Source organism: Daphnia magna, linkage group LG3, assembly GCF_020631705.1.
Source record: "Daphnia magna isolate NIES linkage group LG3, ASM2063170v1.1, whole genome shotgun sequence".
In the NCBI taxonomy this organism is placed as follows: domain Eukaryota; kingdom Metazoa; phylum Arthropoda; class Branchiopoda; order Diplostraca; family Daphniidae; genus Daphnia; species Daphnia magna.
In genome coordinates, this window is record NC_059184.1 from 11,273,526 (window position 1) to 11,382,721 (window position 109,196).

At 41.0% G+C, this 109,196-nt stretch overlaps 9 protein-coding genes, 2 long non-coding RNA genes and 1 pseudogene across 11 annotated transcripts; 4 read left to right on the forward strand and 8 right to left on the reverse strand.

Annotated features, from left to right (window-relative positions):
* Positions 1–7,378: 7,378 nt before the first annotated feature.
* LOC116923962 lies at positions 7,379–10,256 on the reverse strand (annotated as a pseudogene).
* An 18,398-nt stretch (positions 10,257–28,654) lies between these two features.
* Positions 28,655–30,879, reverse strand: LOC116935782. The gene is given in 11 exon segments (XM_045170573.1): positions 28,655–28,856; positions 28,918–29,064; positions 29,132–29,330; positions 29,408–29,676; positions 29,742–29,945; positions 30,033–30,068; positions 30,145–30,201; positions 30,279–30,362; positions 30,433–30,486; positions 30,574–30,843; positions 30,846–30,879. Coding segments are annotated over 10 exon segments (1,353 nt in total). The 3' UTR covers positions 28,655–28,856; position 28,918.
* Positions 30,880–43,114: 12,235 nt separating this feature from the next.
* LOC116926988 lies at positions 43,115–44,953 on the reverse strand. The gene is made up of 3 exons (XM_032933908.2): positions 43,638–44,953; positions 43,390–43,569; positions 43,115–43,301 (listed from the first exon to the last, which is right to left on the reverse strand). Exons 1-3 carry the CDS (start codon positions 44,669–44,671, stop codon positions 43,115–43,117), a joined length of 1,401 nt encoding a protein of 466 aa, XP_032789799.2. The 5' UTR covers positions 44,672–44,953.
* A 47-nt stretch (positions 44,954–45,000) lies between these two features.
* LOC116925960 lies at positions 45,001–46,119 on the reverse strand. The gene is made up of 5 exons (XM_045171243.1): positions 46,017–46,119; positions 45,756–45,939; positions 45,351–45,603; positions 45,077–45,265; positions 45,001–45,015 (listed from the first exon to the last, which is right to left on the reverse strand). The coding sequence occupies exons 2-5, from the start codon at positions 45,884–45,886 to the stop codon at positions 45,001–45,003; spliced, it is 588 nt and encodes a 195-aa protein (XP_045027178.1). The 5' UTR covers positions 45,887–45,939; positions 46,017–46,119.
* Positions 46,120–48,148: 2,029 nt separating this feature from the next.
* Positions 48,149–49,631, reverse strand: LOC116918751 (transforming growth factor-beta-induced protein ig-h3). The gene is made up of 6 exons (XM_032924497.2): positions 49,533–49,631; positions 49,360–49,465; positions 49,077–49,285; positions 48,810–49,008; positions 48,485–48,697; positions 48,149–48,356 (listed from the first exon to the last, which is right to left on the reverse strand). The coding sequence occupies exons 1-6, from the start codon at positions 49,587–49,589 to the stop codon at positions 48,235–48,237; spliced, it is 906 nt and encodes a 301-aa protein (XP_032780388.2). The 5' UTR covers positions 49,590–49,631; the 3' UTR covers positions 48,149–48,234.
* A 2,589-nt stretch (positions 49,632–52,220) lies between these two features.
* On the forward strand, positions 52,221–53,592 carry LOC123470691 (calmodulin-lysine N-methyltransferase-like). The gene is made up of 6 exons (XM_045171244.1): positions 52,221–52,476; positions 52,543–52,727; positions 52,789–52,850; positions 53,004–53,241; positions 53,359–53,433; positions 53,505–53,592. The coding sequence occupies exons 1-6, from the start codon at positions 52,396–52,398 to the stop codon at positions 53,590–53,592; spliced, it is 729 nt and encodes a 242-aa protein (XP_045027179.1). The 5' UTR covers positions 52,221–52,395.
* A 241-nt stretch (positions 53,593–53,833) lies between these two features.
* Positions 53,834–58,163, reverse strand: LOC123470692. Its single transcript, XM_045171245.1, has 5 exons — positions 58,028–58,163; positions 57,787–57,965; positions 56,470–57,702; positions 55,425–55,724; positions 53,834–53,887 (listed from the first exon to the last, which is right to left on the reverse strand). The coding sequence occupies exons 1-5, from the start codon at positions 58,161–58,163 to the stop codon at positions 53,834–53,836; spliced, it is 1,902 nt and encodes a 633-aa protein (XP_045027180.1).
* A 6,683-nt stretch (positions 58,164–64,846) lies between these two features.
* LOC116919342 (uncharacterized protein K02A2.6-like) lies at positions 64,847–65,980 on the forward strand. Its single transcript, XM_032925312.2, has one exon. The coding sequence runs from the start codon at positions 64,847–64,849 to the stop codon at positions 65,978–65,980; it is 1,134 nt and encodes a 377-aa protein (XP_032781203.2).
* A 14,282-nt stretch (positions 65,981–80,262) lies between these two features.
* On the reverse strand, positions 80,263–80,795 carry LOC123470490. Its single transcript, XR_006644165.1, has 2 exons — positions 80,658–80,795; positions 80,263–80,549 (listed from the first exon to the last, which is right to left on the reverse strand). It is a non-coding gene; the product is annotated as an uncharacterized LOC123470490 (long non-coding RNA).
* Positions 80,796–81,023: 228 nt separating this feature from the next.
* Positions 81,024–82,898, forward strand: LOC116934988. The gene is made up of 6 exons (XR_004401101.2): positions 81,024–81,146; positions 81,229–81,291; positions 81,367–81,426; positions 81,489–81,541; positions 81,605–81,688; positions 81,751–82,898. It is a non-coding gene; the product is annotated as an uncharacterized LOC116934988 (long non-coding RNA).
* Positions 82,899–89,486: 6,588 nt separating this feature from the next.
* Positions 89,487–90,683, reverse strand: LOC116919380 (myosin regulatory light chain sqh). The gene is made up of 3 exons (XM_032925345.2): positions 90,523–90,683; positions 90,111–90,303; positions 89,487–90,045 (listed from the first exon to the last, which is right to left on the reverse strand). The coding sequence occupies exons 2-3, from the start codon at positions 90,298–90,300 to the stop codon at positions 89,714–89,716; spliced, it is 522 nt and encodes a 173-aa protein (XP_032781236.1). The 5' UTR covers positions 90,301–90,303; positions 90,523–90,683; the 3' UTR covers positions 89,487–89,713.
* A 1,901-nt stretch (positions 90,684–92,584) lies between these two features.
* LOC116919379 lies at positions 92,585–103,487 on the forward strand. Its single transcript, XM_045171505.1, has 22 exons — positions 92,585–92,734; positions 92,833–92,984; positions 93,055–93,159; positions 93,240–93,392; positions 93,561–93,785; positions 93,940–94,341; positions 94,460–94,545; positions 95,724–95,892; positions 96,111–96,416; positions 97,437–97,562; positions 97,706–97,765; positions 97,853–97,968; positions 98,064–98,518; positions 98,692–98,890; positions 99,010–99,256; positions 99,389–99,563; positions 99,762–99,833; positions 100,168–100,406; positions 101,009–101,186; positions 101,330–101,487; positions 102,297–102,560; positions 103,160–103,487. Exons 1-22 carry the CDS (start codon positions 92,689–92,691, stop codon positions 103,466–103,468), a joined length of 4,242 nt encoding a protein of 1,413 aa, XP_045027440.1. The 5' UTR covers positions 92,585–92,688; the 3' UTR covers positions 103,469–103,487.
* Positions 103,488–109,196: the final 5,709 nt, after the last annotated feature.

A 109,196-nucleotide genomic window follows, 5' to 3' on the forward strand; every position in this document is an offset into this window, starting at 1 on the left:
AAGGAAGAGGACTCCTCAGCAAATAGTAGCCGACCGCATCAAGTACGCACCAATGAAAACTACATTCAGTCATCCCAAGACAAATGAAGACATTCACGTGATGTTAGATACCTGCCATATGTTAAAATTGGCACGGAATTTATTATCAGAAACAGAGAAAGGAATCGTGATACCTGGCTTTTCTCGTCCAGCAAAATGGTCTTTCATCACCGAGCTTTTTGAATACCAGAACCTTCAAGGATTTCGTCTTGGTAACAAATTAACAAAAAGCCACGTCGACATTAGTACACATAAGATGAAAGTAGTTCTTGCTGCGCAAGTATTGAGTAACTCAACAGCGGATGCTCTTCGCCATTTACGCGACGAACTGAAACACCCAAAGGTAAAAATTATTTTTAGTTGCGTTGCGAAAACAAGTTTGATTTATTTTACCATTGTAATTTACTCGTTTCTCTAGTTTGTCGGAAGTGAGGCCACAGAGGAGTATTGCCGTAAATTCAACAAGTTATTCGACATGCTGAACTCGTGGAATCCGAAACAAACGAACGATAAAGCTCCACTGACAATTTCAAACCTGCCAGAAAAAGAAAAAGAATTATTAGGATTCCAAAGATTTCTTACATCTTTGAAACTCACTACGGGTACACTTGTTTGTACTAGTAGGCGAAAGGCAGTTGCAGTTGGCTTTACAGCCACAATAATATCTACTGTAGCACTTGCCTGGGACGTGTTAACTCAATCCAACTCCTTAAGTTGTCTATGCACAAGACTTACTCAGCAAGATCCACTCGAGCATTTCTTTAGCATTATTCGATTAAGGGGTGGGTTAAATAACAATCCCACTGCAATCCAAGTGAAGTACATTATGAGAAAGCTTCTCGTCATAAAAAGTGGTGGTGTGACAGCTTCTTTATCATCCAACTGTTCACTTCTTCCTTCAACCACATTGGAGGACCAAAATTGTCAAATTGAACAAAATCCTGTGGAGGAAGAGATTGCGATTGAAATGGAGATGTTCTGTAATGAGGAAGAGTTAAATGCTTCAAATATTGATGATGCGTTTACAAACCAAAGTCTTGCATACATTGCTGGATATTGTGTTGTGAAAATGGAACGTCAATTTGACTGCAACATGTGCAGAAAAGCACTATATGACTCTACTGAGGACCCTTTGGATAAAGATGCAGCAAACATTAAAAAATTAAGAAAGAACAGATTGATGTGTATACCTTCAAACTCTGTGTACAAAATTGTACTTGCATGCGAGTCTGTCTTCCAAATGATGTTGTCACAAGGATTAAAATCTTCTCCATGTGATGTAATTGCAATGTCAACCCAGAAAGTACTTACAATTATTGATGTTAATGCCATGTTTCCTAGTCTTCATTTGCCAGCACATTCAGAAAAATGTAAAGTCAAAAACCTGGTCAAATCTGTCGCTTTGAGGTTTCTTAAAGTAAGATGTTTATCCTATATCAAAGTATTCAACCAAAATGTATCGCAAGAAACTTCTAACCGCAACCAGTTAACTAAGCTGATATTATACAACAACCTGTAAACCAAATTGTGTTAAAAACTCTTATTTCAATATTGAACTGCACCGTGTTAACATTCCAGTTTTAAGTTGGGGAAACGAGATGACAGAAACTCGTCTGCTAATGATGAAGGGAGGGCATTAGCCGCTAGATGGCGCGCGGAAAAGTGTCATGGCCGCTTTAACACGGCAGTGTCCCATCTCCTTATCTCTGTTCGTGAATTGTATAGGGGCAATCACAACCTACTATTAATAGTTTTGCTGCATACCTACGTTTATCTTCCTGATTAAATGTCGAAACATAAAGAGACAAGTAAAATAATTCTATAATTTGACCGTCTAGTAACAGAAGAGTCTTGATCAGATAATGGCTACAGAATTTCTATTTCAAATAGTACTGTGTAATCCATGACAGCCCTTAAGAAAAGATTTTTTTTTAAATACAAGAAATGTGATCTGGAAACAGAAATTGCTACACATACTAACCAAGATACGTAGCAATTAACTGACACAAAAAAAAATTAAAAAAAATAAAACACTGATTCGCAAAATCTTTTTTGTATTGGGAAATAACCCTTTCAGCCAATACAGACAGCGCAAAACATGACATAAACAACCAGAGAAAATGGCGGACATTGAAACAATTGACACGCGAAACCGTGATGGGAATTGCCTCTGTAGGAAATTTTTTTCATTTTGTAACATTGTTATTTGTTCTATCTGTATTAAATATTATTAATTAAGTAAATAATTTTAATATTGTATATGAACTAAAATAATAAGACTTGCCAAATTAGTTTCAGTTTCCTCATATAGAGTTTTATACCGTACACTCTCATTCTGTAATCAGATGAATACATATAAATATATTTTCATGCAACTATAGTAATATATTACCTTATATTCTTCCTTGTACTCATTAGATTCGTTTAATTCATTTTGTAACTGAATTATTTTATCTACAAGGGTAGTTTTCAATTCAGTCATTAACGGGTTTTTTTGGACCGATGTCATTTTTGAATTTTTAAATGTACTCTTACTATACTTTTCACATATGACTGAAATATAAATAGCAGAAGTAATTGAAATCAGCATTGTCATTTTTGTAAATAATGTATAAAATAAATAGTAATATATATAAGAAGGATTTTCTACTCCGTGGGACTGCCATCTAGCGATTTACAGGCATGGAGGAAAACTACACACCCGCAAGAGGCTCTCCCATCGGGTGGGAAAAACATAATGATTATAACGCCCTGGAATTTGGTTGTTAGACTTTATGGTGTGTAGTTTGATTTTTTAATACGGATAACTTTTATTGATAAATATTTTATTTTTACTGTACTTAATAAACCTAACCAAATTTCCTGTCTTCTTCGCTTCGCTTAGTTTCCTTATTATAATTATAAATTTAGTATTTTAAGTTTAAGTTAAGTCAAGTTAGTAAAGTAAAATTATTAAGTAAACTATATATACTTTCATTCACTGTACTTTACTCATTTATTATATTACTATACTATGATATACTTTACTTTACCAACCCAAATCCTTATTTTTCTCGATTTATTCGGGCTTCATCCCCTTTAGTATCTTTTCTAGTAAAATTATAAGTTAAGTTTATTAAGTTTAAGTTAACATAGGTTAGTAAAATAAATTTATTATGTATAATTTATAGAAAATCATTCACTGTACTTTACTAATTTATTTAATTACTTTATTATACTATACTTTACTTTACCCACTCAAATCCTCTATTTTCCTCGCTTTGCTCGGGCTTCGTCCCGTTTAGTTTCTTCAGTAGTATAATTATAAGTTAAGTTAATTAAGATTAAGTTTAGTTTAGTTAGTTAAGTTAAAATATTAAGTATACTTTGGTCGGTTAAAATAGACTGTAACCGGAGATTGTCTAGAAATCGCTATACAAAAGCCAGTTGATGCTTTCGAACAAGCCTTGACATGGTCAGACTACAAGAAGGCTAACACTATTAAATACTATGTTGTGATTACACCTAATGGTTTGTTCATGTACTGTTCAGCTGGATATGGTGGGAGAGCAACGGACGAAATGATCGTCTCCCACTGCGGCTTCTTGGACTTGTTAAAGCGAGGCATGGTCATTATGCTTGATAGAGGTTTCAAAAAAGTACAAAGTATGGTGTTGGAAAAAGAGTTCAAGTTCCTTGCACCACACGCATGCATTCATAATTCATTGGTTTCGTGTGCGGACGATGCTATTTTTCTAGTGTGTGGATTGATTAACATGCAGAGTTGCTTAACTAGATGCTAATTACTTTATCAATGCTTTACTTGTATTCAGCAATCTCTCATCTGTTTGTGTTTTTATCTGCTTATGAATAACCGTCCGTAACGCTTTTTACTTTATGCTAACAATCTGTAAAAATTATTTTTTCCTTATCGTGGTCTTATCTGTTTTTAATTTCCTCGGTATGGTTTTTGTTGCGTACGCAGACAATATAGAATTCAACATGAACAACAAGTCATTCCAGTACAAATTTTCCAATAGTATTTGTCCAATATTGTTCAGCTTTAACCATAACGGCTCTTATGTAGTTCTCATCATAGTCTACTGGCAAAATTTTCATTTTTCTGTTGTTCTCGAATTCTGGGCTTGCAACACAAAAAAAACTTTTCTTCCTTCCAGATAGATGCATTAGCAGCTGAACTTGGGCCTTGCAATGTGGTTTTATTTTTCCTAAAATATAAAATTGATATAAGTACTTACAGTCATTGCAAGTGTTGATTCTATTTACCTGACGAATCAATGAAATTGAAATAGCTCTTATAGTTAGTTGGACACTTGATCTCAACAGTAAAGTTTTCATTGATTCCGTCAGGTGAGGCGCCGAAAATAGGGTGTTCCGGACGAGTAATCAATCCGCAGCGTTCAAATGTCATTTTTTGCTTTTTGATACGATCTGTAGGACTTGGGACTCTAAACGGGTACCTCTGGCCATAGCTGACGTTTCTCTTAATTTCGCCCCATGAAGTATGTCGACGAGTGACCCATCTACAGTGTTGCAGTGAGCGACTGCATACAAGTTTGACGCGGTGATACGTAGGTATCTATTTTATTAGGAGACATTAAATGTTATTATAGCTGCCATGAAAGTTACAATTTCTATAATAAAGTATTAATTACCTTAACCGCCTCCACAGAGGATTATCTGTTTGATCACTTGTTGACTTAGCAACTTCATTACACAGTTCTTCTGTCATGCTAGATTTGCAGAAACATAAGAAATCAAGAACATTTGTCGATGTTGCATTTCTTTTTTTGAAGTCTCTCGACAGGGAATGGATATCTATAGAGTCAAATTTGTCAACTGGCAGAAATATTTTTGCCAGTTCCGGAATAACTTTTACGTTTCCCTTTTTCAATTTCCAATCCATATGAGCAATCATTTCTTGTACAAATAAAACGCCATCGGGATCCTTTCTGACATTGATTTTACTTTTCACTTCGTAAATTTTCCTTTTCGGTTTTGTTTTCCGGATGGTTTCTGCAGACTTATTCTTCTTCTTACACCTATTTTTTTTCTCCTTTGATTTACTTCCAAGATCTTTGACCAAAATGAACTTTATGGTTTTCCCAACGTTTGACAGCTTGGATTTTTTCCAATAACAGGCTTTTCCCGTAGGGGTTTTATCTTCAAAACGACGATGCATCCATCCGAGAAGGGCAAGCTGGTGCTTGCACCCTCCCAGTGCTGCAATGCAGCCATAACATTTACATGACGTTATTTCGCCTTTAGAAGAGTCAACTACAATTTCTACTTTGTAACCATTTGAAGTTACTTAATGTTCGGGAGCGACACAAGATAATACAGTGGTTATGTGGCCTTCTCGTTTGAGTTGAACATAACCAATGGCAGACTCACCGTACGATTCCCTGCCATTACGCATAGCTTTGATATTAGAGAGTTCCGGGGAAATAAAATTACTGTCCTTGGCTATGAAATGGGCAAGGGCAATAATGTTTACTTCTGGGAGGTTATCACTATTAGCCTTTTCGTAACCTTCCAGCAATTTGTAAGCCTTGTAAGCCATTCAAATAAATGGAAGAATGAAGACACAAGAGCATTGAAAAACATAATAATATTTAAGATACAGTTTATTGTAATTATATATTATTTTACAATGTGTCATACCGTAATTCAGGAATCAAAATAGAAACAAACACAAACATTAATACTGTCACAGAAAGTTGTTTATTTTCATTAGCGTCGTCTACAAATTGACCAGAAATTAGGCTCCGCCCATGAAAAATGGCTGAGAGCCCGTTTTGAAATGGGAGGAGCTTATTCGAACCTTTAACTAAAAATACACACATTTCGGTTGATAAAAAAAAAATAAAAATACCATGAGAATCAGTGAAAAACTGATTCTAAAAAAGTATGTTTAAAACAAATCGAAATTTCATGCAAAGACCCTATTAGAAGGTGTTTGTTTAATGACTTGATTGGTGTCGCGTGTGCGACCAATCAAACGGATGTTTGTTTAGTGGCGTGATGTGCGTCACACGTGTGAATCAGACAGCAGGTGTTCAATTGGGTCAACGCTAAGATGTCTATGACAAATGGTTACTATGCGGATTACAATATTCAAATAATATGCAAAAGAAGAGTAAATGCAAGAGAGTAAAATGTAGACATAATTATATACCAAGGGAGAGTAAACATAATAGAATTAGAATGTGGGTATCATAATTAAATGTATTTGTAGGCCTTCATTACAATAACAAGACAAAGACGATTGAAAGTTGTTCAAGTCATAATTTGTCACACCTTTTTATCAATGGATGGCTTCACTGTCAGTTCTTTATAAAAATACATTTTACATAAAAAATTAACAAATTTGTTTAATCATTTGTGTTCTATATTATTACACATTTTTGTTTACGGTAAGTACATTTATACATTAATATCTTAAGAAATTGTAAGCTACACAACGCGCGTGATCGTGATACGCACGCAAATTGCGTACTGTATATATCTTATGTATATATTCTATAGATATTAACAAATAACTATACAAATATATGAAATAACATATATTTTTACAATATCTAACAGATATATTTTTACAAATATGCATCAGCTAGATAGGAATATATCTTGTAGATATCACAGCGATATCATGTTCTTCTTGGGACTGGAAGAAACTCTTTTGTCCAAAGAAGTGTTCCTCATCCTTTTTTTAAAGCTACCGTTGTTTTTTTTTCGAATCACCATCCTATGTTTAAAACTATGCCTTTCTCCTCCCATCTAGCAAAATTTCGCACAGTTCATGAAGATAGAGTGAACAAAAACTCCCAGTTCATGAACAACGTTCACGCACAGGAAGTGTATATTTTTCTCCCTATTGCCGCCCTCAGTTCGTGAACAGTTCACGAACAAGAGTGAACAAAAGACCTTCCCAGTTCGTGAACGGGGTCGATTTTGTGCATTGGTAGTGAATTAAATCTGTAATAATAAAATTTAGATGATGTATTGTCCTTTGCTGCTTGCCGTTACAATTTTTGAAATAATAATCAGTAAAGTGCATTAATTTTGATTATATTGTTCCACTAGAACACATCACATATTAGTTTTGTAAGATAACAAAAAGGCAGAAAAAGTTAACATCACAGTTGTTTATTGAGATAACAATTTCTTGGTTTGACGAAGGGGAATGAAACATGTTTAATGACTAGTAAAGTAGACCTTTCCAAATAGTACTCTTGTTTAAATAGTCCTGGTCGACGAAACAAAAAGTAAGACAAATGAATGGTTAACATGAAAGTAGTTTTGGAACCACACCCGTTGACGCAACAAATTGGAGACATCACAAACTATTGGTTGTGCAAAACAAATAGCACCCAGCAAATCCTGTCTGATAATCTCTACAAATATAGTTCTCAATGCTTCCACCGAGCCTTGCAAAATCATTGACCTTAAATTTGAGAGAAAGAAAATTTTAGAGCTAGTAGGAATTGAATGAAAAATATTGGGACTTACGATGATTTGCTTGTTTGATTCTGATTTCAGAACATCCATTAGAATATTCCATTCTGCAATACAAGTCGCAGGTAGTTGAACGATATCATGCCTCGTAGGCGTCAGAGTTTTAGCTTCTGTTTTGATATGCTCCAACAGCTTTCTCACATCGGCTGCCAAAGTCTGTTGGTTATGAAATAGCTCAGTAAATTTTTTCAGAATCAACTTGTTCATCACAATATTTTAACGTGGTTGTGTAATGATTGCACCTGTATTAGAAGATAACAATAATTAAAAGGTATCTGATTCTTCTGTAAGAATTAAAATAAGAATTGCGGGAATCTATTGCGAGAGATTTATTCACCGGTCCTCCGTCGTCAATACGCTTCTTGGACGGTCCTCTACATTGAGAGCTATCTGCAAATATTTTCGCTGTAAAATGCTTGACGGGTGGAAGGCTTGGAACGGTCATAACAGAGGAAGCTTTGGAATTTTTTTAAGAGCGATACTGACGTCCAGCAATTGCAAACTATCCCTGTTTGAAGGCTGGTGAACGGTTCTAGAATAATTTTCATTTCTGTGATTAGACTTAATCAATTCGTTTACTTTGGCCGAACTCGCAGATGCTTTTGATTTAGGGATAATTTGTTTTTCAGACAATTACTTTTTCGCTTGAGCCTCGTCCTCGCGTATGTTGTTGCCTGCAAGAAAGTATTGTTTATAAAAATGCATGCCATATTTACACGAGAATTTTCTTTTCACTTGTTTCCTTGAGAATAATTTTTTTTTGGCTTAAGCTAGCTAGGTAAGTTGAGCTGTTTTTTATTCAACTTCCTTTGTTGGGTCTTGAATATTGGTTCACATTTTCTTTTTGACCTACAGAAATAAATCGTTAGTGGAACTGTAACTGGAAAAATAAAGTGTAGTTTTTCTTACCAATTTTGTTAGTTGCAGCAAATCGCTGGCTCTTGTCGAGGCCAGAAACAGCAACATCGCGTTTATTTCTGGTTTGAGCAACAGCAGCCTTACCCCTGGTGCCCTCCCCACATAGCACATGTCGGTCCCACGGACATCCGTGGAACTGCCCGATCTCCGAACTGGATGTCCCTCGGGAAATCGTTTGAATATTACAAGACCTCCCGGGAAGATGCCATCGGACATTCGAAGAACTTCCGAAATTACTTCTTTAGGCTATAAATAAGACATTACAAGGGAAATGAACATTCCCGAGTAGGGATTCAGCTGTCTTATATAATTGTATGCTTAGTACAATTTTTAAAACTTGCATAGACTTGAATTATTTTCATTCTAGTATTTATATTTTTCTGTTCTTGTTACACTACGAATCGCTCATACAAATTATCGAGCACCTCGATTTAAAAAAATTTAAATTAAATCGTAAAACCTAACTCCTCAAGTCCTCATTAAAAAAATTAATTTTTTGATATTTTAAAAAATTTTATAAAAAGCCAAGAGTTTGTCTTTTACCCCCCCTTCCCCCCGAAACCCAAGCTAGTCCTTTAGCGTGCCAATCCAAGCACGTTGTGGTGGAAAATTGATGTCTCCCTTAGTTTTAAACAAAATTTATTTTGTCATTCAGAAACAAAACATTACAAAATCTCTTGGCTGTTTGATGGACGTCCATAGAATCAAATTTTTGAACATCCATTTACACTTCAATTGTTACTATCCGACGGACATCCCTAGAACTACTCATACAGTACATGGATATCAAACGGATGTTCGGCCATTAATCTGACATCCGACGGCAGAAGTGTGCTATGTGGGTCCTCGCCAAATTTAGAGGCATTTGCAGCGTAATGGCAGTCATCTTCTCCCATTAATCCATTGAAATGTCGATTGATCTAAGTATTTCAAAGATATTTAGTTTGCTATAGATGCTATTTTGGTGTGAATGAAAAGACCATTCTTGTCATATATGTCATCTAAACGCTGAGTGGGATGGCACTCTGAAAAATGGTGCTGACGAGCAATGGATTCCATTGTTAAAAATATTGAAAGATAAAAGAAACTGTATTAGCTCTGAATAGGCTATAATTTAACTAACATTTATCGCCATGGGAAGAAAGAGACGTGTCAACTACAATTGTGTCCAGTTGTTTTTTCGGTTGTTGTAGCTCATCTTCTAAGTTGTCAGATGACCTTTTTTGTTTCGAAATAACCCGAGAAATAAGAACAACAGCTCTTGAATCCTCGTCGGATGATGAAGAATAAACCCTTTTGCGATTTCCAACAACAAAGGCATTGGGAGAGTATTTTTTGCAGGTTGTCTGACCAACCTCTTCTTTCTTGGTTCTCCCAATGTCTTTAAGTCATCTGACTCATCGTTAGCTGCACGTCTTTCCATTTCTTTGGCCTGTTTCCAGTCACCTAAGTGAAATAATTAAAAAGTGTTTTAAAAATCTGATAAACATACAGTTTCAACAATGGGAAAATTAAAATCATATCGTTAATGCAAGATGTCATACAAAGAGTGATCGTACCACAAACTCTAAGCCTCCTGTATACATACTTGATCCAAGAATCTTCTGGTACTACATGATCCATGATGCATTTAATCCTTTTTGGTCCCTTCAAGTGGGACGGATATACTTGACAACATCTTCATCAATGGTCCACCACTCTGAGACTATTGCAAGTTCTTTTCTATCTTCAACATACAATTCAGCTTAAATTTACTTCCATGCAATGGTTTGTTTCGACATACTAAGAACCTATTTGTAAATATAAAAAAGGAAATTGTCAATTGTGATTATCTCTCATGTACAGAACTAGCGTGGCTTTTCTGAGAATCAATCGTCATTTGCTAACAAAAGTATACTATGAATAAGTTCATATCTGTTGACTGAAAACAAAAAATGTTGTAAATAATTTAAGAAGTAAAAAGTGTTCTCACCGTGTTGTGGGGGGGGGGGTAATAATTATGAAACAATTACTTTTTAGATGGCATTCACGAGAAATTTCCTATCCGCCATTTATCTTCTTTGTTCAATATGTCGTATTCTGCTTTTTTCTATTCCATAAAAGTAGACACAATGACGTATCCAGATGAACAATTGTTAATTTTAAAAAAAGTTTTGCATCAATATATCATTGCTTCGTAGATTTATTAAAATTTTTTAATCATTTCTTAATCATTTTTTTATAATTCTAACATATTTTTTCCCCACGTTTCCAGCTTATCAACACTGCAATTATCTTAGATATCGATAATTTTCTTAAAAGATAAAGGTTTTTTTTCCAATGGCGTGCAACATACAAAATTGAATCAGTGCTTTTTGACATTATATAATAAATATTGCTTGTCATTCATTCCAATAAAAACGGCAATTATTACATTGCACATGAGTCAAGTGATTGTTAGACTGTAATTGTTGTTGCAGTTGAGATAAGGTAACAAAATAAAAAGTACACATCATTCATTGAAGTCATATGATAAAACTCACATTTTGATATTTAACAGGTGTTATATCTGTTTATCTAAACAGTAAACCTATATATATACTTCTTAAACTAGCCGTAGAACTGCCAGTGTTCTGTGATAAAGAAGACATCACCAGGTACATACAATTGGATTATAATACCACACTGAATGTAAATTAAATTTTCACACTCGTACTGTTTATTTATAGATTTTTAGGCTGCGAGTCCAATTGAGACAGAAGTGGCTTTCACAGAGCAGATTGCGGACATCATCAGGTACATGAGATTGGATGATAATACCCCAATGACTGTAAATTTAATTTAACACTCATGTTGTTTACTTATAGATTTTGAGGCTGCGAGTCCAATTGAGGCAGAAGTGGGTTTTCACAGAGCAGACTGCAGACATCATCACGTAACATATGATTGGATGATAATACCACACTGACTGCAAATTCAATTTAATACTCGTGCTGATAATTTCTAGATTTAAAGGCTGCGAGTCTAATTGAGTCAGTAGTTGGCTTTTACAAAATATACGACAATGTTACGAAAGACAAGGACTGTTGTAGGTAATAATTAAAATAGTCTACCGTTGTTATTCAAAGTTTTCTTTAACCTTTAATTATTCAGTAGGCTATGTCTCCATTGTTTAAGAAAAGGAAAGAAAATGTTAAACCCCGTCAACTTCGCAATCGGTTTTTGCACCACTTGAGGAATGTCATTGAAGAAGAGACCAGAGAAAAATGTAACAGTGAGTTCCAATGAAATAGCCCTGTGAGCTTGGATGATGAATTTGTTAAAGAGAGCGGCTTCATGGGTGACAATGAAGAAGAGATAACCTCTTATGACTCTAGCTATGAAGTAGAGTATTTCTCCGTTCACCAGCCAGAAATGGATGACAGGCATCGACACAGCACTATTTGCGTCGAACCACTTGATAATGGGTAAGTTTCTGAAATGGATTTGGAAAGTGTCATCAGCGATGAAGGAGTAAATTTAGAAAGCTTTGATTCATCGACATGCTACTCATCGGATAGCGATTCAGACTATGCATGGGGGAGAACAAAGTCCACGAGCACGACTTCAATCACGCTGATCTTGAAGAAATCCTTTACAAGGAAATGGCTCTTTTTTAAATCGGCTTTTGGTGCCCAGAGAAGTATAGCTTCATGGAAGGAGACCTGCAGTTGATTGCTGGTTAAATTGACTAAATCAAAATTGAAAAACACTAAAAACAATTTCCCCATTACAGAAAAATACATAATCAAATTTAGTTTATTGTTATTTTAATCGCAGATTCCTCAGAATTCTCGCAGTTAGCTCTTGTTTTTTGCCTCGTGGTTTACCCGTGTTTTCATCGAAGTTCCTCCAGTTTTCACCAACAGTTCTCTTCAGAGCTATTTCACCCAAAGTTCTTTTCAGAGCTATTTCACCAAAAGTTCAATTCAGAACTAATTCACCAACAGTTCTTTTCAGAACAATTCCATCCCACATCCGTTTTTCAATCTCCGGTCTTCAGTTTTTGGCTTCACTCTCCCCATTATCATGTCCTTCGCATCCCATTTTCATCGAAATGCCACGTTTCTCAGCATTTCCAACCCCACCACCACTGCCGGGGACCAAGAAGGCTTTTCCAAAAGTGCGTGGCCGTGCACCACGCACCACCGGGCGTTCGCAAGTTCATCACCAAGCCGGCCATTCCTGCAGTTCGTACGAAACCTTCTCCTCTATGGAGGAGATGGTCCATACCACCATCTCCTCTTGCAGTCAAGACGCCACTATACGCTTCTGCACCCCTAAAGAAACCAGATGAGGCCAGTTTCTTTCTTTTCAAGATCCCGGTGCGTATCCTTGCAAGCACCACATATCGTCTAGACCATCAGGATCATGACATCCCTAAAGGCGAGGGCCGTTAGGAGAGTACGGCTATAAGCAAGCATCTCCGTTCGGATGACACCGGAAATGCACCCCTCAGACGGTCATTAAGCGGATCGTTGGGAGATCTTCTCAATGGGGCGATAGCTAGTGCTAATAAAAGGATTCGTGGACAGGAACCGGCTGCGGATCCTACCATCCTGGGATCTGTTGGACGGTCTGAACCACCTAGGGAACTACCCTCTAGCACTCACATGCTGAGGGCTTTAGTAGCTGGTGGTCGGGTGCGTGAATACGGAAGATTACTTGCCGAAACTGATAACTTGAGATTCACGGTAATGAAAAATATAACGGATCTGAGCGATGATCGTCCACCCGTGCTTCCGACAGGTAGAGTATTTCAATCCCCTTCCCCTAGGCTCCTAAACCAGGAACTGGCGGATAAACTAAACAGACACATGCTCGACTGTGCTGTTAAATGCAGTGAGGAACTGATCATGGCTCAAATTGAAGAATTGGAGAAACTAATGGATTCAGTGAATAACATGACCGTAAATAACGACTACTCCGAACAGGAGTTGGCCGCGGCGGAGGAATTACGGCGTTTTTTAGCACGAAGCGATCGGACATTTGTATCCAAGGGCAGGGTGGAGCAGCCGATTGCGTTTTATACACCCCAAAACCCCTCTTTGAATCAACGGATGATGATCCCCGGTACCCAACCGGTACGTATGACGTCGACGGAGACGAGACAATCTGGGGATTTAAGACACACACAGAACATCGGAGACACAAATGGACCCGGAATACAGACTTAGCGCCACCCTAGAGGTTACGGATGGCCGAGAGGTTACGGCGGAAACCGGGGGCGTAGCCCTAGCGGTGACCGTAGACCACAGGGGAACCGTAACGTTAGCTTTAGGCTGCGTGATGATGCGAATGGAGATCGAAACGAATATTTCGACGAGGGTTACTCCGTTAATTTCGGGCAACACCGACAACAACGCCCACGGTGGACAAAAAACTAGTAAAATGTCCACGTAATAACCGACCAACCAGAAGACGATTACTTAGAAACTCCTCCCGACAACGATTAACGAACAACGCAATGGATGATCTGGTCTTAAACGACACTAATTCGCCCCTACTCCCCTCCCACCAGGAGGTACTGACTAGGGTTTAAGCTACATCCCAACATCCACGGTACGCTATGACCCAAGTAAGGATCTTGATAGGTTCAAAAGGAACCTTAATTTAAGGTGTTTTTGGGCTGAAAAAGAAGCTACCACACATAGTAGCCTTGTCTCGATGGTCCTTAAATCCAATTGGGAACCCCCACGGGTGTTTCACCAGTTTAACCAAAGTTGGATTTACTTTGAGACAGCGGCTAACGCTATGTTAGAACCAGTCAGATCTAATTTTTCCACGCGGTTACGATACGCGTGGGGGGACTTAACTACGAACCCTAATTTTTACCTCATAAAGGCTGATAAAGGGGGTAGATTTGTGATGTGGAAAAGAGAGGATTACAGAAAGGAAGCCCTAAGGCAGTTGCAGGATACGGCTATTTATCGCCGACTGACCCGCCGAAGTGCGGAGGACGCCTATAACCGGGTTAATGAGATGAAGAAATACTTAGCTAACCAGCTGCTCACAGCAGGCCATATATCACGCCAGGAGGAAACAAGGTTGCTGGCCGTTAATTATTCGATCCCGTGTATTTACTTCCTCCCTAAAATACACAAGGATAAGCGCGTGGACACTGGAACATTTGCGGGCAGACCCATCGTGGCCACATTTAGTGGCTGCCTCAAGGCTAAACGGTGATCAGTAAACTCTGAGGCTCACTACAGCCGTTATCCGGATAGTTTTTTCCTGGGACGTGCAGATTAAAAAGTAAATACACTTAAAGTTTAGTAGGACTTAGTCTTGTGTTTTGTCCTGGATTCGGTGTGGTGCCGTTTTCTCGGTTTTCTTTGTTGTTTGCTGTGTGTGTCTTGGTGTGTTTTGCAATTTCTCCTAATCCCGGAGGACCATTATTGTTTTTCCTTTTTTTAGACGAAAATTGATAGGACACCTAATAGCAGGGAAGCCACCAGGGTTTCCCGAGAGATTGAACGATTGGAGCGGCGGCGAGAGGCGTTGCTGGCCACTTGGCAGTTCCGATACCCAACTCATTATCTCGTTTACGGGGAAAACGGGGTAACCCGTGAAAGGACTTTACGGTTGGAGCTAGCGTTAGCAGCAATCAACGGGCCACAACAACCGGATTACCAACCATCGCCGTTACCCTACCAGGAGGGCGCACGCCGACCGTACCACCACCGTAACCGGAGTAACCATCGCCCTGGACCAGGGACCACCGACAGCTCGTCTATTCACCCATATCGGCGTCATCCAAAGGATCCCAGTAGCCATTGGCACCGACCCACCCAGGGATCGGTAATTAGGACCGCCTCTGCTCGACAATCACCCCAGGATAGGCCCCCTACGGCTACCATACGCCCATCAGGTTCTGTCGAGCAAACCGTTTCTGTGGTTTCATCAACTGCAATCTTTGAACAAATTCAATCAGGTCTTACCTAACCGGTCGGGGTATTTGGTGCGTCTCTCCTGGTTTGAAATAGGGCTCTGTGGTTTTGTCGTAAATTATATAACAAACCCAATCGGGTCTACCCTAACCTGACTTGGGGTACTGGGTGGTTTCAGGGTTTCAAGGTAATACCTAACCCCGTTATTTCTGTACCCGTCAATTAGTTTGAGCTCCCGTTATTTATATAACAAACCCAATCGGGTCTACCCTAACCTGACTCGGGGGATTGGGTGGTCTCAGGGTTTCAAGGTAATATCTAACCCCGATATTTCGGTACCCGTCGATAGCTCTTTTTTCAGCGTTTGGATTACCTACGAATATAACACACCCAATCGGGTATTACCTAACCCATTTGGGTTCGGGTGGAGTGTTCGTTTTTTTTCCTACCTCCCTTTAGCGTGGTATAGTGTGTACACAACCCTGTAATACCTTATCTGTTGTGGTCGGATCCCACCACCGCTGTGTGGCGCGGCCCTCAATTAAACTAACCGTAGCCCGGTTGGCTAGCCGCCAACCGGGCCCGATCTGCCCCACGAGTGAAACTCATTTCTAGAATTCCCGTGCGAAAGGTCACCATCGGACGAGCTTATTCCGTCACTCTACCAACACAGAGCTACACCGTCTCTGCACCAGTTAACGCCGATTCGTTGATTGTCCCCGAAATTCATGACGTTCCTCAAGACGGCTGGCGAGAGGAGATACCACTGGCAGATTTTCTCGTCGTTGTCCATCAGGAACCATGTTCAGGAGATGATCAACCTGGTGAAACAGCGATTCAAATTGGCGAAATTGAATCGGAGGCTGCAATTGATTCGCAATTGAACTCTGGCACTGTACCTCCGCCAACTAGAAGTCAGAAGAGGAACAATGCCTTAAAAGAACGCCGAAAGGCGAAGAAGCGAGCAGCTTATTTGATGGCGAACAAAGTCCGCTCTTCGGCTCCGACTGTTGATGCGACCCTGGAAGACGAACAGAACCCAGCTGCATCTCCCGTTGCATTGGGGACATCAGATTCTGATGATACATCTGTCGCCTCCGCATCCGTGGACGCCGAACTGATCCATCCCAACTCTTGGCTCGGCGGCCTATAAACGGTGCCTGGTCGAGAAGCTCCATCGGGTTTTGATTGGAACTTGCCTATAAGCAGGGGTTCTGATCGGACTCGTGGACCTCAACTTCTAAGCTTAGTGGCCAATTAATGGTGCCTGGCAAGGGATTCTCACTGGAGAAACGATGACTGCTGCCTGTAAAAATCGGTAGTCCTCGTTTTCCACGAGATAATGAGGTGGTTATTATCAACTTAGCCCGTATATACCTTTCTTTTTCTTCCTCTTCTGTATAGTCGCGAGTTTCTTGCTAATTTTCTTGTAAATATGCCTCAAAATTCTGTTAAACTGTTTACCTATATTCCGTCACATTTTAATTCCCTCGTTGTAAATATGCTTCAACATTCTCGCCCAACTTTTTATCCATATTTTGCCACACTTTCGTTCCATCATATCCTTATTCCACAAAATTCCCATCCAGAAAATGCCTATTTTGACTCATGTGTGGTTATTTTCGTCTCGAATCTTCATTATCATGTGACGGAATGACCTCCATTCCATCCTGAAAATTGTGTAGGTGCATACCTGATCTTATCTTTCCAGGAAAAAGGAAACCAAGGGTCCAATACGATCTTCCTTTGATCGTTTCGAAATGGGCAGCTATGAAAAGAATGACGAAATGACCAATGAATTGGTTGCCACTATACTTCATCCCAAATACGTTTGCAGCAATAAAAATATTTCTTCTGTGTTGTGTGGAGGAAAACGTTTTCCATAACGCTCGCGTTAGTCGTTTTTAATTGAAACTAAGCCGAGTGCTCTTGCACGAAACTGAAAATCACAGGTATTCTTACTGATGCTGTAAGACAAGCAGGCTGTAACTGAACTGTAACTGACTAAAACTGTAGAAGCATCCCCTCCTTTTTTCGCTTTTCTGTGAAGTCGGGAGTTTCTAGCTGCATCTCTATACATTTGCTATATTTAAAAAAAAGTCTTCCCATCCTCTGCCAACTCTTAATTCGGTGGTAACCTAATTGCACAGAATTGTAACCTAATTGCAGAAACAAAACTGTATGGAGCAGAACCCTACAAAAAAAATTTCTATGCAACAATCTTTGTACACAATTTCCTCCCCCAACAAAATTCAACAACATTTTTATCAGCCAAAACCATTTCTACTTGCAATAGAAATTTTTTTTTTAAAGTTTATAGCATTTTTCTATATATCACTCACCTTTGGATGCATCAACCACCAAAGGAGATTGTAACAAAACTACACACATGCAAAACGTACCTTCAATTCGTGCATACATCGTATATATATACGATACATACACAAATAGACGAAAGGCCGAACGAAAGATTGGAATTTTTTATTTTTCGCCGCCATCGTAATTTTTTTAAATGATACAAGCAACAAGACAAGCGTAACTATAAATTTCATTGCGTTAGGGATTCCAGAGTTAATGACTGCCACAGAAAGCTGGCCCAACAACTGAGTGAATAAAAGTTCTAAAAAATGCAAAAGCGACCGACTAGGGGTTAGATTTTGCAAAAAATCAAATTAAGTGTGATTGAGTAAATTTTAGTTAAAGTAACAGATGTTCATAAACTGTAATGAAAAAACTGTGCTACCATTGCATCTTGTCCTCTTGACAGAATGTCATGGCGAATGAATTGTGGGCAACACCAGCCTGTGATAAAATAAAACTAGGCTGGGCACTGCAATCGAGAACATCGACATGTCATTGTAACAAAAAGATGTCGAAAAGCCCTATAGCAGATTCTAGTATAGTTTTGCCTAATGCTGAATTCATTTTATGTAAGAACATTGAATACATAAAAAAGTGCTTTCCTAGATAACACACACCTGAGCCAAAGACGTCCCATAGATGTCATGTTGGTACGATTGGACGTCCCATAGATGTTATGTTGGTACGATTGCGACGTCTGATGGACTACCCGTTATTTAACGTTCTTGTGTTTGGGACTAGTTTTGGATGTGGCAATGTCTGCCTTGCCAGCATCCAATTCCTGTTCCTAGTACAGCCCATGGGACGACTCTTGGACGGGGGATGTACGAACTTTACACCAGTTTTTAAATCATGGTATGCATATGGGATATGTATAATATAAATGATTTTCCTAAATTAATTGCAGTAATGTGACTATATATTTTTGGCTTATTTTTTCATCTTTAGTAAGACAGTAATAACTATAACAAAAGGATATTTGTAAACAAATCAATTTTGTATATTTTCCCGAAATCTCAAATAAACAAACTTCTTGTTTTGAGATCAGTTTCAAGTTAAATGACAAAAAGGTTTAAATTAACACAGATAAGGCTTCTTCTTTTGCCAAAAATTTGATTAACACGGGACAACAACACTTACAGCACAGTTAAAAAAACATCACTATCGTCTTGAAATTCACAATCATTAAAGATGTCTGTCACTTCGACATTTTCTTCCACATAGAATTCTCCGTCGCTTTCACTCAATGGATCAAAATCACTTCCATTAATTCCTCTTTCTCTTTCTGTTTTGCCAGAGTTTACGTCAATATTTGAATGGTCACTAAAGTCACTCTCGGGAACCACATTTCCATTTTCCAACACATTAACCAGAGAAATAGGGTTGTTTTCAACAAATACTTTGTTATCATACAACCCATTTAGTTGAAGCCAGATGATTCTGTTGTTTTCTTCTTTTTTGCCGTCCAGTTAAACCTATAGCAGTCATAACGTTCACAAGTCAAGGAGAGGGTCGTCTTCATTGGCTATTTTAGCGAATAAACCGATGTTAAATATGTCTCTGTTATTAGCTGACAAACCGATCCCGCATCTTATATCACCTTGTTATTAGCGGCTCCAACCGCTAATAGTCAAATTTTATTAGCTGTTGGAGTCGCTAATAACAAGGCGATATCATACAAATATTCTTAGATACTTGAACCTATTTGCTGTTCCAACCGCTAATAATTTTATTAGCTGTTGGAGTCGCTAATAACAAGGCGATATCATACAAATATTCTTAGATACTTGAACCTATTTGCTGTTCCAACCACTAATAATTTTATTAGCTGTTAGAGTCGCTAATAACAAAGCGATATCATACAAATATTCTTAGATACTTGAACCTATTTGCTGTTCCAACCGATAATAATTTTATTAGCTGTTGGAGTCGCTAATAGCAAGGCGATATCATACAAATATTCTTAGATACTTGAACCTATTTGCTGTTCCAACCGCTAATAATTTTATTAGCTGTTGGAGTCGCTAATAACAAGGCGATATCATACAAATATTCTTAGATACTTGAACCTATTTGCTGTTCCAACCGCTAATAATTTTATTAGCTGTTGGAGTCGCTAATAACAAGGCGATATCATACAAATATTCTTAGATTCTTGAACCTATTTGCTGTTCCAACCGCTAATAATTTTATTAGCTGTTGGAGTCGCTAATAAAAAGGCGATATCATACAAATATTCTTAGATTCTTGAATCTATTTGCTGTTCCAACCGCTAACAAAATGTATTTATTAGCTGTTGGAGTCGCTAATAACATAACCGAAATAGACTGCGCGGAGCGTCCCTTTGTGTCGCGATATTTTTTGTCTGCTAATTAACATTCCACTGCAAGTCAAAGCATGGCGGATGAGTGACAGTTTTGAGTTATTCCTAATTTAACGACGGTGGAAGAAACTCAACTAGCGTTCGATGTTTTGTGCGGCAAGTTGTCTTGCGAAGACGAAGACGTCAACAATTTTCTGCTTAGTACCGTTAAACTAAGTAGTATCGATCTTCAAGAAGTAAATACTTCCAAATGGAAGAATGCGTCTCATTGGGCCGCCTGGTGGTCTAAACCCAAAGTCGCGAAAATGTTTGCGAAAAGTTTTAAAGAAATGAGCGATGAAGATTGGGCAATTTGTCCAAGGACTACCAACGCTGTTGAAGTGCAAAACAAACTATCGAATTCAAGTCATTCTTCACTCCTCATAGTAGCACTGGAACATTGGTACAGGGAAGACAAAAAGGCTTGTTTTAAAACGGTCTGTGCTTCTTTTGGAATCACCACAGGAGTGACACCGGAAAAAGAAAAACCATGAACGAGAAAAAAAGACGAAATCGGATGAAAGTAAAGGTTACAGTGATCAACGACTGTGACGATGGTGAGCCACCAACCAGTACAGAAAAATCCAAACGTAAAAATGAGGAAAGTACTCGTCAGAGTAAGCGTCTGAAAAAACGAAATGAAGAAACCGAGAACGTTGGTGTAAAAGGCGTGATGATGCAAATGATTGGAAAAACCATTTGGGTAAAGACAACAACGAAAAAAGGAGCTAAAACAAACCAACACGGTTGGTGTGAAGCGACAATTGAGAGGATTAACGACGAAGGAGAGTACGTTGCGAATTACAAAAAATGGAAAAATAACTCAGTGATCATACCCGACCTTTCAGCAGACACAATAAGATTCAGTGAACCAGCAACTTAAGAAGAAACGAGCAGGAAGCTCTTCTTCACATAGTTCTGCGTAGATAACATTTACGGCTACAGTTTAGTTTTCCTAATTTTGAAAGACAATTCATTTGTTGAGTTGTATATGTGTGCTCGCGTTTGTTTTCTTATTTTTTTGGGGGGGGAGGGGAAGTTTGTCATCGAACGGCGTTGTTTTTATTAATATGATAAATTGCTATCATAAGCATAGCAGAAAACTCTTATTCCCACAGTTCAGCTTTCTGCGTTTTCCTTGAATTAATTGACAATTCACTTCTGGGATTTCAGTAATTCTCGTATTTTATTCTTTTTAATTGGAGATTGAATAACTTTTTTCATTGTTTTCTTTTGGTTTAATTTGTTAGTGGCCTTTTTTTGCATTGTTCTCTATCATGGTGGGTCGTTTGAACTCGGAAATAAATCAATCTAGAATTTTTAATTTTGAAAGAATTATTTTTTACTATTCCACAATGGTTTCGTTAATCATTAGTTTTCAATAAAGGTATTAGCGACTCCAACAGCTAATAAATAAATTTTTTTAGCGGTTGGAACAGCAAATAGGTTCAAGTATATCGCCTTGTTATTAGCGACTCCAACAGCTAATAAATACATTTTGTTAGCGGTTGGAACAGCAAATAGGTTCAAGTATCTTTGAATATTTATATGATATCACCTTGTTATTAGCGACTCCAACAGCTAATAAATACATTTTGTTAGCGGTTGGAACAGCAAATAGGTTCAAGAATCTAAGAATATTTGTAAGATATCGCCTTGTTATTAGCGACTCCAACAGCTAATAAAATTATTAGCGGTTGGAACAGCAAATAGGTTCAAGTATCTAAAAATATTTATATTATATCGCCTTGTTATTAGCGACTCCAACAGCTAATAAAATTTGACTATTAACGATTGGAGCCGCTAATAACAAGGCGATATAAGATGCGGGATCGGTTTGTCAGCTAATAACAGAGACATATTTAACATCGGTTTATTCGCTAAAGTAGCTAAAGAAGAAACCCCCAAGGAGATGACGTAAAATAATCAAATTGTTTCGTCGACGACTCCATAAGCTTTACATTGCTCACATGAGGTTGCAAGCAGACGACAACTGAAGTGGAACAGTAAAGAGGAGAAGCGTTGCCATATCATACCTTTCTATGACCAAAAAAATTTAAATATTTGAATAAATTAGGCGTTTAGACCTATACCGTCTCTGATTATAAATTTTGAATATGGAAAAATTTAAAGAATGACGTTGACGAGAATTTTAATAGATAAGTTGTGAAAAAACTATTGAATGATGAAGCTGAAGCCATCTAGTGAGCATGACGTCAAAAACGATGGGTATTAAAAATTTACCCGCGTAAAAACAAAGGACTCGATTAGTGTAAACATTTCCTATAAGTGTTTTGTTGGAGCCAAAATTTAATAAATGGTACGGATAAGGTACATCCACAAGGGACTGTGAAAGTTTATCGCGTAACGATGCAAATGACTTTATTTTTGTTTTAGAATGGACCGCTTTGAGATGTCTTATACTTGAGCCTGTCTCAGACGTCCCATTGGTACGTCTTTGGGACTCGATTGGGACAAAAATTCCTATCTGGGTTAAAATTGGTTCTAAAAATGTTATATATACCTGTAGTAGGTTAAAAAACGAAATCTTCTACAAAAATGTGCCCCATAATAATATAGATTTAGCTCGTAAATTTTAACTGGGAAATTACCTCTAGCTTATTTACTATAATTGATTAAAGTACAGTTTTTCAATCAGCTGACCAGTAGTTTACATTTGTTTTGATGAGTGTTAGTAGACTCATGGTAGTAGCTTAGTGAAAATGTCCGATCTCTGCCCTGGGTTACATGCAACTTTTGATTTGTTTAAATTGTCAGATTACGCTGAAGGACTAGTTGAAAAAGAAAGAGCTATACACATCGACAAATTGTGTAAATGTAATATGGTATACATGTCTATATTTCCTACCCAAAGAAATGTGCCAAAAGTTCAACAGTATAGTGGAAAAATTTCTACCATCAATTTCTGAACCTGACCTATACATTTATCTCATGGCACGGCGCAGTAAGAACACAAAAGTTCAACGAAATGCAATGTAATCAATGTTTGAATCTGTGAAGTATCTGGAAAGTGGCTGATCTCAGAACTATCAGTAATCCATTTGGAGGATGGTTAAGTGGTCATCACTGCCAAAGTTTACCATTTACTGTCAATTTCGAATAAAGAACTTAGGCCATGGGTAGCAATAAATACCAACAACATCATCATTACAGCACATTGTCAGTGTTCAGCTGTGTGAGTGCAATAGTTCAGTTTGCAGATTTATCGATATCACCAAGGTAACCACAAGTAGTAATGGTAATAATAAGAAATTAATAACGTTTTAGGCTTCGTGGACTTTGTTGCCACGTTGGAGCTGTTCTATACAACGCAATAAATATAAAAATCTTACCTTGTACTGGCAATGAAAATGATTGGTTGGACACTCATATTACACACTACACATATGAGCTATGGATGGCACTTACGGGATTTATTGCCCTGGTAGGCCTTGGACTACAACAACGAGGAAAAGAAAGGCTAAAAAAGGGGAGAAGGTTACAAATACAGAGGCAGGCACTGGAAGAAGGGCTACGAGGCGACACAGGGGATAGGATGGGGAACCTAGTGACATTGATGGACAAGGCGATTTCAATCGAAACAAGAATGACCACTCACGAACCAATCTGCATGGAAGAGCTAAGAGACCTCTGAAGTCAGGCCCAGTAGAAAAAGCGGTGGTAGACTTCAGTGTGTTTTCAATTGTTTCTTTCCCATGTAATGCTTGTGTAGTGTCTCTATTTTTTTAATGCGATGCTTCATTAGAGGACATAGAAATGCAGTCGAGGACGACTGCGGTTGGGAAGGGGGGATGTCGCGCGGTCGTTCAACCACGCTAGTGTTTCGGTGCTCTGGTATGCACAAAGGGTAGAGTACTAAGGGCAGCCGGATGCTTTTCCACGGCAAGACATCCGGTAGTAGCCTCCTATGTAGGGACCAACAGTCGGGCCGACAGGTGCAGTCTGTTGTTCCATGTTAATTTTTAGTTACATGTAAAATGGTCTAATACACTTTCAACTATGTAAACGGAGCTCTGAAAATATACTGTACCTGCAAAAAGTGTGTGAACACTCACCATTTTTAGAGCTTTTTAACATGGGCTCTTACGGTGACGGATGTCTTGAGCTGAAGGGTATTTGGGAGGGGAAAAACCAGTGCCGCGTTCGGCAATGGATTTTGAGATTTTCATAAAAAATGTACAATCTGTGTAGAATTTTCTTTTTAGATTAAAGAACTCACAATCAGCATAGACGTTTAAGGCAATCGTGATGATGGTGAATTTTTGTTACCAAAATCAAATGGTTATTCATCGTGAAAATGACGGTAACTTTCCTCACTTATTACGTTATGGTATAGCATCAGGTGATGTAAAATTTAAAGAGAATGTTGAGTCAGTACCAGCCAATGCAACGTATACTATTACAATACGTAAGGCTATTCAAAATGAGCTGATAGAAATCATGGGCAATTTTTTCTAACCAAAAATAGTGAAACGCGCAAAACTAGTCAAAGTATGCAGTGTTTTAGCCGACGAAATACCTGAATGGCAAAAACTTGAGCAAATGGTTCTTGTTTGTCGATACATGTTGAAAAATGGAAAAGAATACTTTATACGAGAAGACCCATTTAGCTTCTTTGATGCCCTGAAAGTTGCAAGGACCTTGTGCACCACTCGATTTGTTGAACGTCACACTGCAGTTGAAAGATTTTTGAAATGTTACTTAACTGTGCGCGTTGCATTAGCTAATGGGGATCGAATAACAACAAAGGAGTGTCGATCTGCTTGCCATTTGTGCGGAAAAGAAAAATGGGATGTTAAGAAACTTAAAATTGGAGGTTCTAAAATTGTTGCTGCTGTTCACGGATAGTTGACGAGTTTTTTGTTTAAGATTGTTAATATCGAAACAATCTTTTTTTTCAGAGGGTGTGCGTAAGACACTACCTGACGCAAATGATTCTAAGTTGAAAAAAGAAACAAAAAAACGTTTTGTACGGGCTCCAGAAAAACTGAAAGCAGCCAAGGCATTGTCTTCGCAAGCATCACCTGTTTGGGATGAGGAAGACAGCGACTGAGAAAAGATATCAATGGACATATGTCGCCAGAGAATCAGCTGTCGGTGTATTCCTGCAGAAGATCTCGATTGATTTATTATATTAAAAAATTCAACTAACGAAACAAAACCATCCAGAATAACCAAGAATCACATAAGTTTATAGATAATTCCAGCCTTGAGACCAGATCAGGGGCCGTACTCCGAACTTGGCTTGAAACCCAATCCAGCTTGGGATTGGTAGTTCAATCCTAAGCATACTCCAATCTCTATTCTGAACAGATCTGGGTTCAATCCAAAGTATGATTGGAGTCTAATCTTGGTCCTTCCAATCCATTATTTTCAAGGAAGCATTTTGCTCCCTTTTCACACCTAATCTTCCTTCAAAAGCCTGTTTGGCACATATAAGCAGACGAACTTTTTGTTTAGCGTGTTGTTTACTGTAGTGCAAAGTGAAAGTGCAATTCATAATTTTTACTATGAATGACTTCAATTTAATTGACGAGTTCGAAGAAGATCTTCGGCTTTTGGAATCGGATGATAATTCTTCGCATAGCGAAAATGAGAATGATCGGCAAATTCGTATTGGGAATCTTAGAACATTTTATTCTCAACGGAGATAAATGTTTGAGCTATTTGATGATGAGAAAACTAGAAAAACCTTTCGGTTTGATAAGCCATCCATCATGTACATCACAGGTAATTCACTTGATGTATTGGTTTCTACGTAAAATTCATATACTTTTTACTGTTGTTGTTGTTGATGAAACTAGATTTATTGACACCTTTTCTTAAAGTGAGAATTACTAAAGCTAAACGGAGAATTACTCCTTTTGATCAAGTGTTAATTGCCCTTCAGTTTTATGGGACCGGAACATTCCAAACTGTGGTTGAAAATGTTTTGAAATATAGTCAGGCTGCAGTTTGCCGTTCAATTCATGACGTATCAAGAGCATTGTGTATGGATTGCTCATGACCATATTCATTTTCCTCCAAATTTATTGCAAGTAAGTGATGTAGTGTTTTATTGATTAAAAACATCTTTCGCATCATTTCGTATTGTTCAGTTGAAAAGAAAATTCACCGAAATCGCAAGAATTCCTGGTATTATTGGATGTATTGATTGCACACACATAAGAATTCAACGACCTCATCAACATGAATATGCATTTGTAAATAGAAAAGGATACCACTCCATAAACGTACAAGTATGCATCAATAGGACGTTTATTTATGTATTATATAGAGCTTACGGATTTTATTTTATATGGTGTGTATGACGCTAATGGCCGCTTTCTTAGTGTAAACGCCACTAAACCGGGTAGTGTACATGACTCAACCATGTTTAAAACGAGTGCGCTGGGGCTACAATGTGTTCAGGGGGAATTTGGTGAAGGATTTCTTTTGGGCGACAGCGATTATGGTTGCACCCCATACCTTATCACGCCGTTCAACATTCCTTCCAACGATGAAGAAGTATAATGGCTCACAGAGATTGTTTATTTGAGTGCACTGTTTACTTATGATATCTAATGATGAATTGTCATATTTCTTTTCACAGGTAAAATTTAATCGGTCTCACAAAAGAACTCGATGTGTAATTGAAAGAGCTTTTGGAGCCGTGAAACGCAGATTTCATTGTTTACATGGCGAGATAAGAGTCCAACCTCAACGCACATGCAAGTATTATACGAAAAATTTATAAACGTTTTGGCTTGATGAGAAATAATCTAGAACATCTCTTTTTCAGAATTATATTGGCCTGTTTTGTTTTAAACAATATTGCTTTGGCAAGAAAACAACCAAATTTTGATGATGACATCGAAGAAGGCGAATTGTTTGAATGCATGATGCCTAGGAACAACGCGCCTGAACCTTCCACTCAACAAGATGCTAGAGCTCGAAGGCTTGGCTTCGAAAAGAGAAGAAGAATTGCTAAAAATGTTTTTGGAAGACACTGACGACACATGTAAATGTATTCAAGAAGTCAAGTACATGAAGTAGTCAAACAATCAAACATGTTCTTTTAGATTCATCATTATTTCGTAAAGGTCTTCAGGTACTTCTTCCATAGTTACAGGAACCCCTAAACGAGCTCTACTTTCCATCAACACGTTTAAATACATAAATTTTTCCCTTTTCAGTCGTTTTTTTCCAATTTCGTCTCTTAACTGACAAATTTTCTTTTTCGTCGCACTCATTGTTGATCGTGTAGTTTTGGGTGTAGAGTGGCCGTTGCAACTAACACCTACAGTTATTAATATTTTGTCAGGCATTGATGGAGTCGGAGTGATTGAAAGAACGGTCCCATCATCCCTGTTTAAAACAACATTAGCTTTCAGTCAGTAAAAAAACATTTATTTTGTGTTATTTACGTAATATCTACAATCCCATCGCTTGTTATGACACTATGATTGCTTCTCTCATCTTCAGCAATGTCATCGACATTTGGAGTTAGTGTTGACTTTCTTGCTTTAACCACGCAGCTACTGCTAGCTGTTTCACTCTCTACACCTCCCTATAATAAAAATTTTTAATAGATGAAAATTGAAAAGCTGCTTTATGTTTTACTTCTATACCTCCATTAGCTATTGCTGGATTGTTTACTCCTATGACATCTTCAAAAATCTTTTTGTGGAGCGGTTTCTTAAATTGATATTCAGGGCCTCCAACTAGGTTAACGTTTCACCTGAAGTAAAATTGTAATATGCTGATAGAATAATAAACTACCTGTCCCATTATCGATGAGTTATTCTTGGCAATCTCAGCTCTTGCTTCTCTATTGAGATTGTCTCATTTTTTTCTTTACTTGGGAACAGTTTTTTGGATCACCATCGGGGAACTCTAAACAGATTGTCTCATGAATCTCATTCCATGCTTTAGTTTTTTCTTCTCTTGTTACAGGATGATCGTGGGCAACTTGGAGAATGTGCTAACAAATAAAAGGCAGCTGTTAAAATGCAAAATAGACAATAAAATAAAGTTAAAGTATAGCTACTCAGTACTCACCCTTCGCAATTCAAACTCGTCGACCAAAAAGTTTTCTTCCTGGGTAATCCATTCAATTCTGTTTTTCAATGAAACTGAACTTTCACAAACACTTATAGGTTTATTAACTGATTTCTTAAGAGCTTTTCCTTTGTTATTGCTAGCCATTTCTCACTACTTTTCAAACTGACCAAAATTGTTGTGTTGACTTTTTTTGGTGTTATAGTTTCATCTGCTAATAATTTGTGAAACGCGTTCCGTGATTGGTCGAAATAAGACCCTCCCAAGTAGAACTGTATATCTCACGGATAACTTGTAGATAGATTTACAACTATTGGGAAGATAACTATTTATATCTTTGTACCAGCTTTTCAGTGGCTAAATGTCATCTCTCTATGATATCTTTCCAATACATCTTAAACATATCTAGATAGCCTACATCCAAGATATCACGATCACGTTATTTTTAATTAAAATAAATGGCCAAAAGAAAATAAAAAAATTAATTTTGAAAACACACTTCTTTTATTGTTTTCTATCCATAATAGGATTCATTTAACACAAAGTTAACACAAGTTTTACAACATTTTAATTTTTTAAATTATTTCTTGTTTGGCATTTTGGTCTAGACCCTCGGCAGCGGTATTTTCTTGGTGGTCCATAGCGAGAACAAAGGAGGATAACTTGAGAAAACGATCAAAGTAGAGAATCTAAAAAAAAATTATTATTTAGGCAAATTAAATAATAAATGTAATGCACTGCCGGAATTACCTTAGTTGGAATCACTGCCTTCATCCGCCGGTACACGCAATTGATCTGCAACGAAACGCGATTTGGCATTTTTAAGAGCACCTTTAGTTTCTTCGATCAATTTCTCGTTTTCCATATCAACAAATACTTTGTTGGAGAGGATTCCATCTATTTCATTGAATTAAGAATATTCAAATAAATCTGCACATGGTCGTCACCAATATCTCTTGCTTACCTTTAACAACTGGCGTGATACGACAATTGTGCAGTCCTTTTTTTTCATTTCCATTATTGACTCTTTTGTCTCTCCTTCCCAGCCAGTTAACATCCTTTGAGAGGGAATCAGCAAAAACAGTCCTCCATGCTCGTTGAACGTAGTCTGCTTCAGAATTTTTAGTGTTCCTCTTTCCCAAAAGGCGAATTTTCCGTGATACCTATTTCGGATTTAAAGACAACATGTACATGACAAGATTTTGCATATTTAACGTAAATAACATTAATCTTATTAGACCAGCTTTCTTAGGTTTCCATCGTTCTTCAGCAATATTTCGTAGGCTTCCAATTCTGCAATACTCTTGAGAGGAAGAGAAGCGATGCCATCAGGTATTGTGACGCCGGCCTCGTCGTCACTTACAGGCTTCAATGATTTTTGCATCACCTCCAACTTTTCATTTATTTTGGCTAAGGCAGTAATGAATTTTTCTTTGTTAGGTTTCATTGGCTGCGGGACAGGTGATTGAGCCGGTGTAGGATAAATCGGCGGAGGATTTCCTCCGGAATCTAAAATCAAAAATTTTTTCATTAAAGATTAAACGCTATAAATGAATACATTGTAACGAAATTACATAGCTGCAGTTGTGATTGCATTGGCCTATTGATTGACGTGTGGCCGGTTAGACTGTTTTCTAATTCAGGAACAGGTGATACTGCTGGTAAGTGCTGATAGGATTTGTTCATGTTCATAAGTTGAGAATGGTATTGCCAATATTGTGGCTGGATTCCCCAGTTATAATGCCCGGTATTGTAATGTGAAACTGGATGGGAAGTTTCTGAAATCATGAAAAAAAAAAAATTATGAAAAGTTAAGCAGTTATGAAGAAGTCGTTAAAAAAAGCCCGTTTATTGGCTGCAATTACCCATTTGTTGTATTCCATAGGAATCTTCATACCCACCTTGATAAAAAAAAGGGAAGTAACGCACAAACATGTTAAAATACATTTAATAGTTGTATCCAAGTCTTATCAGTACCTGGCTGAATCGTTTTCTGAGTAGATGAATACATATAAGACCCTGATGCTTCTGTACCTAAGTGAAAAATAGTGTTTCCCAATAATTAACTTACAATCACGTTACAATTAATTTCATGAAATATGAAGACTTACGATTACCTGGCTGAAATACTTCTTGAGTAGAGAAATCCACAGTAGAAGACGAAGCTTCAGTATGTAACCGACCAATTGTGTTGCCTAAGTAACGCAGAAATGTAAACTATTCGTAAATGCAATTAAAAAATATTGATATTATCAATTGGCTCACTTGAAATATCCATCAGATTACTAGACCACAATTCTGCAGCATTGGAGCAGCTTCCTTTATCAGAATTGTACGTTCCCAAAATGCAATAACAATTCATTTAGATGTAATGTTATACTTCGATACAAGTTGATTATCAATTACCTTGTGTAGCTGTTGAAGACAAATTTTTGGAACGCTTAGCAATCAAGAGGCCTGTTGGAGGTAAAGGAAGTGAAGTTCCACCTCTGAAAGAACTTTTTGGAGAGGTTTTCTTTTGCATCGTTGATGCTAACTTCCTACATGATGGGCCAACAGACTCTTCCTCATCACTTTCCATGTCGGTTGTAGTTTCACCAGGCAAGCTTAACTTCTTTTTCTTCTTTTCACGCAGACCTCTTCCTGTATTGCTATCATTCAGAATGGGAAGCCCAGACTCAACACGGGGGAGATTTGTTCTTGCTTCATCATATGTTCCTATTAATAAAATCAACAAGATTAGTTATTATACAAATTCAATACAAGTAGTCACGTAAAATAACTAAGACATAAATACCATAAGCGTTCAGCCGCCGACAGCTCTTTTCTCGCAGACATGTTCAATCAGCGATTGAAACAGTAATTACCACGCTGTCTCAAATACACTCAATAGGTAAAAAAACTATCGATAAATATATGTAGGAACCATCAAATAAATCCCGATTCCCGCCGGTTCCAAATCAGCCGCGCGTATATGTGTCCGCAACAAAGAAAGAGTTGCGCACCCCTTGCGCGCCATGCGCCCACAGTGGGAAAAAGTCATACTACATTTTCCCTGTGTCGTTGTAGACACAATAATAGTCCTTGAATGGAATGCGCGTTTTTCCCGGGCGAAAAAAATAGGGAAGGGGTTCATGAATCACGATCGAATCGCGGTTGTGGAATAAAGTGCCCAATGGGCAATTTGTAAAAAAATCCCCGGCTTCGTATCTTAATCGGAACAAAAGATATGGCCGCCGGAAAAATCCATCCCGCCATAAGAGATCCACTCAAAAAAAAAATTCTAATACTTCTGGAAAGTGGTGTACAGCCTCAGCGGAGGCTTGTACAGTTCTGATTTTTTTTTTCAAGAATACATCTTCAACAAATGTATTTATCAAAAAAAATTAAAAAATCTATCCCCAGTACTTACCTCGCAAATCAGCGAGGTATTTACACGGAGGCTTACGGGTTTCCGCGCATTTTCTCACACTTGTGGTGGGTACTGTTTGTTGGTTGTGATGGACTGCCGTCCAGTAAGAGCACTAACAGCCAGTTTTGGCCTATTCTTGGTCGGTTGAAACTGGAAGGTGCATGTGTATTCCCCATTGGCTTTTATCATGGGAAATCGAAACCCGAGAAGGCTAATGACTACTTACATCATTTTTATTCTGAAATTTTTGAATTAATGGAGGGTGGTTTTCAGTACAATGAGAGTTTAATTTAAATCGAAATAGAAGCCTTTTGCTGTGATGCGCCAGCGCTCAGTTTCATTAAATGCGTAAAAACTTGTGGTGGATATTTTGGCTGCATGAAATGCGAAATAGAAGGGGAGTACGTGCATAACATTAATGGGAAGGGGGGGGGAGAGTTACCTTGCCCCAAACCGATGCAATTCTCAGAACGGACGAATCTTTCCGTAATTTTGATCAGCAAACGCATAATACGGGAATATCTGTTCTTCAAAATTTGCCCATTAATATGGTGGATGCTTTTCCTATCGACCCGATGCATCTAGTATATTTGGGTGCTGTGCGTAAATTACTTCATAAATGGTGCAATCAGAGAAGAAGCATGAAAGTAAAAATTTCAAAGCAGATAATTACTGAAATTTCCCTGATTTTAGATGATATTGCGAAATTCATTCCAGTTGAATTCAACCGGAAAATAAGGTCTTTGGATGATGTTTCTCGTTTAAAAGCAACTGAATGTAGGTTGCTGCTGCTTTATGTTTTTCCTGTTATATTAAAGCACAGACTACCAGAGCAAATTTATCAACACTTCATGCTTCTCCACATTGCCATTAGAATTTTGGCATGGAATGAAAAGGTTAAAGATCAAGCTAATATTGAATACGCGAATCAACTTTTAATTCTTTTTGTTGAGCAATCTCCTGAAATTTACGGAAATAGTTTTATAACCTACAACATTCATAATCTGATTCATTTGGCCGACGACTGTAGACGGTTAGGCGCAATAGAAACGCAGCAGTGCGTTGCCTCTTGAACAACTTGTCAATCGCGTAACTGAGTTTGAGTGCAACCCACCTGTGTTTTGTGAAACAAATAACAGAGAAGCAGGCTGTACTAAACTTATTTACGAACACTACAGTGGCCCAATGATTCGGGGTATGACTGGGCTGCAGTTTGAAAGGGTACTATTTCGGGGTCTTAAATTAAGCTGCAAGAGCCCAAATAATTGCGTTATCATTGAAGGCGGTGTCACGGTTTTAATTGATAATTTCGTAGAAAAAATGGATGGTCAGGTTCTTTTAATTGGCAAACGTTTTTTGATTTGCGAGAACCTTTATGACTTCAATGTACTTCATTCTACAGCGCTCGGCGTTGAAGTTGTCAACACTCTCTCTGGAGCCCTTGAAAGTTGGCCTATGAATAGTGTATTATTTAAGGCCATGAAAATTCCCATTATTCATAATAATTCATCCATTGAAAGTTTCGGAATTGTCTCGTTAATCAACTTTGGTTTAGGATAAAGTTTTTGAAAATCTTTCGAGGTAAAGAATATTATATTTTTGGTTCACATTTCAATACATTAATTCTCATTTATTGATACAGGCAATATCGATCCGCCGTGGTGAAACTCATAATGGAAAATACTGGATTTATGAAAATTAACAAAAATATGCATAATTATATCCTTTTCATAAATTGCTTTGTTCACCAATAAATTTCAGTACAAAAAATTTTTTAACCGCTTGCATTTATGATTCTTTTTCTATGGTTGTTTCAATAGCAATTGTATTCAAGATGAAATAGTATGTGCTACACAGATGTTGTATAGTCAATTTTAATTTAAAAAAATACGCTTGCATCGTATCAAACAGATATATGAAGTCAAGTTTTCTACGAGATTTCTCTAAGATAGATGTTACATATATCTAATTGGTATGAAATGCCATACATCTTTACGGTATCCTGTAGATACCTTAAAAATGTACAACAGCAGATAGACATGTTGATATCTATAAGTTATCTGCAAGATAACACGTTCTACTTGGGCTCCTCCCAAGCTTGTCCAAGTCAAGCAAAAATGTCAATCCCACTCAATCAACAATAAATTCGTGTTTAGAATTCTCTCTTCAAACTTTGCTTATCTTGGTCAGGATTAGGATTACTCAATCCAAGCTTGGGATCCAATCTCCCTTGAATATCAAGCCAAGTTCGGAATACGGCCCCAGATACTGGATTTAGTCTGATATGAAAGTCAAGAGCAAATTTTTCGATATGGACTGCAAGCCGTACACACGGGTAAAGATAGTTCATGTATTATATAATATTTTTTATGCTTCGCATTTATCTATATATGAATAAAGTTCTTATTTTTCCAATAGTTAGTCATGAAGGAGCTATTTTATGATTCGGCACTCAACAGGGAAGAGCTTCAACAGGTATATTGCTCATCAATATTTATTTCGAGGCTTCCAAGAAGCCACTGTAGCTACACTTAATGTGTTTTAGTTCAGTTTTACACTTAACATTTACTTTTTTGCCTAGAGACCGCGGAACCGTTAGAACGCATTCAAAACAGCTGGGTGGAGAAGAGCTCTTGTTGTCAGGCGCGAATGGCCACATATGCTTCGAGGTATTTTTTACGAAATATTTTGCTTGTTTGAAAATTAATTTTCTGTTATTTCAGTTGTAGATAATTTCTTTAAAAAAATAGCTGCTTCCGTTGGCCGGCCGAGTATGACGGATATGACGGACGACAGCAGTTGTCATCTGGTCGAAGTTTTCGTTCTTGTCTGGAAAGGTAAGACAAATAAGTCTGAAATGTATTTTACTGTCGGCACAGTCAATCTAGTGTTTTATTGCATATTGAAACAATTGGGGAAGGATGATGTTTATTTAAATTTGACACCAATCACATTACAAAAACACAGCGGCAAAAACAAAAGGGAAAAGGTAACAGACTGAGGGAGGAATCGGGAGAAGACTGACTCCGGCTGCCGACTTGACTCGACTGCCTCACTGACTGCCTTGCTGGTCGACTGGCTACTTGACTGGTTGCTGGTGAAGTTTGTCCGTCTTTTATACGGCAAAACAGAGAGTCAAATTTGAAGTCAAACGAGTTCAGGCGTGTTCAAAAATATAAGGTCGTAGGAAGAAGGCTGGCTTTACCGTTTGAGTAATAAAAGTAGAAAGTGGGTAATTCGGGGAAACTTATTTAGGGTCAAAACAGGGCAACGGCTAGAAGATACGGGCAAAAAAGGCAACACGTTAAATTTTATCGTTTAAATTTTGATTTGGTCGGAGGATCGTTACAATATCTAGAGTAAACGTTAAGTTCAAGGAACATGACATTATTTATCGCTTCATAGGGTTGTAGCGAATTCTTTCATGTTAAACGATTAAATGGTCATTGCTTGTTTTCGTTGAAGTTCAACAGTTGTATTCAGCGCATTAAAAAAAATCTAACTAGCCGACACAGACAAAACCAGCCATAATTGCTCTGCGGATGCGTTGTCTTTCCCTGAATATTAAAATGGCAAACTAACTTTATTATCTATCTTCTAAATTTTTAAGGTCATTAAGAATGACCGTCGGATTTCGTTGCCGGAACAGCAGTCGTCCAATATTCAGTCGATTCATCACCAGAAATGCAGTTGGTCAAGTGGTACTACTACTGACGGTTATTGTGCTGTTATACCTGGCCATCCAATCTATCCAACTCAAGCAGCAGTGGCAAAAACAGCTGATGCAATGTTTAGCTTGATTGAGTTGACCAAAAAAATAAACTGGTGTTTAATCGAATTATTCTTTTTATTGATTTGTTTGTTAAAAGAATATCCAAAAATGGGATATACTGCAAGGGGTACGGGATGAAGAGTGTACGTACTAAGGACATACCATGTCAAAACAGTTTTCACCCGTGAATGAATTCAGATCCGAGTATGTTATTCCATGAGAACCAATGCCGCGATTGGTAACCGACGGATCCGTTTCCCTTTACTGATGGGCAAGTAACTTCAATCGCACCACCTTTCATCCGTACATGTGAGTATAATAATGTGTAATGTTCGAAGGCGCTCAGATTTGAATCCATTCGTGGAAGTATAAAGTCATGTTTCCTTTTTTCAGAGTTTGAATGTTGAATTTACGTTCACGGATGTGTTTAGATGTTTGTTAGATGTGGTTTTCTCCAACAGTTGGTTTCCTTTTGGATTAAAATGCCTTTATTGGAAGAGCTTAAGGTAATAGAACAGATTTGCAGTGCAACAGTTTTACGTGAATTAATTAATATTTCATTTTTGCATGATTAGAAACTTATTGCAGAAAATAAACTTAGGAAGACAAGGCCAACGGGAGCATAATGGACTTGTGGAAAAAGACCGAATAGGATTCAAACTGTAAGAAAGAATGTGGAAAGACAGATAAATAAATAACACTAAATGGCAGTATTTCAGTCAAGGAAACCAACTGTTGGAGAAAACAACAATTCGATGAATATTAATTAAATGGTTTGAATTGGTCAATGAAAATTAAGAATTAGGCACGTGTATAAATAAGGTAAACAATCCGTAAAAATAAAGGTATTTCAATCCAAAAGGAAACCAACTGTTGGAGAAATAAACAATTCAAAGAATATGAATTAAGTGGTTTTAATTGGTCAATAAAAATTTCGAATTAGGCACGTGTATAAATAAGGTAAACCATCCGAAAACGAAAACGAATCCTGTAAACATTGCCTGATATCAACATCCTGTATACATACTTGTAATACTAATTTTACACTGAAAATTGAAATACAATCCGTGAAAGAAAATTCAATATTCAAACTCTGAAAAAAGGAAAATGACTTGCGCCTTCGAACTATTATACTCACATGGACGGAGGAAAGGTGGCGCGATTGAAGTTACTTGCCCATCAGTGAAGGGAAACGGATCCGTCGGTTACCACTCGCGGCATCGGTTTTCATGGAAGAACATACCTGGATCTGAATCCATTCAAGGATGAAGACTGTGTTGACCATTTACAGTATCCTGCCCAAAAATCCGAACACCGATTTAATTTTTTTAGCCACCTATTGGCGGGGTAACGGGTTTTTTGTTTGTTTTTCTTTAAAAGGGAGGGTACACGGGGTTATGGACACGACAGGGCAGGGTTGGGTAAGTGTAGACCATTTTTTTTATGCCTAAAGGTATTATGCTTCAAGGCAAGTAACAGGTCGGGTCATTTTTGCAACCCTCAGGGTGGTGTGTTTATTAAAACGACGGGGTCTATGACTCTGACACAACTACAACTTCGACACTCCCCACTCCTTATACTCATGACACTTAAAATGATACATTGGAAATGTTGCAAAAGGCAAATTTTTCAAAAATTCAGGTTTTTCTAAAATTAATTAAAAATTCCCAGTTGGCCTTATCTTCAATATTTTGGTACCTGAAAATCGGGAATGAAATACGGGGGAGTCTTTGAACCCCTTACTAAACACCCGCCGTTCCTGAAATAGGACGATCGGCGACGACGACGACGACCTTTCCTATTATATCTTGAGTGGACAATCAGATATAGCATTGCAATACAAGGTAGAAGTCCTACTCTTTATGAATTCATAAGAAAGCATGATTTGTTAACCCTGCCGTCTAAAAAACGCTAATATCGTATACCGGAAGAACTAATGAGGACCAGATTGGGATACCTGGCCCTTAGTTCATCCGGTAAATCAAGGAAAATTAAGCGGTTCTTCTGGTAAATCAAGCCTACTACGGTAAATCAAGCAAGATTAACAATGGTTTTCAATACTCCCATAGAAAACAACGAACGAAAAATAAGCATAGAAATTGATGAAATGCAATGCAAAGCATTAATGTTTAGCATACAGTCCCGTGAAGAATTTGTGGGACAAGTTGAATTTGGAGAAGTTGAAGTACAGTATCCTGCACAAAAATCTGAACACCTATTTAATTTTTTTAAGCCACCTATTGGCGGGGTAAAGGGTTTTTGTTTGTTTTTCTTTAAGAGGGAGGGTAGACGGGGTGATGGACACATAGGGCAGGGTTGGCTAAGTCTAGAATTTTTTTTTAATGCCTTAAGGTATTATGCTTTAAGGCAAGTAACAGGTCGGGACATTTTTGCAACCCCCAGGGTGATGTTTTTTTTACGACAGTTGGAAATGTTGGATTTAGGCTGTGTAATATTCCTTACCCAAAATTAATCAGAGAGCTGCCTGTGTACAATTATGTTGGTACGATGGCATGGCTGATTGCGAAGCCATACATCAGTATTCGATTCCTGATAAGTAATTGCGAAATACCTGGCATCTTTATAATATTTTTCATTCGAATATGCTGGGAAAATTAATTATTTTAGAACGAAGTGAATTATTATTTTGTAAGTTTTTTAATGAACAAAAAAGCACATATTGCTCGATGAAAATTTGTTTTATATATGAACGAGAATTTCTCGTAAGATAATCACAATAATTCAACAAATCATCTGGAATCGAACACCGATCTCCAGCATCACAATTAGAAAGGCTACGCCTACACCATTGACAACGACGTAAATATTCACAGGCAGCTGGAACATAAGCTAAATTGTTTTGGTAAGCAACATTACCAAGCCCAATCCCTATATTTCCAACTGTTGTTAAAAAAAACACACCACCCTGGGGGTTGCATAAATGTCCTGACCAGTAACTTGCCTTAACGCGTAATACTTTAAGGCATTTTTTTATGTCTAGACTTACCCAACCCTGCCCTGTCATGTCCATCACCCCGTCTACCCCCCCCCCCTTCGCCAAAAAAACCCTGCTACCCCGCTAATAGGTGGCTTTAAAAAATAAAATCGGTGTTTGGATTTTTGTGCAGGATACTGTAGATGGCGACATTGATAAAGTGTATGAAGAAGGAGAAACAATTTGCGAGATGGAAGGAAACAGAAAAGACACACATATTACACACATATTACTTAAAATGTGAGAAATCAGTTGATAGATCGCCCATTGATAGTGAATGGAAAAAATATGGATTTCTGTCATTTCAAACTGCTTTTGGAAAGAACGAAGAATAACCCCTTTCATATTGCGCGATTCCTTACAAGAACACATGTGGATCAAACAAATTTTGAAAGGATGAAAGTTGGCTTAGTTGTTTACATTTTCCGACCGGAGTTAGTCGGTGCTTTACGAACAATGAAAGATTAATTTCAAACTGGTTTTCAAAACTTCGAACCAATTTACGGATTTTTGGAAAAATTTTGTATATGGTTTTGTTACCATGAAGTCAGCAATTGGTCGCCACACGCAAGACAAAGATTGGAGATCAAGACACCATATTCGGACGCCGATGAGAGACTAATTGAACTTGAAACTTTTCCAGAAGGAATCAATCAATGGTTAATGAATAAGAGTAATCCAATGGAAGATTTAACCTCACAGACTATGCAACCGATTGAAATTCACAAGCAGATCAACAGCGAACTTTATCCACTTCGCCCTACAAAATAGAATCCAGTTTATCCTAACTCGACGATTATCAACTGATAACATTGAACGTTTTCATGGAGCTGTAAGACATTATTGTGGCAGCAATGACCACCCGTCCGTCGCACACTGCTTAAGTGCAATAAAGAAAATAAGCAGAACTCATCTAGCAATGACATCGATGGCATGTAATACCCCATTGGTTACGGAAACTGTCTTAAAGAAAGAATTCCCTTCCTTGTTATTAAATAGAAAGCCAAAAATAATCAAACCAAGGGCATAAGATGTTTTGAAGGAAACTGGTCCTGTCGGAAAAATTATACTACAGCAGCTAAGTAACACCGCAGGTACTATTGTATATAGTATTATCAAATCATAAAAGCTACTAATTTCAATGGTTGTTAATAATTCAGGCCACGTTCCATTAACACCACATGGGACAACTTGTGTGTACAGTATCCTGCACAAAAAGGTGAACACCGATTTGTTTTGAAAAAGCCATCTGTGGGTAGAAAATATTAATAGTTTACCTTTTTAAGGAGAGGTAGGGTGGTTTTGGCGCAAAATCATTATAAGGGGGGTTGGGTAATGTCAGTCCAGACACCTTTTTTTTGCCCTAGGTATTAAATGTCTGGAAAAGTGTAGACTCGGTAGACTCCCCTACCCCCCGGCTAAGTAGAAAAATTTTTGCAATACAAAATAGTCTTTCCATTACTCGTTATTGTCATTATCGGGTCGGGTAATCGGGTAGCATATGGAAACACAAAATTATTTTTATCAGTATGCTAGCAGTTTGTTAAATAATTGTTAGTGGCTTGTTGGATACGTTTCCGTTGGCGACGCGGGAGATCCGTGTTCTAGACTTGGATGAGACAACTGTTCACAAAACTATTGCGTTCATGAAAACAGTGTAATTGTTTGCAAATTAAGTAATCATTTATCGCATATAAATACTTTTAAAAAATTTTAAATATTATATCAAAATTTTATTTAATTATATTCATTAGTTAGATTTGCTCCGAATACTATTAACGCATACAAGCTTTGAACGCGTAACTCCCGCGTAGCCGACGGAAACGTATCCAACGGAAACGTATCCAATAAGCCACTAACAATTTAGTAACAGATAGCTAGCATACTGATAAAAATAATTTTGTGTTTCCATATGCTACCCGATTACCCGACCCGATAATGACCATAACGAGTAATGGAAAGACTATTTTGCATTGCAAAAATTTTTCTACTTAGCCGGGGGGTAGGGGAGTCTACCGATAATACAGTCTACACTTTTGTCCAGACATTTAATACCTAGGGCAAAAAAAGTGTCTGGACTAACATTACCCAACCCCCCTTATGATCATTTTGCGCCAAAACCGCCCTACCTCTCCTTAAAAAGGTAAACTATTAATATTTTCTACCCACAGATGGCTTTTTCAAAATAAATCGGTGTTCACCTTTTTGTGCAGGATACTGTACGTAGTTGGTTACGCACTTCACAAGTATGGACAAGAACAAAATAATTGCTCCGAATGCTATAGTAAAATAATGACCAATCCATCACATTCCGCTCCATATCTCAGATTAATTAAACACATTGGTAACATCATGACATAAAGTTATATGAAGTTAAATAATTAATGAAAGTTATCAGATTGGGGAGGTTTAAAATATCCATCCGAAAATATTGCTGCAAGATTCTGGACTCTACAGAATTTCTATGCAAGAGTTCTTCCGCAACTACGAAACTGTACTAATATAGTAATAAGTGACTTAATAGAATATATAGTTCCTATGCTGTCTCGGTGTAGTGAATTTAGTTGCACGAGGGGAGTGAAGCATACTGAAGAACTACGGAAATTGATTGTAAAAGATTTTTAGGGTGGTTTTACGCACGTAAGAAAGAAATCTTTGGGTATCCAAACGAAGATCTTTAGTCGTAGCTTCACTGTATGTTTAAAAAATATTAATGTAAACATAACATATGTTGACATTGTAAAATTTCAAGTCGAAGAAAATGTCATGTCTTACATGGATTGACCTTTAAAACAAAGAAATACACTGGTATGCTCGCATGACTGACATACTCTCTGCCTGTGAAAAGTGGAAAAACTAGGAAAGAAAATGTGGAAAGCGGAAAAGACGTTTTCATTGCTAGGGCAGTAGCTAGGGAAAAGGAGCCAGAGGCGGCTGTGGGTCGGTGGTAGGATCCCAAACTTTAGTTCTACAGGGAGATAGCCAGCTTCCTGGCCGTTCCTATATTAGAAGGCTATCGTCAAAATTCATTCAAATAAATATTCAGAATTGCAACAGATTTAGCAAACGAACTAAACATTCACATAGTTAAGCCTCGAATTGCAGCCAGGTCTCGTTATCACCCTTCTGCAGCTTCAGATGAATATTCAGAAACATTATAGAAACGTTATACAGTCAATGTCTATATCACTCTTTTGGATGCTGTATTAGCCGGTTTCAGTGAAAGATTTACCGAACATTTTGCTATGATTAATTTTTTAAAAATGAGAAAGGACCTTTCCAAATCATACTATATAATGTGAAGCTTGACTCTCCGGGTGAGAGTCGGCTTCCAGAATAAAGCGAGATAGAGATGGGGATTTTGGTTAACTTACAGTGTGCGCATAGTGACGACTAGCGGCGGTAGAGTAGAACGTGGTGGGTCGGGGCACCAAACAGTTTATTCAACACAAACACTTACACTTACAAAAATTTTAAAAGGACTTGTCGAGTTGAGCACTAGAAAAAGACTGAATTCGTTAGGGTTTTGGAGGGACATTTTATACGGGAGAACAAGGTCAGGGTAATTCAACATACATATATAAAAGTAGAGATTATTTTAATGTAAAATTTAACACTAAAGTGTAAAATGGAACCGGGTGGAGGTTTTCGGGTTAGGGTTCTCCGTGGGAACCAAGGTCACGCATCGGAGGTGTGAAATCGGTGGTGGTAAAAGGTTCGCGGCTGGCCGTTCCTTACAATAATATTAGGTCGTGCCTATTGCACCGTGGAGTCCACGGTGCTCTAGTGTCAAGTAGTGCTATTGCACCGTGGAGTCCACGACGCTCTAGTGATAGTAAATAGTTCTATTACGCCGTGGATACCAGGTGGCGCAGAGTGTGGAAGAGCGACGTTTTTTCCACATTGTGTCTTTCCACACAAAGCAGTCACATCACGGATCTACGGATATAAACAAACTACGGAAATAAAAAAATATAATAAAAAAGAAAATTTAACTTTTATTGTAAATGTTTCAAATGTTTGTTCAAATGTTTCAAATGTTTCAAATGATAAACCCAAAAGTGTGTGGATCCTGTTGACCGAGCTGGAGGATCAATAGTTCCGACAACTTATTCACCCTCTCGCCCAAAAAAACGAGGCGGAAAATATATGCTACATCTAGTATCGTGGTTTTGGAAAAGATGCTCAGAAGTGCTGGACATATATCCATGTATTAATAAATGTAATAATATTTCTAAGGCAAATATAAAGGCAATCTCAGCACTATAGGGCGAGAAGACTATCGCGTTGCCTCTAGAGAAGTTGGAAACGTGCAAATACTAGCTTAAATGGATGTGCACAAAGTGGCATATTAGATTCCGGGGAGGAAATGCATTCAAATGTGTCCATAGCAGTGAAAAACTTGGAAAACATAATATGTAGGCCTATTGAATAAGTGTACAACCAGAGTTGAAACTAGCTCACCGAAACGTGAGCTTAGCTCAAGCTCTCCGCTCACGGCCTAAAAGTGAGCGGAGCTCAAGCTCAAGCTCGCACAAAAAAAGTTGAGCTTCGCTCAAGCTCACGTTCGCTCAAGCTCATTTCCAAGTTCTTTTTATAAATAGATTACCTTTGACAACTTACAATCAAAACGGTGTATTTTTTTCAGATTTCCTTTCATGAGAAAGCGGTCAATGCTCAATGGTCTAACATTGAATGAGAATGACAAATCTCAAATGGACAGACCGAGAAAAGTAATTAATAAAATACACCAAGTTCAAATCATTGATCATTTTTGATGAGTCTTCGATGGAGAACTCTTCCATTTCCTAGATGAAACACCGTTTTGTTTCATGAAGACGAGTTTATCGAAGTTGGAATCAGACAAATTACTTCGTTTCGGTACAAAGACGAGTCCTGCTGTACTAAAAAGTCGTTCGCATGCAGCGGAGGATGGTAACGCGCTGTTGAATTCCCTGAATATTCAAATTATGTTTAATTTCTTGTTACCAAAAGGACGAATGTCACAAATAAATAAAAACTTGTTAGCAGGCAGACACTTACACAAAAATTTTCTTAATGGTCGGAAAATGATCCAAATCTTTAATAGAGGCTTTAAGAGATCCTTCGTTTAGAAAACGGTCTGCTTCGTTTACTTCTGTAGATGCTCTTCTCTTAAGCGCACTTAGGAAGCTTTTGCTTGCTCTTTTTCTAGTCGGTGAACTGTCAGCTCCACTGTCAATCCTGTTAACAAAAGAACATTTTTTAAAAATTACAGATTGAATGAGAAGTGATATTAAAGTTAAACTTACTGAAACTCCATTGCGGCAGCAGTGCGTCGTTGAACTTCGTTTTTGAGGAGATCTGTGTCACTTTCTTTACTTTCCTTATTTTGCACCCACAGTTTAAAGTGTGGATCAGAAAGAGAGGCAAGTCGCAAATGTTTCTGAAGGAAAATATTATCGAATCTAGCACTAATGCTATCCAGTAAAGAGCCCACCAACGGAATACAATGAGTAATGCTTCTGTCTTGTTCAATTTCAACCAATTTTTCTTTCAAAACAGTTAAAACGGGCAACACGCATCCAATGGACATACTTTCCTCGTTTTGTAAAATGTCTAAGGCTTGTGATAGGGGTTTCATAACCCTAACAAATTCTTTAAAGAAGTCCTTTTCGATAGCAGTCAGCTTAGTAATTTTAAAATGTTCGAATGTTTCGTTTAGGACTTCGTCTTTTTTATCAATGAAATGATCTACTTTCACCAATCCGTCGTAATAGCTATTCCATCTTGTGGCATTGCAAATGACGAAGAGTTCGCCCATTTTTGACTTGATGAAGTCCGATGCAAGGGAACTTCTTTGTTGTTTGTTCCAGATAGTCTTCAACTTGAGGTCGAGAGATTTTTTATCCTTTAAAAATTGACGATTACGAATTTTCTCCACATCCGTGGTTGCAACGAGGTTTAGCGTATGACAAGTGCAGCGCATATGTGGAGGAAGAATAATGCGCTCCACCTCCTCTTCATCGTCAGGGTCTGATCCATCTTCAAGTCCATCCATCTGTCCTCCGCTGCTTCCATTTGAGACTCTTGCCTCCGACGTACAAGTATGACTCTCAATTATTTCTCCGATGTCGACTAAGACAAAATCATCCTCTTCTTCCTCTTCAAAACAGTCTTCGTCGCTGGCTTCCTTAGATGCTCTTTCATTTCCAGCATCTTTTGCTTGGAACATCCGGAATGCTTTCAAGAAGTTTGATCCGTTGTCTGTAATAGTTAGGTTAACTTTTGCGGAGATTTTGAACTCTTTATGCATCTCTGAAATTGCTTCATCAAATCCCATCATAAGTATGGGATCCAAAAATTCGGCGGACGCCAAGACAAGCGCTTTGTCTAGTCACTTCATCCACATCCAGCCAATGAACCGTCATCCCTAGGAAACTTTTTTGATGAGCCGTCCAACAATCAGCTGTTGTTGACACATGGCTGGCTTTTGATAGTTCTAAAATCAGATTTTCCTTACTTTGTTGATACTGCTTATTTAAAAGTTTAACCATGAACGGGCGACTTCTGATTGACAGTGGACCAATCAAGCCACCAACAAGCTGCTTAAACCCCCCTTTATCCACTTCACTAAAAGGAAGCAGAACAGTGATGATATGGTTCTAAAGAAATTTAATCAGTCAGTAACTTATTTGAATTAATGAAACATAGGTTTTAAACTAAGTTGAGACAAGTGCAAGTGACTTACCAAAATTGCTTTATCTAATTCATCCTGAGTTCTTATCTGTTTAAATCTCGAAGTGCCATCCAATAAATGTCCAACTATTTTAGGTTGCTTCAATTGTGACTTGTCAGCATTTTTGTTCGTCTTGTTGAGGTCTTTTCCTCTTTCAGACCAGAGCGAATTGAATTCTTCCAGACATTCAGGGTGCTTAAGCTATAATGTAAAAAAACATCAATTTAATGCTCATCAGTTACAATTAAAGACCATCAATGATTTATGAAAGAAAGTGAGATATTACCTCCATATGTCTTCTTGCGTTATACACAGAGTTCCTGGTAACAGATAACAACTCTATTTTCCCTTTCTTGTTGTAGGCAGTTTTGAACTCGTGGCACTTCAAACATTTAACAAAAAACCCTTTCCCATTTTTTGTAAGCTCGATGAACTGGAAGAATTTGGTTGGCAGCTCAATAGTCCCTTTGGTCCATGGATGTCCTGCAGAAGTACTAGCAGGGGTCTCATTATGCCTGTTATTCTCACTGAACTCATTGCTGAAATTGAGAAAAAATGTTAAAAATCAGTCGATCATCAGGCTCAGTGATCAGGCCCCTCAGTAATAAACACAAAAGTAAAAGACTCAAAGTCAGTCAATAGGGCAATAGCCTAAATCCTAATATCAATAAATTTGTCTAATTGTCTTTACCTTTCATCGCTGCCAGAATCATTATTCTCTACATTTACAGTTTCACAATCCACTTGATCAGCACCACCTACAGCACCCACATGACTTTGACTTTGTACACTTGTAGAAGCTGTTCGCTTTTTTGACGCCATTTCTCATTAGTCTCTACTCTCTAAAGAGTTTAAGACTTTCAGTTTCAGATTTCCTGGTTTTAATTTGAACAAAAATTAGTGTGAATTAAGCAATTAACTATAGAAAACCGATATTTAAGACACAACTCACAAGTTTATGTTTTTATTTGTTCAGTTCAATCACTAAGCTGTAACTGTAAGCATAAGCAACTAGTATAGGCTAGGCTATTAGCAAGTAGCACTGACAGCTTTCCACCTCCAAACGTGGAGACTTGTCTCATTTCAGCAACCACTTTCAATTTTGACCGCTAGATGGCGCCACAAGCGTGAGCTTCCGCTCATGAGGCAAAAGCTCAAGCTCAAGCTCACACTTTTTCAAAAAGAGCGAAGCTCAAGCTCAAAGCTCACAAAATGAGTGAGCTTTTGAGCTAAAGCTCAAGCTCTCGTGAAGCTCGTTTCAACTCTGTGTACAACAGTTGCTATATTTCTGTAAAAATATAAAAACGTTTACACAATCTAGACTACTCTATTTGAAATACATAAGCAGCACATATAATGAATGAATCAATGATTCTAAAATTCTAGATAAAATTATGCGTCCATGAACACTTTTTGTTGCGACTACTATTGACGAATCGCGGCATCAAGAGCATCCATTCCGTGAAGATCCATTTCTTCTTCGTAGGGTAGTCCTACTATTTGGATTTCGAGTGGCATCCCTGTAGCTCCTTTAGTAGTCAATTCAATTAATAAAGAGATAGAAATAGATTAAAGCTTTTCAAACGATGTATACTGTACCGCTTTAACAAGCTTGCAAATTACATGAAAAATACGTACATGATAAAACATTGAATTATTTCTCACTAAAAAAATGCAATGTTTACCTGATTCTTGACGTAGTTGGTTTAATTGAGTATATTCCACAAAAAGCAGCCGGAGGATGGACACATCCACAATGTACAAAAATCATACTGTCAAGGCACATCAATATCAAAGCACTAGTTACCAGTCTACCTCAAATTAGTTTGCGGGATATTGGTTTTACAAAAACCGAATTTTTAAGGCAATTACTATTGCAGCATCTTCAGTAGCAGGTTGATTAATAAATCTTGAAATACTAATTGTACTATCATAGCCAATTATTCCGCAATTGTCTTTTACGCTGAACGGTAGCCCGTGAAGTGGACCTTTCTCTCCGCTAAGAACTGCATCAGCATCTGCCGGAAATAGAAGTCTGCCCAAAAGAAGTTTGTTGAGCATATTGCTAATTTTACTTTTTCAATGTGATTGTGCTATGAAAATAAGCTGGTGGATGACAACCAAAAGCACATCGTCCCCGGCCATTCTGTACCTTTTGACGGTGGCTTCCTACAAAGGAGTGAGGAAGTCGGAACTTCACTTTTGCTTGTTTGCGGTTACGTTGTTACCGTGTCTCCAGAGGATTTGAAGGGGAGATGCGTCGCACGACCTACTGAAGTGAGGGAAACCAATGAAATGCTGATGTAGATGCTAGATTCTCTCACCAAAAGTAAGACTTTTGATAGCCATCGTGATATCGTTACTTTTATTCAGCAGTTTGAGTAAGACTATGTGTACTTGCGTCACGGTGATACAAAGTCGGTAAAATTTATAACAACGACCCTAGGAATAAAGTAATCCTAGACGAAGAAGTAGAGTTTAAAAATCTGCAGTACATATGTCCTCATTTTGGAACACACACCTCACGTGCCAAAAAGGGCTTAAGACTCAATCAACATGTGATGGCCAATGATTGTCCAGTGCAAATTAGATTTACCTACGATCCGGATGTGAAGAAATTTGTGATAACACAGCTGGAACTAGTTCACCAGAATCATCCTGTTTCCGAAGAACACCCACAAACTTACGCCAGAAAGAAGTCAGTTAAAATTGATTGTATATTCGTAAATATTTGACTAACCCAACGTGTTCTTCAGGCACTTGGCTCCAGAGGCCAAGTGCCATTTCAATTTCGCAAAAAAAACGCTGGCCGCTGGTGCTCAACCGACCAAAGTTTGAAAGTTGCTGCTAGATAAATTTGGATCCCATCTTATTAGCAAAGATATCATCAATCTTAAGCATACCTTGACTGGTAAGCTTATTTTTAAAAAATTATTATTTGACGGATCAATCAATTTAGTTGTTGAATCTTACAGGGAAGTCGGATGAGGATTGGAAAGATGTCGTTGAGATTCTTTCCAATCTGAAAAATGACGAGAATAACGTCATTAAAGTTCTCCATGACAACCTGCCAAAAAATTATAACTTTATTAATAACGAGAAAAATGTTTTGATTTTGCGCCTTGTCCTGTGTGGTTTTATGCCGTGTCAGGTGATTGATGTCACGATAATTATACGGGTAGAGGAGCGGTGGTATTTGAAGGCAAGAGGACACGGTCGATTACGTGGATTGCGCCATTCTCGGTGATCATGCCTTCTCTGGTGAGGACTTTGGTTTCATTCACCGTTATATCTGTGAAGAAAAGACAATGGCTTTATCAGGTTGTTTATAAAGTAATCAAAAATGGGCATGTGCGATTTGCAGATCTACGATAATAGTAATTGAAAAAAAGGGCAGCGGAGTGGACAAATTATATTTACTCATTCCGTTGACGGCGATTTTGTTAAGTCCACCCGTGTGGGCCGGCAGTTCCGGAGAGTCCAGCAAAGCGCCAAGGAAGTAGGTGCCGTTAATGACATGTCCGAGCAAAATAGATTTCAGCTCAGCCGGTGATTCCATCAGTTTGGCCAATTTGGCTTCAGGTAAAGCTTTAAATGCGTCATTATTCGGGGCAAATAAAGTGAACGGTCCACCTTTGAATCAACAACAGTTAAAATTAAAATACAAGATAAAGTGTTCCTTTAGTCCCCAATTCAAATGCGAAATTTCCTATACTATGAAACTGATATAGGGGCAATCGTATACCTGTCTTCAACGTTTCCTTTAAATTGGCAACTTCGATCGCTCGTACAAGAGTTGAGAAACGTTCTTTGCGTCTGTTCAACATCTCGAAGATGTCTCTTCCAGGTGGTGGTGACATTGGGAAGCGATTCACGCGGTAAATGATCACTTGCTGAGACTGAACGTTAGGCTCCATGACGACCTTGCCGTTGACCGTTCTCACCTTCTCAACAATATAGAATTATGAATTGATATTTAAAAAACCAATACAACAACATTTAGGTAAATTACCTTTGGATAAACGTTCAAGCGGAGTTTCTCGTTGGATGCCGTATCGACAATCATTTCATTGCGGACATCAGCTGGTAATAATTTGCGGCGAAGAACGACGAGGCGGCCCAACAGTTTTTCCATCATCCCGTGAGTCATGTTCTTCGTCCACGGATTCTGTTTCAGGTTTTTGAAGGCTTCATTCGATGGAGCAAAGATCGTCATCGGTTCTGTGTGAGCGTAACAATAATGAAGTCTTTCAAAGTGTTTCGCGTGCAGGTTTACATGTTGATAGACGACTAACCTGTAGCGTTGATGATGTTGGTCATATTATGCTTTACCAATGCTTCTTTCAACTCGGAGAATCCTGAACTGCTCAACAATTCCAACAGCGGTTGTGTCGATGGCTCCTACAAACGCATGGCACAAAATGAAACAATAATTTCCTTGGGCTGCATCAATTTTTTACCAACTTACAATTGGTACGGCCATGTTGCAGGCACACAAGGCGAGCGAAATGATGAGCAGCTTCATGTTGTCGTTTCTGAATCCGCGCTGGATGTGGAAGATATGACATACTGCAATGATGCGTTTCCATCTATATATATACGAATCGTTGATGTCACCTTGAAAACTCCCCCAGTTTCGATTTGCCTTGATTTCCGTCGCCCTTGAGCTCATCATTTTACTTATATGCACGCTGCTTTTTCATTTATCTTGCGTATGCATACAAACTGGGCTAAATTTGATTGTGTTCGTTCTAGTCTACATATATCGACATATACACACAAGATCAGAAAAGCCACGCGCTTCCTTTTATTCGATTTTGTCATTGTATGGAGATGAAATGGCTTGATAGAAAACAAGAAGGTAAATTTGGACTGTGATATATACTGACATGTCGAAAACTTATTGAGCAGCAGAACACGCAACCATAATTCTATAGAGCTTCGTATATAATTCAGCGGAGGAAGTTGATTTCGATTTCATGTTTAGTCCGTCCGCCTATTCAGAAGCCCACGTAAAGTCCCGTGTTCGTTTAGCATATAGAAACTGATATAATTGTGACATGACTCCCTTCCGTTTCACGTTGACATAGTTCTCTTGGAAAAACCATTGGCCTGGTGTGTCACTCTATCCTGATCGTTTACGTTGTCACGTTCTTTCTAACGGAATTATTGCTGGCGAATGATGTTATAAGAGTAGATCTTGAGAATTACACAGTTCGCATGGAAGTGTTCACCAGCATATGGAAACGTGCCAGTTAACCTAGAAACCATGGCCAGTCGGAAAAAAACACTTTTCATTTCCAGGGAAAGCGAAAATAGTAAAACTTCTTTTTTTTGTATGAAGTTACATTTTTAATCCGGGGAAAACCAACTAGATAATGCGTCTGGTATACATGTCGGATGTTTTACAGTACCTACCAGAAGTCTTTGGAAGCCTGAGAGAACCTTATACAAAAACGCCGTTTTTGCGGTTCTCTCAGTGCCACAATTTTCACTCAAATGGTAAAATTTTTTGTGTGTACGTTCTCATAAATAGTGAGAACGTCCCTATTTTTTTCCAGAATTTTATTTTAATGGGAAGGGTGGGTGAAAATTCGATGAAAAAGTCTTTAGAAAGCCGAGAGGACCTTATGCAAATGAGGTCACTTTGGCTGGTTTTTTTAAACAAACAGCTAGAGCTACGAAGACGCAAAAGGGCTTAAAAAAAAGAGCTACGTTAGTTCTACCTGCAGCCTAATTTTCAGATTTTTTTCTTTTTATCCAACGATTTTACAGGTGGTTAAAAAACGAAATTATGGAAATCCCTTTTTTGTGGCATCAACTGGAGTTGCCGAATTCTTAGAAACCCTTTGTTTTTTTTCCCTACAGTTTTACCAGAGTAATAGAATACTATATATATTATACATAGTATTCTATTACTCTAGTATATATATATATAGTATTATATTATATATATAGTATTCTTTTACTCTGGTAAAACTGTAGGAAAAAAAACAAAGGGTTTCTAAGAATTCGGCAACTCTGGTTGATGCCGCAAAAAAAGGATTTCCATAATTTCGTTTTTTAACCTACTCTAAAATCGTTGAATAAAAAGAAAAAAATCTGAAAATTAGGCTGCAGGTAGAACTAACGTAGCTCTTTTTTAAGCCCTTTTGCGTCTTCGTAGCCCTAGCTGTTTGTTTAAAAAAACCAGCCAAAGTGACCTCATTTGCATAAGGTCTTCTCGGCTTTCTAAAGACTTTTTCATCGAATTTTCACCCACCCTTCCCATTAGAATAAAATTCTGGAAAAAATTAGGGACGTTCTCACTATTTATGAGAACGTACACACAAAAAATTGTACCATTTGGGGGAAAATTGTGGCACTGAGAGAACCGCAAAAACGGCGTTTTTGCATAAGGTTCTCTCAGGCTTCCAAAGACTTTTGGTAGGTACTGTATATACATCCGCTATACAACGTTATCATCTGTTCAATAAAAATACTCAGTCATCCTTTGATGGGTAAAGAGTAGGGACTTTCGATGTGATGCAGAACATGTAAAGTTTGCCAGAATAAAGAACAAAATGAGTTATGGCGTGTGCAGATCGGGCATGAGCTCTTAAGTTAAAGAAAGTTATTTGTTTTCAATCAACATCAACATAATTGGTTTTCATGAAGACTCACTTTCTAAGGTATTGCCCGACAGAGCTATAGCGAATAACATGACATATAGCCACGACCGTTCTGTTCTTTGCTGATACGTTATTGCTGTTTGGAAAAACTGAGCTATACGGTATCGAATTGAGTAACACGAGTCAATTTGCGATGCAAGGTTATGTGAAGTTTATTTCAGATATAATAAAGACAACATAAAAGCAAAGCATTGAAAATTCTAGGCCGTATAGTTGCTAACAACTTGCAAGCGTGTCTTCCAATTTCCCCCTCAGTTGGGCATAAGGACGCGAGAAATAGCGTGAATGACTCCGTTGTCTGCCATGATATTATCAGCGCTGGTAATAACCGGTGCCCCGTCCACTTTAATGGCTGAAAATTAAAGAAAAATGATTCACCATTCAAACAAAGAATAAATGAACAAGAAATTTCTTTACTTCGTCCAGAAATCATAATCTTATTTGATCCACCATCTAAAGCAAAGACATCCGAAAAATCCCGGGGATCCAACATTCAGTGCTGTCTGCTTTGAGCGGGAAGGTCGCGCGGGATAACTGCTCCGCCATACTATTCGTTTTTTTGTTTGTTTTCTTTCTTTCTTTCCCTTTTTCTTTTTTTGTGTTTCTTCTTCTCCGTTGGCATCGAATATGTAACATAGATGTACTCATATCTGTGCTTCGATGGATGATGGAGAGGAGAAGTCGCTCTGTCCAGAGGGCAACCAACTTATTGCAAGAACGCGATGGAAATTGTTAGCAAAGGTTTGATTTTTTTGAAATCGCATTTTGATTCTGTGCTCATCGAAGTGAATTCGAATGTTGTTGCAGGTTTTACAGAAGACGGGCGCTGAGAATGGCCAATCGAGTTCTCAGCTTGCCCCAACTACCTCAAGACAATTGTACGGCCTTTTCGAGTGGGATGTTTTGGAATCAAACCTGTTTTGGCAAGACAATTGTGGTCAGTGGCTGCAATGCTGTTCATTCAACTACCCGCATTTTTCTCTCAACGTTAGGTAACGTCTACTTCATTCAACTCATCGAACCGCTAAATAAGTTATTGATCGTCATTTTCAGGTTCCTCATCAATCAATTTTCCATTGATGAGTTAACAGGGTTCAATAACACTGGCAATGTTTGTAAGTAAAATTTGCATAGAATTTCCCTGTTTTTTTTGTTATAGCACACGTTTCCTAAAAAAAAACACAATCAATTGTGGGTTAACATGCAAAAAAGGGGAAGATGCACAAAAGCCCTCTAATAACAATCACTCTTGACCCGTCCCCACTTAGGTGTTTGGCCTTCAGAGGAAGTCCTGGCCTATTATTGTATGAAGAAAAATTATGTGTTCAAACAGAAAACCGTCCTAGAGCTAGGTGGAGGTATGACGTGCCTGGCTTCCTTTGCCGTTGCCAAAACGTCTGACGCCATGCTAGTCGCTTGCACTGATGGCAATCCCGCATCCGTAGAGAACGTTAAGCGCATTATTGAGCACAATAATCTCAGCAGCACCTGCCCAATAACTGCCCAGTATGTGTTTCTTGCCATTGCCATTAAGTATTAGTTTTGAATTATTGATAGAGTCTTATACATAGTCTTTTTGTTTGATTATCTGAACGAGTTTCGTAAACGATGGCATCTCTTTAGAGTCTTAGACTGGAAAAACGAATCGTCCTTTAAAGAAATGGAATCCATGTGGGACGTCATTCTCTGTGCTGATTGGTATTATAATCGACTTCAATCATAGCGCATTCGATGTTTTCAATTCTAATTTGGCTGCGACCTACCCGCAGTTTGTTTTTCGATGACGGACGCGAAGCTCTAGTAGATACCATGCGGCGGATAACAACGCGCAACGTGAGTAGAGAAATGTTTATTTAGAACTTGTCAAGAAGGCATTAAGAGACACACGTCTCAGCGGTAGGGTTTACTGAGCAGGAATAACCAAAATATAAAAAAAAAGGTAAGGCAAAGAAGGCAATGAAAAAATGGGAGGAACGGACACTTCTTGGTCCGTGATGCGTTGCCACACGTTGTTTTTATACGTCTCGCACAAGAACTAAATTTTGTATTTTTTCGTTTCCAGCTGTGTCCACGTGCAGACCTTCCTCCAACCTGGACTTCAGCCTCCTGCCCACGATTCCCAAATCTTTGTGAAAGCGCGATCCACCGTTATCTATTCTCAGGGAAGAGAAAGCCAAAAAACATTTGTCTGAGTTGGACAAGCGGAGGAAGCAACAAACGGGAAAAAAGCAGGAAAGGAAAAATATTTGCCAAAAAACAATGCCCCTGTCACCTACTGTGTAGTGAGTGTTATTTGTAAACCCGTCACGTACACATGTACGTCTTGTCTACCCCCTCCGTAATTGTAAAAGGTCCGTTAGGCAGTCCCTTTGGTCTCCACGCCGTTGGGAAATTTGTCTCCCCCCAAACAAGAAATAAAGTGTGTTAAATTCACGTCATTTATCGTTCATTATTATCATCTCTCATCCCTCATCTCTGTGCTAATAGCTCCATTGTACGTGAGCATCTGGTACAGCCCCATAGTTGTCGGAAATTCCAACGGACGAAGCTCACAGCCCTCGTCCGGGTGACAACCCTTTGGCCGAAGCAGGCTAGACTCAGACGAGTCATCCTCAGTGGATCGCCACGCCACCGAGGATAGGGAAGTCGATGAGCGGAAGCAAACGACTTAAAACGGCCTACGGCTCGCAAGAGCTGTAGTTGAGAGGCTGGAGCGCGAGACAGTGATATTAGAAACTGCCTCAGTGCTTTTCCATATATATGAAAAACCTGTTGAGGGTAAAAGGAACGACGTGAGGGTTGAGCTCATTGAGGCGGAGCCTGCAGAGTTCATCCCGCCAGAATATAGGTTCAGTTGCCGCAGGGTTATCGAGAATATTACCGATCGGTAACCGGCAATCATCAGCAGCTGGTGCCCTCTATTCCAGGGTTGGACGCTCGGATACATCAGACAACGGTGTAGTTTTCTGTGTATATAAGGGGCTGTCTAGACGTGAAAATATACTCACTTTTCTTCACCGATTTGCTGTGTCCTCGTCAAGTTATTTGTCCCGTTAATTCCCCCCCCCCCGTTTTTCCAGACAAGTTCCCGAGCCCGTCTGCCGTCGTCTGCTTTAGCCTGCCAGCCGTCATCCTTGCCGAGCCAGTCTGCAACCGAGCTGACCGAACCCCCAGAGCCCAGTCATCACCGCTAACAAAGAGTAAGACTCGGCGGCAACAACCTCTGTTGAGCCCGACAAGCAGAGTTGCAACTTTTTTTGTGGCTCTTATCCCCTAAAAACCGAAACAAAATCCTGAAAAGTCCCGTTGCGGCGTTGCCCCATCGCTTTAAAAGCACCTAAAATACACTTTCAACTTTATTTTTTACTTGAGTATTTTACTCGATGGTTATTGTTAACATTTCAACATTTTAAAGGTGCCATCATCACTTTTTAGTTATAATGAACAGTAACAGTAGGAGATTTTATCAGTGTTGACATTGACGCAGGTACAAAACATTTTCCGTATCACCGTAGAGCCCTCAGCACAGCGTTCACAACATTTCCAGATTGACTAGGAAAACGACAGATTGACATTTGATTTGGTTTTGCAAAGGTAAAAATAAAGCCTATTTTGGCGTAGCTTTCCACTAACAAGCTTTTTTGACTAAGGAATCCGATATGATCCACTTTGGAACAGACGGAACATACCTGTGGATATTCATTAAAGCGTTGATGGTAGCCGGATTGATCCTGTCTTAGTGGCGTCTTGATGATTTTTAGACGAGAAAACTGTCGCTCAGCAGCAGCGCTGGAATGAGGCAAGCTAATAAGAAACTCCATAAATTCTGCAACGTTCAAGAACGTTTGGCCGGAATTTAAGTCCGTGTAGGTTTTGATGAAGGACCAAAAAAATTCAGGGTCCCGGTCCAGCTCTCTTTCAGGACTTGACGGCGACACGGTTTCCCTAATAATGACTTCCATAACTTCTTCGTCGCCGTCGTTTGAGCTCTAATACAACCAAATGAAATTAACCTTGAAAACAGCAATCAACAGTCTAGAATTTTGTGTTACCTCTCCACTGGAATGACCGGATTCGTCAACATAGTCGTATTGGTAGTCTAAATCTTCTAGAAGCGCTTTTCGGCGACGTTTCTCACGTTGCAGTAAGAGACTCTCCGCTGGAATTGCATCAAGCTCTCGTATAGTTTTTTTCCTTTTTTTTCATGACTGTCGTTCCGGTCTTCATTTTTGTTTTGATGTCATCCAATAACGTTTCCAATTTTGAGAGCTGCCGCCATTCCGTGTTGATCTCTTCAATGTCTAAAGTTAGAGTCGAACGAAACTTGTAGAACAATGGGGCTATTGAAAGGACTTTGCCGGATAGAGCCCTTTTTGGATCGATAAATTGTAGTTGTATAAGAGTGTAGTCCTTGTGATTCACTCTCATTTTAATTTGAGAGCAGAGTTCTATATAAAAAGTCAAGCAACTGATCCTAAATGCGAGCAGGACATTAGAACAAAGAGAGGAGCTAAGATCCATAATAAGCGTTTCCACTTTCGCCCCATAGTAGATGCCTTAAATAGCTCTCTGATGTCTTGGATTCGTGTGATCGACGTCGAAAGCGCTTTTGCCACGCAGGAATTCTGGCCTTATAAAATTTTCCATTATTTGTCGTAGACCAGCTTCAACACTGGAAAGTAAGCGATGAATTTCCACCTTTTCGCTTTGGAAGCGCACATTAATTTTTTTTACCAACGGCAAAACATATGCGAAGAAACTGTAATGAAGTTTCATTTTTGGATTGGTGAGGGCGCGGTAGATATTTTTTGCAGCTTGGTTGTCCTCAGCGAGATAAGATTGAAAGTACAGTTCCAATGGACCCCATCGCTCCAACATACGGACGCTGCATCCCTCAAAAACAAGCCAGCGGGTCTTGCAGGGATAAGATATCGAATGTTTAGCGGCGTTGAGGAACTCTTGACATTCCGTAAATTCCTTTTTTCTTTTAGAACTGTACGCAATGAAGTTGTGCACATCATGGCAGAATTGAACGATGCTTTTGTCCAATTTCTCTAGCGCAGCCGCAGAACAAGGGGCAAACGAATGACAAATGCATCCAAATACGGTCAGCCACGGCAAGTCCTTCTTCAAAAGAGCATCCAGTCCGACTTTGTGACCCAGCATAACACTGCAGTGGTCAGCAGCAAAGCCAATCATGTTTTGAAGGTGAATGCCGACTTGTTCGAATTCTGCCAGTATTAGAACTTTCAGGCCGGCAGCAGTAGCGTCACTAACAACGGGCATACTGAAAAATTCCTCCACTAGTTTTTGTTGGTGTTCGTTAAAATAGCGAACTAAAATTACTAAGAACTTTGTAGTTGTTCGATCTGTTGTTTCATCAACTATGATCGAAAAGTGTAATGACTTGAGAATTGTTACCAAATTGCTCTTTCCAGCTGGGCCTATAACATTTTTCACGAGTGCTGTTGTTTTCGTTCGGCCACAACGAAGGTTACTGACAATGGCTGAGTCATTAACGTGTGCCTTAAGTGGGGCTTGGAGAGTGTCCATAAGCGTAATTGGGTAATTGCCTTTTGCTACCATAGCGCTAAGAGCTAATTCCAACTTGGTAGTGTCCTCCTCCAATTTCTTCTTCTTTTGAACCTTTTCAGATAAAATGCGAATGTCGTTAGCAGGGAGTTGACCCTTTAAAGCTAACTTTGCTTTTTTATGGCTTAATCGGTTAGCATGTTTTATTAAATCTCGCTTGTTGCTGGCCTTGATGATTTTCTGGCACGGCTTGCAAAACGGATGACCAGGCTTTTTTGGGTCTTCAATTAACCAATTTTTCAGTTCCGAATCCTGAACATAACTCAGGTTGATCTTAAATGAACGAGAACGAGTTTTCTTCTTTGAATTAGAACAGTGAAGTGACCGAACCGTAGTTTCCTTAATTCGTTTTTCCAGTGTTGATCCAGCACTGTTCTAGGTCAGTAGTTGCGTTGTTGATAAAGGCGACGACCATAAGCATGTTCTTTTAGTTTTACTTAGGCTGCTGGAAGCGGTTACGTCAGGCTCAATACCTTCAAAATCATTTGACAAGCCCTCATGCGCTTCAAGATGCTCAATATCTTCGGAATCCCTTGACAAGCATTCAAGAGAGTCATTACAGCTAGATTCTGAATCCGAACTCAGAAGATGACTTTGATGAGAATCATGAGTCTCAATTGCTGGGCTGCCTTGAGTGCCTAAAATGAACAAAACATTTGAAAAATAGATCTGACACTGAATCAACATTACAGCTCCTTACCATCAACTTCTTGGGCAGATGTACTTGCACCCTCATTGAGAAAATAATTTGTGGCTGATGTTGCCTTATTTGAGTTCTTTGCGAAGAATTTTGTGATGAACGTTGACTGAGATTGGCCACTACGTATCCTTCTCATCATAAATAGCACTTTCTAAAATATATCAATCAAAGATAGAATATAACTGTTCCTTCTCATATAGCCTAAAAAAGTAAATACTTCTGCTTGAATCAATTTCAACTTCAAGAAAGATGAGAGCGATGCCCAAAGTCCAATTTCGAAGATGGATAGTTTATGCAAACACTTTTAGAATTCACTAAAAAAATGATCATAAGCTGAGCTAAGACCATTAATAAAACAAGAAAACATTCAAAACATACCTTAGTGTGGCGCTGAATTTTCAACAGAGGCAACAAAACATTAACTTTAACATTTCAAGAATTCAAATTCCATTACAAGCTCACACACACAACAGCAGACAGCACTCACAGCAGAACAATAGTCAATGTTGAATTGTTGAAAAAGATAGGTGCCGCTGGCCATGACTGGTTGTCACTGGTGACAGCTTACGGGTCTTCACAGACGTCCCTTACACACCTTTGCTTCGGTTTATTGCTTTTTACAAGAGGTAGGTTTACATTGTGAGAACAAACCAGAAAACAAAACAAAACAGAACAATGGAACCAAGGACAGACACAGGTTAGATTCTTTCAATAAGTTTTGTTTTTAATATGAATGTGATTAGGGAGGATGTAATTTTTTGTTGGATGTGTTTAGGGATAGAGCTGTTGAGCCCTTACAGTGTTGGTACTTCTAGTGCGAGGGGGAAGAGGTTATTTCCCATTTCTGCCCTCGCTTCAGTGTATTCCTGGCAGTAAAGGAGTGAGTGCGTCGTGTCTTCTTGTTCTGCGCAGCAGTAGGGGCATTCTTCTGACGTTTCCGGATCGAATCTGCTGATGAAGTGATTGAGTTTATTGTGCCCACTTCGTAGTCTAAGCAAAGCTGTTTGGATTTTGTGATGAAGTGAACTGAGCGGAGAGAGTCAGGTTACGGATTCTGTATTGAGTTGACGTTACCGCCGGCCAAGGCGAACTACATAAGACTGGCGGGCAAAGACAGCTTTGGGGCCGAACAAGATTCTGCAAGGGGGATGGGGGCTGTGGTGCCAGATGGCGTCATCACAGATTTTTCTATTTTTATTGTTGTGCCATGGTAAGAACCCGAATTCCTTTCTGTTGATAACCGCCATGTTGGTTGATTGAGCTTTGAGTTTTGCCAAAATTATATTTCTGTGTTTGGATTTGGTGTTGGCTGTATTTTTAACATCGATTTTGTTTTGAATATAGTTGTTGGTGTGTTGTTGATTCTTGCGAATATTCGTGGCCAGTTGGTCGGCAGTTTCATTCCCTGGGATTCCAGTATGTGAAGGTATCCATGTTAAGATAATTTGTGTCCCCGATGAGTTGAGATTAACAATTTGGTTAATTATTTCAGATATGACTAGGCTGGAGTCCCATTTGAAGTTTGAAATTGCTTGTATAGCTGACAAGGAATCGGTAAATATTGTTCCAGTGTCCATCTCGTAGTTATTAAGGTGATACAGAGCTTGCCTGATGGCATAGAGCTCTGCGTTAAAGCTGTTTGTAAATTTCTTGAGTAACCATGCCTTTTCTTCCTTTTTTTTTGGTATGTAGAAGGCGCAGCTGGCAGTTTTGTAGACTCACATACTGATCCATCAGTATTTATTTCTAGGTGGTTGGGGTCTGGATTTTCTGTGAGAGTTCTGAAGATTTGAGCAGTTAGAGTTGAGTTGCGTGCTTGTTTTTTGGTGAGTGGAAAGTAGGTTGTAGGTTTGTGGAAGTGTTTCCATGGTGGTATTGGTTCAACCTCTGGGGTATGTGGGAGATGGCTGCTGGGGTACTGTAGGTTATCCAAGTTGTTTTCATCTGCGTAAGTTGTTGGATGGTGTGATAAGCTGGATTCCACGGCTTTTCGTTTAGTCTGAGAAAGTAGTTATAGGCCAGTTGGTCCCACCTGTCTTTCACGGGGTAGATGCCAGTTTCAATGTTGATCAGCGCCCTAAGGGTTGATTTAAAGCATCCGAGGATGATACGAAGGATTTGATTTTGTGCCTGCTCCAATTTACCAAGTCTTGTTTTCGGAATTGTTGAGAGGATGTGTTGTGTATATCCCCGCTAGATGGGAGCGCGCGAGCGGCTTCCAGAAGTGAGAGCGAGGAGAGACGGTTGATGGAAGAACTTCACTTTGGTTTTTACGCTTGTACAAGGCATATGCAGTTTCCGAGACTAAGAATACATTTGTTCCTCTTACCTACTCTCACGGAACATAACATGGCGCAGTTGGTTTTCTTCGATTTCTACGCACAGTGGTAGCCCATCGAACACAGTAGTGATCTCCGTGTTTAGTGTTCAACAATTTTTTGCTCTACGTCTGTGAGTCGACACAGCGGCGTTAGTACGCCGCCATCTTGTCCAATTCACATCTGGCGCTCGCTGGGCTGCCCTTATTTCCTGTGTTTTCTAGATTCTAAATCCGACATCATCGTCACGCAGCTTTATCTGCGGGCCTCCAATTATATACTGCTGGTTTGAGACCAATTTCCGAGTGTAACGCAACGACATCCAAAGCATACGCCATCGGAAAGCATACGTGTGCATTGGGGCGGCCATATTTGTGCCCCACGTGCATAACGCTCAGTGCATTCTTACCCTCGTACCGCCCTTTATATATTGTATCTGCTAGACCATAGTGCATCGATAGATCGTCGACTCTTGTGTTTCGTGTATTCACGTCACTTGTGGTCCTAACCTTAAGGTCGTTGCCCATCTGGGCTAATCGGTCGAAGCGTTGTTGGGCCCTTGCTGAATCACTGAATCCTCGTCCTTCAAATCTCATTTCATTCGCGGCAATCACCTTGTGATCTTTCGCGGGGGAGGCCGATTGGGCCCCAGCGTGTTGGGCTTTAGTTGACTCTCGACTTCCCTCTCATTTTTTTTTCCTTTTGGCCGCTCTTTCATAGCGACTCGCACCATTCCAGTGGGCTATTATCGTCGGCACACACGGATTGCCCGAAAACGGAGGCCACGCAGGCGGAATAGTGAAATCAGTCGCTCTAATCGAGCTGTGGTCCACAAAAAAGAGAAACATAGGCGAAAAGCGGCGGCCTGCCTTCGACGACAAGCAGTAACGGCACCCAACGCCCCCGCCATCAACACGTCACGGCGAGCAGCGGCAGTTCAGCAAGGCGAAGAAATCTTCAGGGCCATTCAGGCTCAACGCCCAGTCGCACCGGACGGGCCTATTCCGCCTGAGGCGCGGGCAGTGTTAGTCCAGTACTCGGCGGAAGTTGCTCGAGGTCCACACGCGGCTAGGAGAATCCAAATCCGGCGGGAACCGGAAGACGACGTCCTTCAAGTCGCCAACGACGAAGAATTGGCACAGTGATACGTTCAGTGATTACGTCAGTGGCTTCATTTCCGCGATACACCGTTTATGCTCAGTGAGGGAACCATTCCCATAGTCGCCCGTCTACGATCACACACCATGGCTACGGCAGTGGACGCACTGGCAGCGGCCAACGCGGCGACGGCCGCTGCAACGACGGCGACAGCCCGAATCGACACCATGGAGACACAATTAGACAATATTGCACAACAATTACAAGTGTTGATCGCTGCAGCTGGCGCTGGCGGCGGCGGTGGCGGCGGTGGTGGTGGCGGCGGCAGAGGTGGCGGCGGCGGAGGTGGCGGCGGCGGGGGTGGTGGCGGCGGAGGTGGAGGAGGAGCAATCGTTCCACCAATCGCGGCTACTCAGCGACGACGAATTGATCCATCAGGCCTGGAGAAACTGCAGGGCAATGTACGGCTACCGCAATTACGGACGTGGCGTAACCGATGGAATGATTTTTGCCAATTGAACCAATTAGCGACGTACCTGGCAAATGAACAGACGGCGGCTCTACGAATGGCCTTTGACCCATCTATGCAACAAGTGGTGGAGGTGGCTCTGAATATTCCACCTACGACGCATTTCACACCCGATGAAATTTTAGACCAAATCGCAGACTACGTGCGGGCCAAAAGAAATATTTCCCTCGATAGAGTGGCGTTCGAAGAATGCCACCAATCCAACACGGAATCTTTTGAAGATTTTTACATCCGGCTGCGGCGGTTAGCAGACGCGACGGATCTCTGCGCAACTTGTGTCGACGCTCGAGTGACTACCCGGATTATGGCGGGAATTCAAGACACCGAGACGAAAAGAAAACTTCTAGCACTTACACCATTCCCTCCAGCTCAACAGGCAATCAATATGTGTAGGAGCGAGGAAGCGGCGAGGATGAATGAACGCTCTTTAAGCAATCAATCTGCAATCAACCACGTGCGTCCACACCAGCGTAATGACGCAACCGCAGCAGCGTGCGGTTCATGCGGTCGCAACAATCATCGCCCCGGAGAAGCCTGCCCGGCTACCGGAAAAACGTGTCATAATTGCGGAGGAAGTAATCATTTTTCCCCACGATGCCCAAAACCCCGGAGAAGTAGTAGTACAGGCCAGAGTGGCGGCGGCATCGGCAAAAGTGAGGGGGCGCAACCTGGTTCCGGCGGTAGCAGCGCGGGCGGACTCCCATCTGGACCACGCCCGAAAGGAAAAATCGGTCGGATTGTTGTCGATTCCATCCGGAATCCTCGTCGATGGCGTCGGGCACCCACTGTTTCTCTCCGCGTCTTAGACGACAAAGGCCAGTTCCTTTCCACCATCGACAAGGTCATACCGGATGGCGGAGCGGAAGTATCTGTCGGCGGCCTGGATATTTTAACGGCCATAGGTATGACAGAGAAGGGCTTAGATACATCATCATTCGACTTGGTAATGGCCGACAAAACAACGCCACTACTTGTGATCAGGCAGGCCACCATTGTGACTGAATATGAAGGCATTACCACCACTCTTACCATAGTCATCAGTCCAGAAATATCAGGCCTCCTAGTCTCTTGGTATGACTGCATATCCCTCGGTATTTTACACGCCGACTATCCAAAACCGGTCCGCCATGCCCGCATCAATTCCACGCCAGTGAGAAAGTCACACCAGGAGGCAGCACCACCGTCTTCCATTCCGGAATCAACCCCGGGTGATCCAACGGAGGAACAGAAGATCCGCATGGAACAGGCTTTCATCGAGGAATTTTCCGATGTCTTTGATCAAAACGAGGAACTCGGCTGCATGGAAGGCCCACCAATGGTTATCACGCTAACAGACGACGCGGTGCCTTATTATGTTAATGGCACACGGCCCATTCCGTTCGCCGACCGCCCACAAGTCAAGAAATTGCTCGATGAATTAGTGGACAAGAAAATCATCATACCCGTCACCGAACCGTCCGACTGGGCGGCCCCACTGGTCGTGATGCGTAAACCGGATTCATCTCTACGTTTGTGTATGGACCTTACTAAACTCAACCATCACGTCCAAAGGCCCACTCATCCGACACGCACACCTCGAGACGCGGTGGCAGAGATCGATGGCCAGGCAAGATTTTTTTCTACCTTCGACGCGACAAACGGATATTTTCAAATTCCCCTTCATCCGGACAGCCAACACTTGACCACATTTATGACGCCCTGGGGGCGGTACAAGTTCTTACGCGCTCCCATGGGCCTATGCAGCTCTAGCGACGAATATAATAGACGCGCGGACATCGCCTTTGCACAGGTGACTAATACTATCCGCGTCGTCGACGATATTCTCCGGTTCGACTCCAACTTTGCCGACCATGTGGAAGGAGTGCGAGCGGTCTTGTCCGCGGCGAGAAAGGCAGGCATCACACTGAGTCCCAAGAAATTTAAGTTCGCCCAACAGACGGTACAATGGGTGGGATATCAGATCCAACACGGGGGTATCGCAGTTGATCCGGGAAAACTTAAAGCCATCTCCGAATTCCCTCGCCCAACTAACATCACGGAACTCCGCTCCTTCATGGGATTAGTAGAACAACTCGCGGGATTTTCTGTGGACGTAGCAACGGCCAAGGGACCGTTACGCCCATTGTTGAGTTCGAAAAATCTCTACGAATGGACAACGGACCACGAAAACGCGTTCTCGGCGGTTAAAGCGGCGTTGAGCGCCCAGCCCGTCCTCGCCCATTTCAACTCGGATTTAGAAACGGCACTCCAAGTCGACGCATCACGTAAAAACGGGATGGGTAACGCGCTGCTCCAACGCCACGACACCGTTTGGAAATTGGTCGACGCAAACTCACGATGGTGTACCGATACGGAATCAAGATACGCCATCGTCGAACTCGAGTTGGCGGCGGTCGAATGGGCAATGAGGAAGTGCATGTTATACCTTCTCGGCCTCCCCATATTTACGCTCACGTTCGACCACCAGGCTCTCGTAACCATTCTCGACCGTTATACACTGGATGCAGTCGACAACCCCAAGTTACAACGCTTAAAGGAGCGTCTCACACCGTATGTTTTCAACACGGTATGGCAAAAGGGAAAGGACCATGCCATACCCGACGCATTATCGCTTGCTCCGGTAAACGATCCGGGACCGGACGACGATGAGATGAATGCGGATGTTCAGCTTTTTCACGACAAGTGACGCTGCGGCGAATAGCCGCGGTTGGGGCCGTCACATCGACAACAGAAGACGAGGAAGAAATTACGGATGGTCCAAACCATCTGGTGGACCCATTGCTGGGAAAGCTCAAGATAGCTGCGTCAAATGATGCGTCCTACTCCGCTCTTATCCAGGCCATCGAAACTGGATTCACCACCAGACGTGAGTTAATGGCGCCATCCGTTCATCAATTTTGGGAAATCCGCAACGAGCTGTCGGTGGATGACGGACTGGTTCTCTTCGGCTGCCGACTCGTTATCCCGCAAAGCTCCCGACGCGACATCCTTCAAAATTTACATGCCGCTCACCAAGGAATCGTCCGCATGAAGCGGCGGGCCCGCCAAACCATATACTGGCCAGGATTGAGCAACGACATCGTCGCGTTTGTAGACAGTTGCCAGGTATGTCAAGAACTTCAGCCGTCCCAGCAACAAGAGCCCCTACTACGCGACGCGTTACCAGAGCGCGTCTTCGAGGAGGTATCGGCGGATCTGTTCGAATCCGGGCGACTGCATGTTCTCGTGTATACAGACCGCCTATCCGGATGGCCGGTAATCCACCGATGGTATCATGCCCCTTCCTCCAGAGAATTGATTCAGGTGATCACAGAAAATTTTGTCGACTTCGGGTTGCCCATCCGTATACGCACCGATGGCGGCCCTCAGTTTGGAGCCGGAGCATTCCAGCAAGCGCTACAGAAATGGGGGGTCGTTTGGGGAAATTCATCTCCATACTGCGCGCAGAGCAACGGGTATGCAGAGGCGGCAGTCGACGCTATGAAGCGGCTCGTTTTGAAAATCGCACCGGCAGGAGACCTCACATCCGACGCATTCATGCAAGGTCTTCTTGAATTTCGTAATACGCCACGCGAAAACGGAATGTCCCCGGCGGAGATGGTGTTCGGCAGCCAGCTACGTTCGATATTGCCGGCCCATCGCACCTCTTTTGCCCCACGCTGGAAGGACATCATTACCGCACGAGACCGCCAACATGCCTTGGATGATGAGGTGAAAAAGCGCTACGACGAACGGGCACGCCCGCTTTCACCAATGACCATCGGATCTCACGTCCGAATCCAAGATCCCCATTCGTTGCTATGGGATAGAGCCGGACAGATTGTCAGTATCGGGAAATACCGGTCGTATCGAGTAAAATTTGCAAGCGGAAGTGTATTGTGGCGAAACCGACGCCACCTCCGCCCTTTATTATCCGACGACAAGGACGCACAAAAGATCCCCGGCATCGAAGGAGATGCAACGACGCCGCCCGCTAACAGCAACGACGACGGAGTACCGGAAACATAGCCAGACAAAACCGGAATTCGCTCCGATACCGACCCAACCGCGACGGAGCGGGAGGATTCGACGACCTCGGTTGATGGTAGACGTGTAGAACAGTCCCCGCCTCAACAGGCCTAACTTACGTTCTCGTAGTGTGTAATCAGTCGTTTGTTCCCTTTAATTTACGTTCTCGTATCGCGTAATTAGTCTTCTGTTCCCTTTAATTTCATATCGTGTGTTAAGCGGCGCTGTTTATTGGTTTTGTATGGTATGTCGCCGCTTGGAAAAGGGTTCTTGTGTATCTCCCCGCTAGATGGGAGCGCGCGAGCGGCTTCCAGAAGTGAGAGCGAGGAGAGACGGTTGATGGAAGAACTTCACTTTGGTTTTTACGCTTGTACAAGGCACATGCAGTTCCCGAGACTAAGAATGCATTTGTTCCTCTTACCTACTCTCACGGAACATAACAGGATGGTTGATCCGTAGTCGTACGCACTACGAATCATGGCTTTGTGAATAAGGATGAGTAGAGGGATTTTCAGGATAGTTTTGCCGTATGGCATTGCTCGAATTACGTTCCCCCTCCTATGGATTTTGTTAATGGTGGCTTCCATGTGTAATTTCCATGTTAGTTTGTGATCGAGGATAATTCCAAGAAACTTGTACTGTCAAACTTCACTAATACTGCTTCCGTATAGCTTGAATTGGCAAACTGGCTCCTTTTTTCTTTTTTCTGTGAAGGTTAGTGAGGCGCATTTGTCTACTGCAAATTGAAACTTCCATTTATTGGCCCAGTCTACTATATGGTCAAGAAACTTCTGAAGGGGTTCTACTGTCTCTTCTTTGGTTTTCACTGTTTTGTATATTGCGATGTCGTCAGCGAAAAGGGATAACTCGCAACCGTTGTCTGGAGTTGGGAAGTCGGAGAGCATTACGTTGAAGAGGAGAGGACTAAGTACACTTCCTTGTGGGACTCCTCTACCGATTTCCCTTTCTTCTGATAATGTATTATTCACTTTGACTCTGATGCTTCTGCCGGTGAGAAAATTCTTTAACCACTTTAGTGTTTGGCCTTTAACTTTTGCTTTTGCTAGTTTAAACAGGATTCCATCTATCCACGCGTTGTCGTAAGCTTTAGAGATATCCAGGAAGATGGCAGTAGTTGGGTAACTTTTATTGAAACCAGCTTTAATTGTTGATTCTATTCTTATTAGGTTGTCAGTGGTAGTGCATCTTCTTCTAAAGCCGGTTTGCATCTGGGGTAGTATGTTCAGTTTATCAAGATGCCACTTGAGTCGATTATTGATCATTTTTTCCATCACTTTTCCTAGGCATGAAGTTAAGGATATTGGTCTAAATGAATCGACTGATCCTGGTGGCTTGTTCGGTTTGAGGATTGGTGATACAATGGCGCATTTCCAGTCTTTTGGTACGTAAGCTTGTTGAAACATAATGTTAAGTATTTGTAGTAGACTTTTTCGGTTTTCACTGTTAAGTTTTTTAAGCATTCGGTTGTGGATTTTGTCAATGCCCATCGCTTTATCCAGAAGTTGGGAGAGGCTTCGTGTCAGTTCTTGTATGCTAAACTCCGAGTTTAGTGGGTCCGGGTCTGAGTCGTGTATGTTGTTCCTGATTTCTCTTTCTTGTTCTGGGTTGGGTGGTGTGGTGGGGACATTGTCGTTTGGTGAAAACTGATGTAGAAATAGGTTGGCCTGCTCTAGTGAGTCTGTTGTCACTTCGCCGTTGGGGTCACTTAGTGGGGCGTTGAAGGTTTCCTTTCTTCCGTTCATCATAGCTTTGGAGAATTTCCAGAATTTAGAAGCGTTCCCTTCGTCTAGAGTTTCGATATGTTTCTTCCATGCACTGTTCTTCGCTGTCAGGATAGTTCTTCTCTTTATTGCTTCCATTTTGTTTAGGTAGGTTTTGTCATCCTGTAGGGCGGTAGAGCGCCACTTCTTGAAAGCTTTCCTTGCATTTTTTGTTGCGATGCGACATTCTTCAGTCCACCAAGGTTTAGTTGATTCTCGGGGGGAGGTTGCGGATTTTGGAGCGAAGAAATTGTTGCAGGATTCCATCAAGGCTGTGTAGAAGATATTGTAGACATTTTCGGGAGTGAGGTTACGTTGGTTGATTCCTTTAAGGGAATTTCCTAGTTCATCGTTCCAATCCTGCCACTTGTTTTCGGCGATTTTCCACGTTAGGCTAGGGGGAGTTGTATGTAGAGTTGTGTTAGCTTGTATCTCGATAATGACAGGCAAGTGGTCACTGCCCCAGTACGGTCCTGTTACAATAGATGTGTTCCTTGCCAGGTTGGGTGTGCATAGTGTTAGGTCTATAGTTGCACTTCGGTTGTCCGTGAGGCTAGGTCTTGTGCCGAGATTCTTTGGGGTTGCTAGTAGAAATTTGTCTTCGTTGAGGATGTAGTGTTTCAGGTTTCTCCCGGAAGTGTTTGTGGGGTAACCATCCTCCCAAAACTCTGAATGGGCGTTTAGGTCACCATCAACAATGGCGCTGTTACCAGTATTATTGAGTATAGTTTCTAATTCTTCATAGTTGCTTTGACTTCCGTTTGGGCAATACACAGAAACTACGTCTAACTCCTGGTTGTTCTTTAATTTGATTGTAATTCCTATCACTTCTAGGTTATCGTACGATGGTAAGTCTAAAACTGCAGCTTGAATGTTTTTTTTATTAAGCTCGCAACTCCTCCTCCTTGGCTTGATCGATTTAGGGAAAAAGATTTGTATGCTGAAAATTTAACATTGTATTGATCACGCCAATGAGTCTCGCTAAGAAGGACAATAGGTGGGTTGTGGGTTCGTAGGTTGTTCTTGAATTCTTCCAGCCTGGATCTGTAGATTCCCCTAGCGTTCCATTGTAGTATTTTTATTGGTGTGACCTTAGGATTTTTGTTGAGCATCAGTTTTCTTGCGTGTTGGTGGTGGAGCTCCGGCTCCCGTGTTTCTGGATTTTGCGTTAAGCTGTTCCAATGCATGTCTCTTGTCCTTTTCTTTTTGCCGGTTAAGCCTGTCCTCTCTATCACGGATGAGCATTTCTTGCAACAGGGTTATTCGATTATCGAGGCTGGTGAACCCAACTTTCATCTGGGATTCTAGTTTCAGGATCGGTTCCAATTGGGTCTTGATTGTGCTGATTTCCTTTTCCACCTTCTCCAGTCTTGATTCGACTTCTTTGGATGCGGTTAGATTGGCTGGAGCCTTTTGGAGTTTTTTCAAGTTGTTTTTTTATGTTCTCGATTTCAGTTTTGATTGAGCTGTCGCCTGTTTCTTGAGATGTTGTTGCTTGTCCATTTCTGGTTGGTTGTTGGGGGTTAGAGTGGAGTCTACCTGCTTCCGTGATCGACATGTTGATTTCATACGCGTATTGGATGATTCGTTGCTTGCTTGCGAATATTGGGCATGCAGCTGTTCCTGCGGAATGGTCATTTCTTGAGCACGTTGGGCACTTTGGGGGGGATAGGCACGTGGTATTCACTTCATGGGCACTGGAACAGTGTTGGCATACTGTTAAGTTGGAGCACGATTCTTCAGGTTGGCCGAAGGTCCAGCACTTCCTACAGATGTATGGTCTCGGTATGTACTTCTTAATCACAAATCTTTCGTGAGCAATGGTGACTTCTTTGGGAAGATTGGGGGTGTTAAAGTACAATGCAACCATTGGCAAGATTTTTGTGGTGTTGTTGGGTCCGGTGGTGGCAAACCTTTTCACTTTGGTAACACCTTGGGTAGAAAGTAGTGCTAGTAGCTCATCTTCCGAGTTGTTTGGTGGCACATTATACATTACACCTTTCACTTCTTGCTCCGATTTGCACAATGAGCATGAGATTTCGTACTTATTCACTCGCTTTAAATGGAGGAGGGTGTCTTTCTGCTTGTTCGTCGTCGGGAAGATGTACAGCTCACCACGTTGTGTCCACTTAGTTCTGGGTCTCACTTGTCCGATTTGGTCGATGAGTCCTGAGATGAGTTCTTTTTTTTTCGGTGAAATTCATTGCTCGGAACGAGTGGGGTTCGCTGACTAGTTGGATTATTATTGGAGCGCCGCTTGCTGGGCTGCTAAAGAGGTCTGAGAATCTAGGGTTTCCTCTTACTTCATGATTGGTTGAGTATTTCCTTTTCGATAGAGTCGACGAGTCTAAGTTGCCTTCGATGTCCTCGGATTCGCTTAGGGAGTTATCCATGTCTGCGAAATCCTCGTCGCCCTTCATGCTCGATTGGGGGTGGTGGGGGGGTATGCCAACGGCTTATAGAAAATTATTGCGTTCGCTAGCTGAGAGCGGTCAGAAATATATTGTTCAGGTGTCACTAGAGAAGATGAACAATAGTCAATACTCAATAGAAGAAGAATAGATAGACGAAGATCGTCTGCACAGCTGTTTGTTGTTCCATTTACTTCCATCTAGCAATGCTTTGAAGAACCAAAAAATTGCTAAATTTTAAGAACAAAGGTTGTGTTTGTATATATTTTCCTTATAATTACAGAGAATTTTAAAATTTCAAAGTTATTTGCTAAATATCCTGGGGAAATCCCGTTTTGTTCATATCCCGACCAAAATCCCGACCAAAAGACCCGCTAAAAACCCAGCTTTCGGAACAAATCCCGGCACGGTGGCAACTCTGCCGACAAGGCCCAACAGACTCCGACCTTGCTCTAGCCCGATAAAGGCGAAAAGCAGTCGCTGGACTTTCGAGCTTTAGCCCGACAAAGAAGACAGCTGTAGTCCTTGGAACGTGCTACGGCACTAGACCAAAAAGTCAACCGAGAGTAAGTAAACAGGCTGGCAGGCTCACCCCCGTAAGTCCCGACTGACTATCTGTGCCAGCAGTTAACAAGCCCAACGGGATATAATCATGAAATTGGTCCTTCGAACCCGAGATGCCGGTGTTAAAATTTTTGTTTGGTGTTAACCCGGTGTTAAAGTCCGAAAAATTTTGTTTTTCGGACTTTGAAAAATTTTTACAAAATTGAAAAGTTGGGACTCAGCCGAAAAATAATATTTTTTAGCTGGGACTTAATTATCTCATTAAAAACTTTAAAAAATGTTATCACAACTAAGTTTTTCTCTTCCGTGTTTTTTCTGATTAGAGTGTCGGACAATATCCGTTCCCCCAGCGAAGATACGGTCTATCGCTCCTTCGAGCAGGTGCTGGAGACAAACAATATCCACTCTCTTTGGGTCGGGCTGGAAAGAGTAGTTCCGAGAGACTAGTCTTCCGACGACTCGGGTTCAGGGAGTCATTCCCGCGAGCAACATCTGCACCTGCCAAGCCCAAAATTTCACCTCCAGCCCGGTTTGCCCCATACGCCAGACCGGCAGACCAAGACTTGAAGTTCCTCAACGACAAGGAGAGGGCGGAACTCGAGGCCGTTCAGAAAGTTAAGGAGGAACACCCACTTGCGATCATCATCGCCCAGCGAAAAGAGAAGGAGGCGACAGAAACCGCTCTATACGTACAGCAGACCTGTCTTCTTCGCCGGGAGAAGGAAGCCTTGATCCAAAGGGAGGAGGAGTTGGCCAAATCATCCGCCGACCGGAGACTAGCGGCCAAGACATCGGAGCCTTACATCCCCTAGCCGATCGTTGGACCGGCGGTCCTTCAGATTCATTCGCTTCCAGAGGTCGTGCCTCAACCCGATCCATCCACTTCGGCTCCCGAAGCCGTACTTGTAATCCCGCGCGCTCGTCCAAATCATCCAAGTCTTCCAAATCCAGAAGTAGCAGCAAGCACTCGAGGAAGGAGACGCCCGGGGAAACACCCCGATCGAGCAAGGAAAGCTGAAGCTGGACGACCCCGTCAGAGAAAGTGCTAGCCAAACAGCTCCGAAAGCACGGGATAAACACTTCCGAAGACGAGGAGGCGGTGTTGAAGTCGCCTCAGAGCTTTTATTCAGCGTGAAAAGGCCTTGTATCTTGTTTTCTTGTGTTTCTGAGAGAAATAAAAATTGTTAAACCAAACTATCGCGTCATAATCTGACTAAATTTTTCGGTAAAGGGAAAAAGGAAAGAATGAGCACGGAACCAAGAACGGTCAAGACCCGAGCAGCAGTGGCTGCGGAGGTATCAGATGAACGGTTCGCGTTGCAGGAAGTGGCGTTAGACGAAGCCAAAAACGACATTGCCGGTCTCAATGGATAGCTGGAGAGAGTCGAGGCGAGATTCACAAAAGAATATTGTAACAGTATGTTGTATTGACGGTTCACAAGACTAAGACTGCCCACTGATACACGACCACGGGGGATTATATATGGGGGGGAAACACTGACGTCACACGTCCGGTAGCATTCCATACCGGATCACATAACGTGGTCATTGACCACGTGACATCCCCCCCTCTAGCTGCATTCGTCCCCGAATGCATTACTAAAAAAAACAAACATTACAAAAAAAGATATACCGAAAGAAAACCGGGAACATTGGTACATGATATAGGCCACATGACACCCCCCCAAAAAAAAACATCATCCTTTTTTTTCGGCGGTACTCCACCGCCGCGCACGTCGCTTCTTAGCTTCTTCTTCTTCGAACTCCTCCACTATCCGTAGGCGTTCCCGAAGGTCGGCCCTATTAACGTCTCCTTTTCTCCCGTGGCACCACTGGATGCTGAACACAGCCACACTGGCCATGAACAACGCTGCTCCCACACCCCATAGCTCGAATGGGTATGTATGATGTTCCGCCGCTCGTTTTTCCCTCTCCGAGTCGTCTACTGAGTCGTCTACCGACCGCAGTTGAGTAGGTGGGAAAAGTTCCCCCATCCGCGGTCCTAGTAGTCCTAGCAGAAGGAGAAAAGCCCCCACTGCCACCTACGGCATTTGTCCGTATCGTACTGGTGGCATCCGGACTCGTGTCGATCGACGCACCTGATCGTCCACCCTTTCATTTCGAGCTTCTTGCACCTCCTCGTCCAGGGGTATAGTCTCTCTAGTTTCAGCCTCTCGGTCACGGATGTCCTTTCCCCTGGCCTCTATTGTCTGCCCTGCTGCCGTACACAGTCCTAGTTGGTCTCCGGGCCACGAAAAATAGTCACCATATTCCACTAACACTTCTCGGATCTTTTCTCTGTCTGTCGGCATTAATCCTTCTCCAATCCTGCTGTCAAATTTGTGCTCTCGGCGCGCTTTCTTCTCTGCCTCTGCTGTCGCGACGGCTACTGGCGTGTCTCGATCCTTGATTTCGGTCACTGGCTCGATTATTCCTAACACCGTCCCCTCTTCGATCCATTGTTTGTGGTCCGATAAGTGGGATATCGCCATCTGTCCGATTGTTCCCACTCCGCTAACTAGGACCTTTCCCGTCGACACCCTTTTCGTCCTCTGCAATGGTTGGGATGGTTCCACCAGTGCACCTTCGCCAAACCCATTCAAATCTAGTGGTTGAGTTGCGACCACTTTCCTCGATCGGGGTGGGAACCAGCATCCATTCTGGACTACTAGTTTCGGTGCTTCCTCCGTCATCTCTTCCACCGGTGCTCCCATGGCAGTGTCTCCAATGAAGATCTCCGGTAGCGCCCCAATCTTCATCCGCGTTCCAAGTTTTTCCAACATGTCCTTCCCCAGAAGTAAGTCGATGTCACCGTCCAGAACCAAAGCCTCCCCCTCAACGGTCATCCTCCCATCTGATACTGACAGCATTGCGGCTCCTCCCGGTTGAATCTCCTTGCCGTCAACTGATACTAGACGATTTGCGCGCCATGGTGTCACTGTTATCCCTAGTTCTCTTACTAATTTGGGCGAACACACGGACACTCCCGCCCCTGTATCTATCACGGCAGCCACCCGTTTTCCCCAGCACCACACATCCAGTACTACCATCCTCTGGATGTCGATTTTCAGAATTGGCCATGCTACTACCTCCGGGTCTACATGCTGTGTCCCTACTAGACCAATTACTTGCCTACCCTCTCCAGCGAATCGCACCTGCCGTTGCTGTTGTGGTGCCCCTCCTTCTCGCTGGGAGCTCGGGCAGTCACGACGTATGTGTCCTATCCCTTCACACCCGTAGCATACGACCTGTCCGTCCGGCGTCCGACCCCTCAGGCCTCCCTGACCGTATGTTCTTGTTGGACACTCTCTCCCGATGTGTCCCTCCGTCTTACATCTGCTGCAGATAGGTTCCCCATCCGAAGTCCATTTCAGTATCGATCGGTTATCCGACCGATACTGTTGACTCTCCGCTCTTTCTCCTTGCTGTTCGGCTGCCCCTGATGCGTTCCTCAATGCAACGGCTCCCGTCAGTCCCTCTAGCAATTTTTCTAATCGATCCATTCTCTCACTTCCCGCCGTTGGTGTTTGTTTTCCGACCATGCCCATCGCCCATTCCTCGTGTCTTGCTCGGGAAGTCATTTCCTGATACCGCTTAATTTCTTGAAGGAATTCGTCACATGAGTTGGGTTTCAAACTCCAGAGTTTCTCTAGTAAACTTGGCTTGAGTCCTCTCCATAGGTGCGCCAATCTCGTAGCTTCGGACATATTCGGGTCTACTCTGCGGCATAAATCCAGGATGTCGTAAAAATACTCGATCGTGGATTCTTCGATTCCTTGTTTGCGTTCTCTCAGTTTCGCTTCATTGAATCGATTCTGATTGACTGGCTTGAATTGCTCCAACAGCTGTGTTTTAACTCCTGGTACAATTAACGGTCCTGCATCATCCTCCCATTCGGCTGCTAGTTGTCCCGCGGCCTCTTTGTATGAGTACCACTTCTGTGCTGCCCCGGACAGCGACAGCTCCACGTGGTCGCGAAGTTCTTCATCTCCCCATCGATTATATCTCCCGATTCTTTCGTATCGATGCATCCACTGCACGACGTCTTCCCTGTCCTTCCCCCCGAAGGTGGGTGGGGATTGGAATTTTATCTGTGCGGCCATCGCGTGCCTTGCGCCCACTTGCTGTTGAGCTGCTCTGAATCCCCGGATGTAGCTACTGATATTCGACGATCTTCTTCTCAAATCCGTGAAATCCCACTCTGGCTGCTCTTCTCCGTGTTCTCCCGATCCTTCTTCCTCTTCGGCGTCCTCCCGCCGCTCAGTTTCCTCCTCACTGAATGTGAGATGATACTCCTGCCGAACGGATGCCGGTCGCTGCTCCTGTTGGGGTTCGTTAGCCTCGTCCTCTATTTCTCCTCGCTCTTCCGTTCCGCTTTCCCTCAACGGTCGACTGCGCGTCCTCGCCCGCCCCTGGGATGCACTCCCGATCTCGGGTATACCCCAACTACCCCGTGCCACGAACCGTCCCCGAGCGTCTCGGATTCTCTCCCCGCTCCTTACGTCCTCCTCTCCTATCATCTACTTCCCGCAATCCTCGCACCGCTGTTTCTTGCCGAACTCTTCGGCTCCCGGTTCACTTCTCGGCTTCTTGCCAATAACTTTGGCTCACGGTTCACTTCTCCGCTTCTTGCCGAAAACTTCGGCTCACGGTTCACTGCCCCGATTCTTGCCGAACACTTCGGCTCACGGTCACTTCTCCGCTTCTTGCCGAACTCTTCGGCTCACGGTTCACTGCCCCGATTCTTGCCGAACACTTCGGCTCACGGTCACTTCTCCGCTTCTTGCCGAACTCTTCGGCTCACGGTCACTTCTCCGATTCTTGCCGACCACTTCGGCTCACGGTTTACGCTATCCACTTTCCCTCAATGTACCCGTCTGCCCCGCCTTGAACCTTTTCACCGTTTTCCCCCCGGCGTCTCTCCTTCGTTATGCTTCCCCCGATTGCCCTACGGTCGGAGCCGTGACCCCGTACCCCAACAATTTAAGGTGCTAAAACCAGTTGGGTCATCGACTCTCAGGGGTCCCTGACAGCCACCGCCTCCGTAGCACAGAATCGAACAGAAACACAACCACAAAAGAGACTTACCGGAGGTTCTGCATCTCCACCATGTAACAGTATGTTGTATTGACGGTTCACAAGACTAAGACTGCCCACTGATACACGACCACGGGGACTATATATGGGGGGGGGGAACACTGACGTCACACGTCCGGTAGCATTCCATACCGGATCACATAACGTGGTCATTGACCACGTGACAATATAAACGGCTGGAACAAGAGTTCCGCGAAACAGCCGAGAGACAAGACGCTAAGATAGCAGCACTTGACGGAAAGACGAGGACTCTCGAAGCGGAGGTGCGCAGATTCAACGTACTGCTCCCGCAGATAGAGGCCCAAATGCAACAAAGACAGTCGGTGTTGGTAAAGAGTGGGTTGAAGAGAAGAAGAGAGGAGATGAACGCCAGAGAAGCATCCCTTATCGGGACACTCCGGCAAGATGACTCGCTGACAAAGCGAGTCATGCTCGAGTACGCTAAAGCGATGAAGAAATTCAAGGAAAATCTCCTTGTTGAGTTGCGGCAGAATCGACAGACAGAGCAAGGGGAGACCACCGAAACGGTGGGAGACTCCACGGAGGAAGGAGCAACGGCAAGAAGCCGGCACTCAAGCAGAGCGTCGGCGGCAACCACCTCTTGTGAGACAAGGGATGAGTTGACGGCCGAACGATACACCCTTTTGACTGAATTAATGGGGGCCGCTCTTGTAGTGAAGACGTCACGAGACAAAGGGGAGCGGCGAGTGAATACACTCAAGGCGAAAACCAGACATGAGAGAATAAAGGAGATTACACGGAAGCTAGCGGAAATCTCGATGGCGGAAGACAGAGTGAACGACCGCGAGCAGCTTGACGTAGAGTTGAGTGAGATGGCGGTGTTGGATCAGTTGGTGGAGTCTCAGAAACGAAACCCTGCGCCGACGACTACCACACTCATCAATCGCACAGCGTTACGTCTTCCGATGTTTAGTGGAGAGATAGCAGCGTGGGGGAGTTGGAAGGCCGCTTGGTCGACTTGCAACGACGATGCCTCGCTGTCAGATAAGCAGAAGTGTCAGTACCTTTGCGGCTGTTTGAGAGGAAAGGCCGCGGATGCGGTGTTGTACCTGCAATACGGGACGAACCAATACCGTAAGGCGATGGACGTGTCAAAAATCATTTTTCTTGCCTTTTTTTCAAATGCTTCTTTCCCACGCTGTACCCCCTTTTTTTCTGTTGCAACATCTCAAGCTTTTTCCTTTACAAGTTTACATCTTCCTGTTTTTTCACCTCCTCCACATTTCACACCCAAGATGATTTCTTTTCATTTCTCACCCCCCTTTTCCACATTTCATCGCCATGATGACTTTACCCTTTTTTGCTCACCCTTCCTCTTAGACTCCTTTGTCTTAATTTAATCTTCGATTTCAGTGCGTCAGTCTCAGTTCTGAATTCAGAAACAACACATCGCTCGTTTGTTTCGCAGTCTTTGGCTCACTCTATTTTTTTCTCATTGTTCAATAAAGAACCCCCTTTGCTTTCATTTACGACTAGGTTTATTTAAAGTACACAACGTAGGGGCCTAGTTTTCCTTCAATCGTCAAGTGAATTAATTTCTCACATGCTGAAAGACAGAATGGGAGATGAAGCTCAGAAGAGCAAGACTTCAGCTCTTCCGCAGTGGCAGAAGCTTCACGATGGGCTCACAAATACCGTCGCTGCGTTAGTCAGCCTCGGAGTGAACACCAAGACGCACGAAGCCTATCTCGCCCCGGATCTACTGGCGTCCTTTCGGAAGTCGCTGGTTAGCCGTTAGAGAGATAGGTGGGACGATGAAGAACCCACGTTATCAATGATATTGAAGGCCCTGAAAAGGGAAATAAGACAGAGAGAAAGATGAGGCGTTGTCGACGAGTTGTAGCGGGAAGCCCGTGCCACAGTCGGCCGCTACGACGTCGAACAAGGGCAATAGAAGCATGTTGTTTTTCTTTTGCCAGAAACCCCACTTGCACAATAACTGCAATCAGGGATCGTCGGTTCAGAGAAGAGCGACGTGTGAGAAGGACAGTCGATGCCTGAAGTGTCTGGCCCGATCGCATCGGACGGAACACTACATTTCGCGGATTCTGTGGCGACACTGCGGGAGTACAGAACATAGCCCTTCCGTATGCGTGGCGAGACCACGGGCAGGGGGATATGCGACAACTCCCGCAGGAAACAGAATATTCTCCCCTCAAAGAACTCCGAAGGTGGTGACGATAGACACCAACACGTTGACGATTTCCACTAGATCGAAAACGGGAGTATTACCAACATTCACGGCGTAACTTAAGGGGAACGCCGGGAACAGAATAAAGATAGTAGGACTGATAGACTCTGAAAGTGAGAGAACGTTTGTCCGTCAGGACACGGTGACCAGGGTCGGAGCCGGGAAAAGGAGGGCGCAATACCTGGCTGTCAACGGGTTAAGGTTGAATAAAGCTGGGAAAAACCACGCGATACTCGGTCTCAGACTAACGGGACTAAACAAGGACGCCCAGGAGATAAAGATCGAACCGATTGCGAGGAAATTCTTAGCACACGCAAAGAAGGCCACCCCGACAGATTTCTCGAAATGCTTGATAAGCGAGGGGAAAGACCTAGCCGATGACCGGTACATAACCGGGCAACAAGGCAGTCAGTTTTACATCATCGTTGGCTGTGATTTTATCTGGTCGGTAATGCAGCACAAGACCGTCCCAGTGCGAATGGGTTGTTCGCATGTGCGAGCAAAGTCGGCTGGCTGATATTCGGCACGATAAGTGAAAACTGCAAGGCAGAAGAGCAAGTGCTCTCAGCGACAGTAGACGCTCAGAGACCGATGACGGACTTCAAGGAATTTTGGAGTCTGGACATATGGAGATAACCCGGCAAGAAAGATCAGAGCCCGCATTCTTGGAAACGTTTCAGGAGACGATTCAGCGGGCTGAGGATGGGAGATACATTGTGTTGTTCCCCATCAAAATCGGCCATCGCAAAATCGAATCCAACCGGAATATAGCGATGAAACGGCTGCAGGGGCTGCTGGGCAAGACCCAGCTGCAAGATAAGTTGAAATATCACGAGATATTTCAACAATATATCAGGGACGGTTTCAATGAAGAAGCCGACCGAGAATTTGACGGTATCTGCACTTACTTGCCTCACCGTCCGGTGATCAAAGTGAGCGCGGAGACAACGAAAATTCGGCCGGTGTTCGATGGATTGGCCCATCTGAAAGAGAGACCTAGCATCAACGATGCGTTGGAGACAGGGCCGAATTTAAACCCGGAAGTGTTGGCAGTCTTGTTGTGATTCCGACAAAATATGGATAGTCTGGACAGCCGACATCACTCAGGCGTTTCTCCAAGTGGAGATCCGCCAGGAGCACGGGCAATATATCCGGTTCATTTGGGTAGATGACCCTAGGAAAACAGAGCCCAGGTTGATTGAGTACCGATAGAAGAGAGTACCGGGTTGTCATGCAGTCCGTTCATTCTCAAAGCCGTCATCCTCAAACACCTGAAAGGGTTCGAAGAAAAATACCCCGAGACCGTGAGACAATTACAACAGCAGTTGTACGTCGACGACTTGTTAGGGGGAAAGACCACGGTTGAGGATGCGGAGAAACGCATTCGCGAAGCGAATACGATTTTCAAAGCCGCAAAAATTGAATTGTGTAAATGGACCTCCAATAGCGCAAAATTCATTAAGAGACTGCCGGAGGTTCAGTTCAAAGAGACGGTCACGAGTGTGGCAGCTGAAAGTAAATCAGCAACAAAGACCCTAGGGGTAATCTGGGATCCAGTATCGGAGAAATTTAGGTTTAATCCGACACTGTTAAAACGGTTTCCAACTATTCGGGTATTTGACCCCCGAAAAAATTGTAACCGCACGAAATTTTCGTAACCGTCAAGAAAATTTCGTGGTATACACAAAATAATTGGGGTTTAAACTGCAATTTTCGTAACCATTACGAAAACTTCGTGGTATACACAAAATAACTCGGGTTTCAACTACAATTTTATGGGGCAATAAGGGAATACGTAATTTTGGGGGTTTTAAACACATAAAATTCTTAAATAAACGGGTAGAAAAGTTGTGTAGCAAAACAATACTGAGCAGACGAAGAAAATCTTATACAAGAAGTCCATAGCACAATACCTTCGTGTAAATACTGGTAGACTGAATGTGATTGGGAGTTAGGAGGATTCTGTGAAGATTTGATGTATGTGAGATAGCAAGAATACTATCCTGCGAAAGGAACACTGCGTCAGCCAATGGTACATTGTACGTACAATACATTGGACATTGCTGGTTTATTTTTCTCTTTTGATTGTCAGCACCTCTAGAAAATAATGAATACTCTTTTGATTCTCGCGAAAATGTGCAATTGTGAAACAATAACAATCTTACAAAAAAGCAAAAGGGAAAAAAACGAGGGAAATAATATATGTGTACAAATGTTATTGGTTTCTTAAGTCATTTTTAGTGCAATGATCTCGTCAGTTTCTGCCGTGTGTGTGGTCTTCTTGCAGCGTGTCCCTAGCAATGCTGCTGCATAAATTCATGTTTGAAACTTGAATGAAGTCCAAGTCGTAGGAATCCTGTTTGCTGAGTTTTAACAAGATGTTCATTTTCCCCTTCATTTTCAATCCATTGGACTACTTCAATTGAACCACTGTCATCCCTTACTGTGTATGAAATGTTTGTGTGATTGGACTCAATCTCTGCAATAGTGTCAACCAATGTTACCTAATTTCACAACAGGAATTCTGGTTAAAAGAAGAACTGAGCTCTCAGTCTTAAGAGATGCAGAAACAGGTAAAATCAAGCACTGATATTTCTTAGTTACTTACTTACATTTTTAAATTGTATGATAAGCAATGAAATGAATACCATGTGAGCTCCTGTGTCCTCTGTCTTGAATTTTATCGTGAACTGCATCCAGTATATCCTTAATATTAAGTGGTATGATATTGTGAGCTCGATGTGCTCCCCCTTGCAAAGTAAGGGAAACGAAATAGTGTGACAAATAGAAACATAGTTGCCATACCTAATAATTTAAAAAAATACAGGAGAATACTATTAAATTGAAATATAAAAATGTTTCCCAATTTTTTGAAAGCCCTAGCATAGATAATACTCTAGTATTTCTACATTAAAAACATATAAGTAATGTAATAAAATTTCCTGGCAACGCCGCCAAACGTCTGTGGGTCTTTCTCCAGCTTTTTTGTTTGCAGAGTTGGTAGCTATTTTAGGACGCGTCGTTTTTCTCTCCCTGGTTTAGTTATTACTTGAAGTCAACTTATACTGCGTATGAAAATGGAAATTGGAGTCTAAAATTTCGTAAGTATGAAATTGAATTCTGTCAGATGTATTTACATTGCAACATGTTCGACTGCTAAACGTTTATTGTTATGCGTTTCAGTTGAAGTGGAGTTCATTCAGTGTGAACACCTGCGTTTGCCAGTCTTTTCCACTTTCACAAAGTGTGGGTACCATACATTTTAGCATGACTGACAATAATTTGGCTAGTTTCTTGAACTGTCTTTGTCCACAAGCTTAGGTGAGGCCCAAGTCAACCTAAAAGAACAAGCGAAAGACGTGTGACCAGTTGCTGTTTCAGGTAAAAGATTAACGTATGATCACTCATTATAAATGGCAAAATTAATTGCAGTTTTTTATTAGACGATGGGGTGTGTGATGCAGGTTCAAGTATAGGGAACCGATGGTGTGGGCTGGTAAGTACACTTTTAATTAACGACTGCTAAGTACATTTTTAACCAAACTTTCATTGTGCACAGGCTTAGGCAAGGCCCAAGTAAACCCCAAAAAACAAGTGAATAACAGACGTGTGACCAGCTGACCAACACCAGTTGCTGTTTCAGGTAAAAGATTAACTTATGATCATCTTTTCTAAATGGTAAAACTAATAGCAGTGCTTTATTAGACGATGGGGTGTATGATGTACGTTTAACTGTACGGGACCGGTGGTGTGGGCTGGTAATTACACTTTTAATCCAACTTCTAGTAGTAAAGAATGCGTGATTCGCGTTCTGGCCCAGCAAGATGTAAGCTGTTGTAAGGCCTAGAAGTGCGTTCATCTGGTGTTTAGTTAGTTACGCTAGAAGTGATTCGCGTTCTGGTCCAGCAACATGTAAGCTGTTGTAAGGCCTAGAAGTGCGTTCATCTGGCCTTTAGTTAGTTGCAATGGAAGTGATTTGCGTTCTGGCCCAGCAACATGTAAGTTGTTGTAAGGCCTAGAAGTGCGTTCATCCATGCCCATTGAATCTTTACTTATTAATTAGCTGAAAAGTTTAATGTAAAAGTAAGTAATGCCTTGTTTTTCATTTACTTGTCATGCCGAGTTATTCTTCAAGTGGAAGTTGGTGCTTCACCTGCAAGTCGAAGATGGTGCTGGAGGTCGTGCGGGCGCTGGAGCTTGAGGTGGAGCTGGCGCTGGAGCTGGTGCGGGGGCTGGACCTAGAGCTGGTAGGGGTCCAGATGGGCCATACGTTGGGAAACAGCCAGGTGCCATCTGCATGCGGAGACTATTACGCGGCGCGGTGAGGATGATGAGAGGAATTCAACATCTGTTTACCACTTACCGGAATTAGACTAAGGGCAGACAGCCTTTTATTCTCCATTTCGAAGAAAAGTTTCACATCATTGTAGACAGTCAATGTTTCGTTACATCAGCAACCATTACGGAAGCCATTTTAAATTTGTTCTACGCTTTCTATGTTTTTAACATTTCCTATAACAAGGAAGCGTCTAATACTTTTCTTTTTCTACAAAGGACCATTGTCGGTAAACGTGACTCCAAGACTGATAGTGCAGCTATCAGCATTTTAGTAAAAGATCTTGAAAAGGAAAGAGTAGAAAAATCAAAGTAATGATATGTGTATTTCGATTTCTCAATCACTCAGTCACGCTTTTATGTGGAAATATTGTTTTCTAGCTTTGTTTTGTTTTCACCATGTCTGTATGTTATGTGTCACCGGTTATATTCTTTATTCGAACCGCGTCGCGTCACCATATTCCAGTTTGAAAAAACCAAGTCAAATGAGCCAATAAAGCAATTTTGTTTCCTAAAAACTTTTATTATTTAATTTAAAATTCGGGTTCGGTGTATTTTTATATATAATTTCTATGAAATTTTATCTACAAAATATTTGTAGAATAAACCCCGTATTTTTTGTAATGCAAAAACGATACAATTTTTTCGGGGTAAAAATCCCGTATTTTTTGTAATGCAAAAACGATACAATTTTTTCGGGGTAAAAAGCCCGTTCCTGGTGGAACCAGAAAAATGGGGTTTTTTCTACGAAAAAAGTGCGATGTTTTTTAACAGTGGACGCAGGTCCTCAGAGAAGCCCGTGAAATTGGTGACAGACCCACCAAACGGAAGATTTTCAGTCTAGCGCTGAAGATTTTTTACCCTCTGGGTCTCATCGCGCCGGTGACGTTGGTGGGGAAACTCATCATGCAGAAGATCTGGTTGGCGGGAACAGGATGGGATGAGCCCATTCCAATAGAGGTGATACCTCATTGGAAAACATTTATCGATGGGATAACTGAGTTGAGAAATACATGCAGGCTGAGATTGGCCGGAGAGCATGATGACCGATTCCACCTGTTCTGCGACGCAAGTAACGTCGCCTACAGTGTTGTGGCATACTTGCAGAGAACAGATGGGAAAGACCCGATGATGCTGTGTAGCAAGACGAGGATAGCGCCGGACCCCAAGAAATCCGTCTCGATACCGAGGTTGGAGCTTCTAAGCGGGCTTCTGGCAGCGAGACTCGGAAGCTACATCGAGAAAGCTACAGGGCAACAGATCAAGAGAAAGTTTCTGTGGACCGACTCAGCGATAGCTTTCTGGTGGATGAAAGGCGAGGCTGGTCGGTGGAAGCAGTTGGTTCACAACAGGATGACAGAAATAAGACGGACAGTGGGGGAGGACTTCGATGACGACGTAGATGAAGGATACCTCTAATACATGTAAATGTAAGTTAAATTTGTCATTTTAAGAAACATTGATTAAAAATAATTTTGATAGGAACGGACATTTCCAGTCGTTGCCAGGGTAATATGAGGCAAATATTCCACATGCCAGTTTGCCAAACGATGATGTACTTTCATGGTATGATTATAATTCTTGGTCTGTTTAATGGAAGAAAGGGAAAATGGTTAGAAAGACGACAGACAAGGTCTTTGTAGAAGGTTCACGACGATCTTCGAGACTTCAAGTAAGGTTGAAAGCCGGGTATTTTTTAGCCTCTGTCGAAGGAACACAAGAAAAGTTGCTAACTATCCTCTGTTTACCGGGTAAAAGCACAGTTACAGACAGAGTTGTCACCCGATCACTATCTCGATAATCCAAACTTTTTGATCAATCCATCCTATGCAATAAATCATTTTGAAAGTGATCGATTGATGATTGAATTTTGATTAGTCGGTTGCATACTATTTTCGTCTTCTTCAACGACCTAAAACCCTCTACTTTTCGAACGAACGAACGAGTGAAACTTCCTAAATGCTTTTTAGGACTCAGCAGCTTCCTGGTAGCCTCCTCAGGGCCTCCCATTTCATTCTCTGGTATTCCATAGAACTTCTCATCCCAATTTCCTCGAAAGTCTTGGCTCAGGATCGACCTTCAAATCTTAAGTTTTTCATCTCCTAAGCCGGCTTTCTTGTCGTACTAATTTTGTTACATTAATAAATATAAAGGTACGATGCAAGCTGAAACTTTAAATTAAGGCCACTGGGTGTCCGCCTTTGAGATTTAGTTGGGCATACGTCAATGGCTGAACCGGGCTGAATGGTAAAATGGCGCACTATTGCGCAATTATTCAATAAAAAAAACAGCAACGGGATAGCCTAGTTTGAAACCAAGTACCGGTTAGGTTGATCAATAATAAAATAATAATATAAAAATAATAAAAGGCCCGCGATGGCTAAAATAAGTGAAATAGTTGTAGTGCCAAAACGCTACGGTGGGTTAGGTTAGGTTAGGATCGCACATTTCGTCGTTGCCTTTGCCACTAGATAGCACCACACGAATGACTGATTGTACAAGCAGTTTTCACGGCTGACTTCATTGTTCTTAAAATGCTAATAAAACAAATGACAAACGACAGCCGCCTACGATATTTGTAAACAAGCAGTGTTATCGATACGCACTGACTTTACACTGTAGGTAATTTTCGATACTCTGTATTGTTTTACGGGCACGTTAAATCGAACTGACATTTAAGTGTTACAAAACTGTTATATTGAAAACGATTGACGCGACTGTAACTGGCGAATTCTCGTGTGTAATTAACGCCGCCAAACGTGTTCTTTCCTTGTCGTTGCGTCGTCTACGTTCCCCTGCCTCCGTTCTCGCCTATGGCACAATACCGATCGCGACAAAGCCTCTTCTAGCTATTTCGGAGTTGTAGGATTCGGAACAAGCAGTCAAACACAAAATAAAAGTTATGAAATGAACGCAAACACCAACAGATTTGAAATTCTGCTCAGACACGTAGTTTAATACGGCGAATCGAATAAGAAATAAATGAAAGCGAAAAGTTCCCCAGTTTACACGCGATAATTCCCCCCAATTTTGCAGCCAATCACAAACCGGCGGGAACCTCAAAAATTTGAATTTCGACCGAATAAATAAATATATAAAATGAACACAAACACCAACAGATTTGAAATTCTGCTCAGACACGTAGTTTAATACGGCGAATCGAATAAGAAATAAATGAAAACGAAAAGTTCCCCAGTTTACACGCGATAATTCCCCCCAATTTTGCAGCCAATCACAAACCGGCGGGAACCTCGAAAATTTGAATTTCGACCGAATAAATAAATATATAAAATGAAGGAAAACACCAACAGACTTGAAAATTTGCACAGACACGTAGTTTAATACGGCGAATCGAATAAAAAATAAATAAAAACGAAAAGTTCCCCAGTTTACACGCGATAATTCCCTCAATTGACAACCAATCAAAACCTGGCTGGAACCCCTGGGGAAACAATAAACATTTTGGGGCCCATAACCACGGGATAGCCTTCAATCTTTCCCAAGGAAAATCTCTCGGGAAAAAGTTTACATCTTCTTCATCATACAACAATATAATACAAAAAGTATTTAAATATAAAAATAAATACAAAAAGTAGTAATACGTTTTCTACATTTTTTATTAATATGTTGTATGATGGTGAATATTTTTGGGGAAGTTTTTATTAGTTTAGAAATAGTTGGCTTCATTGTTTAAATATGATTTTGGACCATCAACAAAATGGGTCAATCAAGCCCAACTTCACCAATTGTTGGCGCGACTGTATCCAAATTGGACGACATTTTTTCAATGAATTCACATAATCATGAAACATTGTTTCCGAAAAATTTAGTTCAATTTGGTTGATGAAATTAAGCGATACGGCAAAATGAAAATCTTTTTTTTTATTAGCCGTATACTATTTTTTCCGAGCTACTTCTTGTTTGCTTATATTTGGAACCCTTGTTATAATTTTGGAAATTTATAATACATCTACCTTAGGTAGTTTTTTGCCATCTATCTTTTGATACCATTTAAAAAAATTATTATTATTTGATGGTTGAAACATTATTAGTTTAAGTTTCAATACCACCCCGTCCATTCCCTATAGACCAAGATCGGATGCTGAGTTGCCAAGGCTGAATTCCGACCTGGGGTATTTTTCCTCTCGGGCCCTATAGGAGGGAAATGAAAAATAATATATTTAATTAAGTTGTAGTTAGTTTTATTACAAAATCTTTTGGAATCGTGTACTATACCTCTGTGCTGATATAATACAAAAAATTTTATCTCCAAAAAAGCTGTTATTTTTCCAGGAAACTTTTTGAAAGGTACTTGTTTACCTTTCCACAACACCCCACCCCCCTCCCCGTATTACAACTGTAGAACAAGAAGCAGACGTTTTTCTAAGTAAATTTATTTTTCCTTATGAATAAATCCTTTAGCATAATCAGATAACTTAAAAAGACTAATTGTGTCAAATAACTCATTACTGACATCACAAACTACACTACTCATGACATAAAAAACGAAAACAGTTTGACACTACAGTCACTAGTCACAGTCAATCACTTTACGTCTGCTACGGTACATTGTAAACAAGTACCTTTCAAAAAGTTTCCTGGAAAAATAACAGCTTTTTTGGAGATAAAATGCTGTGTATTATATCAGCACAGAGGTATAGTACACGATTCCAAAAGATTTTGTAATAAAACTAACTACAACTTAATTAAATATATTATTTTTCATTTCCCTCCTATAGGGCCCGAGAGGAAAAATACCCCAGGTCGGAATTCAGCCTTGGCAACTCAGCATCCGATCTTGGTCTATTTAAAAAACTCTAACTTTTTTGGCTGCTAAATTTTAAAGTTTTGCTTTGCAGACTAATATGAATACATCTTTACAACATAGCTTAAAACTGAAGGTATGTTTTTTTTTTGTTTTTAGTTAGATTAAATTTATCTAAATTTATTGATTTTTGCCTAAAATTTTTCTTAGTTCGAGCCCTCGGGCTGGCCTAGGGTAATAGAATGGGTGTAGTGACAAATAGAAAAGGGTTTAGCCCCGCCCCTCAAGGTGGGAAAAAATAGGTAAGATTAAAAAATGCGGATGGAACGCAAAAGAAAGTGTTGTTTGGAGAGAATCCTACGTTGTGTTTTATTGAAAGTTGAGCTTGAGAAGATAGCACTTGCAAAATGAATTTAGAGAGAGCCTTAATTGAGAACCTTGAACATGAGGCGTCAAATTCCAGACTGCCTGTAAAAGGGAGGGTGACCCAGCAATTGGCAAAGAAACAAAAGACAATCGTAGTTACAATAGCTGGGGGGGTCTAAACGAGATGAAGAAAAGGAAGGGGGAGGCTGTGAAGGAAAAAGGGTTTGAGAAGGAAAGCAGTAGTAATTTTTTAAGTGGACAATAATTTTCGACACAAGGCCGGTTATAAATAGATAGTCGTAATTCAGAAGAGTAAAAAAAAAACTTGTTTATTCTGGCCTCCCATTTCGTAGTAGCAGATTCAGACAAAATAGTGAAAACACTTTGATTGAAGTGATTGTTTTTTTTATTGTTTGAAAAGTGTGTTGAACGATGGAAGTTGTAGACTTAGCATCATCATTACAAAAAAATGTAAATTAAATGTGTTTTATGTACCATTATGACAAAATATAACTCCGATATTTTTCATTAATTAAAGTATTGTGTATTTTACTGCGGGGGGGGGGCATTAATTAAGGGGGCAATAGTTTTGGGGGGCAACAGTCTGGGGGGCAACTGTAGCAACCGCGAGGGGGCATTAGTTAAAGGGGGCGATCGTCGCCAACTCATCTGTATTCTTAAGACTGTTTTTTTATTTCTGGTATGTTTCATTAGTGAAACTGGGGCTGTGGCCCGGGTCATGAAAACCCGGGTCAGATCCCGGGTCAAGGAAAAAAAAACGATAAAAGGCAACCCTTTAAGGAATTTTTTTTTTCGGGACGGGTTTCGGTACGGTTCGAGGGGTTTTCGGGCTAACCCGAGATGTGTTGCCATCTAGTAGTAATACAAAGAAGGTTTTAACTCTTACGCTAAGTTACGAGTCAACAAAGCAGAATAGCTTAAAAACATAGCAATCTACAGTAACGGTCAGGAATCGGGGTATCTCTCTGCGTACTTGGGAAGTCCTCCCAACAAGTCACCAACCCACAGGCGCCTCGGGACGTTTGTCTCAATATAGTGCTGCGACTGGTGACCAATTTTCAAAACAATTTTTCCACTTTCCACAATTTCTACACAAGTTTTACACAATTCTATGCCAAACAAAATCACATATAGTTTTGAACTGCTGGAGACTATGCTAAAATGCTATGCTTTCCTACTTCAAGTTCTAGCTCATTGTAAAAAAATTTAAAGATATTGTGGATAGTGGAAAAAATCGTTTTGAAAATTGGCCACCATTCGCAGAAAACGTCCAAATGTACCTAAATCCTGTCAATCAGGCAATGCTGCTGGCAAAAAAAGAAGTTTTCCAAATATAAACGTTGTAATGGTTGAGTCTGATGACGAGACTGAAAAAGTGAAAAGAAGAGAAGAAAAGTGCATTTGACCCGATAATTACGCGGGACAGGACCCGACCCGGGTTGTTTTTTCTGACCCACGGGTCAAGCGGGACGGAACATTTTTTTTGTCTCATCGACCCGGTTCAAAACCCTTTAAGGAAAAAAACCCGTAAATTTTAACCCCTTAAGAAAAAACCCGTCCCATTTGGTCCGGGCCACAGCCCTCAGTGAAACTCTGAACAGTATAAAAATACAAATATGGCATTATTGCGAAAGTGCGTGGTTGTACCAAAAACTGCCATTGCCTCTAAATCTGCATACATACTGTACTTTAAAGAAAAATTCTAATAAAGTCTGTAAAACTGTGTCCTAATTATCAGTTCTCCACTCACAGTTGTTGTATATTAAGGTCTTCGACTGAAATGACAACGGAAATAAAATAAATCGTTAACCTTACAGGTCGCTGCAATGACGCTATTGGCAACATAAAAGCAACGTTTGCACATCAGCCTTAATGCACCATAGATACGCCATCTAATTAATTTGATGCAAACGGTGTGCATGCAATAAGAACATTTTCATGCTCAACTGCAAAATCGTTAGTGGATATTTTTATTTTTTTTTAAGCCATCATAGCCATAAAACTGTAGTTAAAGCAGTGGTCAAAGAGAGGCAAAAGCCCTTCATTAGTAGCATATGGTATGGGGGGAAATATTCTTAGGATGAATTACAATAAGAAGTAAGAATATGGAAGGCAATCTGTGTAGGGAATGATAATGACACAGATGATGACATTTCTCATCATGGTTGCAATTGCAACACCCTAATCATCTTTATCAATTGCTCCATGCTTGAGAATACGAGTAAATTCCAAGTAGTCAAACATGCTCTTCTTAATTGGAGCTTCCCTATACATCTCATCAACATCTTCATCGGTGAAGCGGTCACCCATGGTAGTTAATAATTCTCGCAGCCTCTCTTCATTAAGAAAGCCAGTGTTTTCTTCATCAAAACATCCAAATGCATTTTTGATTACTTCCTCTGGGTCAGTACCCTGAAGTTTCTCGCCAAACAATGTTAAAAACATAGTAAAGTTGATGGGGCCAGGTGCTTCATTCATCATGGCTTCCAAGTATTCATCAGTTGGGTTTTTACCTAGAATTGTAAACCACATGTTTTCTTTTACTAATTCACTCATGAAACTTTATGATGTGGTTCACCAAGAGATGCAAGCATATCATGGAGATCTTCCTTATCCACAAAACCATCACGGTTTTGATCAATCATGTTGAAAGCTTCTTTGAATTCTTGAATCTGAGCCTGGTCAAACATGGCAAAAACATTTGAAGTAGCTCGTTGAGCACGCTTCTTAGTCGTGCCACGACGTCCGGCTGTCTTACGTGACGACATTTTCTGTAAAAAATACAATTTATAACTTAAAATCTTAGTAGGAATGAATGACACAAAAGAAGGTTTCACCAGAAACTATTACCATATATGGTCACAAATTTTACATCTACATCTAGGTCAAAAATAGGGCAAACGAATCCAAATTTTGCGTACTTAAACACGGTAAATTAAAATTTCCTCAAACGTCTTCAGCAAACATTATAAAACATGCAAAATATTTACCGTTGATGGATTAAAACAAAACAATAGAACGGTTTTCAAAAGAATGAACTGAGAACTGACACTTCGATGGACACTCCCAGCAGTGAAATTACTCAACTGAATACTGACCAAGGATTCCGCTAGGCGCTGAGGCAGTTGGTGAATGCCACCTAGCGTTGGCTAAATGTCTTATCTGAAGAAGATTCTGAGAGCGCGTAAATGACAGTGTCAAAGATAAGGATTTATTTATAATGCTTATCTTTCTCATGCTATGTATCTGCTGAAATCCATTGTTTGCCAATTCATTTGTATCACTTTCACAGATAGGCGCTTGCACGGTAATTTTTTACGATGATCGAATTATTCACCAACAGAAAAATCTACGGCTACTGGTGAAGTCTTTAAATGAAAACCCAAATCATGAAATATACCTTGAAGTTTTGCCAGTTATTTCACATGTATGCTTGATGAAAATCTTGTGTTTTCTTTGATTCTCAAAAGAAATGTGCATAAACGTTGCCGAGCAAACGCGAGCAAAGGCAATCGCACCTTCTTTGAACGCAAACAATTTGTGTCCTCCAAGATCCTGATGGAAATTGTCTTTACAAAGAAGAAAATCAATGCCACACAAAATCCATGAAACGAACCTAAAAAAGAAAAATGGGGCGCGGCATACGATAATCGGTTTCCTTTGGCGTATAAAGGTAGCCTTTTGAAATTCGAGCGGTTACGTGGTGCAATAAAATAACTTTTTAATCGATGATTGTCGTACGTAGATAGAAAGCATGGGAAAAACAAAACTGCTGAAGAGTGCAGTGAAACCAGGGAAGATTTATCTTACCAGAAATTGGATGAGTGGGTGATTTGATTCCAAGAAGCACAGCAGCAGCTATTCAACATAGCCACCATTGAAAATAATGTATAAAAACAAAAATCGAGAAAAAAAAACTTACGATGCAAAACTGCTATGAACGATTTTTTAAAACGAAAAATAAAGTTGAAAAAGTGGCTGGCAAATGCTTGCGTGTCAGTTTTCTTGTGCAGCAGGCTATATGAGCTATTATAAAAATTTTAAATGGGCCTACAATATTTTCTTGTTCGAAGTTAAATTCGTTTCTAAACTCAACAGTCCAGCTGGCGAATCCAATTATAGGAAAGCAGAAAGTATTATATCACAAGCGTGTTTCAACTGCTTCATCCCTTGATTTTGTCTTTATCTGTCTGTTTCCCGCATTCGTCTAGACGATGGTAATTGTAGCCTATCCTTTGGTAATTATTAGTATAGTCTTCGCATCTTTTTTTCCAGCTTTGCCTTTCCATGTGCTTTGATAGTCACTACTTCTGAATACGGAAAGGATGGTTTCTTCTCGGATTACCAGTGATCAATGTTTAGATATTTCTTGTTTATACCCTTTTAAAAGCCTTTTTTGTCTTTTGACCCAAAGGTGAAGATGTAAAAAATAATAATAACAATAAATGATAAATAAAAGATAAACAGTATAGCTTCCATTCGCGCTACCGTTTGACATTTTTGCAATTTCGTTGTTTGTTTATTCAAGTTTTTAATGTCGGGATTCTCCTTTTTTAACTAGTCATCGTCAAACGAGCATGGTAAGTGGCAAAAATTGTCTTTGAATATGAAATCTAGTCACATCCGGTTGAGCACATATGAGAAAAATAGAATGAGTCGTATAACTCGTTCCCTTTTACCCGGTGCTCCCGATTCTTCTCGATCTCCCTAGCCACGTTGCTACAGAGATTGACATATCTAGTCAAACCGGATGTTTCATAAGCTTGAGCTTGACTAGCGACGTCCAATACGTCTACACTGCTCGATGGCAACATGGAAACAGATACGACATTCCTTAAGTTGTTTTCTTGTTTTCTGTTCTTTTGCTGGCATGAACTTAATGCCATGTATTTTGCTGAAATCCGACCTCTTCAGTCGTTCCCTGTCGTCCCTTTTACAGCTGACTAGGGCACAATCGTTTACTACGTTAGCAAAAAAAAAAAAATAAAAAGTCGTAACATGCTGTTACATCTGCTTTGACCATCAACCCTTAATCAGTCAAATCAGCGAAATGAACGAAAATCAGCAGTTGGAAAACCTAGTATTCAAGACCATCATAATACCGATAAATGTGTTGAATCAAAAATTGGCAACTAGTTGATCTTGCACTGCCAGTGATGAACGGCTCCGGCTTACTGATCTCCGTCCTCCTCATCATCTCCTGTAATGACATAAGAGTTTTGTTTTTGCTCCAAGTTCGTCGAATTGTAGTGTTCTCAATCTGTACGCTGTTTTCTTTTGTTTCGTTTTCGCTCGAGAAGATGCAGCAATATGCAGCTGCTGGGATCCTAACCACATTTACGTTTACGACTACTCAGGCAGAATGGAAATTGGATCGCCGAAAGCTAGTTCCATTCAAATCGAAAGTCAGCTCAGCGTACGCGCCATAAATACAGATCACCTGATTTTAAAAGTAGGTTATATAGGTTGACGTTGCACCCGCAACAAGCCTACTGACAAGTAACTAGTGAAGCATTTTTTAGTTTACCAATTGCAACGTCACTGGCGGGACAGAGAATGAAAAGTGGTTAGATTCATCTTCACGACATCTGGAGGCAGAATTTGAAATTCAACTAAAAAACGGCACTGTGAGTAAACATGTAGAATAGAATGTTTTTAGCGTATAGGGTGCTCAACCCTTTAGTGTCAATCGTACTGGATTTGTTAGGTGCAATCACTGGGTTATTCTGCGCGCTCAAGTGTCAACCAGTGGGCTGTCGGTTTTCACAAGGGAATCGCCAGTTTATTGAGTCTTCGTTACCCGGAAGCGGAGCTGAAAGATGGATACATCCCCGGCAGTCGGACCTTCACTTCGATGGAAGTACGTTCTAGTCTAATACTTGACATTTTGACAATTATTTAGCAAATAAATTACTACATTTCCTTGAAACGAAGCATTTTAATTCGTGGTAACATCTGACACTACTTAGCTGTGCAGTGTGCACCTAGTTCGATTGCAACAACAACGAATTTTGTCATATACGTTTAGGAAGAGGTAACAGGCCGATGTGCCAACGTCTACGAATGGTATACGTTGGAAGGCGAACATAGATCGAGCAACGAACGCCTCTGCCCGTCGATTTCCTCTGGCCGACATCAGCTATTTAAGACGAGAAATTTCGATAACTGCACTCATTTGCCCATATATAATCTAATGTCTCCGGCTGGATGGAGATGTCGGCCAGGCACAGCCATCTGTGAAAACTCTCAATCAGTAAGCCCGTCGTCACTCTATCATAGCATTGCTGTCGATCATTATCGCATGTTGCCAGTTTTAATTGGAAAAAAATATAGCTATATATATGCTGTAGTCTATCGATCAACAATGGTAAAAAAAAAATATATCTTTAATTCAAATGTTTACATAGCGGTCGTTAGTCGAACGCGTGGACCTTTGTGGAAGTTTGGCCAAGGAAAAGCTGGACATACTGCACTTAGAATCGAGAGAAGATTGGATTGGCCAGCCATGGGGAGCCAAACATCGTCAATCCACGCCTGGCAGAATGAGCCTCATTCAGAGGATGACGCTGACCACGAAGCGTCAAAGCCAAAGTAAATCGGATGAGCCGATTGATCCGCACCAAGATGCCGAATCGCCACACCAACAACAATCGCTGACTTACGTTTTCGAGACGCCGGAATCGGATTTTACGCTGCTGATGGACGACAAGGCGATCAATGACTTTCTAGACGAGATCAAACAGTTGCGATCAATCACTTTCCAGCCAGCGGAGCTAGTTAAGCGAAAAGCATCCAACTTGAGAATAAAGGTTTTCATATTTCCATTCATTTTAAAATAATAATTACAAATAAATTTTTTTTTTATTATTATTTTATTATTATATATATATATATATATTTTTTATTTTTTTTATTTTTTTTTTTTAGTTGTCTAATCGCTTCCGTTCCCTCAGTCCGCTCCAGTTGGTTACGCTGACAAAAGAAGCACTGCGTCAGCTTACACCACGGCTCTGGTACGGTAGGCCTATTAGTATTCAAACGTTCTTCGGGAAAAAAGAAAAGGAAAAGAGCAAATAATTTACATTGTACAAGCGTCACATGTGTAACACTTATACAGAAACCTGCATGCGCAGCACAATTTAAGAATTCATGCCTCGGGGGTCCTACGTGGTAGAGAACTTTTTTGTTGTTATTGGGTTTTTTGGGTTGGTTTGTTTTTTGTTTCTTTTTTTTTTTTTTTTTTTTGTTTTTTGTTTTTTTTTTTTTTTTTGTTTTTTATTTATATTTATATTTTTTTTCGCGTTTGATTCTCTTTTTGCTTTTGTTTGTATACACCACTGCGCTCGGTGGCAACGTTATTGTACCCCTGCGCCCCCGTCCTATTGATTGAGAGTATATGCTCCAGCATGTCGATGCAGGCTATAAATAGTATGCCAATACTGCGGCCAAAAAGATTTACAGTGCGGTGTAAATGTGGCCTGTATTCGCAAGGCTAAAAGGCTTCAGGCATTTATTACCATATTTCACATTATGTTGAGATCAGTTTATTTTTTATACGATGAATAGCGCTTTTGAACTAGAGAAAATTATTCTAGGCGTCGAGGGGCGGTTGTGGTGAGTGCCGGAGAAAATTGCATTTTAGAAACGTTAATAATTTTGTTGTTGGATCTAATAACGATTGCGAGCTTCTGTTACTTTTCAAATCATGTTAACATCATTTTTTGCACAACAAATAAAAAGTACTTATTTTGCCGTTGATTTCCAAAACAATCAGTAGAAAATGGAAAGAAATTTTCCTTTGATTGATTTTTTGTTAATGCCGCATGTGCGTACTGTAAAATTTGGCTAATAAACGAAAAGTTTGACGTAGCTAACATAGTGAATGACAGGAAAGGGCACAGTCTCAGGTAATGGGACAAGGAAAAGGGCGAATTCTATAATACTACGAACGAGGCTAATAGCCTGACTTGTAATCAATACGTCTCTCTTAAAGAGTTTTCGCAAATGTCAAGGAAACACGATTGTCTAACGATCGTGTCAATCCAGGCCGATACGAGAACGAAACCAAGTAGACCCACTGATGTTGCCTATCTTTTAGCCATTTCACTTCCTTGTCGCCAAGGAAAAGTATCAAGCAATTTTGTTTGTTAAATCTCCATTGAATGTTCTACGTTCTCATCTATCGGAATAGGTCGTTCTACTTCCAGCAAATGGTGATGGTGGGGTCTGCCACGACGCTGGATATAGCCAAGCAGTTGATCGAGAGACAGCAGATCTCTAACGAGGACATCATGAATATGATATCGGGTTTCAGCATGTTCCTGCGGGATCCATCTGATCGTGTCCTCGGCCAACTTTTGGTGAGCGAACCCAACTGGGAAATAGCAACTTTGTCTTTGATTTCAGCTCGATGTATATACATACATCACGCTTTCGGTGAAAGTTTATCACATTTACTTAATTATGGATAAGTTGTCTGAACAAAACAAATAGATATAACTAGTGTGGTTTTATGAAGTTTGCAACAGCATTTGATTCGTTTTTGTTTTGCTTTCTGTTTTGTTTTTGATGCACAAAGTCTTTGCTGGACCTGGGGGTGGTGAAACGGGAGCCGGATCTCCGCCAGACGGCCATGGTTTCCCTTGCTTCTTTTTTTCGCGTGGCTTGCATCGATCGATTATCAGCCGAGTCCCGCTTCCCGTTGCAGTATTTGAACATGAGTAGAAACGAAACGCGAGATATTTGGCCCAGACGTCTCGTGAAAAGAATCGCCGTTGAAATTAAGCGAGGCGATTCCGGCGACCGCAGCGCCGCTCTATCGGCGCTAAACATCCTCGGTCATCCGTCCCTCATTCCAGTCGTCGTTCCGCTTATCGAAGGCAAGGTAAATATACAAAACTATCAAAAAAAGAAGAAAAAAGAAAAAAGAAAATAGACTTGCAAATTAAAATTTTTTTTTCTTGACCAAGTTGCGTTAGACGAACAACACCAAATAATAGATTTGCACTCACTCAAAAGAATCACGTAGCAAACTTCGTCTATCAGGTTGCGCTTGTTCATGTTGCTTTCCTGTTTAGCCCTGCCTTTATGTTTTGACCTTCATCAACCTTTTTATGATGAAAGGATTCATTAGAAGGCCACACTTTGAAATAGGCAGTGTAAATCAGTAGGTCCTATATACGCCTTTCATCTGATAATTTATTTAAGGCCCCTTTCGCAGTAGACGACGTACAACAACAAAAAAGAAGTGCATTCAAAGCTTTTCTCTTTTTTGTGTGGATCTCTTCAGCTACAGAATCCGAAGAAATAAAAAACAAATAAAATCAAAACAAATCAACTATAGAACGAATCGATCCGTGAATCGCATATATAGGTTCTAGACTTTAGGATATATATAGTCTAGTGTAGTTTTTCCCGGTTTTTTTGCTATTTGCTTGCGAAGTCGATTTATGTTTCAAAAGTGAAGAAAATCAATCGACGCACCTATCGTTGAGGCGTTCCACTACAAAGAGCATGACAGCTCACGGTGAACGCGGGGAGGGGGGGAAGGGGGAAGGGGGTTCGAATTACGAGAAACGGAAACATTTCATGGCTGGTAAGCCTCAAAGGCGCGTCGTTCGTTCGCATTGACGCTAACAAGGCGACGATGCGTGACGGAACGAAATGAGAAACGGGAATGGATTTATTGTTGATTGCGTCACACGTGGGTGTGTATCACGTTTGAGGCTTACGACTCAATCTGACGTTTACCCATATGATTTGACATTTTACGTGTTGCAGTGTTTATTTTTTATGGTGTTATTTAACCCTCTCACTCGTCTCATTTAAAAAAAAAATGGAATATACTATAAAAAAACAAAAACAAAAACAAATGCTAAAACAAAAATGTTCCGTCGTCATATAGGTTGACGCAAATCCAGCAATCCGGACAAAGGCTGTATTGGCGCTTCATAAACTTGCACACCACGGCGACGCTACGGCGATCAAGATTTTGCATACCGTCTACGCCAATCCGTCAGAGAATTACCAAGTAATACGAACTTAATGCCGCGACTGACATATATAGATCTCTTTGTCTGCATTACTAATAATAATGACATAGCCCTTTTATTGATTAAGGATTGGAATTTAATTTCTTTTTTTTTTCCCTTTAAAATCACGAAAATCGTGTAGGTTCGGTTGGCAGCGTTCACTTTACTGATGCTCAGCTACCCTCCAATTCACGTTTGGCAGGTGAGATTCTATACACTTGTCTTCGTTTTTGTCAAAGCTAAATATAACTCGTCATGTAACACTAAAAGAAACTGAATTGATTTACAGGCCGTGGCGGCACGAACTTGGTTCGAACCAAGACAAAGTCACGTGGCTTCTTTCGTCTTTACCACGTTCGACACACTGGCAACGCTGCGCAGTCCACAGCGGTTCCTACAGAAATTGTAAACTAATGACAAGCGAAATGTTTATGAAAATGAATACGAAGGACATTGGTCGTCTGATGGTCGGAATGTTCGTCTTATTGTCTGTTAATTAGATCGCTGAGAGCCAAACAGGTGCTTCGCTTGACCAAGCCTGTCACTCAAGGACGTTCGGCTAATTACATCTGGTCGTACGAGAAGAGACGCCGCCTGTTGGCCAGCTACCTGCGATTGGAGACGTTCGCCAACAAGGCGTCCCTCTTTCCCAAAGAGATTTACGGTCGACTCAACTTTAATTTGGGAGCCATCGATTTTGACGTCTTAGAATTCGAGATACACGGACACCACATGGAGTCCATACTCAACCACATTCTCGGTGAAGACAAGTCGCAAAACACTTCGCATCTGTACGAATGCTACAACAGGATGTCGGCCCCCGTCGATGCCCTATTGGCCCGTCTCAACGTTAGCCATCCTTCTGGCAAGCTGGGCGAAGGCTTCCTTCATTGGACCTTAATGGAGTCGATTGAAAAGTTTTGGTCTTTCGACGGGGCCGCTAAAAGCATCCGAGGTCTCTTTCTTTTCCATTTCTCGCTTCTTTTGAATGTATTATCAAATATACATCGCCCGTTGTTTGTTTGTTTTTTTTATCTCGGCCGTCTTCCACGGGCAGAGGGACTGAAACTGTTAAACTATTACGTAAACTATATAAAACACAGTATACATGCATTTGGAAAAATTCAGGGTACTTGGAATCGCCGACATCCAGTTGGAATCCCGAGTGGCTTTACCTGCTGCCGTTGGTCAACGTCGACATTAGATGGGCGAATTCTATGGGCTTTGTCACCCAATTTCGGGTGACGGGTCAAATCACTGCCACTCTAAACGGCACTCTGCGCTACAGTCGTCAACCGGCGACAATAGACAGCCATCTGAATCCAACGTAAGTGAATAGTAAAACAGCATCGATTTGACCCTGTTCGCTGCTAGTTGCATGCCCACGCTTTCGCTCCTATAAACGACATATTGATTTGGTTTGACTTGTTTCTCGTCAAACCAAAGGCTGGCGCTTGAAATCGATTCGTCCATCGGCATACAACCAAGTGGCAGTGACGTAGGCGGCCTCACATCGAAGTCCAGCATTCTTCTTTTAGCCTCTCTGCCGGGCCGCCTGACTGCCGAGCTGACCCAACGTCCCGTCGAGCGGCTCGATGTCAAATGGAGCGTCGAGGACGAAGACGGAAGCCGAGAATTCATATTACTGCACAAAAGTCATTGCGTAGATTCCTGTCCGAAGGAAACGTCTCAGGTGAGTCATTAAGAGAAGCCGCCAACCTCTTGAGGCCTCATTGCGTGGCGCCTTTTGCTGGCGAAAACCTTTGGGGTTGTTCGGGGTTCTTGTATAGAAAACTTTTGAAGTGGGCTGCTGTTGACATGTCAGGTGGAGACGTTCGACTGGAAGAACATGGGGGCGAACGAAAATCCCGACTGGCAAAAGCTCTTGTCGGTTATCAGTTTCTCCTGGCTGCCGAACGAGAACATGGCGATCGGCTGGAGCCAGTTCTCTTGGCGCAAATCAATCCATCCGACCGTTTTCCAATTTTCCGTCCAACTGGGTATGGTAGACCTACACGATTATTTTATCTGTTTTTTCTTTTTTTTTTCTTCAAGTTTTTCACGCTTAGATGGCGATCGTCATCTGGGCCTAGCCCGTTTCGTATAGTATAGCTAATCGTATTGGGTTTGATTTTATTTGACTTTTTTTGGGGGGGAATGCCACTCCCTTTTTTTCCGGCATTGGCATTGCCGTGAAGATAGGGCACAAGAACCACTCGCATGGATTATGAAGTCTGGAACTTCCGATTTACTGAGAACGTCAATCTTCGGTACGTCATTTTCAGTTCAACTTTTGAAAAATCATAAATAGATTTTTAAAAATCAAAAAAAAAAAAGAAAAGTAATAATAAAAATAAAAGGTTAAAGAAGACGAAGAAGAAGAACCGATGCCTGTTTTCGATTTGCTTTCTGCGCCTTACATTTTCGTCGTTTGATCTGCTTTTCCCAAAAGCTGAAATAGATTTATGGCAGCCCAGATTTATTACCGTGGCACACGTCATGAATAAGTTCGCCTTACTGAGTCTGTTGTTCAGCTAAAAAATTCCCTCTTCTTTTTTTTCTTTTTTTTTTTCTCTTTTCTTTTTTTTCATTTCTCACACACAGCAGGGAAAAGTCAAACGATGATGGGAAGAGAGGGCCGGGAGCGAGCGTCGCACGAGAATCACAAAGAAGCGCAAGTGACAGCCGGAAAAGAGGCGAGCGTTGCCGACGATCTGGCCGATTCCATCGCCATCGAAATACCATACGCAGTGGGAGCAGAGGCAGCAAAGCCGATTGCCTTAAGTGCAGCTGTTTCTGGATTCTCCGCTTCCTTTTCAGCCTGGCTTGAATTACCCAAGCAAGTACAGTGTATACAATTTATCAATCTTTTCTAGCCGGCTTTCCTTCGGCCCCGTCTCTCTCTCTCTCTCTCTCTCTCTCTCTCTCTGGGTTGTCTGCCCTTATCTATCCGTGTCATCTTTTTTTGCCCGTTTTTATTATTATTTTTTTTTTTAGTTGTGGATTTCTTGCGAGAAAGTCCTAACCGGAGATTCTCTCTCTCTGTGCTTGCCGACAAATATTGATCCCCCCCCCTCCTTTTTTTTTTCTCTTCCATTTTGCAAGGCCCATCGTCTCCGCATAGTCCAACAAAGTATCGCCTACCCGTTTCTCACATGCATCCCCACCCGACCCCAACACGCTTTTCTTTTGCGACCTACTTTTACTTTATTTTTATGCATTATCACGCTCGCATTTCAGCCGAGTGTATCTTTGTTCTAAACTTGGGTGGAAAAGAAGCTTGCCCCCTTTCGAAATCGATCGCAGGACAATTTTTAGATGCTGTGCAATATTTGCTCGGGATTGCTCGTGCGTTTGTGTGACTGCTCTTGCGGATATTTGCTCCTCAATCGAGTGTCTTTTTCCTTTCGTTTCTCTTTCCTTTTCACATATCCGACGGGGAAAGATTGGACGGCTTTTGCTCAGCGTCGTCAGTGACGGGCAGCATGAACATAAACGAGAGGGAAAACAATGGAAAGGCGATCACTTGGCCGTCCGCTGGACGTGGACCTGGAAAGATGGCGTTGCAAACGTGACGGGCTTTCACGATTTTCCTTTGGAAGCTCATCGGACCCATTACGCTGGTACGTACAGCAATATTGACAACACGAAACCCTAGCTAGAGCCATAACGTGCTGCTTTATTTGATTCGAAGCGAGCTGGGGTTGTTATGTAGTAGTCTAGTCTAAATGATATGAAGATGTTGATATTCTCATTTGGTGCGTAGGTGAGTGCCGCGTCGGAAACAACCAGATTACCACCTTCGACGGAGTTGTTTACGAGCCTCGTTTCATTGACGAGTGTCAATACATGGTAGTGGCAGCCACCGGTCCCCAGGACAAATTAGTCGTCTTGCTCGATCGCGGGACAAACGCTCGGAATCAGGTAGGGCCAACAACCCAACATTCTTGTTGTCATGACATCGTGTCACATAAGTGGAACAGCTTTTGCTGGGTCCCATAAGCCCGTAGGCAATGTTTTGTGGAGACGTACTCATCGTGTTTGGGTTTGCATTTCAAACGAAATCAAACTGTAACATCATAAAAGCTTAAGCCACATATTACGTGCTATATTATAGGTTCAGCTAAACTGTCGTATTGATTTTCATTTTTTGATTTTCATTCTCTTATTTTTCCCCCTTGCGAATAGCAGAGAGAGAGAGCAAATAAAATAGTAGTCAAAATAATTAACAATTACTTAGACATTTTTATCAAATCAAAGCAATAATTAATCTAATCTGCCATTTTAAAGTCTATATAGTTTACTGTTGTCATTACGGCTGTATACGGTACGGTCGATCACATGCTGTACAACCTGGCTTTTTTAAACGTCTTGTTAACGTGACTTCGTTAACTCTAGGAAACGAAAACAAACAGGCTGTTGCTGTGCTGGCAAACGAAGCGTTCATTCAATGTTATCTTTATGTGATACGTTTATCAATGTAACAAGTATACTGCACGTTGCTGCACTATTTGCGTAGTTATGGATTCTGTGCTGTTAGAGACCCTCATTAAATTAGCGTTCAATTACTGATAAGTTTGCACTCAGCAAGAAATGAGCTGTCTGCTTGTCATTAAACGTTGCTCGTAGACTATAGACTGTATGTAGTATTTGACTAGACGCCCTACCCGAGGCCATCAATCACGTCTCGATCATCAGAGATCAGAATAACGCAACAGAACGTACATCAACAGGTTCTGCGACTGATTGTGTCCGACGACGTCATTCAGATCGATTTGCCTGACAAGAGATTAATCGTCAACGGCGTGGCGATTCCTTTCCCGCAACTCGCCAATGCCAACAGACATGTCAAGGATGTCGGCGGCTTCTCGCTGGAAAGTCCCTGCAACGGGCCGTTGCTGTTCGCCCGAGTCAAAGGCAACGGCGCGCTCGAAATTGAACTTCCCTCAAGTGGATTAATGCTGCGCATCCGCTCTGAAGATGCAATCGTCATCAAAGTACGTATACTATTATGTACATCTATACACATTCGCTGTTTCCATGGTTCATTTTCAGCCTTAATAATAATCGTCAAAGTAAGTTCGAAAATTATGATTGGTTCAAATATTTTTTTTTTAGATAAAATTAAATCAAAGAACAATACAAAATTTGTAATAGCTAGTATTATATATTTGTAGCTTTAAAATGAAATGGTGTTAAGTTTTTTGTGGCCGTAATAGTCTGTCAGTTGCTCACTATAGAAGGTGGTATTAAAAATAACGATTTCCGTTTGAGCATTAGGCCATTAGCCCATTCTCCATAGCGAACTCTTTTCACTGAGATTCACGAAGACAAGATGGACGAGACACGAACGCCGGCTATCGATCTGCTGCGCTATAAGTGAAATACAATAGCTATATGCTATTGCCAAGACGGGGCTGCGATGCGTACTGTATATCGCATAATAAGTCATTTTCTCGATGGATTTGTTCCTATTCACGAGTTACAGTTAAGAAACGGAGGGGTTATTAGAGGAACAAGGCAACTATTGTGTGCCTGGGTGGGAAAGCCTTTCAATGCTAGAGATACAAGGTCTAATTGTATTGTTCGTTTACAGGCGAGAGAAAGTTTGGGCGGCCAGATGCAAGGACTTTGTGGCGATATGAATGGCGAGCGTTTATTTGAATTCCGCGGGCCTCGTCGGTGCGTTCTTTCGTCGGGCAGTCTTATGACTGCTCAATATCAAACGTCGGACCGTCCGCACTGCTCCACTGCCACCCCCCACGCTCAACAAAAGCTTCTAACGCTTCAATCACCAAATGGACGGATTCCACTTCATAATTCAAATGACTGTCCTCGACAAGAGGGTGCGCCAACTGTCATCAAAATGCCCGTCGGTGTTCACAGTCAAATTGATGACTTGTAATACAAATGTATTCATCATACATAGACTCTGTGAACGCGTCATTTTATTCAAAAGAGAAACGTTCACTAAAGTCGAGGGAGAGAAAAATTATAAACGAACGGCATTTGCTTGCCTCTATAATGAATTACGGCGTTTTTTGGTTTTTGTTTTTTAAATTCATGTTGAAGCACGTAATATCAGCATCTCAGGCCTATTTTAATTTAACCATCTGGTGTTTTTTCTTTTCTTTTTTTTTCTTCTTCTGTTGTTATGCTACTGGTTGGTGGAAGATACTCAGATTCGGTCAGAGCAACAACATTTTTTTTTTCAATATTCCACTGTTACTGTCTTGTTTGACGTTGTAAGCTATTGGCTATACTTCTATAGCACGTCAACGTTATATATATATTTTTTTTTTTTGAAATTGATCAGTTTTTTAAAGGGAATTTAAAGTAAAAGAAATATTGTTTCGAAAGAACGAGTTTATTTTAACGCTTACACTGCTGCACTCACATCAAAGATGGTGAAAATCGGCCATAGAAATAAGAATGCATATTCTTTTTGCAAAGGCTGTATATAGCCTAGCCAGTTTGATGTAGACATTCACTTTAAAAAATCACAGCTTATATAGCCATTCCCAGATCAAATCTTTGGTATTTTTGGCACGGAACTCCTTTCACAATTTTGCATTTCTGTACACACACACACACACACACACACACACACACACACAAAATAAATAAAAAATAATAAGAAGAAGAAAAGAAGGAAGGAAAAAATGTGTCCATTAGACAATATCTCTGTACAGATGCCAAAATCACCGTAAAGATGCAAATATTCTTGTCAAAATGCCAGCCTTGTGAATCTGCATTTTACGTCCTTTTATAACTGAGTTGTACTTAAGGACTATAGCCTATTTATATATCAAACGGATCTACGCAAGCGTCGCGTACGGTACGTATGTATAATTTTATAATGAACTTAGACTATTGCGTATCCAAACTCCACGCGATTCTCGTAAGAATTGCTCAAATTTCAATTTGTTTCCATAAAGATAATCTATCGCCCTTACAAGCATTCCTCCCTTTGACGAATTCTTTTGCTGCATTTTTTATGAAAAAAAAAAAAAAATAACAATAAAAATAAATACAAATAAATAAAAATAAATAATCAGTAAAATTCCGCCACATTGCTCAGAAATTCCAATCACTTTGCAGGTATCTCTGGCGTATATTTCAACAGAGAGTTTGGTATCCTTTAGGTATGCGAAAAATGCCTGCTCAGTCGGCAAACTCTGCTTAAAATTGCAGCGGCGACGTATTGTATTATAATAGTTTGCCATTGGGAAACCAAAAGTCCCATTTCGTTCTGCACTACGTAACGCATCGTAATCAGCTGCAGCAAAAGGGGAACCGATACACAAGAGCAATCCCTTATCTGTTTTCGAAATTATGAACCATCGGATTCGGCCCCGTTTAATGGCTTTTCATCGCTTTCATGCCCTCAGAGGGGAGAAAAAACAAAACAAAACAAAACAAATAAATTAACGGATAATGTGCGTTTGTGCTAAATGTCCTGGACAGCTGTGCCCAATTTCTTCTACTAAAACAGACAACTATCAAACTGAGAAAGGACACATCTATGTCGAACAATGTAATGCAGGCTTCGAGGCTTTATTTGGTTACGAGGTAGGTCTCTACACACATAGTGTAGGTCTGTAGGATGTTGTCTTGTTTCAGCAAAGACAACGTTTAATTAAGAGGGGACGCTTATATAGCTAAAGGATTTCACGCTCGACCATTAAAGTTGGCGGATGAGCAACTATACTTCAGAGACGTGCAGGCCACAGGCTCGCTTTCAAGTCCCACCCGGTCCTACCGCTTCCTATATACGTCCAGCCATATAACAGATTAATACCGGCAGCCACAAGAGGAGCTGCCGTTTCATTGAGTATCTGACCTCGCTTACTTTTCACTTGCGACTGGATCTTATCCGCAGTGACAATATAGCAGAGAGAAGGCAGAGGGAAGTGAGTAAGGCAACTACAGTAAGCAAGTGGCACCATACGTCCTGTGTCCCGACAGTCGTCGCAAGTTGCGTTTGTGCCACAGTAGATATGACGTCGTCATTTCCTTTTTCCTTTTTTCTTTTTTGTTTACAAAGAATATCGCAGAAAAACGAGAGAAAAAAAAAACCCAAAAAAAAGAGTAGGACAAGATGGAGAAAGAAGGAAATGTGTTTAGACTAAGATGGGCTACGCACACAAGGAAAGAAAAAAAAAAAAAAAGGAATGGAAAATAAAAAAAAACAAAACAAAACAAAAAAAAATGCGCACTGTTTGGACGAGGGCTAGAAAAGCCACAGCCGGCCGCGTGATAAATCCATGGAAGAGAGCTACTCACGCTTGGCCGAGTGGAAGTGATGCTTCATAGACCTCGGCTATAAGAACGTAGGCTATATATATATATATATATGTATACAGCCTAGGACTAGAATATACGCGATATACATTTAGACATAGGTCATTGCTACGTATAATGCTGAAATAGGGCTGTCGTGCGAGTGGCTGCCTCATTATTGCAATGTATATTGCCATAGTAGGACGATAGAAGCGACCGCGTCGACGCTATACCAACACTTGGCTTCGAAATCGGGATGAGACGCACCAATTCAATGGCATGGCTTTTAACTGGTTCAGACTTCTTATATACATATGTACAGCATGTTTATTTCGTATATGCTGTCTGGCCGGATCTATTTATGCTTGTCTCCGTGCAAAAGAAGCAAATCAACCGAGCGTCACACCCTTTGCAGCTTTGCAGCTTTGTATACAGTATATGTACCGCGTCTGTGTCGCGCAATTATCGACTAGCAAATGTCGTTGTCGTTTCTCTTCGAAATTGTAGACCAAACTTTCAGAAAATTGTCTAACTTGACGCCGATAGCCTCGCCGCTGCGCACAACGGTGCCCGTTGAACAGTGCTTTAATGAGGGTATAAACAATTGAACATAGAATGAGCAGCAGAACGGTAGGGCCGTATGTAGAGTTCGTTTTATTTGAGCGCAATTCGGAAACCTTCGCCGTGACGCCTGAGGTTCGTTACGCACTTCAAAAGATCTATTGGTTTTGATCCCGCACCTCTGTGGTTGCGCTTAACCTATAGTTTACCTCGTCTGCATAGACTAAACTCCGTGCGTCTTCAACTTCTAAGCGCATTTGCATCTCCTCAAGAAGCTGTAATATTACACCCAACCCAACGCATTTGATCCCCTCTTATATCGGAGAGGAAAAGGACGCGTGGAAATACGAGTGTTTTAAACAAGTGTTGAGATAGATGCACGATACGACATCGACAACTCCAATTTTACTGATCGAAAGCCACTTACCATACAGTCTAACAAAGTATAGGACGCCCCCGTAATGTACAAGTTCCATACATATATTACCATTGAATTCAATGATTAAGCGTCTCCAAAATATTCTATTGCCATCATAGTCCTCATAAATTGCGAGCAAATTGTATATATCAGCGCCTAGCCCTCATTCGCGAGGCTTTCGCTCTCTAAGATATCGTCCTTCTGTTTTGACTGGTCGATCAGCGCCGACTGACGCTGATCTTGGCCGTTTATAAAATATCATCGGCTCGACATCCAGTCAGGCGCTCCGCTGATGGATTGCGAACGATCCCTCATCGAGTTTCATCTGGTGTGGTCGCTCTGTCATCGTTTTCTAGAAAGCAGCTAGCCATTTGGACGTCAAGACCAGTACCATGTACAGAAGGCACGCGCACAACAAAAGCAGCTGAGTAGACTATACCCGCACATACTATATACAGTATAGGCAAACAAGACCTACCAGAGTGCTACCAAGCGATCCCGTTCGCTTCACTGATTTCTCTCCCTTTCTCTCTCTCTTTCTCTCTCTCGTTCAGCTCGTCTCTCCCGTTCATCTCGCCATTTTATTATTATTATATAAATACGTACGTATACATATATATATATTTTTTTTCTTTTAGCATCGGTGCCTTTGGTATATAGCCCTTCAGCATGCAAGTCGTCGGCTTGGGGGCTGCTGTTGGATTCTTTGCTTTTGCTTCCGCTATCCATACATAGTGTTAAAGCTTGCTCGCCAGCTCGCTCGCTTAATGCTTCATGCCTGCTATCGATGCCTTTTCCCCGGATGACTTCCATTTGGCGTGCTCTCTTATTACATTTCCCCTCAGTATGATGACGGTTGCCCTAATTCTTTTTTTTTTTTTTTTCTTCTTCTTTTTTTCCCCCCCCGCCATTTCCTTCCGAGAGCTCCTTTGCGGATGATATGAACAGCTGAATCGGACGTAGTTAAACCTGCGTGAGCCTTAATTTCATTAGTCGAATGGAATAGATGCCATTAACTGCCGTGCACTTTTTGGAATGAATATAAACTGTGGCCACATTTCATCCGGTGAACTCACGCATTTATTTTGTTAGCTATTTGTTTTTTTTTTCTCCAAAAACATTGTAATGTATAGCCTAGCCTATACGATCAATGTGGTTTTTATACTATAACGTGGGCCTACATCTATAACTGCGCGGCTCTCGGCCCGAAATTCGTATAGACCATACAACTGCGGTCATAAAAACCAACAAACAAACCACGCCAACACAAACATTTCACAATGGTTATCTACATGCCTGCTATATGGCTACTGTATGTCTATGCTACACCGCACATGCAGATGCAATATATTTGTATTGCTTTCGTTTATTTGCTTGGACGACAGACATCGTGTTAACCACACACACACACACACACATCTGTATTCCTTTACAACTGGCGAACGCAGCATAGAAAAAGAAAACCGTAAAGAAAAATGTTGAAGTTAATGCGAATAAAACGCAAAAAGAAACAACAACAGCAACAACAACAACAAAAATAAAAGCGTTACTCCCCGGTGGACGACGAACAGCAATAGCGGCCTGGTGCAGACGATGCTGGTTTCCCCGTATCAGCTAATTAGCGGTACGATGCTGGTCGAATTGTAGATACGCCCTGTAACAAGACGACATGGGGCTGGTCGATGGAGACCTCTTTTAGAATACAGAGTGTAGTAGGTACGTAGTCCACTGGCTCTTGTGGCAACGCGCTTATGTATTCCCGAACTGAAAGAAAAGTCAAAGTTTTGAAACATCTATTATATACGTATAAATGGGCATTTTTCTTTTTTATTCCTTTGCGACCAAGGGAAAAAAGGGGATGTACATAAATAAGGCAAGTCGAGGAAACGGAAACCCTGATATGTGCAAGTTATTATCTGCCTGGTTGACATTTCTTGGTCATCAGTCATTCTCTCATATATCCTATCCCATATAGGTACGAGATAAATTATTTTTTTCAATTTTTTTTTCAATTTATGTTTAAAAGAAAAGAGAAAAATAAAATGCATCTGTAGATATGATTTTTTGATGTTGCATAAAGTCTAGACTTTGACTGTTCAAATTTAAAAAAAAATCAAAGTTTCTCGTTTCCAACTTGAATTTTGAAAAAGTAGAGTTTGGCAAACAATCCAGCTTACGCTAGGCGGCACATGCTTCGGAGAAAACCGCAAGTAAATGTCACTAGCTAAAAGTAAGTTTACTTTCTATACACAGTTTTTTTTTTTGGTTTTTTTTTCTCTCAAATCGAGTTTTGAATATGGCCTGTCAAGAGAAACAGTTGAAGAAAACAAAATAAACGTTTTGACATTAACTTTAAGCTATTAACGCATTG

Bases quoted from the DNA above. Each gene is read 5' to 3' on its own strand.
- LOC116926988 (XM_032933908.2), bottom strand. From the start codon at position 44,671: ATGATGGGATTTGATGAAGCAATTTCAGAGATGCATAAAGAGTTCAAA. The intron at 43,570-43,637 runs GTAAGTTTAACT...TTTTGTTAACAG, and splicing joins GCTGCCGCAATGGAGTTTCA to GATTGACAGTGGAGCTGACA. The intron at 43,302-43,389 runs GTAAGTGTCTGC...TTGAATATTCAG, and splicing joins ACCATTAAGAAAATTTTTGT to GGAATTCAACAGCGCGTTAC.
- LOC116925960 (XM_045171243.1), bottom strand. From the start codon at position 45,886: ATGGCGTCAAAAAAGCGAACAGCTTCTACAAGTGTACAAAGTCAAAGT. The intron at 45,604-45,755 runs GTAAAGACAATT...TCTCAATTTCAG, and splicing joins GATTCTGGCAGCGATGAAAG to CAATGAGTTCAGTGAGAATA. The intron at 45,266-45,350 runs GTAATATCTCAC...TTTACATTATAG, and splicing joins ACGCAAGAAGACATATGGAG to CTTAAGCACCCTGAATGTCT.
- LOC116918751 (XM_032924497.2), bottom strand. From the start codon at position 49,589: ATGAAGCTGCTCATCATTTCGCTCGCCTTGTGTGCCTGCAACATGGCC. The intron at 49,286-49,359 runs GTTAGTCGTCTA...ACGCTCACACAG, and splicing joins CAACATCATCAACGCTACAG to AACCGATGACGATCTTTGCT. The intron at 48,357-48,484 runs GTAAATATAATT...TTTTCTTCACAG, and splicing joins AATCGCCGTCAACGGAATGA to ATATAACGGTGAATGAAACC.
- LOC123470691 (XM_045171244.1), top strand. From the start codon at position 52,396: ATGGATGATGGAGAGGAGAAGTCGCTCTGTCCAGAGGGCAACCAACTT. The intron at 52,477-52,542 runs GTTTGATTTTTT...ATGTTGTTGCAG, and splicing joins GATGGAAATTGTTAGCAAAG to GTTTTACAGAAGACGGGCGC. The intron at 52,851-53,003 runs GTAAGTAAAATT...GTCCCCACTTAG, and splicing joins CAATAACACTGGCAATGTTT to GTGTTTGGCCTTCAGAGGAA.
- LOC123470692 (XM_045171245.1), bottom strand. From the start codon at position 58,163: ATGAGAAGGATACGTAGTGGCCAATCTCAGTCAACGTTCATCACAAAA. The intron at 57,966-58,027 runs GTAAGGAGCTGT...TGTTCATTTTAG, and splicing joins ATCTGCCCAAGAAGTTGATG to GCACTCAAGGCAGCCCAGCA. The intron at 53,888-55,424 runs GTATGTTCCGTC...CCCTGAGAATAG, and splicing joins GCTTTAATGAATATCCACAG to ATAACGGTGGATCGCGCTTT.
- LOC116919342 (XM_032925312.2), top strand. From the start codon at position 64,847: ATGGCGCCATCCGTTCATCAATTTTGGGAAATCCGCAACGAGCTGTCG.
- LOC116919380 (XM_032925345.2), bottom strand. From the start codon at position 90,300: ATGTCGTCACGTAAGACAGCCGGACGTCGTGGCACGACTAAGAAGCGT. The intron at 90,046-90,110 runs GTGAACCACATC...TTACAATTCTAG, and splicing joins TGATATGCTTGCATCTCTTG to GTAAAAACCCAACTGATGAA.
- LOC116919379 (XM_045171505.1), top strand. From the start codon at position 92,689: ATGAACGGCTCCGGCTTACTGATCTCCGTCCTCCTCATCATCTCCT. The intron at 97,969-98,063 runs GTAAACTAATGA...TCTGTTAATTAG, and splicing joins CAGCGGTTCCTACAGAAATT to ATCGCTGAGAGCCAAACAGG. The intron at 101,187-101,329 runs GTACGTACAGCA...TTTGGTGCGTAG, and splicing joins TCATCGGACCCATTACGCTG to GTGAGTGCCGCGTCGGAAAC.